Consider the following 138,337-nt stretch of genomic DNA (forward strand, 5'->3'; position numbering starts at 1 on the left):
CTGGGCTCTGGAGGTCCCCAAGCGGATGGGGAGAGGGGAAGACAACACCAAAGGGCCTTTGCTGTGGAGCTCAGGGTGGAAGGCTTGCTGAAGCTCAGGGTACTGCAGCAGTTAGGCCCTGAGGAAGTGGGGGCTCTGCTTCTGCGTCAGAGTTTCATGTATTTACTGGGGTGTTTGTTTGGGGGACAGTATTTCCCTATGTAACCCTGACTGGCCTGGAACTTAAGAGAAGCCTGCCTGCCTTCCTGCGCCTCTGCATGTACTACCAACCAGGTTGGCCTAGCTACTGGATTCTAAAGGAAGCTTCAGTTTTCCCAGCCTTGTGGCTCTATCACAGTGGTTCTCAATCTTCCTAATGTTGCAACCCTTTAATTCAGTTCCTCATGTTGTGGAACCTTAAGATTATTTTTATTGCTGCCTCATAACTAATTTTGCTACTGTTATAGATTGTAATGTAATGTTTTCCAATGGTTTTAGGCGACCCCTGTGGAAGTCATTCAGTCCCCAAAGAGGTCAAACCCACAGGTTGAGAACCGCTGCTCTAGCATGAAGATGCCTGGGGCTAGGAGACTCACATCAGTTTGCAGGAGTAGCCCAGGGCCATGTGCTAAACAGGCTTCTGCCAGTAATAGCTACAGGCAAGGGAGAGCCAGCCTGCTTGGGTGGGAGGCTGGAAACACGCACGCACGCACACACACGCACACCCATCCATCTTAATGCCTACTCTTTCTGCCTGGCATCTGCAGCCCCATTTTTCTCTAGTTTCTATGCTGTATAGACAGGCTGAAGACAAAAGCATTCTGCATTTGGATTATGGGCACCCATGGTAAATTACCCTCCGTGTTCTGTGGATTATGGGCATGTGAAATAAATTACCCTCCACGTTCTGTGGATGATGAGTGCGTGAGGTAAATTACCCTCCACGTTCTGTGGATTATGGGCACGTGAGGTAAATTACCCTCCGTGTTCTGTGGATTATGGGCATGTGAAGTAAATTACCCTCTGTGTTCTGTGGATTATGGGTGCGTGAGGTAAATTACTCTCCCTGCGTAGTTATTACTCTTTCTTATAGATTATGAATTTAGGGGCAAGGGTCAAAGGGAAGGAACATTTACTCCAAAAGTGTTTGGTTTGGTTTGTTTTTTTTTTCCAAGACAGGGTTTCTCTGTGTAGCCTTGGCTGTTCTGGAACTCGCTCTGTAGACCTGGTTGACCTCAAACTCACAGAGGTCCACTGGCCTCTGTCTCTGGAGTGTTGGGATGAAAGGCGTGTGCGGCTGCCACCACCACCAGGCAGTCTTGTTTTGTTTTGCATTTGAATGTTGGATCTTATAAGACTGGGAATTCACTAAGGCCACAGGGTATTAAAGAACCACACAGAGCAAATATACAGAACATGCCTGTCCTCTTTCGGGTCGCTGAGGAAGGAGAGAATAAAGGTACCCATACCCGCATTGGTCAAAACAAAACAAAAAACTCTGGAAGGTGTCCAGTACATCTTTTTAAGTTTTATTATTTTATGTAAATGGTGTTTTGCCTGCATGGATGTCCCTGTACCATGTGCATACCTGGTGCCCAAGGAGATCCGAGAGGGTGTTGGGTGCCCTAAAACTGGAATTCAGGTGTTGTGGGTTACTGTGGAGGTGCTGGGACCCAACCCAGGTCTTTTGGAAAAGCAGTCTGTACTGTTAGCTGCTGAGCCATCTCTCCACCCCACCCCACCCTCACCCCTATGTCGTCTTCTGTCTTCAGTTGGGTGGATATACACAAAGGCTCCCCAAGACGGTGCCTTTTTTTTTTTTTTCGAGACAGGGTTTCTCTGCAGCTTTAGAGCCTGTCCTGGAGCTAGCTCTTGTAGACCAGGCTGGTCTCGAACTCACAGAGATCCTCTTGCCTCTGCCTCCCGAGTGCTGGGATTAAAGGCGTGCGCCACCACCACTGGGCTTAGACGGTGTCTTTAACCTGTCTTTAACTGTTGAGATCGTTTGGATCCGTTTTTCTGCACATGGGCCTGGCTTAACAGAAGATTTAAAAAGTGGCCTCTAGTGGGAAAGGCTGTGTAGCTTCTTCATGAGTGACAGGGTAGACATCTCCACATTCACACTTGGGAGCCGATACTCCTGTGGGCTGAGGGCTGGATGGAAGGGTTTCGTGCTGGGTGAGGCTCTGCTACAGGTTCCTGCAGTTCCATTCCTGAGTGCGCTACAATGTCTGCCAGGTGCTGTCAATAAACCATGCGCTTTCAGAGCAACACCCAGACGCAACAGGGGCAGGGTTGGCTGTGGGAGAACCTGCTCACTTCTGTAAGGGGGGAGAGCTAAAAAGGCTCAAGAGCCAGGGCCCTGGCACCAAACTGTCCCCAGTGCTGCTTCCCCACCTCAGACACCTTTAACGTGCCCCTGGCCTTGCTATCTGTGGCAGAGTGCTACAGATGGGGCAAACTGGTTCCAAGATTCCTCCACTGTTCCCACTTGGCCTTCTCCAAGACTGGGCAAACTCAGACCCTTAGAATCTTCTTGTTTTTGGAGACAGAGTAATTCTTAGAATCTTAAACAAAAACCCACGGTTTCTTTTGTCCGGAGACCCAGCCCCAGTGTGCCCTGGGTGTTTCCCTTGCAGGAGACGGTGAGGGAATTCAGACCCACCTACATTCACAGCCTTGTCTACAGGAGCCTGAAGGAAAAACAGGGAACTGAGTTTTCCATATTGTCTGCTTCCGTTTGCGTACACACAGAAACCGGATAGTGGGTCCAGGCTTCCAAGTAGTTTGTCACCCCAAGTTTAGGCGGGGAGAGTCTCTAGTGAGATGGGGCAAAGACAGCTACTTCTGTGGGCCTGATCCTCCTTGATGATAGTTGCTCACTGCGTGTCACTGAGGTTTGGAGACTCTCAAAGGCGAGTTTCAGTCCCTATTCCCGATGTGTGATGAGACTCATCTGGACACATACATGCGGCTGTAAGGACGGGTGCTTTGTGTCCAGTCCTCTGTCAAGAGCCATTATGTCCAGTGTAAAACACTGGCTTCAGTTTTGCTGAGGAGCGAATGCCTTATGTGTGTGCAATAAATTGTCCCTGAGACACTGGCTCGGAAGGTGGGATTTGGCTCTCACACTTCAGATCCAAGCATATTTGTCTCAAAATGTCCTCCAAAGCCCCCTTTCCTGAGCTGTGACAGGGAGAAAGGAAAGCAAAACAGTCAAAGAGGAAAGGAAATCATTCATTTCATAGTCTATTTTTTGAAAAGATTTATTTATTTATTATGTATATAACATTCCTTCCCTGTATGCTTGCATGCCAGAAGAGGGCACCAGATCTCATTATAGATGGTTGTGAGCCATCATGTGGTTGCTGGGAATTGAACTCAGGACCTCTGGAAGAGCAGTCAGTGCTCTTAACCTCTGAGCGGTGGTGGCGCACGCCTTTAATTCCAGCACTCGGGAGGCAGAGGCAGGCGGATCTCTGTGAGTTCGAGGCCAGCCTGGTCTACAAGAGCTAGTTCCAGGACAGGCTCTAAAAAAGCTACAGAGAAACCCTGTCTCGGAAAAAAAAAAAAAATAGTCTATTTTTTTTATTTTTTGGTTTTTCGAGACAGGGTTTCTCTGTGGCTTTGAAGCCTATCCTGGAACTAGCTCTTGTAGATCAGGCTGGCCTCCTGGCCTCGAACTCACAGAGATCCACCTGCCTCTGCCTCCCAAGTACTGGGATTAAAGGGGTGCACCACCACCGCCCGGCTTTATTTCATAGTCTAAAGCTCTGTTATGGTGGTCTCTACGTACAGCACGAAGACAGTTGTGCTTTCTGTAAGGGTTTACTGGAAACCTACTAAGCCCCTAGTCTAATGGTGCATACAGGTAGTGGTGTTTTTTTTATTGTTTTTGGTTTTGGGTTTTTTGTTTTTTCGAGACAGGGTTTTTCTGTAGCTTTGGAGCCTGTCCTGGAACTAGCTCTTGTAGACCAGGCTGGCCTCGAACTCACAGAGATCCGCCTGCCTCTGCCTCCCGAGTGCTGGAATTAAAGGCGTGCACCACCACCGCCCTGCTATAGGTAGTGTTTATTATGTATGCAGTTGGGGTTCAATTTGCTTTATTAAGGGGGCTGTTACGCCACATTTCTCAGACAAGCAACACACCAGCTGTGCCAACCTGCAATCATCACAGCTAGGCTGCTTTATCGTTGACTTGATGCTATTTTGTCTCATAAGATGGCTGGGTGTCTTTCCAGAATGGAAAGGAAAGCTGAGAAGCTTGAGCAATGTCTATAAGGGCAAAAGGTCCAAATTTGATTTATTGATTGTCAAAACTCTGCTTAAATCAGTGGAGTTTTGGCCGGGCAGTGGTGGCACATGCCTTTAATCCCAGCACTTGGGGGAGACAGAAGAAGCAGGTGAATCTCTGAGGTCAAGGCCAGCCTGGTCTAGAGTCAATTCCAGGACAGGCTCCAAAGCTACATAGAGAAACCCTGTCTCAGAAAAAAACAAAACAGAACAAATCAATGGAGTTTCTGGTCTAGTCTGTAACAAATACAAAGACTGACAACAAAAATATCAGTCTAATCAAAATTTAAGTATTTGGTTCTTTCCCAAACCTTATCTAAATATTACACAGTAGTTAACAGAAACAGTGGTGTGACTGCCCTTCCGGGTGTTGAGTAACCACATACGAAGGTTACACTGGTGTGGTCAGACAGACTCAAAGAGAAGGGTGTTTTCCTCCTTGCCCTCTAAGATCAGCCAGATCCCAGGGGATGGTGGGGCATCTGTCAAAGTCGCTTGCTCTCTTGCAGGGAGGCCATGGAGACCCCATTCAGTGAGCTCTACAGTTCAATTCCCAGCATCCACGTGGCAGCTCACAACTGTCAGTAACTCCAGTTCCAGAGAATCAACTCCCTCACAAAGACATGTAGATTAAACACCAATGCGCATATATATAATAATAAATAATAAAAATAATAAATAATATATATATATATATATATATATATATATATATTTGGTTTTTGAGACAGGAACCTGTTCTGGAACTAGTTCTGTAGACCAGGCTGGCCTCAAACTCAGTGATCCGCCCGCCTCTGCCTCCCGAATGCTGGATTAAAGGCTTGCATCACCACTGCCTGGCTCTGCTGGAGTTTTTAAAACCACAGCCATGTGAATCAGCCTCAGCACCCCACCCCATATGTATCTCCTCTCTTGGACTGATACAGCTAGACTCCATCCCTTCTCAGTAAGCAGCAGCTAGAGTGGTCATCACCAAGAGACAGGCCATTATTACCTTTATAGTCAAGTTTTTTCTCTCCCCCTCTAGAAGCCCCCATCACAGGCTTGCCACGAGGGCTTCCTGGATGGCTTCCTGGATGACATTGTGAGACAAAATAGCCAAGGAGAGCACTGGGGTAGGTGTCTAAACCGGACCAATGGGGAAGGAGAGGACTCGGGTGTCCCGTGAAATAACTAAGCCAGAGTCACCCAACCCAAAGGCATAAAGCTGTTGCCTGGCCTCTTATTTTCTCCACAGCCTGGTCTTCTATCTCCCCTGCATGTTCAGGGTCCTGTGTCCCGAGCCACCATGATCTGCTCTCTTTATGTGTGGACTTAGGTCATGAGGCTTGTCTAGGAAGTGCCTTTAACCAAACTGTACTTCTTAGGTGAAGGCTAGGGTGGATGGGGCCAGAGGTGTGGGTTGGGGCAGAAGCTAGGCTGTTTTCAGTTGTAACAGAACTCACAACGCACGCTAGTGTGAATAGGGGTTTTATTTCCTTCTCTCTCTCACACACACACACAAACCCCAGCAGTTGACAGTCTAAGGCTTGAGGCCCCCCATCTGACAGGTGTGTGCTCATCCCAGCCTTCAGTCACAGGAGTTTCTGTATCCGCAGGTAGGAAGATGAGAGGACCTGCGAGCCGGTGTCCTCGGCTGTCCTGAGCCACAAGGTTCGCATGATCTCCCTTGCTGGAAGGAAGCTGGGAGGAGAAGCACCCCAACTGATGAACAGAGAAAGGAACAGTGGGTGTCTGGGCGCCAGCCATGGGTGCTGGAGGATGAGTCAGAAAGGCTCTGCCACAACTGGGTGGAGACAGCAGGGACGATGACGTCAGGACTGCGCATGTCCCACGTCAACAAGTGCAAATTTTTAAAGGCAGAAGTTAAAAACCTTTAGGAAAACCATCTTTGGAAAAGATGAATAAATGCCATGTAACTGCAGACTGTGATCAAATGACGTCATTAGCAAAGGAGGAAGCCTTGCAAGTGGGAAGGAGCCTCTGCAAAGCGTCTAGCCAGGACAATTGAAGACAAGGATGCCTGAACATCAGCAAGAGGGGTCAGAAGTAAAGCATCGGAGGAAGCACACAGCGACCCTCGGCCTGATGCGGAAAAGCACACAGTAAAACTCTCACAGTCGAGCTGAACTCGGCTGCCAGGTGCTAAGGAGTGGGCAGAAGGAAAAACCGCAATCGCTTTGGAAAGCAATGTGGCCCCGGCTAGCAAAACTGGAAATGTATACAAGCTACAGGCCCACATTTCTCATGTGTGCAAACACAGTCCAAGAACATTTGAAGCAGCACTGCATCTAAGGGCAAGGCCTAGAAGCCACCCAACCGTCCTGGGCAGGGCAACAGCGTGTGGCCACACCCACCAGCTCGACAGCCAGGAAGCATCTGAAGTCCAGAGGCACATCAGCAGTACTGAGCTTGAAGAGCTGAGGAATGCATTCAAATCCTAAAGAAAAATTTAACCATCTCTGGGGGGAGGGGACAGTGGGGCCACATGTGTTAGCAGGTTATTTCCCACATTACACAATAGTTCCAAGGATATATATACATTTATGCTTAAATGTCAAATGATGAAGTAATTCAATTTTTAGGAACATACGCCAAAACACTAATTGTGGAATCTTATTCCTGTGTGAAAATACAGCTGTGTATGAACTTAGAAACAATTTTCATAAATATGCAGGTGGAGAGCCCACCTGGAAGGGCCAATACAATGCAGGGGTGGCTGGAGAGCCCACTGTAAGGACCAGTATGATGTAGGAATGCATGGAGACCCCACCTGGAAGGGCCAGTACGATGCAGTGGTAGATGGAGACCCACTCGGCAGGTAAAACAGACCTACAAGATCACTTTAAGGCTGGTACCAAGTCTGAGATCCACTGCAGACCCTGTGCTGGTCCTGCCCCACAAGATTTCCTGCCAAGTATGCAGAGATCAAAGGACAACTTTGGTGTGATCTTCAGGAATGCCATGTGCCTCCTTTGGCATAGAATCCATCAGCCTTCAGTTTTGTGATGACAGGACTGTATTTGCCACACCAAGCAATTTTCTGTGGGTGTTGGGGTTCAAACTCATGCTTGCAAAACAAGTCTTTTATTGACTGAGTCATTTCCCCAATTCTGCAGTGGGCTCTTTAGTTGTGCAGGTGGCTCTAATATGCAGAGGTAAATCTTTTTGATTCTAGCGTGCCTAAGTAACTCAGGATCTCAGGGAGTGCCAGGTTAGAACCATGAACTTGGGTCAGAGTCCAGGCCTCCGATGTCCTGACATTGGAGACACACACACACACACACACCTTTTCCAGGCCCCACATGCTCGGAAGGCTGGTGGCTCCTGGAAGGCTCGTACACCTGTCAAGGAGACACACAGCTGGACACTGGCGGTTGCAGTGAGGTACCCCGGGACACCTAACCATGGCAGTTTCTGACAAGGACAGATGGCTCCCAGTAGCTCAGTAGGGACGATGCTGGGCTTCGGTCATCACCACAGTGGATCGGCAGCTTTTGCTTGCGGGGCGACAGACCAAACGTTACCTGACTGTGTGGAAAGGCGATGAGGACCAGAGCGTGATTGGAGACAACACAACTCTCCGTGGTGGGCGATTTGGACGGCCACAGGTCAGAACCTGGTGGAGAAGACTGGAGTGGGAGCTGCTAACGCCTGCTTTCCCTCAGCCCCAGCTTTGTCCTCCACAGGTAAGTGAAGGGAACACCACTGCGTCCCGTCTTCCATTCCAGGCTCACTGGCTCCTTCCACATCACCCGAGTCTCAAGATTCCTATTGCTGTCCCTCTCCACCCTCAGTGCAGCCTATAGCCTTGGGCTGAGGTCTCACCCTGCGTACATGTGCATTTTGCTTGACCTGAGTCACGTTTCCCCAACTGGGCAATGTGACAACCCCCATCCGTCCTCTCTAGGGCTGCTGCAGGCCAGAGAATGGACTGGAAAATGACCAGAAATGACAAAGCCCTTAGAACAGGCATGAGGCTGAGATTGGCTACTTTATTTAGGAAATGGTCACACCCTGGGCCTTATCGAGCTGTCCCCCAGCCTCGGCTGAGGTTTGCCTTTGTAAAAAGTTATAGGGACGCAAGAAGGCCCAGAATCCCAAAGCCTGTTTGCTACCACAGGCCTCAGAACAAACCACACCTGGGCTCCTAAGGAGCCAACCACGAATACATGGGACCTTGTGTTTCACAGTCACCACAGGGCTCGCCAGGCCCCAGGACAGACTCCCCGCTCCCAAGAGCGTGCCTTGGGATGGCACAAGACCCTCCAGCTGTAGGGATGCTGAGCCCTGAGCCCTGCCAGCTGTCTTCAGCTGGGCCAGAAGCAAAATGTATGAAAATACTTTAATTATTTCTTTGAAACAGTTAAGAAATAAGGTTGGTTGCTTGGTTGTTTTTACAATCCCAGTAGAAAAAAAGTTCATAAGAGCCCTGGCCCAAGGTCAGGCCCTTCCAGTCAGACTGGCCACTCAGTAGAAACGTTTGTTCCGTTCCTGGCGCTTCTGAAAGACTACGGCGCCCACCACAGCACAGACAATGATGCCCAGGAGGGCACACAGCAACAGCAGGAACACTCTCCACCCCGTCAGGGGACCACTTCGGAAATTTCCAGTGGGGTCGTCCACGTTGTCTGTGGGAAAACAAAGAGGGAGGTTAATGTACGACGCATGAGGGGCTGCCCCATAACTGGTCCCATGAGACTGGACTGAGGAGCTTCCAGCAGAGCAGCACAGCCTTAGGGAGCCAGCCCACCCCTCACACCTAGCAGACCATCCCGAGACCTGTGTCCTGCATTTACACTGGCAAGGGGGCAGAGTTCCGATGAGATCTACTCAGAACTGAGGTAGAGCTTGGAAGGCCACAGGACTCCCCACAAGCCATTTAGCCTTGTGGCTACCGTGGGTTCCCACGGTCTACCACTGCTCAGTCACTCCACTAAAGCACGGAGCAGAGCCAGGCATGAAGCGGAAGCTTTGGAGAAGTCATCCATTAAGTGAATGTCCCTATCTTGCTTGCCTCCTGGGTTGCCAAGCAGATGGCATTTCTGGGAGCAACAACCAGAACAGATCAAACGGGGCTCTGTGGCAGGACTGACTGAGCTCTAAAACACTAAGACCAATCAGAATTAAGATGGGCCAAGGATGGCTCCAGAGTTGAGAGTACTTATGGCGTTCTGCTCTTCCACAGGACCAGAGTTTGATTTCCAGAACCCATGCTGAGTGGGTCACAGCTGCCTGTAACTCCAGCTCCAGGGGACCTGACGCCTCCAGCCTCGCGGCACCCACACTCACATGCAGGTGCGTGAGATGTCAGACCCCAGGCCCAGTGGTTACCCTGTAATTCCTATTTTTAAAGTGAGATTCGTATCACATAAAACAGAGGGAGAGGGCCTGGGCAGAAACGAGCCTCTTTAGGTCTAATTTTCAGTAGACCCTGACTGGCAGTCTATGGCTTTTAGGGGATAGGAGAAAAGAAGCTTCTTTACCTGGAACACTCACTGTGAGGCAGAATTATGCTAACGGAGGACCCAAGGCTAGGTTTATAGACAGGCTGACCATTGTGCCTCTTTCTGGCTGAGCAAACCTAAGTGTCAGCTCCTAAGTGGCTCAGAGAAGTCACAAGGGACAAGGTATGCGAGGAGTGCTGGGCACATGGACAGCCAACTGGCCTTAGTTAACACAGGAAGAAGTGGATGCTAGGTGCTCACACGCGTGCTGACGAGGTGCTGCAGCCTCTACAGCGACACACAGCGAGTCAGCACTCAATATTTGACTCAGGACATCACAGAAGCTCCTGCCTCTAGTCACAGAGGTAAGAGCCCAGAACACAGCCACAGCAGGACAGGACAGGACCACAGAGTTCTGGAAGCCGGGAGGGCAGGGCTGTATGCGCACATACCTTTAGGGGACTTGAGGAAGCTGACCCCGGGTTCAATCTTGGTCCAGTCGATACTTTCCTCCTCAGGTGTGCGCTCTACCATGAGCTGGAACAGCTTGATGGAGATGATGTCATGGTTGTCTACAGGGCAGAGAGAGCCTACCTCAAGGTGTGGCCCACTCCCCCACCCAAAGAAAAGCTGTCTCAGCCAGAGAAGGGCCAAGTCCCCAGGGAAAGCACAATTTTCTTCCTAGGCAGGCAGCACTTCAGGGACTGAAATGACTCGAGGGGGGCTGGGGTGCAGCTCAATCCCGAGCATGTATGAAGGCCTGGGGTCACGCCCCAGCATCCTGAGCATATATGAAGGCCTGGGGTCACGCCCCAGCATCCTGAGCATGTATGAAGGCCTGGGGTCAAGCCCCAGCTTAGGGAAGTTGAGGAGAGAATGGAAAGAGAAACATGAGCTCAGATGTTCAAAGTGACCTGGGTCTAAACTTAAAGACTTAGTGTCTTCACAGAATGGAAGCAATGATGTCCATACTGAGCCATCACCAGTCAGCAATGAGAACGCCCATGGAGTGTGAGTGACAGGTACTGAGCAGAGGACATGAACTAAAAACAGAAACCAGATAAGGGCCAGCGCGATCATTCTAAGGCTGCCTGAGAAGTCCGATACTTCTAAGAATAGGAAGCAGCCAGGCAGTCCTGTCAGAGACCCACGTGCAGGCCGCAGATAAACGGGCAGTCAGCAACTCAGCCTGAGACCTGAGAAGGGCGTGGTCCAAACACTACTACGACACAAAAGATGTCCTGACTATTTCAGAGGGGAGGCTCCCAGCCAGCCAACTCCATGTGTGAACTCAGTAAATCGGTTTATCTAAAGCAAGGCTGTTTAAAGGCTGGGGTGGGGGTGACCTGGAATGCAGAGAAGGAAGAAGCTATACAAAAAGCAGCTGGCAGCCAGGTCAGGCTGGGCATAGAGCCCCCTTGAAGCCAAGGGCTGAGCCTTGAGAACCAGCTTTGGAGTCAGATGCTAGTTGCCACCTGGGTTCTGCCATTTCTTACCATCTTGAAGGACTGAGGAAATTAACATGTAAGCAAGACACTGAGGAGGTGATCAGGTCCCATGCAGAAAGGACAGGACAGCTGGAGATCGCCCTCAGCACAGGGAGAAGTAAGCCACGTCAGCAAGGAGCTAGGGGGGAGCTACCCTATCAAACGGGATGGCGGCCATTACACTTCGAGCACAGGACCAGGGACGGACTGTGGGGGGGTCTTGCATGAAAGGAGGGTACCACGTGTCAGAGATGGTGGCTGGAATGCAGCGAGGAGAGAGAAGGGGTGGGATTTGCCAAGGTGTAAGTGGTGGCATGAGATAAGGTCCAGATGACACCAGGTTATTTTTTCCCAGGCAACTAGACAGATAGGGTGCCATCAGCTGAGCAGAGACAGCCCTGTGTTCTACAGAGCTGGAGCTAGACGTCCATAACACTGATGCTCAGATCCAAAGCCTCCATCACCTAGAGATGAATGAAGTGGCCGCTGTGCTCCAGGCCTGAGCCTAGATACCAGCATTTATAACTGATGGTAAAATGAGGAAGACTTAAGGAAAGCAAAGGAAGGAAGGCGATTAATTGCTGAGGACGGATCCCCTCACACACTCACCAGATAGGTCACCAGTACCGGCAGAGGCTCCAAAGTAGTAACCAGTGGGCAGGCGCACTCCCGTAATATCGATACAATTCTTCCACTCATTCTTGTCCTCCAAGTCAGTCATCACCTGTGACAGCCGTGGGTCAAGCACACACTCAGGCTCCTGCCAGCTAGCTCCTGGAGCCTCTCTGTGGAACCAGCACAGGCCCAGCGGCCTTCCCATCATGTCTACCCACCGTGAGGCGACCCCGGGAATAGCGGACAGCCAGGAAGGTGTCATGGTCCCGGTTGCGGAAGTCAGCTGTGCAGCCTGCCAACTCAGTCCAGCGTCCATCTTTGCTATGATCGTATGACAGAGAGCCATTGTTCACCATCACAGAGATGTACGGGAACACGCGCTGGAAGCGAGACACTGATCACTCCGTGCCCAGCCGACCTGCAGGCACACAGCATCCCACCCACTCCGTGCCCAGCCGACCTGCGGGCACACAGCATCCCACCCACTCTGTGCCCAGCCGACCTGTGCGCACATAGCATCTTACCCACTCTGTGCCCAGCCGACCTGTGGGCACACAGCACCCCACCCACTCCGTGCCCAGCCGACCTGCAGGCACACAGCACCCCACCCACTCCGTGCCCAGCCGACCTGCGGGCACACAGCATCCCACCCACTCTGTGCCCAGCCGACCTGTGCGCACACAGCATCTTACCCACTCTGTGCCCAGCCGACCTGTGGGCACACAGCACCCCACCCACTCCGTGCCCCAGGCGAGCGCGTCCTACCTCAGTGGTTCCATCATTGGGATACGTGTCCAGGAAGATGGCTAACCCATGGAAGTTGTCTCTGCTCCCAAACACAGGGCCTGGAATGAGGAGATCCTTTCAGAATAGGGTCATAGTGAAGGTGCTGGGCAGCGCAAAGGCAGCGCGTGCAGAAGCGAGAGCCCAAGGCGGGTGCCTCGCCCAGGAGGGAAGGAACCTCAGCGCATGCAGAGGCGAGAGCCCAAGGCGGGTGCCTCGCCCAGGAGGGAAGGAACCTTCAGGGACAAAGTGGACAGCGAACTAAAGCTGGAGGACTGCCACGGGTTCAAGGACAGCTTTGGCTACAGAGGACCAGGTCAGCCAGGGCCCTCTGAACAACCAAAGTTGAGGCTTTAACTCTCAGGGACAGCCACCAGTGTTAAGGCAAGTGTTAGGATACCTGCTCTAAGACACACGGGTAGAGCTACAGGAAGAACCTTCTTAAGCTGCAAGCAGCAACTTTTCTGTAAGGACCCCAGAGGAGGCATTTTGTGCTTTGCTGGCTGCAGTCTTTGCAGCTTTTGTGTCTCAGAATGGGCCCCATGAGCCTGGCTCGGCAGGTGAAGGCCCTGCTGAGCAAGCTTGAGTTCCGGCCCAAGAAAAAACACAAAGGTGGAAGGACAGAACACGCCTCACAAAGCTGTCCTCTGATCTCCATAGGTGTGACATGCACACATGCACATGTGCACATACACACGCACATAGAAGTATTTTTAAAATATATGGCAGAGCGGCTAGGTGTGGTGGTGTATACCTGTAGCCCTACTTGAGAGACAGGCAGAGGAATATTTTCATGGCTAGGTGGTAGCCTGGGCTAATGAGTTTAAAAGCAGCCTGGGATACATATTGAAAGTCTCTAAAAACCTAAAAATAGTGAGTAGGCAGGATGGCCAAAAGCATGTCAGAAAGGCTAGGGTGGCCCTGCACTACAAAGACCACCTGGCCCTCCTTGAGGTCCCCGAGAGCAAGCACAGCAGCCCCCACAGAACATGCAGAGTGGCCATAGGCCAGCTACTTGCCATGCCCATCCCCACTGCCCTCGTGGGCTAGCAGCTATGCTCATGCCTACCCCACTCCTTGGGGCCCAGCAGGGTTCCCCTGAGTGTGCACCTCCCCACCTGGTACAAGGCGGTCCCGGGTGTACCACAAGGCGATGCCATCTCCATGGAGATTCTTCTTCCCTGTGCCATGGACTTTGAAGTGGACATGCATTTCCCAGTCCTTGAGGAAACATGGCTGGAAAAGGAACAGAAAGGCCCCTTAGTCACCCAGGCTTTGGAGCAAGCTCAAGTAGAACCTGACATACTTACTTCCCACCCCCACCAAAGCTAGGCATTCACTTCTTCTGGGTACAGGGATTAGACAACAGTACCTCAGTGCTACTGGGCCTGAAATGAGGCAGGGAAGCCAGTGGTACCTGTCTCAAGGCTACCTGAGGCTCAGCCCTGCCAATCGGGCCTTTAAGCACTCTCCTCAGGGTAGAACCCCACCCTCACCCATAAGTGCTGTCCTAGGACCTCTGAGGATTATCAGCCCCATTTAAGTCACAGAGCCCAGCCTTGGCAGGCAGATCTGTGAGTTTGAGGTCAGCCCAGTCTACAGAGCTAATTCCAGGACAGGTTCCAAAGCTACAGAGAGAAACCCTGTCTCAACCCCCCCCCCCAAAAAAAAACCCCAAAACAGAGACAAACTTTTTATCTGTCCATAGCTGATAAAAAAGTGGTCTTAATTCACAACCAAGTCTGATTAAAACTGGCTAGTTCTTTTTTTTTTTTTTTTTTTTTTTTTAATTTTTCGAGACAGGGTTTCTCTGTGGCTTTGGTGCCTGTCCTGGAACTAGCTCTTGTAGACCAGGCTGGTCTCGAACTCACAGAGATCTGCCTGCCTCTGCCTCCCGAGTGCTAGGATTAAAGGCGTGCGCCACCACCGCCCGGCTAAAACTGGCTAGTTCTTATATTCCCCACAGCCTCTAGGCATTTAACGTAAATTAAACCTATCCCTTCCTATAGTCCATGGCTTCTCTTCTAAAATGGTTGGACCAGCCAGACTCACATCTAAGTCTGGAAGCAAAGTTCAGTTCCTGGCTGGAAAGCTCATGCAAACCTAGCCCTGACTGAGCTAGCAGCGCTGAGGCCTGTCTGTTCAGGGAGGTACTCATGCCAACAGCAGAGGAAGCAGGCACTCCCAGGGGTAGAGGATGCCAAGTGCAGAGCCAGAGCAACCTGTATGGAGGGAAACTTCCTGGACCTTGCTCACCACAGGAGGCTCCTTGGGGAGAACTAAGTATTAGCACACTACACACAGGAGAATGAACAGTGACTAAGGACTCAGTCACAAGTCGGGGCACGGTAGCAAACATGCCTATAACCCAGCACTCAGGAAATATTCCATTTTAGGCTAGCCTGAGCTATAATGTCTGCCATGTAATAAACTGAAACAAGACACTGATCTATCAGAATGGCAGCAAACAAGAAGTTACTAACACCCAGTGCAGGTGAAGAAAGACTGACCCTTTTTTTGGTTTTTCTTCTTCCCTTCTTTCTTGGGGGGCAGGTGGTTTCAAGACAGGGTTTCCCTGTGTAACAGCCCTAGCTGTCCTGCAACTAGCTCTTGTAGACCAGGCTGGCCTTGAACTCAGAGATTCACCTGCCTCTGCCTCCCGAGTACTGGGATTAAAAGGCGTGAGCCACCACCTGGTTTTTCTTTTAATGATTTTTTTTTCTGTCCACTGTGTGTGTTCAAGAGTTTTGGATTCCCTAAAACTGGAGTTACAGACAGCTATGAGCCAATGTGGGGACTTGAACAGGGGTTCTCTAGAAGAGCAGTCAGTGCTCTTAACCGTTGAGCCATTTCTCTCTAGCGCTCCCCCACTTTTTTTTTTTTTTGTTTGTTTTTTGAGACAAGGTGTCTCTGTGTAGCCCTGGATGTCCTGGATATTGCTCTGTAGACCAGGCTGGCTTTGAACTCAGATATTCCCTGGCCTCTGAGTGCTGGGATTAAAGGTGTGCATCACTTCTCCCAACCCGCCCCCTTCTTTTTTTCATATTTTTTACTTTAGTGTATGTGTGTTTGAGACAGGGTCTTGTTCAGTATCCATTGCTGGTCTCAACCTCAAACAATCCTCCTGCCGCAGCCTCCCCAGTGTTGGGATTTCAGGCATGTGCTACCACACCACTCAATCTGATGCAGCTATTTAACATCGTCAGTCTCAGAGTACTCAGACTTGGGTACCACAGATACTGGGAGAAGAAAAATAGATGAACTGGCAGCTGGGACCCAGTGCTCGGGCGAGGAGGAGGGACCTTCAGCCTGACCCTAGGTAACTCTTATGCCAACCTGACACAAGCTAGAATGACTGGGAAGAAGAGCACAACTGAGACAATGTTCCCAGCAGACTGGCCTGTGGCAGGCTTGTGTTATTTTCTTGATGACTGATGGGGGAGAGCCCAGCTTATGGCGGATGACACCCCTGGACAGGTGGTCCTGGGTACTATAAAAAAAGGCAGCGTGAGCAAGCTGTGGATAGTAACCTGGTAAGCAGCACCCTCCATGGCCTCTATCAGATCCCGCCTGTAGGTTCCTGCCCTGGCCTCCCTCAGGGACGAATTTACAAGCTGTCTGGTGAAATAAAGCCTTTCCTCCCCAAGTAGCTTCCGATGGTGTTCATCACATCGATGGTAACCCTGACTAAGATACAACCTCCTCCACTTCTACCTCAGCCTGAGCTAAGGATGCTGTAAGCTCACCTGGTAGGCTGGCTGAAAGGAGATAGCTGCCAGACCCAGCACAAGCAATCTCTACCATTGTCACAAATCCCGTCCACGTAGGCTACAATACAACCCCAGGGCCACGAAAGCTGACAGTAGCCATGGCAACTTCCAAAAGGAACCACAAAAGGAGTGCTAAGGGGTGTGTGCACAACACGACTAGCTGTCCCCTACCAAGCCTGCCCACCTTCCCCACTTAGCTCTTTTGCCCTGAATTTATAATCTTTTGATCTTCAAGGTTGAGAAGCTGTTATCAAGTTTTTCCTCCCACTTATATTCTTGGTCAAGAATAAAAATCTCCTGTTACTGTTACTGCATAGTTCCAAAGGGAAAAAGGATCTGGGAACAGAAAACAAATGCACTTGATAGCACGGTGAGCATACTACTCTTGTGACCAGGAAAATTTCCATTCCAAACAAGAATACACTATGTCCCCACACAAAGTGGCCAATGCACAGGTTCATCAGCTTCCTATATCACAAGGACCGGGGACAGCTTGGTCCTAGAGCATGGAACCACCAAGGATCTGCATGACAGCAGCATGCATGTCCCCAGTTCTGGAGTTTCCCTGCTCTGAGCGCAGTCATGAATTCTGGAAGAGATGACACCTAGCTCTTAACGACAGAAGGACAAGGATCCCAATCCAAGGCCTGCTGAGGGAGACAGAGGCCTTGCCCAAGTTGGGACTGAAGTCTGAAAGTACACTAGAAGAGCCCACAGGGAGGGACTCAGCTCCACATCGAGCTAATTCCACTGCCCTGGAATTAGAGCAAAGTGACTCTGCCAGTCCTCAGTTTCCCTCTACAAACAACTGTGCAAATGTTCTCTTCAGCAGATATGACAGAATGTGACTGAAACCTCAGGAAGCATAGGAACTGAGACTGTGCTCCCAGCAACCATGTCCGAGGCTAAAAGAGAATTATGGGAATTTAACAGTTAAGTTCTATTCTCACACTAAAAGTTTCAGAACGTTTGGTAACACGATGGACAAACTTAACAGGTGAAGAGCTAATCAATGTACACAAGTTACTCAAATACTAAGGATGGGGCTGGGGGAGGATGTTCAGAATTGAGAGTAAGATCCCAGAGGAAAAGGCACATATAATTCAGTTTCCAAAACGAGACACAAGAGACTGGAGCAAAGCAGCAGAGATTTGTGACTGCCACAAACTTCAACAGTCCCACAGCCAAAGGAGACCAACAGTAATGAGATGGTGTCTTCTGGATAGGAATGAGCACACTTCCCAATGCAAGGGTGACTTGATGAGGGCTGTGTGTGGCCGAGTGGCGGAGTGCTTGCCTAGAATCCACCCCCAAACTATAAACTATAAACCCACACAATGGGAGTGGGTACTGGTCATTCCTAGTTTTTCTGTGATCTTTCCCTTCCATCCCAATGTGATGCCATTTGTGTTGTTTCCATTTGGTTGGTTGGTTTTGTTTTAATTTTTTTCAAGACAGGGTTTCTCTGTGTAGCGCTGGCTGTCCTGGAACTTACTCTGTAGACCAGGTTGGCCTTGAACTCCCTCCCAAGTGCTGGAATTAAAGGCGTGCACCATGACCACCAACCACTGCCCAGTCCGTTTAGTTTTTCAAAGTGTACTTCATTATTAATCACTGTATGAACATAGGTATTTGTATGCGCAAGTGAGGACACATGCCTGTGGAGGCCAGAGGCTTTAGATCACATTGGCAGTTGTGCTCTGCCCAATGTCCTTGGGAATCTAACTCAGGCCTTCTGCAAGAGCAAAGCACGCTCTTAACCACTAAGCCTAGTTTTTGATGGTTTTGAGATAACACAATGTCTCACAAAGCCCAAACTGCCCTTGAAATCTATGGTTGGTATTGAACTCCCAATCTCCCTATCTCCAACTCCAAAGTCCTATGATAGCAATGGCCAACTTCATAATGCCTTCTGCCTTGAGGTGATGCCGAGGCCTTGGGTGATCCACCACAGCCCCTCATGGGACCAACTCCACCCACTTTATCATTAAAAGAATAACATTGGTGCCATGACTCAGCCAGGCTCTCTCCATATTCCCTTCTGTCCGCAGGCAGGCCTGCTGAGGACACGTGGGGACCCTGGACTTGGACCACTTTCCAACATCCTGTGCCTGCTCCATCGCTTCAAATGTAAGGTTCCCTTCTCCAAGTCAGCTTTCGATCACATTCACCTCTGCTTGCTTCCCATAGCTAAAAAAAGTGAGTGGGCCACTTGGAATGCCCCCCCCCTTGCACTGTTCGGAATTTTTTTGCTCTTCCTGGACCACTCGAAGTGATTCTTGTGTAGTTCAATTTTTTTTTCCTTTTTGGACCTCTTGTAAGTGATCCTCGCTGTCCGAGACCCCTCTGAGCAGGCTCTAGCTCCTGGTTCCCAGGCTGATGGACAGGAAACCAGCTTGGCTCTATTAAGACCCTGAGCCAGCAAGGAGACGCCAGCCGGTGCCCGGGGTCTGCACCGTTCTCACCACTCTCACATCCTCAAAACCTGTCAGCCCAACCTGCCCCCAGGATGTCTCCTAGAGACCCTAAAACCCCAGCTTAATGCCTTACAGATTCCCATGATTGTCCGTCTTGGTTTAAAAAAAAAATGGCCTAAGTATCCTTTAGATAATAACCTAAAGTGGCCGCCTAACGGCACCTTTGACCCCACTATTCTGGGGGAGCTTTACTGCCAGTGCACAGGCAGATGGAAGGAGTGTTCTTATATCCAAGCCTTTTACTGTCTAGGTTCTAAGTCTCAGCCCTCTGTCCTAACAAGCTGTTCACCTGCTCACATGTACCTGGCTATGACATCTAAGCCAGAGGAACACTTCGCTTCCGCTCTGAACCCTGCTAACGAACCCCCATCTTTCTGACCTCAGCAGACTGCTACTTCTAATCTCTTCAGCCCCCACCACCACTACCAACTACTTACTCCATCAGCCCTTCTGGATCCTTCCTCCTCTCTGGTGCCAGGCCGCGGCAGCCAGCCATCCAGCTCTAGCACCCACTTTCACCCCTCCTCTCACACGCTCACGTGCTGCTAAGAAACCCAACCCTGACCGAGCCAGCTACAGTTTTCCCGTTGTGAGAGGTAGCAGTGTAAATGGACTGGTCAGGGTACACGTTCCTTTCTCCTTCTCAGAACTCTCCCTGCACCCACTCCTCAGGCCTGCGTACACATCTTTCTCTTTAATAAACTCTTAGAGTGGGTCTGCTCTGTGTTTTGTGATCCGTTCTCACTGGCGCCGGGTAATTTCATTACCTACAGGGGAGGGATAGTAATTTTAACATAACCAGAGGTTTAGAAAACCAGTAACGGGGCTGGAGAGATGGCTCAGTGGTTAAGAACACTGGCAGTTCTTCCAGAGGACCGGGGTTCAATTCCCAGCACCCACATGACAGCTAACAACTGTCTGTAACTCCAGTTTCTGGGGATCTGATACCTTCACACCAATCCACATAAAATAAAGTTAAATAAATTATTTTAAAAAAAAAAGAAACCAGTAACCTTTAAAGGAGCCAACACTTTGCAAAAGACAATCCACATTCAAGAAATGAAACAAAAGGTGCCCAGCAGGAGAGCCTACATTCAGCAAATGTACCAAGAAAAAGGTAAAATTAAGGCAACTGCAGACAAACAAAACAATTAAAAGCATTAATTACCAGCAGCCCTCTGACAGTGTCTTTCACTCTTGTGGAGAAGGAAAATGATCAGGATCCACATGGGAGTCAGAGACAGAACAGTGAACACAGTCAATTCAGAGACAGAACCCAACAGCAAAAGCTGACTGCTCAGGGCCGCGTGGCTCACAGCACAGGGACTGAATAAAGGCTCCTAAGGTCTCAAGCACTGCCCGGGAAGAAAGTCAAAGTATAAAAGTACACATAATCCTTAAGACTCTGCTGAAATGTGGGTGTGGCATGCCTGCATGCATGTACATGTTTATGTATGGATGTGTGTTTGGGAAGACTACTTTGGAGTGTCACAGATTAAAAGTCAGGTTTCGTGCACCTCCAGCCCTGTCTTTTATTATTATTTTGTTTTTTGGGTTTTTTTGAGACAGGGTTTCTCTGTGTAACAACCCTAGCTGTCCTGGAACTAGCTCTTGTAGATCAAGCTGGCTTTGAACGCACAGAGATTTACCTGCCTCTACCTCCCGAGTGCTGGGATTAAAGGTTTGCACCACCACCCCTGTCATTTTAAAACAGGGCGTTGATATGTAGCTCAGGAGAGCCCCAAGCTAGCAAACTTCCTGCTTCTACCTCCTAGGTGCTTAGACATTTGTACACTACCAACCAGAATAAAACAACAACAACAACAACAAAAAAAAACAAAACAAAAAAAAAAAAAAACTGAAAAACAAGAGACTGGAGAGAGGGCTAAGTGATTAAAGTGGCTGCTCTTCCAGAGGACCTGAGTTTAGTTCCCAGCACCCAGGTCAGGCTGTTCACAACTGCCTCTAATGCTAGTTCCAGGGGACCTGATTATACCTGCGGCCTTCACAGGCACCTGCACACATTTGCATGCACAGAAGCATAAACATATATAACAATAAAAACCCTGGGAAATTCAGGGTGGTGGTGGTGCATGCCTATTATCCCAGCGCTCAGGAGGCAGGCAAGTGAATCACTGTGAGTTCAAGGCCAGCCTGGTCCACAGAGCAAGTTTTAGGACAGGCTCCAAAACTACAGAGAAACCCTGTCTAGAAAAAAAAAAAAATCTGAGAAACAAGCACACACCTTCCAGACTAATAAAAGAGGGATAATAAGAAATGCTCAACTCAAGATGTCAAGACCAGAGGGAAGAAGACAGAGCAGCCAGACAGACAGCAGGAAAGCAGTATGAGAGAAGGCTAACCTAACATGTGAGTCATTTTATCGTGTGTAAATGGAAGAAATGTGAGACGAAATCCCAACCTAAGCTCTGGATGAACTCACTCATTCAAGGGTTTACTGCTGCAGTGCTGGGGTGGAACCCGGTGTGGCAGACAGCCCTTTTCTTCCCTAAACTCTTAGCAAAACTTGCTACATATGCCTTTCTTGTCTCTTGATGTAGGATGTCCTTCTGTGTGTGTGTTGCTTTTATTGGTTGATGAATAAAGCTGTATCTGCCAATGGCTTAGCAGAGTAAAGCCAGGTGGGAAATCAGAACAGAAATATGTAGAGTAGGCAGAGTCAAGAAGATGCCATGTAGTTACTGAAGGAGAAAGATGCCAGATTATTACCAGTACGTCACAGCCTCGTAGTGATCCATAGACTAATAGATGTAAGAGCTAGCTAGGAGTCGGGGGTGGTGGTAATAAACACCTTTAATCCCAGCACTCAGGAGGCACAGACAGAAGCAGATCTCTGTGAGCTCGAGACCAGCCTGGTCTACAAGAGCTAGTTCCAGGACAGCCAGGGCTGTGACCACGACACGACACGACACGAATGTGCAGGTCAGAAGACAACTCGTGGAGTCAGTTCCTCCGTCCTCCGTGGGCGCTGGGGTCTAGCCCAGGGTGTGAGGCCTGAGCAGCAGGCATGTTTATCTGTTGATTGTCGAGCCATCTCATCAGTCCTGAACTTACTGTAGCCCAGGTAAGCCTCACCCATAATAGCTAGGATTCCAAGGATATGCCACTAGGCTCAGCTTTATTTTTTTTTTTTTTCAACTGCATATGACTCTACAATATCTCAAAATAAAAATTTTGGCTGGGGGACTAGAGAGATGCCTCAGAGACTAAGAGCACTGGCTGTTCTTCCAGAGGTCCTGAGTTCAATTCTCAGCAACCACATGGTGGCTCACAACCCTCTATATAATAGGATCTGATGCCCTCTTCTGGTGTGCAGCAGGTGTACATACAGAACCTTCATATACATAAAATATAAATAAATAAAGTTAAAAAAATTATACTTATTTATTTATTACATATACAGTATTCTGCTTGCATGTATACTTGCAGGCCAGAAGAGGGCACCAGATCTCATTACAGATGGTTGTCAGCCACCATGTGGTTGCTGGGAATTGAACTCAGGACCTTTGGAAGACCAATCAGTGCTCTTAACCTCTGAGCCATCTCTCCAGTGGTTAAGAGTACTGACTGCTCTTCCAGAGGATCCAGGTTCAGTTCCCAGCACCCACATGGCAGCTCACAACTGTCTGAAGAAGATCCAGTTGCAGGGGATCTGACACCTTCACACCAATGCACATAAAAATAGTTAAATAAGCCATAAAAAAATTTTTTTTTTTTTTGGCTGGAAATGGCAACTCACACTTATAATCCTAATCCTTAAAACTCAGAGGCGGAGGGGCCGGGCGGTGGTGGCGCACGCCTTTAATCCCAGCACTCGGGAGGCAGAGGCAGGCGGATCTCTGTGAGTTCGAGACCAGCCTGGTCTACAAGAGCTAGTTCCAGGACAGGCTCCAAAAGCCACAGAGAAACCCTGTCTCGAAAAACCAAAAAAAAAAAAAAAAAAAAAAAAAAAAAAAACTCAGAGGCGGAAAGATTTAGTAAACTGACTTCAAGTTTGCTATAGATGAAGAAAACAAACAAACAAACCAAAAAAAAAAAAGAAAGAAATTAAATTAAAATCTTTTGGGTATCAAAGAACAAAATTAGAATTAATAGCTGGGTGCAGAGGTGGCACACGCCTTTAATCCCAGCACTTGGGAAGCAGAGGCAGGCGGATCTCTGTGAGTTCAAGGCCAGCCTGATCTACAGAACAAGTTTCAGGATAGACTCCAAAGCCACAAAGAAACCTTATCTTGAAAAACCGGAAAAAAAAAAAAAAAAAAAAGAAAGAAACGAAATCCTTGACCATGGCACAATTAAAACTAGATATCAATAATTTAAATTTCTTAAACTACCAAAATAGCACATATGTATTTGAAAAAAAATAATCTTCTCATGTAGAAGACGCAGCCAAGAATCTCTCTCGATTGGTTTGTTTGCTACTGTGGTGGTTTGAAGAGAAATGGCCATGGCCCGCATCGGCTCATATGTTTAAATATGAGGTCACCAAGGTAGTGGCAGTACTTAAGGGATTAAGAGGTGTGGCCTTGCTGGAGGGAGTGTGTCGATGGGGACCCAGAGGTGAACTCCCAGCTACTCCCCAACACCGCTGTCTGCCACCATGCTCTCAGCCGTGATGATAATGGACGGCACCTCTGAGACGATACGCAAGCCGCAACTAAACACTTTCTTTTGTAAGAGTTGCCTTGGCCGTGGTGTCTTGTCACAGCAATAGAACATGGATGAAGACCCTACTCCTGAAGACAACACACAAGGCCAGCCTTGGGACAAAAGAACAAGCAAAAGGGAGGGAGAAAGTCCAAGTGCAAGGTCAGTGGCAGGAGAAGGCAGAGATGGAAGTGAAGGGCCCGGTCACAGGCCCATGGGACCACAGGCCTCCCAACACCGTCACACACCCCAGATCAAAGACTGAAGATTAACACGACAGAAAGCCTCCAGGTGACTTAAAACAGGAGCCGTGTGGTTTGAAATTGACTTAGAAACTGCTTTGTAGGGCACAGTTCTCATCCCTGAGTCCCCAGAAGTCCTAATGCCTTGTTACCACAACAGAACAATGAAAGCAGAATAACCTCGCAGAAGGAAATCATTTTACAGTTCACAGCTTCTACAGCTCTGCTTGAACAAAACAGGAAGCAGATGCAATTGATCATCTCAAAAATCAGTACAGTGAGATATGCCTGTACTCCCAGCTGCTTGGAAGGCTGAGACAAGAGAATCACTTGAGACCAGAGTTCAGGCCAACCAAGGGAAAAGAAAAGAGCAAGACTCCATCTCACCAAACAAAATAATGCCGCGTTCGGTGGGTGCCCTGCTACACTACAATTTCATCTGGCCTGCTAACTAAACACTTTCTCAGAATTTGCACACATGAATTTCTATTTTTTTTTCTTCTTTCTTTTTTTTTTTTGGTTTCTCGAGACAGGGTTTCTCTGCAGCTTTTTTTTTTAGAGCCTGTCCTGGAACTAGCTCTTGTAGACCAGGCTGGCCTCGAACTCACAGAGATCCACCTGCCTCTGCCTCCCGAGTGCTGGGATTAAAGGCGTGCGCCACCACCATCCGGCGAATTTCTATTTTTTTTTTCTTTTTTCTTTTTCTAGTTTTTCGAGACAGGGTTTCTCTGCAGCTTTTTTAGAGCCTGTCCTGGAACTAGCTCTTGTAGACCAGGCTGGCCTCGAACTCACAGAGATCCGCCTACCTCTGCCTCCCGAGTGCTGGGATTAAAGGCGTGCGCCACCACCGTCCGGCGAATTTCTATTTTTTAAGAGTTGTTTTAGACTCCTGTGATGCTGAGGTAAGAGGTGGCTCAGTGCATAGAGTGCCTGCTGCAACAGCACCCAGACCTAAGTCTGGATCCCCAGCACCCATATAAAACCCAGAGGGGCATCCAGAGTTGTGGAGGCTGTAATAGGGCAGTTAGCACTCAGACCTAAGTCTAGATCCCCAGCACCCATATAAAACCCAGACAGAGGGGCATCCAGAGCTGTGGAGGCTGTAATAGGGCAGTTCTGGGGTCTTGCTGGCCAGTTAATCTGGCTGAGATGGCAAGTTCTAGGTTCAGTTAGAGACCCTGTCTCACAAAACAAGGTGGGGGCTGGAGAGATGGTTAAGAGCACTGACTGTTCTTCCAGAGGTCCTGAGTTCAATTCCCAGCAACCATATGGTGGCTCACAACCATCTATAATGAGATCTGGTGCCCTCTTCTGGCCTGCAGCATACATGCAGGGAAACTGTATACATAATTAATAAATTAAAAAACAAAAACAAAAAACAAGGTGGTAGGCAGGACTTGGTGGCACATGCCTTTAATCCCAGCACTTGGGAGGTAGAGACAGATGGATGGTTGAGTGAGTTCCAGGACGGCCAGGCTGCACAGAGCAGCCCTGCCCGGCCTAACCTGGAGGCATGCACTTACACGCCAATGCTGGGAAGGAGACAGGTGGACCCCCTAGGCTTCCTGGCCAGACAGCAAGCTGCAGCTGCTAAGAAAGAGCTGAGGGTGACCTCTGGCTGCCACATGCACACAGCTGCATCAACCCACGCCCTGATGTGCTCTGGGCATGATGGCACAGCCTGTATTCTGACCACTTGGGGAATCGAGCAGGAAGATCAGGAACTCAAGATCACCCTTGACTGCATAGCAAATTTGAGGTCAAATTTGAGCTAGATGAGACCATCTCAAAAACAAACCCTGATGTTCAGTTTGAGTTTATTTATATTTATTTGTTTGCTTGGTTTGGTCTCACACTGTAGCCCAAGCTGGTCTCAAACTCTCAGAAATGTTCTTGTCTCAGTCTCCTGATTTCTGACATTACAGACTAGTGCCATCTAAACAGTCCTGTTATAAAAACAGCACTATCTGGCATGCTGGAAACTGCATTCTTTGCAAGTCTTTCTGTAGTGCTGGGAGTTGAATCAGGGCCTAGACAGACACCTAACTGTCTCATTGTCTCTTTGTAGATATTTAACCCAAGATACTTTCTTGGGGGGAGGACTGTTTTTGTGTTTTTGAGAGAGTGTATTCCCACGTAATTGTGGCTAGACAGGAACTTCCTAAGTAGACTAGGTTGGTCTCAAACTCAGACATCCATCTGCCGGCCTCTATCTCCCAGGTGCTGGGATTAAAGGTGCAAATCACCACATCTGTCAACATTTTCTTTTGAGGGGGGGGGGGGGATTTTTGAGACATGGAGTCTCTGTGTAACAGTCCTAGCTGTCCTAGAACTCACTGTGTAGACCAGGCTGGCCTCAAACTCACAGAGATCCACCTGCCTCTGCCTACCTGGGATTAAAGGTGTGTGCCACAACCACCCAGCAACACTTTTTTTTAATCTTTGTGCATGTGAATTTTGTGCATGTGCATTTAGATGCCTAAAAATGACAGAAGAGGGTGTTGAATACCCTGGAGCTATAGATTCAGGCAGTTTTCGGCCACTCAATGTGGAAACATTATCTGGCACACAGCAGCAAATGCTCGTAACTGCTAAGCCATCGCTCTAGCCCCTCCACCCTGATCTTAAAGAAAGTCTCTCTCGGGGGCTGGAGAAATGGCTCAGTGGTTAAGAGCATTGTCTGCTCTTCCAAAGGTCCCGAGTTCAATTCCCAGCAACCACATGGTGGCTCACAACCATCTGTAATGAGGTCTGGTGCCCTTTTCTGGCCTGCAGACATACACACAGACAGAATATTGTATACATAATAAATAAATAAATAAATGTATTTTTTTAAAGTCTCTCTCTAAACCTGGAGCTCACAGATTTGATTAAACTGGCTAGCTAGCAAGTTCTAGAATCCTCTCTTCTCTGCCGCCATAGAGCTAAATTACAGCCAGCCGGGCACCAGGCTTTTGACATGATGCTAGGGACTGAACTTGGGTCCTCAGGTCTGTACTGCTAACACTACACCCACTCAGCTACCTCCCCAATCTCAGTATCAAATTTTAAAAAGAGGAAGGGGATACAGAATCTTGGACTGGCACTTTTACAATAAGCAAGCTTAAAGGCCTTAAAGCAGCCACCGCTGCCACCTTTACACAAGACTCTGATGCAAGCAGAGTGGCCTCTTCCGCCTCTCATGTCCTGAGCTCCAGACATTAGGCATTATTTACCTCTGAGCCACATGGCAGCTCAGAGGGCAGGGCGCACTCTGTCCGTGTTTGTTCATCCAGATGGATACAAGTGAAGGGGATTTAAACCAAAACTGCAGCTCTGAGAGGAAACATCAAATAGGAACTTCTGAGACTTCCAAGCAGTGTCTTTCCAGAAGTACAAATGTGCTCTAAACATTTAACACCTGTCAGCAGGGTCCAGCAGCCAAAGTCCAGGAGCTGAACAGAGAAGGCTGCAGCCAAAGCAGGCAGAGAATGCTCTTGGTCCTCTGACATCACTAAGCCACCGACTGTGCTAACCATCAGCCACTTACAAACCCAATTTAGATCATTACCTGGGATGCATCTGCTCCTTGTGAATAAACCTAATTCCTAACAATTCTATCAATATTTTCACCTTGCTTTTTACAGAACAAATTGTAATGCTATAATCGAACTCAATTCTATGAAAATCACAAGGCTACATTACCACCTAAAACAGCAGTACCAAAGCTATAAATGTATGACTAAGACTGGTGTTCAACCTACAGCACTACAAAAATCAAATAAAAAAAGAACAAAAGAGGTATTTGAAAAGCCTAAGACAGAATGATGTGATACCTGTGGTTGGGGGTGGGAGGTGGCTTTAGATGATTACTCAAGGACTTGGAGTGTGTGGCATTTGAACCCAGACTTAAGAGATGAGAAGCAACTGAGGAGCGGTCACGAATAACCAGAAGGTACTGTTCCAGACAGAGTGAACAAGCGCAAAGGTCCTGCAGGAAGAAGGCAGCCACAGACAGGCTGCAACCAACTGACAGAAGGACTGGAGTCACCAGCCACCAAGGGACAGACTGTGCGGACATAATGTAGTTTTCCATTCACGAAGCCCTCAGGCTGTGCAGAGCAGAGCCAAGCCGAATAAAGAAAGAATCCACATATGCCCCCAGCAGCAGTGTGGGGGCACAGGGCAGAAAGAGGAGGTGCTGAGGGGACAGGCAAATGGAGCGACATGAGGACAGTGTGGTCTTCCGGACTAAGTGACACAATCAGCCAGAAGGGCTAAGACAGCACAGTGACAGAGAAAAGTAGGCCCCAGGCCAATAGTGTGGGTGGAGGAAGGGTTATATCAGGCGAGGAGAGGCAGGTTTCTTTTCAAGCCATGACCTATTCCCGAATTATTCCTTCCTCCCTTTCCCAGCCTCAATGGCATCTCAGGCTCCTGACCCCAAGGCAAAGGCCACCACCAGTCCAGTGGAGATACTGACGACAAGACCCTCAACCAAGCACTGAGACCGGGAATCGGGTCTGTGAAGCATGTCAAAGGGGTTCTCCCATGTCCAACTAAAAGGCATCACGTGTATCAAATGAATTGCTGAGGGAGGGGATCAGAAAGATCAGCTGAAACACTATTTACGCCACTCACTGGCCAGTCTGCCTCCGCACAACGCAAACATACCTCGTTTGAGAATTTAATCTGACGAGGTGTGGCAAAGTCAGTACACAACACACAGCAAAACACTCAATCACGATACAGTTTCATCCTTCCCGCGATCAAGTGAGTTCAATTTAGGCTGACAACTCCTCTCACTTCTTGTTATGCGACTTTAGGAACGCTCAACTTAAAAGCTAAGAACCTTAGCTACTTGCTTCTTAAGTCATTAAAATGTGGACCTCGTTACTTACCTTGCATGGCTTCTGAAGAAATAGTGTCAGGCACTGCTTTCTGACACACGGTAACGACACAATGTGGATTCTCTCTTAGTACTTGTATGACCAGGGCAGAAACTCGGCGGGACAGAATCGGCGTGTGTATCAACTAAGCTTGGCTGCTAAAGCAGAGATTACTGGATCACTGAACGCTACGTCAAGTCTCTTGGCAAGGACTCACCTGGTGGTTCCAAATCGAGCCCTCTTTGCTGCGCTCGTCAGGGGTCAGACGCACGTACTGGCTCGTAAGCATGGTGCTGCCTTGGAAGTCCCAGAGCGGCATGGAACTGGAACCGACCCCTGCGGACAGAGACCGACATAGACAGGTGCCCAAAAGGCCACGCCAGAAATCTCCAGAGCCGCTCTGCTCAACAAATAGGGCATGCCCTCCTCCAGCCAACTCCAGGGCCGCGACCTCACCCTTCACTTATCCCTGCTGCGGGCCTCACCTTGATAGGGCTTGATGAGCGAGTGCTCCCGCTTAAGGTGTTCACTGTTGCCGTCGGTTATATCCGCAGCCACCGGCCCCAGCAACAGAAGAAAATGGAGAAGTGTAGTGGGGCCTGGGCCGGGGCCAGGAAGCCCAGGCCTCCCTGGGCACCGCTGACCCCAGCCCCAGCCCCAGCGCCAAAGCCAGGCCTCGGCCGCCATTCTCCTTTTCTCTCGGCCACTTCCGCCCTGGGACTTCCGCCTTCCGGGTGTCTTTGCTAATGGTCTCCGGCCGGAAGCCCTCCAAACTAGTATTACCGGAGAGTTAAATAGGAAAGCCTCACAGTCAGAGGCACGGCAGCCTTATTGGCTGGGCAACCTCCTATCCTAGTAGAGCGCGGTTCCATAACTTTAGGGACTCCTGGTCGCCGGTCAGCCGGCCACGACAAAGAGTTCTTCCGAGCGACAAGGGATCCAACCAATCATGGAGCAGCACGTTAGGCTTGAGGGCCAACAAGAAGCAGAGGGCTTAGTTGAGAAGGAGGAGAGCGAACGGCGTCTTCGAAGTAAAGCATGCTGGAACTTGTAGTTTTCTTGGACGCACCGAGGCTTCTCAATCCTAAACCTTTGGCCACAGATGCTGTCTTTGAAATGACCTTTCCCAGGACAGTGGAAAATGCAGCACTGGAGTGAAGTAGAAAGCCTGGAGTCCAGTCCCGGCGTCACCTTGGACGCGGTGGGTGGAGCAAACCTTTAAGCCTCCTCCAAGCTAATGTCACTCCCCTGGAGACTTAAAAAGAGCCCAGTTATTTGAGAGCCCCCACTACCTCTAATTACTCAGGCACAGTCAGATTGAAGCAGGAGCAGACCAGATCCTGGGCTGGGACCTCAGTGAATGCCAGAAGTCATCTAGCTCCAAAAAGGATCAGTTTCTGTTGCCACACAAAGTGCTTGTGAAAGATTCGGGACAGCTGGTTCTGGATAGTTGGGCAATGGTGATCCGTAGCCAAATGCAGTTCTATTTTACCTGTTAATCTATTTAATAAAAGATTCAACTGCCAATATTTTTTTTTTGTCAAGGCACTTAAATTGACATTAGAAAACCTGATTGAGGGGCTGCAGAGATGGCTCAGGGGTTAGGAGTGCTTGCTGCTGTTGGGTTCACGGGGGTCTCACAAAGATGGGGACAGACCTCAAAGTCTATTTAAGCCAAAAGCAAACTTTATTCGAGGAAAGAAATAAAAAATTTAAAAAAAAAACCTCCATGGGGCACAAAAAGCTTATCAGCTAGCTGAGACCACAGCCAGAGATGGACTTGTAAGGTTGTGGCAATGGGCTGTTTCCGAACTCCCCTTTTTAATAGCAAGAAGCAAGCATTAGGCATGAACAAAATAATTTTTACAATCTCAAGGTAAAACTCAGATACTAATTGTTTTTTTTAAACAATTTCTGTTATTCCATTAACAGGGTTTTTCAGTTAAACTAGTGTTTGTATTTAGCCAATTGTTTCTCTCTGGCACTCTCTGATGGTGTTTCCCAAAGCTCTGTGCTCCCCTGGTACTGCCAGTTTTGCTTAGCAGGGAGGGGTAAGGGATGGTGCACAACCAAACAACCAAAAAGTCAGGTACATCCTATCATTTAAAAGTTAACTCAGCTCACATCAGTTGCCGGTCACGAGTGGCAGGGCATGGGGGAGTATCTAAAAGCTGACCCTCAGTTCGCAGAGGGCCACTACAACCTTGCAGACAGAGCTATGGGTTGTGAAGCAAAGTCATCTGCTGTTAATAGTTAATCCTTAAGTTGCTGAGAAAGCTGCTGACAATCTGTTCTCATTCTCCTAGGCTTACAATTTAATATTTCTTTATTTATACATTCTTTTTCTGGAATCTACATTTTTATATTCTTATTCTTGAACTCTTCACTGCTTTTTCAGAGGACCAGAGTTCAGTTATCAGCACTCACTCTGGATATTTCTAAACCAACCATATATAACTCCATTTTCAGGGGATCCAATGCCCGCTTCTGGCCTCCATGGACACCCATACTTACATGAACACATACACACAAACACACACATGAACTGATTTTTTTAATCTTAAAAAAGAAATCCCAATTTCCACTTTTTCATGAAACATTGCAAATCTAGGCCCATATTCTCACAATAATGTTAGCAAATAGAGCTGATTTGAACTGCCCACGTACAAACACCTTTGTCTTCCAGCCTGGGCCTGACCCTGAATAATGGTCTGAATTAATGTGAATAAATTGTTTGTTATAGATACAGGCTGCCAAGTTCGTTTTTTACACTTTTAGTTTTGTTTTTTTGTTTTGCTTTGTTCTGAGACAAGGTCACTATAGTTTGCAATGGCTTGATCTTACTATGTTGAACCAAGCTAGCCTCAAACTCAGCAAATCTCTGGTCTCAGGTGCCCTGGTGCTGGGACTATAGTATCATGAGCCTGTAGCATCATGCTCAGATAGTAAGTAATATACTTTGTAGGGTGTTTGCAAATACAGCTTGTGTCTTGTGTATGCAGGGATTGGTTAGACTTCTTTCCCCCCAAACAAATTCCACAGATACTCAAACTCCTTGTGTAAAATGGTTACAGTATTTCCATATAACCTATGTACATCTTCCAATATACTTTTGTTGTTTGCTTTTTTGTTTGTTTAGTTTGTTTGTTTTTTGAGATGAGGTTTCTCTGAGTAACAGTCCTGGCTATCCTAGAACTCACTCTGTAGACCAGGCTGGCCTCGACCTCACAGGGATCCACCTGCTGCCTCCTGAGTGCTGGGATTAAAGGTGTGTTCATTGTTTTTTGTTTGGTTTTTTGGGGTATTTTTTTGGTTTGGTTTGGATTTTTATGTTGTTGTTGTTGTTGTTTTGTTTTTTGAGACAAGGTATCATTAAGTAGCCCTGGCTGGTCTGAAAATCCCCTGTGTAGAAGAGGCTGGCCTCAAGCTCATGAAGACCTACCTGTTTCTCCTTTCTGAGTACTGGAATTGAAGGCATGTGCCACTGTGCATGGCCTACAACCTTCTCTAGATTACATATAATACTTAATACAGTGTTAATTGTATGTAATAGTTGTGTTGACAGAATGATAAGAAAAGTTTGTATGTGTGCAGTAAGCAGTGTGCTGTCTAGTTTTATATCAACTTGACACAAACTGAGTCTTTTGAAAAGAGGGAACCTCAGTTGAGAAAATACCGCCATAAGATCCAGATGTAGGGCATTTTCTTAATTAGTGATTGATGTGGGAGGGCCCAGCTCATTGTGGGTAGTGCCATCTCTGGGCTGGTGGCTGTGGATTCTATCAGAAAACAAACTGAGCAAACCATGCGGAGTAAGTCAGTAAACAGCGTTCCTCCATGGCCTCTGCACCAGCTCCTGCCTCCAGGTTCCTGCCCTCTTTGAGTTCCTGTCCTGACTTCCTTCAGCAATGAACAGTGAGTGATATAGAACTGTAAGCCAAATAAACCCTTTCCTCCCCAAGCTGCTTTTGATCATGGTGTTTTATCATAGCAATAGTAACCATGACTAAGACAAAAAACAATTTCGTCTGAATATCTTCCATCTATAGTTAGTTGAACCACAGGTATCGCAGATCCTGCTGATATGGGGCTATGTTTATAAATATGTGTGTGTGCATATGCACATAGATACAGAGAAAGCAAGCATACATATACAACAAAAGCCCTCTGCTCTCAGCTTCTAATAACCCCTCTTCCAGAGACTTAACTTCACCTATGCAAACTAGGATGTGGGCATCCCACTGGGCTTTAATTGAGGGCTGAGTTTGTCAGGTACATTCACAACTGAGTCCCAAGAATTTGGGAAGAAATTAACTGGTGAAAGAATATTTGTTCTAGAACTTGAAATTGGCTCATGAAGAATGAGCATGAGTTTATCTGAGAAGTCTTTCTCAACAGAGGGAACTGGAGCTAGGGGTACAAACTTAAGAAGGAACACAAAGGTTTGAAACAGATAAGAAGTCTGTGGTATTTGGGCTTGGTAGCACATTCCTGTAATCTCAGCACTTTCAGAAGTAGAGGCAGGAGGATAAGGAATTCAGGTCATCCTCAGACATGTAAGGAGTTTGAGGCCAGCTGAGGGCTACTTGAGGCCCTGTCTCAATCAAGAAAGCAAAGATGTGTGCTGGAATCCATGGAGGAGAGATGGTGTAACAGTTCATCTTCTCTATCAGCTTGACTGAATTGAGACTCACCTTCGAGACACAACTCTGGGTATGTCTATGAAGGTATTTCCAGAACGGTGTAGCTGAGCAGGGAAGACCTACTCCGTGTGCTGAGGTCCCGGACTGAAGAAAAAGGGCAAAGCAAGCATTGCAAGCTGAACGGGTCTCCAGGCTTCAACTGCACAGCTTCCCACAACGGCCTTCCAGACCTACATCCAGGGACACCCCTGACACGTGTCTGGCCTCAGTAGCTTTCTTTAGTCTTGGTGGCAAATTCCATAACCTGCTTCTTCTCTCCTTAACTCTAAAACCAGAACTAAGTGGCCAAAGCTGCCAAGTTCTGCTGCTTTACTAGGGCTGGAACATGAACTAAAAAGAGCTTAGAGTCAGGTGTGGTGGGGCACATCTTTAATACCAGCTCCAGGAAGGTAGAGGTTGACAGATCTCTGAGTTTGGGGCCAGCCCCGTCTACAGAGCAGGTTCCGGACAGCCAAGCTTAGGCGGTGAAGGACAGACATGTTTCAGTCACATAAGCTCCCTCACAGGCTTGTTATTCTCTTGTTAGTCTAATGCTGGGCATCAAATCCAGGGCTTTGCAAATGTCTACACAAGCTCTGCATTCGTGAGCTACCTCTCTAGCTTCATAAGCACGTTAGTAGCCCAGACTGGCCATTCCTGCTGGCAATCCTACTGCCTCAGGCTCCTGAGTGCTAAGCATATAGGAATGAGCTGCTACATAAGAACTTGTCTGTTTGTTTTAGATGAGGTAACTCGTAGCTTAGCTGGCCTCAAATTAGTTATGTAACAGAGGATGACCTTGAACTCCCTGATCCTCCAGCCTCTATTGCTGGGATCACAGGTGTGCACTGCCATAGCTAGTTTTATACAGTGCTGGGGGACTGAATCTAGGGCTTCATACATGTTAGGCAAGACTTCTACCAATGAACTACATCCTCAGCCCATGTAAATGGAGACTGCCCAAACCTGATTAATCACACAGAAGCTATATTACAACATTATTTGACCAATAGCTTAGGTATATTCCTAGCTAGCTCTTACATCTTAAATTAACCTATTTCTATTAATCTATGTATCACAACAAAGTTGTGGCTTACTGGTAAGGTCCTGGCATCTTTCTCCTTTGGCAGCTACATGGCGTCTCCCTGACTCCACCTACTCGCTCCACATATCTCTTCCAGCCTGGCTATATTCTGCCCTGCCATAAGCCAAGGCAGCTTCTTTATTAACCAATGCTAATAAAACATATTTACAGCATACAAAAGGGTATCCCACATCAAGCCCATAAGTGTTATTGGAGTTTTTTATACTCTTTTATTCTTTGGGGACCCACCACCCAGCTCCTAAATAATCACATGGATGCTTGTTGCTACTTATAAATGTCTGACTTTAGCTTGGCTTATTTTTAGTCAGCTTTTCTTAAACTATCCTGGCTACCTTTTGCCTCTGGGCTTTTACCTTTCCCTATTTCTGTATATCTTTTCTTTACTTCTTACTCCATGGCTTGCTGTGTAGCTGGAGTCCTCCTCCTTCTTCTCACTCCTAGATCTCCTCTCTTCCCAGATTTCTCCTCCTTATTCTCTCTGCCTGCCAGCCCCACCTATTCTTTCTCGTACCTTACTTTTGGCTATTCTGAGCTTTATTAGATCAATCAGGTGTTTTAGACAGGCAAAGTAACACAGCTTCACAGGGTTAAACAAATGCAACACACCATTGCAATATTAAACAAATTTTCCTCAACATAAACAAATGTAATACATCTTTAACTAATAATCGGCAACACATAAGCACTGTAATGAGATCGTCTTTGTCACTGCTCCAGCCTGTGAAGCAGCCCCACCCTCACACTCTTCTAATTCCTGCCTGGGTGGCCAGAAGCAAGGCATCCAGAAAGAGGCAAAAAAAACTAGGGTTGTGCCGGGCGGTGGTGGCGCACGCCTTTAATCCCAGCACTCGGGAGGCAGAGGCAGGCGGATCTCTGTGAGTTCGAGACCAGCCTGGTCTACAAGAGCTAGTTCCAGGACAGGCTCCAAAGCCACAGAGAAACCCTGTCTCGAAAAAAAAAATAAAAACAAACAAAAAAAAACTAGGGTTGTGCTAACTGCTGTAACAAATAGAGTCTAGTGTGTACAATGGCCCCAGGTTTGTTTCTGAGGGCTCTCAGAATTATCCAAACTGTCCAGGTTGATGGATGACATGCCTCCATGCACTGATACATAGACCCTGCTTCTTCTTCTTCTTCTTCTTCTTCTTCTTCTTCTTCTTCTTCTTCTTCTTCTTCTTCTTCTTCTTCTTCTTTTCAAGACAAGGTTTCTCTGAAGCTTTGGAACTTGTCCTTGAACTCACTCTGTAGACTAGGCTGGCCTTGAACTCACAGAGACTTGCCTGTCTCTGCCTCCTGAGTGCTGGGATTAAAAGTGTGCACCGTCCCCACCCAGTTGCTTATTTCTTCTTGTGGTTCCAAGAACCTCTAGGGAAGTAGTTCTCGACCTGTGGGGTGAGACCCCTTTGGTTGTACTTCAGATATGCTGCATATTAGATATTTACATTATGATTCATAACAGTAGCAAAATTACAGTGATGAAGAAGCAATACAATAACTTCATGGTTGGGGTCCCCATAATGTGAGGAGCTGTGTTAAAGGGCTACAGCATGAGGAGGGCTGAGAACCCCACACTGGAGTCTCCTCTGTCCAGCCAGGAAAGACAGAGAGGCAGAAGAATTCCATGCACCCAGACGCTCAGGGCCCATCCAGGAGACAGTGAGACCTTAGGGCTGGAGATGGTCCAGCGGCAAGGAGTGTACACTGCTCTTGAAGATGGCCAGGGTTCAGTTCCCAGCACCCACATCAAGCAGCTCACAACTGCCCATTACTCCAGGTGCAGTGCCTCAGATACATCGAGTCTTCTCATGCACTGGAACATAATCCACATATCTACATACACACAAAAATAAAACAATGAAGTAACAATAGTGATTAATAAATAAATCTCTAAAACATATAGTTCTCACTTGTCTCAAAGAGTTGGGGTAAGGCCGATGAGAAGGCTCAGCAGGTAAGGGTACTACTTGCTACCAAGACTGACGATCTGAGTTTTATTCTCAGAACCCAATTGAAGAGACGAGAGAACCATCACCTGACAGTCATCCTCTGACTTCTATGCCACAGCATGAACATGTACCCACACATCCAATAAATAATAAATTGGTGAAATAAACTTTTTTCAAAGAATATTTTCCTTTGCACATGTTGGAAAACTAACCACTCATTTTATAGAATTTAGAAATATTGGAGACGGGGCCTTTGCACAGAAAAAACATCATAACAAGGATGGATCCATTGTGATGGGATAAGTGTCCTTTATAAGACAAGACTGGAGAGAGCATGCTTCCCTCTCTCTGCTCTCTGCCACATGTGAGCACATCAAAGAGGTGGCCACCTACAAGTCAAGGCTCACACATGTGAGCTCAGCAAAGAGGTGACTGTCTGTAATCCAGGACTCATACATGTGAGCTCAGCAAAGAGATGGCTGGCTGCAAGCCAGGACTCATCAGACCACAGACTTTTCAGTGCTTGGTCTTGACATGCCAGCCTCCAAAATAGTGAGAAAAGCAAACTTGTTCAAACCACCCAGTCTATGGTATTTTTTCTTTATAACTTAAAAAATATTTTTAGCCGGGTGGTGGTGGTGCACGCCTTAATCCCAGCACTCGGGAGGCAGAGGCAGGCAGATCTCTGTGAGTTCGAGACCAGCCTGTTCTACAAGAGCTAGCTCCAGGACAGGCTCTAAAGCTGCAGAGAAACCCTGTCTCGAAAAACCTAAAAAAATATTTTTACATGTATGCCCATATTGCCTGCACTTGTGTCTGTGTATTTCCTGCATGCCTGGTACTCTTGGAGGCCAGAAGAGGGCATCAGAGTCTCCGGAACTGGAGTCAGAGGCAGTTGTGAATTGTCACGTGGTTGCTGGGAATGGAACCCAGGTCCTCTGGAAGAGAAGTAAATTAGTGTTCTTAACCACTGAGTCACCGCTACAGCCCCATTTGTTTGTTTGTTTGTTTCAGGACAGAATTCCATTATGTAGTCCTGGCTGATCTGGAGCTATGTAACCAAGGCTGGCCTCAAGCTCACAGAGATCTGCCTACCTCTGCCTTTCAAATAATGAGATTAAAGGCATGCGCCACCACTGCCTGGCAGCATGGTATTTTTCTTATAAAGTCTGAACTAAGACAGTTCTACATCAAGGCAGGGTTTCTCCATGAGTATGGATTAATTTGCCTCTTTGGTATGGATGTATACAATTCATTCTCCTAGCCATTGGTATATGTGTGCAGACCTGATCTCTGGAGTATCTGACTACACATAGACCAAAGTATGGATGTGCCTGTCATATGTACCTACCCAAGGCACTCTGCACACACACACACACACACACACACACACACACACACACACACAGAGAGAGATAGAGATAGAGAGAGAGAGAGAGGAGAGAGAGAGAGAGAGAGAGAGAGAGAGAGAGAGAGAGACGCACGCACGCAGATTGAGGCTGGTGTAGCTAAGTCTGACCTCAAATTTACTATGTAGCTAAAGCTCCAGGTTCTGCCTCAACCTCCTAAGGGCTGGCATTATGGGCATGTGCCACCACATCCAACTTCACATGTGTATGTCTGAAGCTTTAGGTGCTCTTGTGAAAGGAAGCCTATATGTTCATGACATGCACGCCCATGTGCATGGTCACACATGTATATGTGATCATCAAACGACAGCCTAAGTATAAGGTCTCTGCATGCAAACTGCCTGGAGTAAGAGTGCTAAGCATGCAGAAGCCTGGCACATAGCAGGTCTGGAGTAAATGCATAAAGCACATGTATGGATAGCCAGGACCCAGTGCACATGTCCCCACGTCCACAGGAACCCCTGCCATACTACCTGGTACAAAAGCTCCTAGTTTATGGCCATGCACTTCTGTGAGCTGACACATAGGCTTGAAGCTGCCAGGCTGAGCCAGAACACTCCAGGCTCCTCACTCGGCACAAGGAGGCTCCTGCTGTGTGTTGGTGCTTGCATGGGGTGCAACCGAGGGTGCGTTGGCGGCATGTGTGTGTGCGTGAACGTGTGTGTATGCGAGTAGGAAGAGACGTTCGCTCTCTTAGACCTTGCTTCTTTCTGTGGTTTGGTTTCTATAGAGACACTTCCTGTGGCAAAGAAAAGAGGTAGTGAGCTGGTGTTTCAGGATGTGAAGGCCCGCAGGAGCACAGCGAGCTCTCTCCACTGCCTGCCTGCCACCCCGAGAGCTCTGATCAGTGCTTCCACAATCCTTGTGGTGGGTGGCCCCCCGTGGCGGGGACCTGTGATCAGCGGCGGTATGCCAGGGAAGCCCAAGCACTTGGGTGTCCCCAACGGGCGCATGGTGAGTGCAGGCTCTGAGCCAGAGCCACGGGGAGGGGGTGGGCACACCTAGGGTGGAGTCCAGGAGGCACACCCGGCAAGGTTGAGGAGGAGCCCAGGGGGCTGCCAGGAAGCTGTAGAAGTTGGGTGTAGATAGCTGCTGGCAATGGGACCTGGTGCTGTCACCCCAGGACCCTTCCAAAGGCCCTGCTAGGAGTCTGGTGCAACCCTAGAGATGAGCCCAGAGCACAGTGGGCACAGGCTCTGGTTCCCCACACAGGTTGGGCTCCCTGCTCCCTCAACTGCTCCTAGGATTAGCCCTGTCTGAAACTTCTTAGAAAGTGGCATGGGGACCCAGTGGCCCTGTCACTCCCTGCTCACTCTTACAACTGCTCAAGTGCCTACACCTCTGGGCCTCAGCCCCCCTCTCCTCGCCTCATGCTCTAGGTGCCCAAGCTAAGGTTAAGAGCAGCCCTTGCCAGATCACTACATCAACCTGCTCCAGAGGCATCCTGCCAGATTTTTGGGGCTGCCCAGGATGGGTCCGTAAGGATGGGACAGGATGAATAGCTCTGCTTGTTCTATTCCTAGCCTCCAGGAAGGAGGGTGTGGGGCGGAGAATAGGAAATCCTGGGCTGCGGCTATCCCCACACCCTTCCAGGTCATTAACTCCCGATGAGAGCTGTCCCACAGCTAGTTTCTGGTTCTCCTCATTCATTCAGCAAACCAGCAGACTCATCTGGCAGAGTCACTAACAACTCCAGGGACACAGAACAGTGTCCCTAATAGTCCCTGTCCAAGGCCTCAGCCTAGTACCATGGGACAAAGCCAGTGGGTTCAGAGTGACCTGGGTGGGATCCCAGTTCTAGCTCTGTTTTCCTTCCCTTTCCTACTTTGCCCTCTGTAAAATGAAACTGGAATGGATCGCAGTCCATTGCCTAAGCAGCATGATGAACCTGAGACCCTTGGAGCACTGTGAGGGCTAAGGACATGCTAGCCCCAAAGTCCCTATATTTTCAGCCCCTCTTTAAGACTCTTTCACCTCACTAAACAGATGAGCCATTCCAGTCCCCACCCCTACTTTCCAGTTCCCAAGATTTGTCTCCACCTCTTGACGGGCAGCTCCACTGCCAGCACTGAGTTATTTGGGTAGAGGGGAAAGGGGAGACCAATTCCAAAAGTTGGCCCAGCCCCAACCCTACTTCCTCTACTATCAACCTACCTTAGAAAGTCCAAGGAGAGCCTGTTTGCTAAAAATCAACCAGACTGATGCTTCTGGAATAGAATCCAGAGCTGCAGGCCAGCTGAGGGGGCTGGAGACAGACCCAGCCTCTCCCTCCTGTCTCATCCCATGGCTTCTCTATCCAAAAGTCATTCAGAGTAAACAGGGTGCCCCAAGCTCTGCCCTGGGTCCTGTCAAGCCCGCAGCTTCCCCAGGTCCTCTCAGTAACCGCCACATGTGTTTATCTCTGTCCTTTCTGGATCAGCTCTGAAATCTCTGTATGACTCTAGAGCGATCATGGTTCACAAATGTCGACTTGCTGGACAACAGGCAGTTTTACAAGGCCATACTTGGCTAGAGCAGGGACAAGAAGACAGGTATTGGTGACTACGGGGTAGATGAGAATGGAGAGGGGTCTGTGGGTAAGGTGCCCGGTTGTTACCTCACGGGGGAGGCTCAGAGGAACACAACTGATAATCCTGTTGAGTAGAAAGCTCCCTGTTTGCACATACCCCCTGAGTCCCCCAGTAGCGACTGGCTCTGGTCCCTTCCCATCCTCCAACATTTCCTGCTGAGGCAATGTCATCAGCCTTAGCCTTCTGGTATTCTGCTTGTCAAGCAGCTGAAATGAAACCTGTCACTTCAAGAGCGCTCTGAGCCCCCTCCTGAGAAATCGTCACACAGTACCAGCTGTCACTCATCTATGCACTCACTCATTCCCTCAGACGCTGCTCTGGGCTTTCCCACCCTAAGCACTTAAGACTCAAGTCAAGTCCTGGTCCCCCAAGCAGCCCACAGTTTGCCACAACGTAGTGAGGCACGAAAAGATATGAGTGGAGATTACTGGAATAAAGTTCTTGTTTGGGGAAGAGCTTAGGACAGGAATGGAGAAAGTCCAAGAGGAGCCTGGTAAGGAAAAGCATCTTCTCCATTAACTTCTAACACTGGAGAAGATGGTCCTTAAAGGATATGCAAGCTGGTCGGGGGGTGGCCCAGGGGGAAACTTGCATATTGGAAAACATACAGTTACTGTGGAGGGATACATCCCGAGGAAGTCTATGACTTTAACTTTGAGTTAGTCATAGTTCTCTTTCTGGAAACTCAGGTAGCGCTGGTCCCCTCAGCAAACACTGGCAAAGAGACCTACAAGAAACTCATGTGTCTCTATGTTCCTAGTGTCCAACTCAGGGTCAGGAATCTCAGGGGCAGAACAGGGGTATATTATAGAAGGGCCAAGACTTGGGGTCATCCCTAAGGAGCTGTCTCAAGCTGAAGGGACCAGGCACTAAGGCTGTGTAGACATCCACCAGAGCAAGCAAGATCACAGGTCAGGTGCTTGACTCTGGAAGACACCAGGGATGTGGAATCGAGTCTGGTTTGAGTAAGTTTGCATGGCAGAGAAAACCAGAGGTGTCCACCAGCCGCTTGCTCCCTCTTTAAGATCTGAATCCTTTAGGGGCCCAGTTCAAGAGGAGTCCCTGGGCCTCAGTTCCATTGGCCTTGCCCACCTGTGCCCAAGGGCTGCAAGTCCTGGTCCTCCAGTGTCCCCTGTTTATTCTGGAAGTGGCGAGGCTGGGAGCAGTGACACCTGCCTTTAGTAACAGTGCCCATATATGGAAACAGCCCAGAGTGGCATGGTGGAGTCTTCAGACAAAACGTGGCTTCTCCTATCTTCGCCGCTTTTTCCGGTGCCTTGGGTTCCTCACCTGTAAAACAGGGCCAATAGCATTCCATGCGGGGGACAGAGATGTTGAGGGTAGAGCAAGAATCTGGTTGCCTGTGGCATAGCTGGATCAGGAAGCTTGAGGTGGCTTCCTCGGTATCCTCAGGTCCCAGCTGCTCCCTTAGACCCACTTCCTAAGAACAAAGCATGACAAATTAAAGCCAGACCCGACGTGGTTGGGAGGGAGTGTCACTGGCCACCACGCCCTTCCTCATCCTTTCTTCCCCTTTTCCTTCCTCACTCAACATGGTACCTCATGCGAAGGTGAGAACTGGGGTCACTGTCGAGCCCAACTTCCCCATGCCCTGGAGGCTGAGTGAGCCATAGCTGTGGCTCTGGATCCCACTTTGCCAAAGTTGACTCTCTGACCAAGGCATGTCCTGTCCAGACTCACGGCAGCCCCCAGAGGCTGGGAATGCCGAGCCCCATGCTCCTTAGGGGAAGATGGGCTGGGGGAAAATCCGTTATTCCAGCCATGCAGACGACCGAGCAGGAGCTGGACTCCTTCCTTCTTCCTCCAAGCCCGAGATTTCGGTCCCTCTTCCACCTTTGTCCCGATTCTACTTTCAACAGCCAGAGGGGCAAGGAAGGCATGAACAAAGAACCTCAGGATGCAGCGTGGGAGGAGACACTGAACAGCTGTGCCCGAGCATGGAGAGGGCACTTGACCCAGCGACTTAGTCTTACAGGTGCTTGGGCATAGAATCAAAGAGGATGCCCGTGGATCCGGGATTTCAGATAGACCCCACAAGACCTGCCCTTGTTAGGTCACTAGGAGCTACTAGGCTGCAGGGATAAGAGCCCCAGCACAAGGAAGGAGGCGTGTAGAGGAAAGGGAAGGGTGAAGACCAGCGTTTGGGGGTAACTGATGATGGGGCAGGATCTAGGAGCGGTGCCAGGGGGCTCTAGAAGTAGGTACTCAGGCGGAGGAAACAGCAAAACAGGAAGCAGGGGTGTGGGGAAAATAGAAGTTTGATGAAGTGTGGGGTGGAGGTGAGGAGGAGGGAAATGATGTCGGAGGGGCTCATTAGTCAAGCAGGTAGGGTTTAGCTGTAACTTGGCAACAGCAACCCTACTGAGGCGGGCAAGGAATTGAGTCCAGGGTGGAACAGTGGGGAGAAAAGGGCCTGGAAAAAACCTGGGAGCTGGCCCTATTAAGGACAGGCATTTAATTAAAGATAATATAAAAATAAAACTTCTGAGAGCCAAACAAAACCCTAGTGCATCTGGCTTCAGTGCCCCTTTGGCTATGTCAAGGACTCCTGCCCAGAGAGAGCTACCTGCAAAGGACAGGCTGATCTGGGGTTGGGGGATAGCCCAAAGGCTAAGAATGCTGGAAGAGGGGAAGGCATGCACCGAGAAGGGGATGCATCCGCGAGCTAAGGGGAGGACGGCACAGCTTGAAGTTAGGAACACAGCTGCGGCTGTGGAGCAGCTGGGGGAGGAAGGCAGCAGTGGGTGCAGGCAGGTGCCGGGGAAGGAAAGAGCAGGCTGCCTGGGGACTGCAGGCCTCCTGAAGGATCTCCCACCCCCAGGAATCAGGACTTTCTCGTCCTTCGCTGAGAGATGTGAGGGCTTTGGTGGAGAGATTTGACTCTGATGATGAGGCTCATCTCAAGGATTATGAGGCAGAGTGTGGAGTGGCGGGGGTGGGTCAGAGTGTGCTGAGCTGGTGGAGGGAGTGGGTCCCACACCCAGTTCAGGCAATTGCAAACTTTCTCTCTTGCAAGGTTGCAACCCCCATGCAAGATTGTAGAATAAGGAAAAAGCAGAACTAGGATTTGAGTCTTTGTCTTGAGAGCCCAGACAGTTGTGCTCTTTGCTATCCTGTAGGGTAGCACACTCAAACACCCGGCAGCATCAGCCTGGATGCATACTGGTGAGACAGCAGTAGTTGTGAATCTGGAACATCCGCTGCACATCACGTAGTGTTTTGGGTTCCTTCTGTGTGTCTACCTTGATCAACTGAAGCAATCCTTTGGAGGCAGAGCCATTATTTGCCCAATTTCCAGAGAGGCTGAAATGATAACTGAGCCTTCTTCCCAAAGTCACACAGCACGAAGTCTGACTTCAAGCAGTCTAGGTGGTGCTTGCTTCCCGCTGCCTCCAATGTAGTACAGATGCATCAGACTGCCCCCAGAGTCCTTAGAGAGGAACGAGAATCCCCTTAGGGAACGCCACTGGCTACTCAAGGCCAGTCCAGGTTGCTACTCTGAGAAGTTACTCACGATACCATGAGCATCACTTTTATAGGGGAGATAGGAAAATGGAACCAATGGAACTAATGCAGAAAATCTTGATTTTTAAACATAGGAGACCCCTTTAAACTTAACTTTTTCCTTGGAGGCCAAATAATATACTACAGTGTCCTGCAGGTCTATCCTGACTTAAACATGACCCAGGAGTGGAGAGCAGAGAACAGAGCCCAAGGTGGCTTTCCCGGGCTTGTTTGGTGGGGATTGGGAGTGGGAAGGAGGGACATAATGGAAGTGTCTGTGACAGGACTTAATGAAAGGTACGAGGGAACGGGGGTTGGAGGTGCTAGGAGCCTAAGTGATGGAAAAAAGACAGGATACAGGTGAGCTGTTTCGGGACCTTTACAGTGGGGACAGAAAGGTGGCCACCTGAGACTGGCTGGGTTTGAATGGCTCATGGGACATCTGCAGACAGATAATCGCAGGAAACTGTGTGTGGTTGGAGCGAGATGTTGCGGGGAGACACAAAGGGCCCAGAACTAAACCAAGAACGGGGAAAGTCTGTCCTGTGTGGGTAGGAGTCCATGGGAGAGCTGGGGAGCTTTGGGAAGGTAGGAAAGACACCAAAGAAACCATTGCAAGGACTGCCAGATGTGTGTGTGTGGGGGGGGTTGATTCTCCAGTGGCAGAGCCCCCAGAGAAGTCAGAGTTAGTCGACACTGTAGGGGAGACGGAGCTGGCCCGAGGGACAGTGCTGCTCATATTGTGGCCCCTGGACCAACACCAGAATTGCCCAGAAAGCCTGTTGGGAATGAAAGTTTCAAGCCCCACCCTGGATTTACTGAACCTAAATGTCAGAGGGGGTCCTCCTGGCCACTCTCCGCTAGAGTCAAAGTCTGATGGACACTACTCTGTGCCACAAAAGTAGCATCTATGCCATGCCCAAGATATGGGGAGAGGCCCCCCCCAAGGATAAACAAATGCAGTTAGCTACAGAAACATCTCCTTCCTCAAAAACAAGACCGGCCTGGCCCTCACCATACCGTATGCTAGGCAGTGTTATAAACACAGCGTATACAGTTGGCAGTGTTATAAACACAGCGTATGCAGTTCCTGGAGGACGTCATCATTTGTAGCAACACCCCTTGTCTACAGATAGGAGCCACTAAGTGAGCTATGTGCTCAACTCATACAAACAGTACCTGGCAGAGGCGAGATTGAAATCTGCACACCTGAACCCACCTAGAAGGGCTGAGAGAGAGAAGGGAGCCAGGGGCCACTAGAGTACCCTGAGGAAGTCCCAGCACACAGTGGTTGGCACCTGATAGAAAAGGGGCCAGGAAAGCCTGAGCAAAACCCTGGGCAGTAATGACTCTCTGGAGACATTCAACCTGACTCTGTAGACAGGAAACACAATTTCCAGCTCACGGGAGCTGGGTCCTGTGTGAAATTCCTTATAGAGTCCTACTCTGATTTTCAACCTTGGGTCTCTCCTAGGTTCTGGCTGTCTCCGATGGAGGTAAGTGGCAGACTGTGTGGATGAGGGGTGACTGGGAGGGAGGGAGGGATAAGGGGGTGGAAGTGAGTGGGGAAACTCCCTGCCACTTGCTGGTCTTTCAGGTAATGTCCCTGAAGAGTAGTCCCTGCCTGCAGTGGGGATTGGGTCAAAGGCTGAGGAAGGAAAAAGACTCACCCTCCTTGTCCATCTCTCCACAGAACTGACCAGCACAGCAGGTTCCCAAGGCCAGAGTGAGGGCCGAGGCAGCTCCCTCAGCATCCACAGCCTCCCCAGTGGCCCCAGCAGCCCCTTCTCCACAGATGATCAGCCCGTGGCCAGCTGGGCCCTGTCCTTTGAGAGGCTGCTACAAGACCCACTGGGCCTGGCTTACTTCACTGTAAGCCTGGGAAAGGGGAGTAGGATGGGGGGGCAGGTGCCACTGCAGGGATGGGGGATTCTGAAGAGGGCGTAGACAGGGCTTCAAGTTGGCCAGACTGCTCGCTGCTCCTCTCCGTGGTCCCTCATCTAGCTTGTCTTTGGCACCCTTTCCCTCACACCCTGAGCTGGGAACTAACTCTTCCTTCTCCTTGTCCTCATCTCTGCTTCGCGTTTTCCTTTGGTACCCAGATCTGGCACCATCTGTCTGTCTGTCTGCTCTCTTGGCCCCGTGTCTGTGCCAGTCTTTGAACACATCCCCGATTCAGCCTGTGTCTGAAGCCTTCCTTCCTCTTCTCGTGCCAGGAGTTCCTGAAGAAGGAATTCAGCGCAGAGAACGTAACTTTCTGGAAAGCCTGCGAGCGGTTCCAACAGATCCCAGCCAGTGACACCAAGCAGGTGGAGAGAAAGATGGGACAGATGGGTGGGGACTAGGCCTGGAGCATGCCCCCTGACCTCTTCCGGTCCCTCATCCCCCAGCTATCTCAGGAGGCCCACAATATCTACCATGAGTTCCTGTCCAGCCAGGCGCTGAGCCCGGTGAACATCGACCGACAGGCCTGGCTTAGTGAGGAGGTGCTGGCCCAGCCCCGGCCGGATATGTTTCGAGCCCAGCAGCTTCAGGTGAGGGGACCAAGGGGCAAGGATAGGCTGAGAAGGGAAACCAGTGAAACGCCCAATAGGAGCAGACACAGAGGCGAAGTCCGAGCAATACTGGGGCAAAATTGATGCAGAACCAGAGCAAAATGCAGGGTCAGGGCGGGAGGAAGAGGGTGAAAGTCGTGGATGATTGAAGGATGGACGGGGCGGGGCCAAGAGGAGGGCGGGTCTCAGACTCCAGGAACTGGGGCAGGGCTTGGGCCTCCTTCCATGGGTTGGCGAGGTCAGGGACACAAGAGGTGCAAGGAGAAGCCACCCATTCAGCCCTCCACTGTCTTTTCCTGGTACCAATCGCCACCCACACCCGCTGGCCGCGCAGATCTTCAATTTGATGAAGTTCGACAGCTATGCACGCTTCGTCAAATCCCCGCTGTACCAAGAGTGCCTGCTGGCTGAGGCCGAGGGACGCCCCCTGCGGGAACCTGGCTCCTCGCGCCTCGGCAGCCCAGACACCTCGAGGAAGGTGAGTACCGGGGTGGCAGGAGGCTGCGCGGGGACCGCGGACAGTCTCAGCTGTGGATCCGCGTGCTGGGCTAGGACCCTGCTCCACACTAGAGTCTTCCCTATACCTTCAGAAGCCGAAGCTGAAGCCTGGGAAATCGCTGCCGTTGGGCGTGGAGGAGTTGGGGCAGCTGCCGCTGGCTGAGGGCTCTTGTGGCCGCCCACTCCGCAAGTCTTTTCGTAGAGGTGAGGCCGGCTCTAGGAATGGTGTGGCCAGGAAGTTTGGGTCAGTTTTGGAAACGCCCCCCTCTCCTTACTTGACCCACAGTCTGCAAGAAGGCAAAACCCAAACCCCAAAATGTAGGTTTGAGACCAACCGGTTTCTCCAGGAGGCTGCGCTTCCCTGCTGCAACCCGGAAGTTTGGGAGGGCTACCCAAGGACCCACACACTTTAAGTCTCTGCAGGCTGGAGGGCCTTAAACAAGACCCGCCAAATGAGAGGGCCTCACCAGAGGGATGGAGAGAGGAAGCAGCTCCCTTCATTTCTGACTTTCCCTTAGAGATGACAGGTGGAGCCGTGAACTCAGCAGCACTGCGTCGAGAGTCTCAGGGGTCCCTGAATTCTTCCGCCAGTCTGGACCTGGGCTTCCTTGCCTTCGTGAACAGCAAATCTGAGGTGAGTAGCATTTGGGGGAACACGGTGCCTTTCTGACTAGGGTCACTGCCAGTTCCCTTCATGGGTTCCCAGCATTCCCAGTGGATGTCTGCCCTTCTACTCCTAGCTTACTCCGCAAAACCATCACCCCACCACCCTTCTTTTCTTTCCGTGATTGATATAGCAATCGCTCTACAAATTGTGGGGTCATGTTCTCTGCTGGCAGGTGTCTGTGCATGTGTGGGTGCCTAGGTGTACCCTGCATGATGTGTGTGGTTGCTTTGTGAAGCTGTCCCTGAGTGTCCACATTTATTTTATTTTTGTTTTGAAACAGGGTTTCTTTCTTTTAAAAAAAATAGTTTATTTAATTTTATGGACATTGGTGTGAGGGTTTCAAATACCCTGAAACTGGAGTTACAGACAGTTGTGAGCTGTCATGTGGGTGCTGGGAACTGAACCCAGGCCCTCTGGAAGAGCAGTCAGTGTTTTTAATCACTGAGCCATCTCTCCAGCTCCCCAAAGCAGGGTTTCTATATATAGCCCTGGCTGCTGTGGACCTCACACTGTAGACCAGGCTGGCCTCAAAACTTAGACGTCTGCCTGCCTCTGCCTCCAAACACTAGGACAAAATGTGCCACCATGCCTAGCTGAGTGTCTACATGTTTGAGTGTGCATCCCCGTGTTTCTGGAGCAAGACACATCTGTGTTTGCCTCCAGGTGCACCCTTGCACGTGTGTAGATGTATGTGTCCCAGCTTATAGCGTCCCTGTGCACACACAGCCTGTCTGCTCTTGCCCACAACCAGAGCCACCGAAAGAGCCTTGGAAGTGGAGACGGAGAGAGTGAAAGCCGGCCAGGGAAGTACTGCTGCGTGTACCTGCCTGATGGCACCGCCTCCTTGGCCCTGGCTCGGCCAGGCCTCACCATCCGAGACATGCTGGCAGGCATCTGTGAGAAGAGAGGCCTCTCTCTACCTGACATTAAGGTCTACCTGGTGGGCAATGAGCAGGTATGAGCATGACCTGTCTCCAACTCTCACCTCTTTTCTGGTCATGAGCCAGTTCTTTTCCTAATCTTCTGGCTACCCCTAATTCTAGCTCGTTCCCTATCAGCATACCCTGCCTGCTTTATTCCCACCCCTGTGTCCACATCTCCATGGATCCTAGCGCCAACTTCTCATTCATCCTCAGATACCCGTTCATATTCCTCAAAAACCCTACTCACACACAAACCCACCCCATAGCCTTGTTCCAGCTTCACCCAGCACCCTGCTCTGATGGCTGTGGGGATGCAGAGCTGGGGAGAGGGTGCTGCTGGAACCAGGAATGCTCTCCACTCCCACACTTCATGCCTCACCCCCATAGGCCCGCCCCTAAAGTTGCCATTGGGGAACTCACCTCTGCCATCAGAAGTATTCAATGAGCCTAATCCCTGAAGTCTCCTTTAAGTGAAAATGAGCACTAAGCTAGTCTAGGAAAACTAGTTTTTAAAAAAATAATTTATTTAAATTTATTTTATGTGTGTTGGTGTGAAGGTGTCAGATCCCCTGGCAGCAGAGTTACAGACAGTTGTGAGCTGCCATGTGGGTGCTAAGGATTGAACCCAGGTCCACTGGAAAAGTAGCCAGTGCTCTTAATTGCTGAACCATCTCTCTACCCCCAGGAAAGCTCATTTTTAAACCACCCTGGAAGGGGGCCCCAGGGGAACAATGCTGCATTCCAGGGGAAGTGAGAGGAATTTATTCAGGTCCTAAGAGGCAGCCAAGGTATGTGATCAGAACTGGAAACCAGGCTGTGTCTACTAGGTCCATGCTGGAGGGAAGCCAGGCAAAAGGTGATTAGGGTGAGCCAGAGTAAGCCTTCCAGGGAAGGCAGGCATGTCTGGTCAGAAGGCTTCCTGAGAGGCAGCAGCCAGAGTCCGGGGGCAGAGCTTGTCTGGGACAATTGTACAGAGGGGGTGTTTCAGGAAGAGGGAGGCAAGGGGGTGTTTGCAGGACCTGGGTGTATGGGGGTGTGAGGGCCGCAATGGGAGACACTCTGCCCACCTTCTTAGGCCACCAGAACAGCTGCCAACAGCCCAGATGGGTTTTGGTGCCTGCTAAATATAACTTCACCACCCACATCCCACCTGTCTCTGTGTCCCTGTCTGGGAGAGTTCCCCCACCCCCGTTTTAAGCCCGCCCCCCTACAATCTTAGGCTGGTACAGACAGTAGTCTTGTCTGTGTCCCTACTGTGTGCCAGGGCTGTACCATTTCTGGTCCAGTTTGGGGGGTGCCGGGAGCTGGTGCGGGGGGGGGGGGGGCGGGGGGGGGGGGGGGCTTACCTAGGCATTAAGGAGGCAAGAGACAAGGTCTGGGTGGCTAACAACAGGTGGGTGGTGAGGAGAAATCTATCTCATGCCTGAAGGAACCAGGACCTAATCTTCATCCTTACTGAAGATGCATCCCCCACCCCAATTAATATGTAAACCCCCTACCCTTCTGTTTCCCCAAACTGGATCCTTTCCTAAGCTTCCCCTCACACTCCCAAGCATCTTCCTTCCTTCCTTTCTTCCTTCCTTCCTTCCTTCCTTCCTTTTCCTTTTTCTTTCCCTTCTTTTTCAGAGGGAGCAGGGTGTGTGTGTGTGGGGGGGGGTCTTACTGTGTAGTCTTAGCTGGCCTAGAACTTGCTACGTAACCCAGGCTGGCCTGAACTCTCCCAGTTTCTGAGTAGAATACTGGGAATAAAGGTGTGCACCATGGTGCGGCCATGCCCAGGGCATCTTCCCCCTTAGGATTCCTTGGCCTTGATCTTCCCAGGATCCAGCTCTGCTGGTCCTTAGCCCATCTGCCTCTCTAGCCTTCTGTTACCCATGGGCTGGTCCTTCTGGTCTTTAGGGTACCACAGTAGAGGCCACAGGAGGAAGTGAAGGTGATTCCCAAGTGTCCCACCCCATCCCCCCGGGTAGCCTGGGATGGAGGGAGGGGATTCTTAGACCTTGCCTGGTATCCGCAGAAGGCCCTGGTCCTGGATCAGGATTGCACGGTGCTGGCAGACCAGGAAGTGCGACTGGAAAACAGGATCACCTTCCAGTGAGTGTCCTACCCCAAAACTTGATCTGGCTTCCAGCTGCCTACTGGGCCCAAATCTCAGATCTCACCGTTGAGCTGGAAACTCTTACCCGCTAGGCTAAAGCCCCACCCCCAAACTGTTCCCCCCTCCGCATTCAGCTCTGGTCCCTCCGGGCTTGTTTTGGGAAAAGGGGTCCCCTGGGTCTCCACCACTCCGCAGCTCTAGGGTTCCATACAGGCTGGAGTTGGCTAACCTGGAGCGTGTGGTGAGGATCTCCGCTAAGCCCACCAAGCGTCTGCAGGAGGCGCTGCAGCCCATCCTGGCAAAGCACGGCCTGAGCCTGGAACAGGTGGTCCTGCATCGCGTGAGTGATGGAGCTGTAGGCGGGGCGGGGCGGGGAAGGTGGGAAGGTTTTGCGGTCTGACTCACAGGCTCCAAACCTCTTTCCGTAGCCAGGGGAGAAACAGCTGCTGGATTTGGAGAAGCTAGTGAGCTCAGTGGCTTCACAGACACTGGTTTTGGACATTCTTCCAGGTAAGTGATGTGTATACCCTGGGCCTTGGCTTCCCAGTGCGGCCAAACCCAACCGTGATGTTCTCCGTTGTAGATGGGAAGATGAGTGAAGCCAGCAGCGCATCCCCCTGCCGTAGCCAGGTAACCCGGAACCTCAGGGCCTCTTTCCCTTTCCTCTTCTCCCCTCCTGGTTGTGAACTTCACCCCTCTTTCTTGCAGGGATGCCTGCCTAGAACCCAGGACAAGGATACTCATCTCCCCCCATTGCCCTCCAGTTTGCTTGTGGAAGATGCCAGCAATTCTACTGGGAAACGGCAGACCTGCGACATTGAAGGTGCCCTGCCGGGGGTAGTGGGGGCCACGGAATCAACGGGAGGAGGGAAATGGGATCAGGGCTGAGTATCATTGAGGGTGGACTGAGCTAAGGACGGGACTAAGGGGCCATTGACGCTGGAATATACTGATGGTCTGGGGTCAGACTGGCCATCTCAGGCAGCAGAATAGGGGAAGCATTAACACAGATGTTCCAACCATATGGCCTCCTGACTCTGTGGCTGTCCCCAGGCCTGGTGGAACTGCTGAACCGGGTGCAGAGCAGTGGGGCCCATGACCAGAGGGGACTTCTTCGCAAAGAGGACCTGGTACTTCCAGAATTTCTGCAGCTTCCTTCCCAAAGGCCGGGCTCTCAGGAGGCTCCACCATAGACTGAATCAACCACCCAGCCTATGGAGGGCCTTTCAGACTCCTCTGCCACCCAGCCCTCTGACGCCTGTGTAACAGTCCAGGTTGGCTGCATGGTGCCTGGGCGGACCAAGCATGCGTGGGTCCGCTCTGCATGCCCTGTCTGCACCCTGAGTGTCCCTGGCCCTTTCTGCTATGGGCGGGCCCACAGAAGGAGCCAGGAAGGGATGGAAGGGGAACTTAGAGGAACCACGTGCCCAAACTGTGGCTACCTGTTCTCATAGGTTCACCTACCTGTGCTTTGCAGCTAGGCCATCAGAGGAGGCCAGCCCAGCCTCTTGGCATAAGCATACTGAACACGAATGGGTGACTTTGGCAGTGCCAGCCTCCTCAGCTCGTTCTAAGCTTTAGCAGGGGGCAGGAGGAGGGGCTGGCCCCTCCTTAAAGAGTTGATACAAGTAAATCCCATGTGTGCTGGTGAGCAACCCCTCCCTCCATTAACTTAGACTCTACTGTACATAGGGATTTTATGGTTGGCTTGGGGCAGCTGGGTTTGTCCTGAATGTATGATATTGTTATAATAATGATAATTATTATTATTCAGCCAAGGTGTGTTTTTTGTGTGCCACTCTGGTCTGTATGGTCCCCCATTACCCCACTGCCTCTGTCACCAAGGCCTGGAAGTTCTTGAGGACCTCAGTGTATACCTCCTGACTTTCTGTTTTCAGACTCTCTCTTCCTGAAGCATGGAATATAGAAAGGAGAGAGAGGAGGAAGGGAGAGGGAGAGAGGGAGAGGGAGAGAGAGAGAGAGAGAGAGAGAGAGAGAGAGGAGGGACCGTCCTTTACAGCTGGGCCTTGCCATCACCCAGCTGTTCTACAGTGTCTGTGGACCTGAACACATCATTTTTGTTGATATTCCCTGTTTCTATCAGGCATCCGATGTATCTCCACATACATTACTGAGGGCTCCTTAGGACGCAGCAGAAGCTTCTATGTAGGACTAGGCTAGGCCATGCATTCTTTTCCTCATCTGCTTGGCTGGGTGGTACCCCACCCCTAAGCAGCCAGGAAAGGCAGGGAGGGAAGGAGAGGGGATTGCTCAGAAAGAAAGCCTCAGCCTACAGGGAGAGAAGCCCAGCATGGTCCCACCTAGGGAGGTGAGTGGGAAGAGGAAGCAAGGTGACCGGAGTGGGTGGGGCAGAGTCCTGCACACAGGCGAGACTGCCTTGCGTGGCTCCTCCACCAGGACCTTCTGCTCTCCCTTCTCATCTGACCGGCTCCTTGTCATCCTTAAAATCTGTGGGATCGATCAACGGGGTATGCTGACCCACTCTGCCTTCCTCTGGGGGTTTCAGGTTCCTGCCACCTGGTAACCCCCTCACTTTATCTGACTCTTTAATGGACCCCCCAGGCTTCTGAGGGAGCCGATGACACAGGAACATATATATATATCCCCACATGAGCAGAGTTTTGCTCAGAGGTGGTTGAAGCTGCTCTAATAAGAATCGTAATCCCTCGTCAGGTATGGTGACACACGCCTTTAATCCCAGCACTCAGAAGGCAGAGGCAGGCAGATCTCTATGTGTTCGAGACCAACCTGGGCTACAAGAGCTAGTTTCAGGATAGGCTCCAAAACTACAGAGAAATCCTGTCTCAAAAAAAAAAAAAAAAAAAAAAAAAAAAAAAAAAAAAAACCCAAAGCAAAAAACAAAAACAAACAAAGGAACAAACAAAATCAAAAAAGAGTCATAATCCTGGAGCTGGAGAGAGGGCTCAGTGGTTCAGAGCACCGGGATTGAGTCTCAGCGCCCACATGTCAGCTCACAATTATCTGTTACTCCAGTTCCTGGGGTGCAACATCTGCTTTTGGCTTTCATGAGCACTATACACACAGTGTCCAGACAGACATGCAGGCAAAAACACCCATATGCATAAAAATAAAGATGAATAAATCTCTTCATTTTCATTCCAATTATGTTGGTTTATTTGCATTTGTACAAAGACCTTGCACACAGAGGAAACCCACATAGGAGAGGGCTCAGGTGGCAGACAACCCACCGCACACCACACATACCTGAATGACCACTCTTTGACTTTCGCAAACCAGTAAATTCTTCCTGGAAGCATGGGCTTGCTACTATGAGGTGGGCTTCTAAAACCCACAAGAATCCTGATTCACTGACCACCTTGGCGGTCTGGAATAGGCTCAGTGAAACAAAGGGACGGTGGCATTGGGGGACTGCATAGTGCTAGGGGCTGTGTGGTGAAGGAGTAGAAGCAGGGGAGACAAATCCCTTTTGCTAAAAAACAACTTTCCTGAGAGAAATGTAAACAATGTCTACCCTCCTCCTAAGGTTCCAATAAGAACCAAGAATAATTCCCCCAGTGATTGAATCAGAAGCACAGGAAGGGCTGCACCCAGCAGAAATGATGGCTTCCCCATGACTGTAGAGATGGAGCCCCGCCCCTTCTTTAAGTATCTGTAGCCTCTAGCTTCTCCCCAAAGACCCACGCCATTAGAGAAGAATGGCACGGAAGAGTGACTGAAAACTCAGGTGAGGGCCCTATGATGGCTCTGCTCCCTCCTTTTCTGAGGAAAGTAAACAGTCAATAGGTTATCTTCTCCAGCAGGCTTAGCAGAACTCCTGAAGATGATGGCTGTTAGGTTCACAGGACAGCCCTGAACAACAATCCCCATCTCTTCCCTTGTCACCCACAGAACTTCCCTCTAATTTTCTGGGACAAATGGGAAGAGGCTTTGCCATGAGCTTCAGGGAGAGAGGAGGGGACACCAACTGAGATATGGGCTGTCTCCCCAAAGCTGGTGGAACCTATAGGCCAAACTGACTTCTCCCTCAACCCTAAACATCTGCGGAGCCAACAATGATGCATGTTGCCCTGAAAGAGCTGGAGGAAAGTTCATCTCCTGCTTGGGAGAATGGAATCTCCTGAGCTCCCAGACTGGATACATTCTAACCCAGACTGGATACATTCTAACCGTTTTGTTCATCTCCTGCTAGGGAGAAAGGAATCTACTGAGCTCCCAGACTGGATACATTCTAACTGTTTTGTTCATCTCCTGCTAGAGAGAAACGAATTCGAAGCTCCCAGGCTGGATACATTCTAACCCAGACTGAATACATTCTAACCATTTTGTTCGTCTCCCACTAGAGAGAAAGGAATCTACTGAGCTTTGTCGTTTTCCTTTTCCCAACAATCTGATGGGGATAAAAGTTCAGCTTCATGGGGAAAGTAACAAGGAGCTGTAACTGGGGCTTCAATAACACTCAGGCTGCTAGATCCAGGAGCACGATCCCCGGAGGCCTGTGTGATGTAGACACCTGACAAGAGCATATTGATACTGCTGTTCAGTTCTGGAGGTGGAGCATGAGTTTCTGTTATAAGTCAGAAGTAGGGCTGGAAAGATGGTTCAGCAGTTAAGAGCCCTCACTGTGCAGTCCTGAAAATCAGAGATCAGATCTCAACACCCATGTACCAACCTGGACATCCTGCACATGCCTGTGACCCCACCTCTAATCAAGGTATAGACAGGAGGAGCACAGGGGCTTCCTGTCTTCCAGGAGAGCAGAGAAAATGTGAGGCCCAGGTTTAGAGAGAGAGAGAGACCCCACCTCAAAGGGACAGGCCAAGAGTGATAGAGGAGGACACCTGACACCCTGCTGTGGCCTCCACATGTGTGCACAGATGCACGCATACACAGAAACACGCACACAAATATTCTTTTCAATTGTTACATTTTAAATTTTTAATAGGTGCATGTGGAGGTCGAGGTCAATTTGTAAAAGTTGGTTCACTCTTTCTACCATGTGGGTCCTTTGGTTTGACCTCAGATCATTAGGCTTGGATGCAAGAGCTATCTTGGCAATCTAATAAATGAATCTTTAAAAAGTAGAACAAGCTGGGCGGTGGTGGCACACGCCTTAAATACCAGCACTTGGGATTCAGAGGCAGGCAGATCTCTGAGTTTGAGGTTAACCTGGTCTACAGAGTGAGTTCCAGGACAGCCAGGGCTATGCAGAAAAAAAAAACAAAACAAAACAAATAACACAATAACAGCAAAAGAATGAAGATTTACTGGCAAAGAGTGTATGTAACTCAGTGGTCAAGCATATGCCTAGCATTGTTGAGACCCTTCAATCTCCTGTACCAGAAATAATAAAATAAAAATAGAAGTTTATTTAACTCACAGTTTGGGAAAATGGGAAGTCTGGGCATGGTTCTGGCACCTGGCGAGGTCCTTCTTGCCAAACAGTAACATGCTAAAAGGCATTATATGGCAAGATAGCAAGCTAGCCAGAGAGATGCTTGATAAGTCACTCCCAAAGCAGTACATCAATCCACACCTTGATTAATCCGTCATAACAACAGATCCAACCACTTCTCTCCCAATGCTGCCTCTACGATGCGGTTCATACCTGGGAGGCAGGCTAAGACAAGAGAGACTGTGAGTTCGGGTGGCCTGGACTACAAATCTAGGCTATAGAGTAAGCCTCTGACTCAAAAATATAAAAGAGAGCCAGGCAGTGGTGGTGCATGCCTTTAATATCAGCACTCAAAAGGCAGAGACAGGCAGATATCTGTGATTTCAAGGCCAGCCTGGTCTATATAGTAAGTTCCAGGACAGGTTCCAAAGCTACAGAGAAACCCTGTCTCAAAAAACCAAAAAATAAAAAAAAAAATGAGACAGAGAGAGAGAGAGAGAGAGAGAGAGAGAGAGAGAGAGAGAGAGAGAGAGAGAGAGAGAAAGGAAAACAGAAAGAAGCCTGGCAGTGGTGGTGCATGCCTTTAATCCCTGAACTTGGGAGGCAGAGACAGACAGATCTCTGTGAGTTTGAGGCCGGCCTGGACTACAGAGCAAGTTCCAGGACAGCCAGGGCTACGCAGAGAAACTCTATCTCAAAAAGCAAACAACAAAACAAAAAAAAGAAAAAGAATAAAAACTTTAAAATTCACCATTCAACACTGCTTTACCGAGGACCAAATTCCCAATATAAACATTTAATAGACATATTCAAGCCATACTGTGTCTGTATACAAAACACAAACAGAGACACAGAAGTACAGAGAGGAGAGAGTTTTCTCTGAGTATAACACTGATAAAGGAGACTGAGAAATGCACCAGAGTTATGCCAGCATTAGGAATAGTGGTCAAAAAAGATTTTCAGATTAGCTTTAATTTTCTCACAAATACAATTTTAAATAATTTCATTGCTATAAAGAACTGCCATGAGTCCATCTTTATTTCTGCTGGTCAGTCATCCTTGGTAGAGTCTAATGCTTCTTTGGGACTTGAGACCATTATGACTCTTGGCCCAGCTGGATGGCTGGTATGCCCTTCTCCCATAATCCCCTCTGCTCTCTCATTGTCAAATAACCTCAATGACTTTTCTTAGGGAGAAATGAGCAAATGCCTATTCATCTCAGATAAGGTACCAAAAGCAGACCAACAAAATGATTCCACCCAAGTCTAACTTCATGACCTGTGAGTTGAATACTCTTTCTCTCAGGATCATGGGCAACTCAAGCTAAAACAGCCTTCCCACCAACAATAGGAAACATTTAATGCCCTGGTGAGAGGAGGGACCCATGTGCTAACCTGGGGAATGCCCATGGCTGCCACATTAGCTGCCTTGTGTGAGTAGCCACAGCTGTGCTAATAGCAAGACAGCCTCGGTGTGCCACACCTGGAGGACAGGGTTCTGCATAGCTGGGGTGAGCTCTCTCTTTCTCCCAGTTGCTCCACTCCTTGAATACTCTGGGACCTGGGCCTTCACCAGCCTACCCAGACCGCATCTTCAGGGAGAGAAACCCAGACCCACAGCTTCCTCTCCCACCAGCTCATTAATCCAGGGGCTATATTTCACAGCCGCTGAGCTACACTGATTCAGGGAGCTCAAGGATGTCACGAAAGACGTTGGCCTCGTCTACCCAGTATATAGTATGAAGGGAGAGAACACACACTTTAATTTTTACCAGTTTTGAATCCTGACAATGCCCTCCCTCCAGAGGACTTGAACTAAGCAAACAGACATGACTTTCTCGAGAATGCTCAGGGAACCCAAGCGTGTGCTCCAAGCCGGACAACCCCCCCCCCCCCCCCCCCCCCCCCCCCCCGCTTTCTCTCTTACTCTTCGCCATCAGCAACAGCCTCAGGGCTGGGGAAGGTATGCAGCACTCAGTGACCTTAGCTCTGGGCCTGTGTGGAGGCAGGCAGAGGCGCCCACCTGGAGCCCCTGCTGAAGATATGCAGACACAGCAGTGAACTCCGCTCCCTGGGTCAGTCACCCTTACTTCCAGGAAGGGGCACAAGGTGCACCCTGTGGGGGGCCTGGGCTAGTAGTCAGGTGACTCTGGCTTCTGAGGGTTGTAGAAGCTGGAGTCCGTTTCCACAGGGAGACAAAGGGCCTGATGAGGGGGAGCAAACACAGTTGATGCCTTCGAATCAGATGCAGCCCATAATAAGCACTCTGCCCAACTCTGGGGAAGAGGGCAGGAAGAGTTAGGAACATGAATGTTTGGGAAAGGCCCACAAAAACTGCAGGGCCTGGACAAGGGCTGCTCTGTGACCATCCTAGCGTGTTTGTCTAGGGGTCAAAGGGTGAAAGGAGGAATAACATAGAACCAGTACCCACCTCCAGGACAGCTAGAAGAATAACATAGAACCAGTACCCACCTCCAGGACAGCTAGAAGAATAACATAGAACCAGTACCCACCTCCAGGACAGCTAGGATGTTGGCTGTTAGCCCAAGTCCTCCAGCAAAGACGAGTGGGCAGGAGTAACCTCATCAGTCAGGGCTACCACACTCTCTCTATTGCTGAAGGAACTAAAACTCAATCTAAAACCTGCAGTTTGTGGAACAGAACCAGAACTGGGTAACCAGAGTCCAGGATGTGGAGCCCAGCACTTAGAATCAGAATCTGAAGTCTAAACAAAGCCTGATACTAGAGCGGAGCGATGGGAACCAGAGCCCAGGGCTGGCACTCAGGGTTCAGACTCATTAGAGTGGGGCTGAGCTCCAGGCTGAGAGCTTAGAGCCCAGGACTTAAAGTCTGTAGCTAGAACTCAAAGTTCAGGGGAAGAAGATGCCCAGGGCTGCATCAGAGAATAAACTGCTTGCAGCCTCACTCTCTAGCCTGAACCCTGTGACCAGCAATGGTCAGGGCTGGAGGCACAGGAGGAGGGACATGCAAGAGGAGGTGATTTCTGAAGAAAACAACAACCACAAAACAACAACAACATCAAAACCCAAACCAACAACCCAAAGCAGCCTCAGCTATTTTGGCTAGACTTTGGTCTTGCCGATAAATGAGTGACCAGAGCTTGGGCTCATAAGATTAATAATTACATAGAATGCTTATTCTCCAAACTGGGCTGGAGCGTCATCAGGTCAGCCTCTACCCAGGAAGAGCTTTTTCTCCATCTGGACAATGTCTCAGACCCTCCTGGTTCTAGGCTGGGGCTGGGTAAGTCAGACTGAAATCCAGGCTCTTCAAACTGGGAACAGGGCCCCATGTCTTTAATTCCAGAACTTGGGGGGCAGAGACAAGATTGGTCCATGAGTTTGAGGCCAGCCGGGTCTACTTGGTGAGTTCTAGGCCAAAGACTATGTAGTGAGACCCTGTCTCAAAAAATAAAATTAAAAATAATAAATCCAGGCTCTCCAAAGGGGGACAAAGTCAGGAGACCAGGAGAAGGACTGCTTCGTCCCTATGATATCAGCCAGCCCGCTGGTGAGGCCACAGCAACAGATAAGACAAGGATGACTTTGGGTGCGGAGTGTGCCGTCAGGACTATGTCCCCACAGTCACAGTGTCTGATGCTGGGAAGAGGGGCCACTGCTGTCTCCCTCATCCAGCACTGTGCTGACCCACAGTGAAGCTCACGAATTTATTAAATTACTAACAAGTTTCTGAAAGAAGCCGGGAGCCTTGACAACACCGATAGCAAACAGTGCCGTGGGGCCGCAGGGTCAGGCACTCTGGCCTTACTGACTCAACAGTTGTGATCCTGGCACCCTGAAGATGAGCAGAAGGACCCTAAGTTCAAGACTGGCCTGGGCCATGCAGTCAGGCCTTATCTGAAGAAAACAACAACAAAAGTGGTCTTGAATTCTGGTTTTTCTTTCTTTGATTATTTTTTCTTTTTTTAAAAAAATATTTTTATGGTTTATTTAACTTTATTTTATCTGCATTGGTGTGAAGGTGTCATATCCCCTGCAAGTGGATCTTCAGACAGTTGTGAGCTGCCATGTGGGTGCTGGGAATTGAACCTGGGTCCTCTGGAAGAACAGTCTGTGCTCTTAACCACAAAGCCATCTCTCCAGCCCCTCTTTGATTATTCTTAGGTTCTACTGAAAACGTCACTTATAGCAAACCATGAATTTAAACAAGTCGGCCAGGTGTGGTGGCACACACCCTTCATCCCAGCACTCAAGGCAAAGACAGAAGCACACGTGTCTTACATAGCAAATGGGAATTATGTAAATTCAAGGCCAGCCTGATTTACATAGCAAGTTTCAGGACAGCTGGCTTCATAGGGAAACCTTGTCTCAAAACAAAACCAAAACAACAAACAAAAAACCAAATTGATCTTAAGAACTAAGGAATCAGGGCTGGAGAGACAGCATAGCAGTTAATAGCTTAGATTGACAAGGCAGTGGTGGCGCATGCCTTTAATCCCAACACTCAGAGGTGGAGGGACGCGGATCTCTGTGAGTTCGAGGCCAGCTTGGTCTACAAGAGCTAGTTCCAGGACAGCCAGAGCTACACAGAAAAACCCTGTCTCCAAAAACAAAACAAAACAAGAAAACAAGCAAATAAAAGAGCACAGCTGTCCGGAGGAAGAAGTTTCCATTCTCAGCACCCACATGGCAGCTCACAACTGCTTGTTAACTCCAGCTCCAAGGGACTCAGCGCCCTCTTCTGGTTTCCCTGAACACTGCGGACATGTGGTGCACTGGTCCGTGCAGGCAAAAGACCCATATAAATAAATAATAATTCAATATAAAAGAACCGAGGAATCGCCTAGCGGCTTCAGCTCCCACAGCCTGCTCTACTTTGGAAGGCGTTTTCCCCCACTCAGCTGTCACGCTGCACCAGGGGAGTCGTCTTGTCGGTGCTGAAATTCAATATATGTTAGTCTCTCATGCTGACCCTGGCCGAGCTGGAGCCACGTACCCACTCAGGACAACTGACTCCTCCCTCAACCTGGCTCTCCAAGACCAGTGTGGCTCCTGGTGGCTAAATCTGGTTTGTTCTTGCGTTACATTCAGCAGAATTTGGGCCAGCTGACCAACGCGTCTCTCAAAACTCGACTCCAGTATCATCTGGGGCAGTTGCTCTTTTCTTCCTCCCCATATGGTATCCTTCTGATCTCCCTATCTGGTCTCTCTGCTCTCCTCAAGTGTGGGCCCAACTCCGTCTCTTCCTGGACACCTGTTCTCTTTGTTACGCACACTTTCTCGAGGGCACTTCCCTAGTAAGACTGACATCAGCAAGGTGGGGGAATAAAGCCCTGTTGTACTGGCCCTCTCACGCTGTGACAGGGTGCCGGTCAGTGGGCTAAACAGAAAGCAGAGGCCGGATTTTAAAGAGAATGGCGCACACACACAATTGGCACATTGCCATATCTGTCCTTGTAGCTGTCTGGCCTAGTCTTCACCATAGGCCAAACTGACAACAACCCCTCTTGCCTCAATCTTCTTTGAGACAGGTGTACAAGTGTGAACCGCAATGTCCACCAGACCACACTTTAGACTGGGTTTTCAGAAGGATCACTTGCTGGGAACCCCTTGGATGGCTCAGCAGGTCAATGCACCTGCTACTAACCTTGAGGACCCAAGTTCATTCTCCAGGATCCACACGGTAGAGAGAACAGACTCCCTCAAGCTGTCCTCCAACCTCCACACATGTGCCATGACACGCGGAAACACACACACTGAAATAAAAATGTACTAATTATCCCTGGCTGCTTTCTTTAGAGAACGGACCAGGAACAATGAGGACACGTGCAGACATCGTACCCATGAGGCCTCCACACCCTCTGCAGGAGACAACAGCGGTCTGGCCTGGGACGTAGCCACAGAGATGTCGCACAGATGGCTCCTGGGAAATTACAGACATCAGGGAGGGTGGCTGAGGAGGACAGTTGAAGGAAGAGAGGAAGGCAAGGAGATGGAGGGGAAACAAGAGTCAATGACTCCTTCGTGGTGTCTGGCTGGGATCCAGGCTCCGGGTGCTGTCTGCAAAGACTTGAACGTGAAGGAGCCTGTGTAGAGCTTGGTGTACTCGACTGGCACAGTCACGTGATCCGGTCAGAGACCCACCTGACAGTCTGTAGGCTCCTCTGGACCTCTCCCCCACAAATGGCTTACCCTCTGGGATGCTCTCCCTAACATAAGATACCACTACCCGGGGCTAACCTTAGGAAGGTCTAGGAGAGACTGTCACCAGAGCCTGAGGACACAAACAGGGTGTGAAGCACCATCTGGGGACGCACAGACCCAGCCACCAATTCGGGAGGAGGCAGACAGACTAGCGGGTGCGTGAGATAAAAAGAGGGGCCAAGAGAGGACGAAATACTTTTAACAGTGGTTGGCTATGAAATTCATGGGATTTTAAGATCGTATCTTTTAGGATGCATTTGTCAATAATTAACTGTTTATTCTAATCATCAATCCTCCCCCAGGAAGGAAGGTAGATTGATTTTATTTATTTATTTATTTATTTTTGGTTCTCGGTTTTGCTTTTTTTTTTTTTTTTTCCAAGACAGGGTCTCTCCATGTAGCCCCAGCTGCCCTGGAACTCGCTCTGTAGACCAGGCTGGCCTTGAACTCACAGAGATTCACCTGCCTCTGCCTCTGAGTGCTGGGATCAAAGGTGTGCACCACCAATGCCCAACAGTTGCTTTTTATGGTTTTTGTTGTTGTTGTTGTTTGTTTTTTGAGATTAGGTCTCACTGTAGCTCAGGCTAACCCAAAGCTTCAGCGTCCGAGTCATCTTCCTTTCTCAGGTTTCAAGCAGTCGGGGCTACAGGTGTGGGCCACTGTGCTAAGCCATTGGTGACATCCCATTCTGTCATGAACCCTGATTTACTTAGTGAGACTTTGGTGTCTCAGAATCTCTTCAGCGTGGGAGGAGGGATTTAGGAGGGGCTGGGTTCAGGCTTAGGTAGGAGTGCCCCAGTGAGTCAGATAGAGTCAAATGTGTGGCTCAGAATCTCTTACTGCTTGGGCTCAGCTACATTAGGGATGCATTTGAGCTTGTCTGGAGCAAGAATAGGTGCCTGAGCATTCCAAGAGTAGGGGCAGGCCTCGATCTGTTTGATCTTTTTGTCCCCTTCCCCCGCCCCCGACTGAATCAGACTCCAGGGAGAGTTGCTACATCCAAAGTACTCAGCTTGGGCGCTTTCCTTTATTTTGTGGCTGGGTTACTCTCTGTAGCCCTGATGTCCTGGGACCTGCTTTATAAACCAGGCTGGCCTTGAGCTCACAGAGATCCACCTGCCTCTGTGCCTTGAGTGCTGGGATTAAAGGACAAGTCCAGGACAGCCAGGACTACACAGAGAAAACTTATTTCAAAAAATCAAAACCAGGGGCTGGAGAGATGGCTCAACGGTTAAGAGCCTTGCCTGCTCTTCCAAAGGTCCCAAGTTCAATTCCCAGCAACCACATGGTGGCTCACAACCATCTGTAATGAGGTCTGGTGCCCTCTTCTGGCCTTCAGGCATACATGCAGAGAGAATATTGTATACATAATAAACAAATAAAATATTAAAAAAAAAACCAAAACCAAAATAAAAACAAAAAGGCAAGCCGGGCGGTGGTGGCACACGCCTTTAATCCCAGCACTCAGGAGGCAGAGGCAGGCGGATCTCTGTGAGTTCAAGGCCAGCCTGGTCTACAAGAGCTAGGTCCAGGACAGGCTCTAAAAAAGCTGCAGAGAAACCCTGTCTCGAAAAACCAAAAAAAAAAAAAAAAAAAAAAAAAAGGCAAACACATACACACAAAAACCACAACAAAACAAAACAAAACTGTGTTAACTTAAAGACACAAGAAAAGACTTATGGTCTGAGGTTAGATTAAAAAAGAACAAGATGTGGCCTTTTTAGACCATAATATTCTAACTTGGTTAAGAGGTAGAATTGGTTTTGTTGCCTGTGGAGTTACCTGTGGATTGGAGTCTTGTCTCTTAGTCAGGGTGACTATTGCTGTAGTCACGAAACACCATGACCACCGCACTTGGAGAGGAAAGGGTTTGTTTGGCTTACACTTCCACGCTATAGTCCATCCCTGAAGGGAGTCAGGATGGGAAGTCAAACAGGGCAGGAACCTGGAGGCAGGAGCTGATGCAGAGGCCATGGAGAGGTGCTGCTTACTGGGTGCTCACATGACTTTTCTCAGCTTGCTTTCTTATAGAACCCAGGACCGCCAACCAGAGATCTAGTGCGGTGGTTCCCAACCTGTGGGTCATGACCCTTTTGGAGTTAAAGGAACCTTTACAGGGATCTTATATCATATAGCATGCATATCAGATATTTACATTATGGCTCATAACAGTAGTAAAGTTAGTTATGAAGTAGCAAAGACATAATTTTATGGTTGGGGGTCAGCACATCGCAGCTTCAGGAAGGCTGGGAAACACTGCTCTCACGGTGCCTGTATTTGTCTAACACCTGCCGGGATGCACTGAGGGGTTACATCATCTGTGGGTGTCTCCCTGCAGTCTTTGAACACCCCTGGGGCAGTGGTGGTGCTTGTTTTTACTGACTTCTGTACCATAGCATTTATTCAGAGCTTATGAAATACTACACATTCAAGAAATGCTTGTTGGAGTTGGGCAGTGGTGGCACACACCTTTAATCCCAGCACTTGGAAGGCAGAGGCAGGTGGATTGCTGTGAGTTTGGGGCCAGCCTGGTCTATAGAGAGTATTCCAGGACAGTCAGAACCATTTCACAGCAAAACCCTGTCTCAAAAAACCAAAATCCGAGAGGGGGGAAGGAGGGGGGGAGGGGGAAGGGGAGGAGGAGGGAGAGGGGGAGGGGAGGGGAGGGGGAGGGGGAGGGAGAGGGAGAGGGAGAATTGGGACTGGAATGCGCTCCTGGGGAGGGAAAGAAAGCCACCAGCAGTTTCCATGTTACTTGCCATGCATCATGAACTTCCTGATCACAACTGTCCCTCTTCTCTTTCCCAGAGCCTCTGGGATGTATCCTGTCCTCTGTCCTCACAGGCCCAGCTTGGTTCAGCCCCATCGTCTCTCCCCTGGACCTCTCTTCAGCATCTTAGCCAGTCTCTCTGCTGCAGATGCTCTTTGATGCATCTCACACTAGCATTTTAAGGCGCAGTCTAGGCCACTGAGCGATCACATTTTGGTTTGGCCAGTGGCTCTCTCAGTCTCACACCTTGAATTCGTCATCAAGCCCTGTAGAACCTCCATGGTTCAAACATGCAGCCTCCCTGGGCTTCCCTCCTGGGGCGCCCACTCTTTTGAACCATACCCCTCAAAACACACAGAGAGCTGCACAGACATTTAGTTGTATGGCAAGGTCACCACATATTCAGGTCACAGTTTGGAGAGTCTTATCAGGTCATAAATGAAGGAAAGGGGCTGGAGCCACAGAATCACTTTCAAGTCCCTAAGAACAAGCTGCCAGAGTGCCAACAGGGTCTCTGCCCAGCATAGGGATGTGTCTGTGCCCTAGCTGGGTTGTGGTTCAGGCTAGTGTTGTGAGAGAGGGCAGCCTGACCACAGACTTACCCTGCAAAGCTGAAGATTAGCAATTAACTGGAAGGAATCTTGGGGGTAAAGTTAATTTAGGGGGGGGGAACAGACGGAGGGCAGCTAAAGTTCTAGGGACTTTGCCCTTGACCCGAGGGTATAAAGAGGAGGGTCTTGGTTCTTTTTTAGATTTCCCCAAGCAGCGGAGCAGGAGCTGAGACTTAGAACCTCAAGGTGAGAGCCCGGGGCCCCGGTCCTTAGACCAACCCATCACCCCAGCTCTGTGTTTCTCCTCCTGCTCCCTATGACACCCCAACCCTAGCCCAGCCTGCTTTGGCCCACCCCACCTACACCCGGAGCTAGATCCTGCCCTGCCATGGGACACTCTAGTCATAGTGGTACCTGCATCTGTCCTAACACCTGGCGGCCATTTCTAGTCTCTGAGAGATTACATCATCTGTAGCTGTCTCCTTGCTAGACTTTGAACATCCCGAGGGCTGTGGCTTTTTTTCAGTTACTACTGTAGCCCAGCATCTAACTCAGAATTTAGGAAATACTACACATTCAAGACATGCTTGTTGGGACATGCTTGCCTACTGAGCTGAGGCCCTAGGTTCCATTTCCAGCACTGCAAAACAAAACCGCTACAAAAACCTTGCTGGATGGCTGAATGCCCGCTCAGATCTGTGACAGCCCCTGGGTGTGCATCTCTAGGTGTGTCTAAGGATGGATAGACTTGCACACCTTCAGCTGGGTGTCATGCGAGCATGGGTACCACACACAGCAATTGTCAGCTTTGTTCTAACCTCTTGACACATAGGACTCACTGTGGGTGCCCAGCATGATGTCCTATGGGGACAGAGTGGGGGGACCGGCTGTCTCCCCACTTCCAGTCCGTGGGAGACACGTGGTGCATGGGACGGCCTTTGCTTATGTGCCCAGCCCACAAGGTAAGTACTGTTCCCATACCCTGAGTCCCGTTTCCCTCTCTGTCACCTACTTTCCTCTACCTGTCTCTCCTGGGCTCCTGGGACCTTTGGGAACTCCTAATCAGCCTCCCTACTCAGTCCTTCACAGGATTCCAGGGACATCCACCTATGCATTCTCCAGTCTAAGCCCAGTGACCCTCACAGAGCACAGTTGTCCCTATGGGGAGGTTCTGGAATGCCATGACCCACTACCTGCCAAGCTGGCCCAGGAAGAGGAGCAGAAGCCAGGTGGGCCAGGTCATGGGGGGCAGCAGGGTCATGGGTAATCACTGCCCTCACACACTGCCACTGTACTCAAGCCTGCCCCACCTCCAGAGCCCAGGCTGCCCCAGAAGTTGCGCCAGGCTGGCACAAAGATCCTCAAGGTCCCGCTGATGCTGGGCTTCCTGTACCTCTTTGTCTGCTCCCTGGACGTGCTCAGCTCCGCCTTCCAGCTAGCCGGAGGTAAGGCCCGGTGGAGGAGGGCAGGGGAGGGGTTCAGAAGGACCTGGGATGATGCTCGCTTGTGTTCTGCAGGGAAGGTGGCTGGTGATATCTTCAAGGACAACGCCATCCTGTCCAACCCAGTGGCAGGGCTGGTGGTGGGGATTCTGGTGACGGTCCTGGTGCAGAGCTCCAGCACCTCGACATCCATCATCGTCAGCATGGTCTCCTCTGGCTGTGAGTTGACACAGCATGGTCAGGGATAGGGCGCAGGGGCCTGAGATTCAGCACGAGGGCAGGAGTGTGGATAGGAGGTTGAGGAAAAGGTGGGGGGCAGGGGGCCCCAGCACCTCCTGTATTGTCCTGGAAAGCAGGCTAAGAGTTGAAGCCAGGGTGTTCCAGGGATTGTGGAGAGTGGGAAGGGAGAGCACAGCTCCTGAACCCACCTCTGTTCAGCCACATGGTCACTCAGGAAAGCTGGAGAAAACCAGTCTGTAAAAACGAGCACAAGAGGAAGAGGCAGAGGTAGAGACAGATGAATCTCTGTGAGTTCAAGGCCAGCCTGGTCTACAGAGTGAGTTCCAGGACAGCCAGGGCTAAATAGAGAAAGCCTGTCTCAGAAAAATAACTAACTAAATAATCACACACATGTGATTTATTGCAAAGAATTGACTTTTACCATTGTGTGGCTGGCTGCTCAAGTCTGACATTTACAAAGTCAGCATTTGGAAGAGCAGGCTGGGATGTGTTGACAGAAACGGATCCTGCAGGCCACAACTAAACTTTCTTCCTCCAGGAAGCTTCAGTTTTACACCTGAGGCTCTTTTATCCCATTGGATGAGCCTGCCCAGCTCATCAAAAGCAATGTCCTTTACCTGGGGCTAGGGAGTCTCAGTGGGGAAGTGTGCTTGCTTACAGGTGTGAAGGCCTGGGTTTTAATTTTCAGAGCTCACATAAGAAGCTGGGCATGGCTGCATACATACAGGTGCAGGGAGCAGGGGGCAGAACTGCTGGGGCTTCTAGCTGCCACGTAGGGCCCGGTTCAACAAGAGATGCTCTCGTGTGGTAATACAGCAGAGGGTGGGAGAGCAGGATGCCTGAGTTCTTCTGGTCTCCACCTTTGCAGACACACATTTGCCTCCCAGCCACACACACACACACACACACACACACAGAGAGAGAGAGAGAGAGAGAGAGAGAGAGAGAGAGAGAGAGAGAGAGAGAGAGAGAGAGAGAGAGAGAGAGAGAGAGAGAAATAATCTTTACTTAAAGTCAATTGAGTGCTGCAGGTTAGTCAAGTTGACACATACCAGCTACCACACTCGTGTGAGGTGCACCTGCACAAGCACACAATATGGATTGCACAAGGTGTGAGCTCTCATAATGCACTCACGTGTACATGTTCATCCTGAATAGCACCTGGGTACACCCTGTATGGTGTGTGCTCATCTGGTCACGTGTGGATATGTGCACACACATGTCAATACACAGCTCATGCACACATGGACCTGTGAGACTGTGTCTAGGAAGTCAAGAGTATACTTGGAAATGGCTGTCTGAGGCTAGCACATGAGTTGTGGGCCTGGTGGAGTTACTGCAGGGCAGAGCCTCATGGCCACAACCCAATCATTTGAGAGGTCCCTCTTCTACCAGTGTTGGAGGTGAGCTCTGCCATTCCGATCATCATGGGCTCCAACATTGGAACCTCGGTCACCAACACCATTGTGGCTCTAATGCAGGCAGGGGACAGGACTGACTTCCGGCGGTGAGCTGGGGAAGGAGGGTGGGGGCTCATGTTTGTTGGGGAGAAGGCAGAACTGGGAGCCAGGACCCAGCTTGGGCACACCTGAGTCCAGCTGTCCTGCAATGTGGTGTCCCTGCTCAGGGCTTTTGCAGGGGCCACAGTGCATGACTGCTTTAACTGGCTGTCTGTTTTGGTCCTGCTGCCGCTGGAGGCTGCCACGGGCTACCTGCACCATGTCACTGGGCTCGTGGTTGCCTCCTTCAACATCCGTGGTGGCCGAGATGCCCCTGACCTTCTCAAGGTCATCACAGAACCCTTCACAAAGCTCATTATCCAGGTGAGGGCAGGACCTGGCATGGGGTGGACAGAAGCGGGATCGTGAGTGGTCCTACCTTCAGTGTCATCTCGCTCACAGCTGGACAAGTCTGTCATCACCAGCATTGCCGTGGGGGATGAGTCCCTGAGGAATCACAGTCTCATCCGGATTTGGTGCCACCCAGACCCACCAGAGGTGAGTTCCAGAGCCAAGCCTAGGGAAGAAGATGCTCCCTTTAGACCACCTGCCTGTTGGTTCCATAGACCTTGGAAATCGTTTTTGCTTAGGGTGAGCAGATAACGTGGAATTTTCCTATGTCAGTATACCCATGGCAGACATTGGTAATCCCTCCTAACTGCACAAACTGCAGTAGGCAAATATCTGTACATCAGCATCGGCATGTAATTATCTGGTCCAAGGGTGGTGTTCGTTCTTTCGTTCTTTCTTTCTTCCTTTCTTTCTTTCTTTCTTTCTTTCTTTCTTTCTTTCTTTCTTTCTCCTTCCTTCCTTTCTTCCTTTCCCTTCCCTTCCTTCCTTCCTTCCTTCCTTTTCTTTCTTCTTTTTTTTTTTTGGGGGGGGGGGTTGTTGTTCTGTTTTGTTTTGTTGGTTTTTTTTCGAGACAGGATTTCCTGGTGTTGCCCAGCCTGGCCTCCAACTCACAGAGATCCACCTGCCTCTGCCTCCTGAGCACTGGGATTAAAGGCGTGCGCCACCACTAGCCCCACCTTGGACCAGTGGTTTTCAAAGCGCTATTGTTCCCCAGATTGACAGCATTCAGTCCTACCTGGGAACCTATTAGAAATGCAGAGCCGACACAGTGTAGAAGGAAATCCACGGCACAGTATACACACCCTTCCTAGACCTACTGAGTCAGAGAAAAATCTAGGAATGGGCCCAGTTGCTTGGTCTCCATCTTACCATCTAACTTTTTTCCATGGTCGTTTGAAAAACCGAGGATCAAACTCAACTCTCTGCTTTCACAGAGAGAGACACAGGCTCCAAGAGGCTAAGCAGCTTGCCCGGAACTACCAGGCCACAGGGACGCTGGAGGCTAGTCCCGCAGCTCTGCCGTGCTTGGGGCTGAGGTCTGAGCAATGTAGACAGGGATGGGGGAGAAGAGAGCTACGTGGATAGTGAGAATTTTGGACCCTGAATTCGGGTTGAGGAGCCAGGCAGTGGCTGTCACACTGGGCAGGTGTCACACTGGGCAGCCCCTGAGAGACACAGCAATCACACATACTGGCAGGGGACTCTTTCATCCTTTGTCCTCCTGCATTGTTTCTGCTCCTTCTACTGCCCAATGAAAAACCGCTCAGATTGGTTGGACATTCATGGATCAGCCATTATGCCTATGGTACAAGGCACAATAGCAAGGCGATTAGGGACAAAGGAGTGGGCAATTAGCATACTTTCTTACTCAGCCATAAAAGGGAAAATGCTTCATCCAAACCATAATCTTCCAAATTTGCTTCTCCTTAATTATTACGTACAAGAAATAACTCCATTTAGAAAGGCTACAGGGAAATCCAAAGCGCACAGCAGAGGCACGAGCCCATCCTCCACCTTCCCTCCTCTTGCTGGTGGATGTTCCCAGACCTCTCTGCCAGCACTGATAGAAAACACTCCATCACCTCACCCCGCGATGCTCCTTTGCATCCCACGTGGCACGCAGCACCAGCTCTGCTCTTCTAAGAGTTCAAGGCAGCTTGACAACAGAAAACCCATGTGGACAGCTTTGATGCTGGCTTTGTGACCTGCCTAACGCGTCAGCCACCTTCTCATGAGCTCTCCGGTACTCTCACGAAAGCTCTGCTGCCTCAGAAAGCACACTCTGGGCAGAGGAAGAGAAATCACATACTGATCAAAAAAAAAAAAAAAAGCCACCTAGAGATTTCCTGTCTGACGGCTGACTTGGGCAAGACTCTACCTGTGCCCTGAACTGCCTCACCTACTATGTCTGGAGCAAGACCAGCCAGGTGGACCGTTTTACAGGAATGGAAACTGAAGCTCGGTGACGGGAAGCCACTGCCGAGTTCTCTCAGCGGCAGGGCCTGCCTTCCGGGTCTTCGCGCTTCCAGCTGCTGCTTGCCAGAGCACCGGTTCAGTTCCCACACTAGCAGAAACCTCTTTCTGCAACAGCAGGTCATATTTCTTGGCTTGGAACGTAAAGCTGGATCTGAGCCCCCTGCTCTCTGCCTCCCTCTGGACCTGTGCCCTGCAGGAACAGGACTCGGCACAGCCAAATCATGCGCTCTTGGCGTGTGCTTTGGTCGAACTTCCTATTCCACCCCCACCCACCCCCTTGGCCTCAAAGTTTTTCTTTTCTTTTCTTTTCTTTTTTTTTTCAACACTCATGGCCTCCAGCCTTCATCATACTGGGGAGTGAACGTTGATCAAACCAGTCTCCAGGGGACCTAGACAGGACAGGTCAGGACCTATGCCACCCAGGACAGGACAGGACAGGACGAGAGTCTTCCTGATGTGGAAAGGGACAAACAGGTCATTTTGGAGTTTGAGACTTCTGGATGATCAGTGGCCTGGCCTTGTGCTTGAAATCCCTTTCCTGTGAGTCACATTTGTGATTGTAAACTCTCCCTGCCTGGGTTAAGTAGCCTCTTTGGAGGACAGGCCACTGGGGACCACTGTTATTACATCCCTACTCTGCAGATAGGAAACAGCCTCACTCAGAGAGAGGAACACCGGCTTCCTGGATTATTGGTTCCTATAATGGAGGAAGGCCTCCTCCATCCTGATGGGACCCTCATTCCTCATTCAGCTGCATCTCCCAGATGCTGGTCTGACGTACCTCCACCTGTTCCTATTTCTCTTTCTGCCCGTGGTGCCACCAGACCCCTTCAGGGCTGGTGGACTGGAGATGCTCTAAGAAGTTCTCCTTTCGGCCACCAGATGGTGCCACTGGCCCAGACTGCTCCCGCTTCCAGAAGAACAAAGGCCCCACAGCTACCATAGCCCAGAGGTATGCAATTGTGCAATCCCACATCCTCTGTGGTTCTCTCCTGAGAAAGGACTCTTGAAGTAGCACGGTCCTTTGTGAACTTAATCATGCCCTTCAGTTCCCAGAAGTGTCTCAATCTAGTGTGTCCCTGTAGGCTCTTAAATACCAACTCCCTCTTCCAAGATGCTTCCTACTAGCCTGTAGGGAAAAGAAAACAGCATTAGAAACTTCTTCGTTATGAAGACAGCTGATGCCCAGAGAGCTTAAGTGTACGGCTCCAAGTCACATGGTTGATAACAGCTCAGCTACAGCGTGAGCCCAGGACTATGGGACACTCATTGATTCTGTTCCCGTAAGCATTTCCACCCCACTCCCTGTCTATTCCTCCACTCCTCCTGGAGAGGATGGACAGACATCTTGGGAACATGCCCAGATCCGGGCCTCTGAGCTCTATTAACTAGGCCGGAGTTCCCACCTTTTCCTCCGCCCTGTAAGATCTCCTTAGAGGAGTTTCTCTCCCCTCAGTTCCTTCCTGGCCTGGCTTTGCAGTGACCCCTCTCTGTCACTCCCACTGTCTCCACATTTCCCTCCTGTACTTTAGGGTCCCTGGCTCCCCTTCTGGGCTCAGTTAAGGCCACACAAGTCCAGGAAGAAAAGTCAGGTTCTAGATCCCCATAGCAGGGTGGAGCACAGCTCAGCAATGGAAGCTTCTGGTTAGCATGCGTGAGGTCTGGGTTCAAGGTTCAATCTCCAGCAACAAAATTACAAATAACACTCTAGATAGCTCGGCCCTCAGCCTTGTCCTGAACCTGGCTCAGTCAACCCTAAGGTGGGACCTATGCCAAGCTCCTCATCCTCCTCTGATATGACCCACAAACCCCCTCTCTAAGAGGCCCCAGGATGCAGCTCAGAGAAAGCCAGTGAGGCACACACGCATCTCAGGAGGGCATCTGCTTCCTAGAGCTTCTGGCTGGGCACCTCCCAGAAGGTCCACCAAGTTCTTCCCCCCAAAAATGCCAGTATCCACAGGCATGTCTGCAGGAGTCACTGGTCATGGTCTAGAAGGTCAGTCACCTACCATGTGGGGTGCCCAGGAAGACAGGAAGAGAGGCAGTGCGTCCCTTATCTAGAGGCTGTGGTAGCCAGGCTCTGAGGTGAGGACTTAATGCATGTTTTCTCCTTTGGCCTTTACATTTTTATTATTCCAATTTATTTTTTCTCAAATATCTGTATTTTTATGTTCATTGGTGTTTTGCCTGTATGTATGTCTCTGTAAGGGTGTCAGCTCTTGGAGTTACAGACAGCTGTGAGCTACCTTGTGAGCACTGGGAATTGAACCCGGGTCCTCTGGAAGAACAGCCAGTGCTCTTAACCACTGAGCCATCTCTCCAGCCCCCAAGTTTTTGTTTCTTGTTGTTTTGTTTGATTCTTGAGACAAGATCTCACTGTAGTACAGGCAGGCCTTAAACTCATGGTAATCCCCCTGCCTCAACTTCCCAGGTACCCATCTGGATTTTTATTCTCTCAGATGACTTTTATCCTAGTCTCTCACCTGGAGTTCAGGCCTCCAGTCTGGATGGTGCCCCGAGGCCTAGATTTAGTGAGCTGGAAATAACACCCAAGCACCTGGCCCTGCTCAATCGAGCATGCCTCATTAACACACATCCTGATGTTAAACTAGTTGCCAGAAACTGACCCCAGAGTCACTCTCGGGGTTTTTTGTTTTGCTTGTTTGGGATGCTGCTGGTGTAGACAAGGGCTGTACCAATGGCCTGCGCCCCAACCTGACACACACTCTCTAAATGACATGATTGGGAACAAACCTAAAGATGCTAAAACATCACATTGTCAGCTCACTCCGCCCAAGCCCCACCCTTAGCTTTTCCAAGCCACGCCCACTCTGCCTTCTGCAGTGAAGCTACGGATTGACAGCCTACAGACTGAAGGGAAGCGTCCACTGGCCTGGGCACTCTGCTTCCTAGAACTTGAAAATGTGTCTCTTTAGGCCTAGTGACACAGGCTGTGAATTCGAAGTATTTGGGAGACTGAGGCAGGAGGATGGCAAGTCTAAGCTCTATCTGAACTTTGATATTTTATTTTTTTAAAAAAATCTCAAAATTTAAAAAAAAATGAAATGAGAATTTGGGATGTAGCTCAGTGGTGGGATTTTTGCCTAAATTTGTGAGGGTCTAAATTTAATCCAGAGTATTGAAAAAAAAATCTCAGAGTAGAGCTACAACATGCACAGAGATTGAAGAATTTTACCTACAACCCCAGAATTGCAGTTTCTCTGGTAGGACTTTGCGGCTGGACCACTCTGGGATGTACCCCGGGTTGGTGACAATGGCTGGAGCTGAATAGCTACTGTCTCTACACACCCACCATCTTCACATGTGGCTTGGCTCATAGTTTATGTCATCTACCTAACCTTTTGTCTCCTCTACCCAGGGACATTACCAGAAAGACCCCCTCACTTACCCACAGTAGATCCAGAAAGAAGAAATGGGAGGGGGCTAGACCCTCGGCCGTCACTCACCTTCCTTCCACTTGGATCTCCCCAAGGGCAAGGAACTGAGCCAGGGCAGAATGGAGTTCAGGCTAAGTGAGCTTTAGGGGGGTCATGGGGCAGGTACAGAGGAAGAAGGCGTTAAAGAAAGGAACAGGTAAGAACAGATGGGGATAGAAGGACTTTCAGAAAAAGGGGTATGCATGCCACTGAGAGGTGGGGGGACCAAGACAAGAAGCTGCTAATCTGGTGATACCAGGGGTCTCCAGGGCAGGGGAGTAGAATATATCCAAGGTCACATTCTGGAGTGATAAGGATTTCAATGTCATCTTCTCTCCAGAGGAGATGGGCTCAGAGCAGGCAAGCAGCATGCTCATGATCTCAGAACTAGAAACACAGCTCCCTTCCCCCCATAGCTCCCAAACCTCCCTCTTAGCTCCACCCCAGGCTGTGCTTGCCAAGATTCTCTAAGTCACCTTCCTCTGAATTTAGGCTTCCACTTCTATGTCCAGGATAGAGGCCAACATCAGCTTTGCAAATGCCACCGTGGGGAAATGTAAGTACCTGCAACATGGGAGGTGATCCACATGACAGGTGCATAGGGAGCCATCCCCTGGCTGGCTCCTGCTGGGTCCAGCCCCAGGAAAGACAGCTGACTTCTGGACTTAGGTCAGTAGCTGCTACGGAGGCCAAAGGAACTTGATGTGGGAGTCAGGCTCACAGCCCAGTGGGGTGGCAGATGTGGGAAGCGGGTGTAGCGGCGAACACTCAGCAGCCTGATGCCACCCTTTTAGGCAACCATCTCTTCGTGGACACTGGGCTGCCGGACTTGGCCGTGGGGCTCATCCTGTTGGCTGGCTCTCTGGTGGTTCTGTGCAGCTGTCTCATTCTCCTTGTCAAGATGCTCAACTCTCTGCTCAAGGGCCAAGTGGCCAACATCATCCAGAAGGTCATCAATACGGGTGAGTTGGGGGAAGGCTACAGGACGAGACGGGGCCCAGACAAGCTCTTTCAGGTGTTGTTAAATCCATGCCTCGGTTTCTCCTGTGTGACTCGAGAAGGGGTGGGACCAGAAACCTGGGCTGCTGCTAGCTGTTGTGTGCTTTAGCAGATGGGCAGGCCTAGAAGCCACTGTTTGGTTTTTCTTGTTTGAGTTTTTTAAGGCATGGTCTCATGCAGCCCATGGGGCCCTAGACCTTGCTGTGTAACCTAGACTGGTCATGGACTTCCGACCTTCTTGCTTTGACTTCTCAAGTGCTGGGATTACAGCTATGCACAGCCATGTCTAGCTAAAATCCTCTGTTTAGTTGACAAATGGACACCAAGCCCTTACTGGGTGCCACGGGATATAGGAGTGAGGCAAATAAGACAGAGCCTGATCCCAGGATCTCAGAATTGCAATTTCCTCATCAAACCGGGCAACCGGGCCGTGTTGGGCTGTGTCCCAAATGGTGACAGTGTCATAGATCTGAGCAGTTATTAGCCTATAGGCCTACCATTTCCTCATGCAACCTGGGTGGGCCCATCATTTCAGTCACCAAGCAAACCTTGTGTCCATCTGGGCCTTCCCCGGGTAGCCCCTCGCTTTATTCCCAGTAGATGAGGAAGGAAGGAATAACTTTGAAGATGGAGCAAGGAGACTGCCAAGGAGGTAGAAAAATGGCAGCACAACAGAAGGCAGGAGGAGGCTGTTCCTACAGGTGCTCAGAGGTCTCTCTGAGGAGGAGACGCTTGCGCGAGCAGAGACCTGTGTAAGAGTCAAATTCGGATGAAGTGGCCAGATGTGGCAGCACACCTGTCTTCCTAGCACTCGAAAAGTACAGGCAGAGGGATTTTGAGGCTAGTTTACGCTCTATAGAAAGACCTTGTCTAAACAAACAGGAAAAAATTTTTTTTTTCCTGAGACGAGGTTTCTTTGTGTAGTTTTGGCTGTCTTGGAACTCACTCTGTAGACCAAGCTCCCCTTGAATTTACAGAGATCCACCTGCCTCTGCTTCACAAGTACTGGGATTAAAGGTGTGTGCCACCACCACCCAGCAACTTTTGGGGGGGGTGTCTCATTATTCACTCTTAGCTAGCCTGGAATTTGATTTGTAGACCAGGCTGGCCTTGAGCTCAGAAATTCGCTTGTCTCTGCCTCCAGAGTGCTGGCTTTAAAAGCATGCACCCCCAAGCCCTTCCAAAATAAGCTTAGAGGCGGGCTGGAGAGATGGCTCCATTGGTGCTGTGCTTCTCCTACAAGCCCAAGAACAGGAGCTGGATCTCCATAACCCGCATAAAAGCCAGAGGTATTGTGCATGCCTGTACCACCAGTGCTTTGAGGCAGAGACAGGGGATCCCCATATGGCTGGCTGGTGACAGGGGACCCCCATACGGCTGGCTGGTGACAGGGGATCCCCATATGGCTGACTGGCCCAGTCAAGCCACTTGATGAGATCTAGGTTCAATGAGAGACCTTGTCTCAAAAAATAAGACACAGATAAAGACACCCCAAATTGACTTCTGGTTTCCACACACAGAGAAACAAAATAAATGTGGATAAAACCCAGATGTGATGGCTCATAACTGTAATCCCCGCACTCTGAATGCTGAGGCAGGAGGATTAATGAGAGCTTGATGATAATCTGGACTATAGAGTGAAACTTTATCTTACTGCTACTCCTTCCCCCCAAAATCCTCCATATAAAACAAGTGGTAAAGGAAGAATAGGAGTGTTGCTCAATGCTGAAGCATTTGCCCCCATATTTGAGGTTCAGGGGTCCATCCCAAACACTAATAAAAAGAGAAACCTAGGTAGATGAAGGGCATTCTGAGTGGGATGACCAGCAAGTTCAAAGCCTGGAGAGTAACAATCGTAGCAGGTTTGGGACAGAGAGGGATGGCTGGCGGCATCTTGGGGGGCAGGCTGAGGCTAGTGCTGACAGAGATACAGCCAGTTCTAAGGGACCCTAGACTCTGCTCAGAGCCTGTTTTACTGAGGGTGATGGTGCATTTGCACAATTTGGGGCAGAGGAATGACATACTCTGACTTCTGTTTTAAACTATGCTTTGGGCTTTTGAGTTATTTCACATGTCAAACATGGGGATACGGGATGAGCAAAAGTCTCAGGAGTAGGAAAAACAGGGAGGTCAGGAAGGGTTTTCTAGCAAGGTGACTCCAGGGTTGGGGGAATACAGTTGGCACTCTCTATCTGTGGGACCCTGATCTGTAGATTCATTCAGTCATGGATCAAAAACATTCCAGGAAAATAATTGCATCTGTCTTGAAGCAGAATTTTGTCATTTTTTCTTGGACAATACAATATAACAAGTATTTATGCATTTACAATGTTCTTTTTGAGACAGAATCTCACAATGCAGCCCTGGCTGGTATGGAACTCACTATGTAGAGTAGGCTACATAGAAATCCACTTCCCGGGGCTGGAGAGATGGCTCAGAGGTTAAGAGCATTGCCTGCTCTTCCAAAGGTCCTGAGTTCAATTCCCAGCAACCACATGGTGGCTCACAACCATCTGTAATGAGGTCTAGTGCCCTCTTCTGGCCTGCAGGAATACACGCAGACAGAATATTGTATGCATAATAAATAAATATTTTAAAAAAAAAAGAAATCCACTTCCCTCTGCCTTTTGAGTACTGAAATTAAAGGTGTGCATCAACAACCATTATATATATATATATAATTTATATATATTTATATATATATTATCACTATGTTGTGAGTTTGGGTGTGTGCACATGTGCACACCATAGCATATGTGAAAGTCAGATGTGGGGCTGGAGAGATGGCTCAGAGGTTAAGAGCATTGCCTGCTCTTCCAAAGGTCCTGAGTTCAATTCCCACAACCACATGGTGGCTCACAACCATCTGTAATGGGGTCTAGTGTCCTCTTCTGACCTGCAGGCATATATACAGGCAGAATATTGTATACATAATAAATAAAAAAGAATATGCTCATAATATTAAAAAAAAGTCAGATGTAAGAGTTGGTTTGCTCCTTCCACGATGTAGATCCCAAGGACTGAACTCAGGTCATGAGGCTTTAGCAGCAAAAGACTTTTTCCACTCAGCCCCTCAGCAATCACGGCCTTTACTTATATTAGGTATGATAAATCAACTAGTTGTGACTTAAAGCATGGAGCAGCACGAACACTGGCCCCAGGTGAATGCCTCACTATGTTACAGAAACATGCTTAGATGTCGGTGTCCACGGCATCCTTGGCCTACACCCCATGGATTTAAATATTAGAGTATTATGGGCAGAGAGAATAGCTAGGGCAAAGACACAAAAAAGTATAATAGCCCAAGTAAGAAAGAGTGTTAATCACAAGAGTACACTGGGCAAAAGAAGGGAGCAGGGGACCAGCTAGATTCTCAGGGGGCAACTACTACCTAAGGACCTCCTTGAAGAGCAAGGGGTGCCTGCTCTCCCAAGGCCTCTCACTGACAGGACTTACTGTGGATTTGGGTTCCTTTCAGACTTTCCCTCCCCCTTCACCTGGGTCACGGGCTACTTTGCCATGATTGTGGGTGCCAGCATGACCTTTGTTGTCCAGAGCAGTTCTGTGTTCACCTCAGCCATCACTCCACTCATCGGTGAGTTGCCCATGCCCGGCAATGGGCAGCAGTGGTGTGGATTGTGTGTGTGACTCAGGAAGAGTTAGAAACGCCACACTCTCTCCTGCCCACCAGGCCTGGGTGTGATCAGTATTGAGCGCGCCTACCCTCTCACCCTGGGCTCCAACATTGGCACTACCACAACGGCCATCCTGGCAGCGCTGGCCAGCCCCAAGGAGAAGCTATCCAGCTCCTTTCAGGTAGGTGGGGGGGAGTGGGAGTACATGGGGGAGAGTGGGGGTACGTGGGGGGGAGTGGGGGCATGTGGGGGAGAGTGGGGGCACGTGGGGGAGGGTGGGGGCACGTGGGGGTACGTGGGGGAGAGTGGTCTGTCTGTAGAGGTAGAGGGCCGTGGTGCAGGCCCAATAGAGGATGTGACGATGTATAACCAACATCAATCGCCTGATAACATGACCCGCTCCTCTCATTAGAAACCACTATGGACAAAGCCGACTTAATTCCACTCTCAAGACCTTGGTGTCCAATATGGAGCCACTGCTGTATTGTATCCTTAGACAGCAAGTCAGGGTCACAATGTGGCCATGTGATGTCAGAGAGGCCAGGCCCAATCTGGGGGAATCAAGGATGCTTTGAATTGGGGATGGTAAGCAGATGGTAAAGGGATTGGTCTAGAAGCCAAACAGCTGACAAGATGCTGACCAATTAAAAGCCCAGAATATCAAGCCAGGAACTAATCTAACGCTAAAGTCAGGTGTGGTAGTAGATGCCTATAATCTCAGCACTTGGAAGAAAAAAAATGGCAAAAAGCTCAAGGTCTGCCTGGTCTATATAGTGAGATCCTGTGTCAGACGGGCAGCCCTCTCAGCTGCTGGGATTTCATGAGAGGGCAGTCACTGGGAGACAGGGGGAGCGCTCAGCAACACAATATTTTAATAGCCAATCAGGAGATCTGGAGTCACATCCGCTCCAGAGTGCCTCCTGCTGCCCTGAGCAGCCCTGCTAGGCTCCCGTGGGAACGCATTATCACCTCTGCTCCTCTACATGCTCCTCTGCAGATCGCCCTCTGTCACTTCTTCTTCAACATCTCGGGCATCTTGCTGTGGTACCCACTGCCCTGCACACGCCTGCCCATCCGCATGGCCAAGGCGCTGGGCAAACGCACCGCCAAGTACCGCTGGTTTGCCGTCCTCTACCTCCTCGTGTGCTTCCTGCTTCTGCCCTCACTGGTGTTTGGCATCTCCATGGCAGGCTGGCAGGCTATGGTCGGTGTGGGAGCACCCTTTGGGGCCCTGCTGGCCTTTGTGGTGCTCATTAATGTCCTGCAGAACCGAAGTCCTGGGCACCTGCCCAAGTGGCTGCAGACATGGGACTTCCTGCCCCGCTGGATGCACTCCTTGCAGCCCCTGGATGGCCTGATCACACGAGTCACCTTGTGCTACGCCAGGCCTGAGCCCCGTTCACCCCAACTTCCCCCCAGAGTCTTTCTGGAGGAGCTTCCCCCTGCCACACCCTCCCCGCGCCTCGCACTGCCTGCTCACCACAATGCCACCCGTCTCTAGGATGTGGGCCCAGACCACTGCCCGGAGCAGGAAGCAGAATGTTTATGGAGCCCACAGCAGAAGGGCAGAGGGGTGTGCGTGCGCATGTGTGTAGATGCACATTGCTTGAGGTTCATGATTTTGTGCCACCCTTGAGTACCCGTCCAGATGCAGGGTCATAGTGATGTGGGCTTTTGTAATTAAGAGGCAGTGTGCACAAGTACATGTGTTAGATGGTGCGTCTGTGTGGCCGTCAGTATAGGTATAGTCCGCGTGTGAACATTGTGTGTCAACCCATGTATATGTACAGACAAGCCTACACAATAGGTGTGTGTGTGTATATACACAGGAGGCTGTATACAAGGTGCAGGCCAGCTTGCCATAAGTCTGGCTGTTTGTAGATACAAGACCCGAGCTTGCGTCCTTGTGTACACAGATGGCTATGAGTAAAGATGGCTTTGGATCGGTGATGTGGTTGTTCACTTGTGCTCAGGTGCAAGTCAGAATCACTGGCTGAATTCTCCTCCCTCTCTGCCACCTTCTCTCCTATGTCATCTTCCTCACCCTCACCAAGGGCTTCGGCACCACTGCTGTGATCCCTTTTTTGAAAACCAGAAAGGAATTAAACTTTCGTTATTTGGGACGACTTTTGCTTTGCATCTGTGAGCAAAGAGAAGATCAAGACAGAGGTCAGCAGCACCACCCCCCTTCAAATGCTCACTGGACCAACAGCCTTCAATCCTGCACACTTAGAGTCTGACTGCCCTGCCTTCCTGAGCCTCATCCGTAATTAAAGCTCCCGCAAGTCCCCCCCTACAGTCTAGAGCCTCTCCAGAGGTGAATCTGCACCTCCATTCCCTGGTATCCCTGGTCCTATAAACCCACCCACATCAATCCCACATTCATTCTCCCTAATATTAGTGCTACAGAGTGAGTGACCAGTGGAGGCTTGCTGCGGCCAGTGGAAAACGGGGCAGGATGGTAACTGTGGGCGAGAGGGGTCTGGCCCTGGTCACAGAGGGCAGAGGACAGATCCTCCCTCCGCCTATGCCTTTGAGAAATAAGCCAGGCAGCACTTAAACAGACCTGAGCTTTGCGGTCCTGACTCTTCCACGCAGCGCCCTAGAGCTGAGGCTTGCAGAGTAAGGGTCAGTGGGTGAGGGTACCACATTTCTTCCCTGTAGGCTAAGGATTTCTATTGGGGGCTTTGGGCCTCAGAAGAAAAGGAAGACTGCCGAGTCAGGCCCAACGACAATGCTCACACATGTGCCTGCAGTGGACCCACCTCAGAGGTCTCTGTGTGTGGTGGGATGCAGACGCCTGGGGACCCTAGAGCTTTTCTGAGAATAGTCAGTTATATCCTGTCACCTAGTCACCATACTTGCGCCAAGCAGGGGGCAGAAATGCAGCTAGCCCACGTATACCTGGGATTTACCTCTGCCAATTCTGCCAACTGTTGAGAAATGCTTAAAGTTCCATCTTTACTGATCATACATGGGCGTTTTAAAAACTCAGTATTCCTTACCCAATCAGCACAGTAACTACATGGCTTTTACAGCATATTAGGTATATAAGTCACCTGGAGATCACACACCAGGGGCTATAGGTAGATTCTTTGCAAACACTGTCATTTTCTGCAAGAGACTTGAGAGCATCTTAAGATTTGAGTATCCACTGGTATCCTGGAGCCAATCTCCAACATACTGAGGGTCACTTAAGCCATCCTGAAACCCCACAGACCTTGGCTGCTGGTATGTGCTGGGGAGGGGAGGTAGGTGGGAGTAACTTCGTTCATTTTTATGCCTACATATGTGCAAAATTCCATGAGAAAATGCTAAGTACCATAACATCCAGACCAAAGGCATCTACCACAAGAGGAATGCACAGGACACAGGAGGCCTGGAAACCCACCAGGATTATTTTGTTCTGTAAGGATCTCCCCATAAACTAGTTTCCTTGTTTGCATGTCCTCGCACATGCACCAAGAGGATAAACCCACAGCTCTCGGTTCAAGGTTTATTCTGGTCCCCCTATCACCACGGGTGGCCTGGCGGTTCCACTAGGAGCACTGCTCTCGCAGCCCACCAATCAGGTCGTGCACTGTCTTGTTAAGGATGCCTCCATGCACGCCTCGTCTGCCCATCAGCACCAGGAGTGCCCGCGGTGTGTGGCCCACGCAAATTGCACGCCCGTCCAGCCCCTTGGTGCGTGCATCCAGTACGCCGTCGCCCTCGGCCAGCAGGAAGTCACGGATAACGCAGCAGCGGCGGCCTGCCACGCTCAGACCCGTCTGCAGAAAGGTGTGCCGATCTGGCCCGGTGAGCACACCCACCTCCTGTGGGGAGATGGCCGCCAGCAGACCCCCGGGTCGTGATGCCCACACACAGCGATTGTCCGAGTGGCCCACGATGGCCACATCGTCGATGCGCTGGTCCCGCAGCACCGCACTGATGTAGCCCTTCCAGTCACCCATCTCTGCTCAGAGTCCGCCCCTATTCCTTGCGCTTGCGCTAGAGGGGGTGACCCGCAGCACCGAGAGCTAAGAACACCGGCTCTACTCCGTGAAGTTCGCAGGGCGGGGCTGTGATGTGGGGCAAACGTCACAGAACATCTCTTTAGGTGGAGAATGTGAGGGCGGTGGAGTTGAGGGGCAGTTCTAAAAGAAGCGTGTATGAGGAAAGGGAAGATGGGTGAGGGGCTGGAGAAGTGGCGTTAAGAGCACTTAACTGCTTTTCTGTTGACATACAAGGACCTTAACTCTGACCTTTCTGGGCAAGCTCACACAGACATAAATTAAGCTAAAAGAAAAAAAAAGGCGGGCACGGTGGTGCGCATCTTTAATCCCAGCACTTTAATCCCAGGCTGAGGCAGACGAATCTCTGTGAGTTCAAAGCCAGGGTGGTCTACAAAGCAAGTTCCAGGACGGCTAGGGCTACACAGAGAAACCCTGTCTCGAAAAAGAAAAAACAAACAGAAAAGGATTGGTGGGAGAACAGGAACTGTTTTTTTGTTTTTTGTTTTCCTGAGTGCTAGGATTAAAAGCGTGTGACACCACGGCCCAGCAGGAACTGTTTTTCACAAGAGGACCAGTGTTCAAGTCCCGAGGAAAAGCAGCTCACTGCTGCCCCCTTCTGCTCTCCTTGCGCACATGCACTCATAGCCACAGAACCACACAAACACATAACTAAAAATCTTAAAATTAGCTGATCCCAACACTCAGGAGGCAAAGGCAGGTGATTCTCTGTGAGTTCAAGGCCAGCCTGGTCTACAAAGCTAGTTGTAGGACAGTCAGGGCTACACAGAGAAACCCTGTCTCAAAAAAACACATACACACACAATCTTGAAATTATAACTTTTTAAACCATTAATATAAGTGGCTCAGAAGGTAAGGGTGCTTTGCCATGTGAGCCTACTGGCCTAAGCGTCATCCCTGGAACCCACATAAAGGCAGAAGGAGATCACAGATCCACAGAGTTGTCCTGGCTTCCACACAACACCGTGACACACTCAAACATTATACACACACAAACCACATTTTTTTTCTTAATTTTAAAAAGCCAGACATAGTAGCACACACTTAATCCCAGAACTCAGAAGGCAGAGGCAAGTGGATCTCTGTAAGTTCAAGGCTAGCCTGCTTTACATAGCAAGTCCCAGGCTACCCAAGAGCTACATAGTAAGACGCTGTACCCAAAAATGAAGGGGGTAATAGCCCCCATATAAAAGAGATGGGTGTAAGGACTAGGACTGTAGCTCAGTCAGTTGAGTGACGTGGACAGAGTGCCTGCCGATGACGCACCAAGTGTTGGGATGGACCCCCCAGCACCACGCACACCGGATGAGATGGCGCAGGCCTGCCATCTCAGCACTGGGGAGATGTGTCTCTATAAATCAACAAATAAATGACATTTTTAAGAGCAAGAAAGGTGCTAGTCTGGACAGCCAGACCTGTCCTGTAAGGGAGCCCTCTAACCACACCTAAAGAGTCACGGTGTCCCCGAAGGCTTATGGATTGCTGGCTCCCACCCTGGCTCTCGTAGCCTCAGACGGCCCTTGCCACCAGCTCGCACCACCATGCCAGGCTCAAAGTTCAAAAAAATAAAGCAAACAAACCCCCAAACACCCTTTTTTTAAAGGTAGTGCTGGAATCTAAGCCAGGACATCACCCGTGCTCAGCTACCACTACCCACATCTCCAGCCCAATCTAGAACACTCCTAACGATGCTTTTCAGCTTTGACTGTGTGTGGAATCACCTGCAGTTTTCAAACATCTCGCTATTGCCTTCTGTCTAGAGGGTCCAGTTTACTGATCTCAGGTGGGCTTGAACGCTGATTCCAGAATCTACCCCAGTTGACAGGCTGAGAACCTGTTACTGTGTAAACAGAATGGGCCACCTCCTTGTACAGGGATTGGCTCAATGAGGCCAAGAAAGCATGGTGGCCTAGACAAGAGATCTAAGATCTTGCCCGGGCGGTGAGGGAATGGATGTACCTTTTTTCTCTCTTAGCGTTTCAAGAGGGAATTCTGGGGAACATTTTCAAGCACTTTATTGAATTTCTGTGCGCATGCTACCTGGGCACTATCTCCACTGGATCCATCATGCCATAGTCATCCCTCACACTCCAGGGGCACACAAACGGGAAGGACTAACCCTGGTTCGTTAGGAAGCGGTGTGCTCCTGGATCCAAGCCAGGTAGTAGGCTACGTCCGTGTAGACTCCGGGCTTGTTGCGGTCACCACAGCCGGAGCCCCAGCTGACGACACCTCGCAGGGTGAGCCGTTGCTCTGCAGCCCCTTCTCCACATACCAGAGGACCCCCGGAGTCACCCTGGGTGGGGGACAAGCAAGCTCATCGCTCTTGTTCTGTGGTGGACAGGTAGGGTTAAAGTACCAACCAGGACCCCAGAGCTGACCTGGCAGGCGTCGGTGCCTCCCTCCAGGAAGCCAGCACAAAGCATTCCGGGCAAGATGGCGTCCCCATGCACGTCAGAGTTGGAGCAGCACTCCTGGGAGATGAAGGGTACCTGCGCCTCCTGCAGGAAGTCAGAGTATTCCTCCGCCCCTGTAAATGGGGACCATAGCTTGCTGCGTGGGCCCGACTACCAGGCAGTTCCACACCTACCCTGGCTTGGCTCCCTCACCAACAAGCCTGAGTGGTAGGGACCTGCCGGTAACAATTTCTCAGGCAAGGAAACTGAGGCCTACAGAAACGCAGGGATTAAAATGAACAGGAAGACACCCCTTACCCTCTCCCACGCAATGTCTCAGAACCTGGCTCCCAAAATAGTTGTCCCCATTGCTCCAGCATGGGGACAAAGTCCTAGTTTAAGCCTTTGTAACTTGGAGCCCAGAGAAAAGAGAAAGTTGGATTCTCTCTATAATCCTGAGCTGGGTCACTTTTTTGTCCACGTGACATCTGGGAACCTCAATGGAAAAGATGCCTTTTTAAGATTGGCCTTGGAAATGTCTGTGGGGGCATTTTCTAATTAACGATTGATGTAAGAGAGCCCAGCCCACTATGGGCAGTGACACCCCTGAAGAGGTGGGTGTGGGTTGTGTAAGAAAGGAAGTCCCAGCACTCGGGAGGCAGAGGCAGGCGGATCTCTCTGAGTTCGAGGCCAGCCTGGTCTACAAGAGCTAGTTCCAGGACAGGCTCCAAAGCTCAGAGAAATCCTGACTCAAAAAAACAAAACAAACAACAAAAACAAAGCTAAGCAAGATGCTGAGAGCAAGGCACCAAGTTTCTTCCCGCTCTCTACCTCAGTTCCTGCCTCGGTCCCCCCTCCCACTTCCATTATGGACTGCATGCAGCCTTGTAAGTAACAAAGTCTTTCCTGCCTATGCTGATTTTGGCCATGGTGTTTATCATCACAATAGAAAGCAAACTAGGACAAACCCAAAGGGATTTGGGAACCTCGACAGCGAATTCTAGATTCTGGGAAAGTCGTGCTTCAGAGACAAGGGCCCCTGCACGGTTTTTTGTTTTTGTTTTATCAAAACTGTCAGGTCAGTGAAACGAGTGCCCAGGCTCATCGGAGTCTACGAAAAGTGCGCACTCAGATAGCCAAAAATCTCCAGCCAGCTCCCAACCGCTGTGCCTACCCTCGAACTGGTGACCCCAGCCGGCCACCTCGCAGAGCACTGTCTCCGAGGGTGGGGCCGCGCCGCTGGGCAAGCACACGGGCTGGATGTAGGACGACATGATCGCGCAGCTGTTGTTTTCGGTTTCCTGCAGGCGCAGCAGAGCTACCACAAAAGGGAAGGGTTAGACGGAGACCTGGGGCCCCAACCCTCCACATTTTTTTCTCTATTCCTGCAGGGTCACCCCACCCAAGTCGTGCTGGTAGGTGATGGAGGAGAATCCCTCATGAAGGCGGTAGGAGCGCACAGCCAGCGTCTGGCACTGCTCGCAGCTCTGGTTATGGCGATCTTGACCGAGCACCACCGTCAGCTCCTCGGGCGCTGGCCTGCGGTCGGGTGGGAGACAGAGTGCTCAGGCTGGCTACAGACGTTCTGGGGGCGCTCCTGCTTTCAACCCCCCGGGGGAGCTCGAGAAGTGCGGGGTGAGGGAGAGTAGGGTGTAGGTACAGTAGAGCGGCCAAGGGGTCCCCGAGGGTGGCGCTTGCCGGTTTTGCAGACAGTGAGCCGCGGTCAGCACCCAGCAGGGGGCGATGAGGCTGCCGGCGCAGAAGCTGTCGCCCCAGTACAGCGCAGCGATGTACGGATGAGACCCAGGCAGAGCCACTAGTCCGCCCACTATGCGGCTGAGCGGGGACAGTCGCTTGAGGAACCGCTGTCCGCAGCCCATTGAGCTGATCCTGGCCAGATGATTCTGACGCTCAGGCGGGGCTGTGGAAGGAAAGATTAGCTGAGGCCAGGGACACCCACGACAGGCTGCCTGGAATAAGCAGGGCCCACATCCTCTGGGCCGGGACCCCCTCCTCTGCCTAACCATCTAGCGCGTGGGATAGAGGTGGAGCCTGGGACGTGGGCCGAGGCTTCTGCAGTGTGGAAGGCTGGGGCACCGGCAGGTCCTGACGCTCAGGGGGAACTCGAGTAGGTGCCTTGGTTGGTGTCTGGCACTGCTCCAGGTCGCAATAGTCCCAGGTCAGCCTGTCGTCCCTCCAGACGTAGCACCATGGGCGCATGTCATTATCCGGATTCCTGCAATCTCAACAAGGAACACTGTTTGAGTAAGGAGAGCCCCTGAGGGCCCTAAGGGGAAGCAAATTGACCTGCCCAGTCCCTTCCAGCGAACCGGCAGAAGGCATGGTGTCCCAGGCCCCGGCTTAGCTTTTGCTTCGCAGTCATGTTCCGGTAGGTGGCCTCCGAAGCCCACCGCTGACACGGCGCCCCCGATAAAGTGGTTCCAGCCTTGCCCCGGTAGCTGAGCCCCCTGTCCTCGTAGCAAGTCGCCTTACTATCTAGGGAGAGAGGGGACTCCCTGCAATCAGGGGATGGCTCTGTTGGTGCCCTCTGGCTCACTTTTCCATTCTCCCTTACTCACCTCCCCCAAGTCTTTTCCACATAGAGCCTCACTCACCTAAGTCGCAAAAAGGTCCAGTGTAGCCCGCAGGACAATGGCACAGCTGGTGACCCTCCACCTGGAGGCAGCTGCCCCCATTGAGGCACACATTGGTGTTGCAGGCTGGGGGAAGATGCACACTGTTCCAAACCTGGGTGTACCATGCCACCCAGCCTCCTACCCAGGGGCTCCTGACTTTCTGCCCTCTTCCCCACAGTCTCTACACACCCACTTACCCTGACTGGCCAGCGGCTTGCAGTGGGCCCCAGGACCCTTGCATTGGCACCTGGCCACACCTGTTGGCCCCGTTCTAAACCATATCTCATTTTCGTGGAAGAATTGGAGAAGCTGAGGCTCGAAGCACTTCTCTGGGGGACAAAAAGAGGACAGTGGGACCATGCAAATTTCTAGGGTTCCAGGGACCTCTCCCGGGCAGGCAGCTCCCCTTACCTCTCTGGCAATGCTTCCCAGTAAGGTGTTCTGGGCAGAGACAATGGGGGCCATTGGGGGTGTTCACACATGTCCCTCCTTTGTGGCAGGGGTTGTGTTTGCTGCAATGGTCTGAGAGACAGACACCGGAAGGAAGAACAGGGAGTCTGAGTGACACATGAAGGGATCAACCCCCAGCCTGAACTTGCTTGTCATAGGGCCATGGAACCCCAAGTTTCTGGTCCTTAAACTCATCTGTAAAATGGTGGTCTCTTTTCCCAGAATTCTCCCTCTGACCTTTGAAAGGATGCTGTAGGAGAAGGGAAGGGGTTGGAGCCAGAATCCCAAGTGTGTGGGGTCTGATGATACCTAGTAGGTGGGTGGGAATAGAGCGAAGGGCAGGAGGCAGCTTTGGGTCATGGGTTGTATGCGGTACCTTTCACCTTCTTAGGCTCCAAGCAGTATCCCCACTGCTGGTCCTGGTCAAAGTTAGGAGTGATCGCACACCTGGGGAAACAAAAGAGACTTCTCTGCTTTGCCTGAAAGCTGACTAGCACCCACCCACACCCACACCCACACACGCCCTTTTGCCCAAACACAATTCTTAGGCAGATGACAGACAGAATCCGTTTCCTCTAGACCCCTTCTCCAACCCCCATGAGAAATTTTTACCAGGACCGGCCCGGCCCGCCTTTGTGGATGCATCTATGGTGCAGACGGCGGTGGTACAGGAAGGGAAAGTGGCAAAGGTTCCCATCGACGGTGAGAACTGTGGGAATAGCACACCTCTGAGGCCTGCCCTTTGCCCAGCTGCCCACGCTCTGCCTCATGGGGCCTGGCTGGGGAGAGGAGAGTCCTCAAAAAGAGCGCTCTGCATCCAAGACTGCACCCTGCTTAGAGAGTGGTCTTCAGAGTCAGACAGGTGGGGTAGATTTCTGCCTTCAACCCTCACAAGCTCTGTGCCCTGGGGTCAAGTCTGAAACCCAAGAACTTGTCACAAAGTTGCCACTTAATAAACATTTAGGTCACTTACCGTTTTTTTTTGACTCATTAGTAAAATGGCAACAGTAACAGGGGTACTCTTCACCTAAGTGGAGTGTACTAAGAGTTAGGAACTTCTTATCATTTTGTGCTGCAGCTCGAACCCAGGGCTGTGTACATGTTGGGCAAGTGTTTTACTGGTAAGCTACAGCCCTAGGCTAAGTAAGAGCTGAGGCTTTAAAGGCCTTTTCCTGCCTTTGGGTGACCACTTTACCAGGATGGGCAACTCCTTTCTCCTTTGCAGCAACCCTGAGGGACTCACTATTACCTGTCTAGTTTTACAGACGGAGAATGCAAAGCCCAGACGGGAAATTCACAAGTGAGAAAGGGAGGGTTTGCAGGCAACTGGGGTGTTTGTGACCTTGGGCAAGTCTGAAGCCCTGATCTGGCTCCCATCACCCACGGAGAGGCTGAGCTCCATCCGTGATGACTGACATCTTCCAGCAGTGTTGTAAGGAAAAGGAGGGAATATGGGGACACTAAGGAAGACTGGTGAGTGTCCAGGTGTGATGGCACCCATAGCAAACCGCCCCACGCCACCACCACCGAGCACCTGCCAGGCTCTAAGAGGGGCATCCAGGACAGCCCAAGCCCTGCTTCTGCGCATACAGCTTGCTATGGATCTGTAGGCACTACTCAGGTCTGCAGGTCTTCTGAACAGCACTGCTCAGGATCTCTTCTCTGTGCCAGAGGCCTGAGGCTGCATAGACCACACGGGCTAAAACATACTCAACCCCGCCAGGTGTAGATTAGGAAGAGCACGTCACTTACCCACAGTGGGCTCCTCCGGGCCGTGCTTGAATTCCTTAGGTCCTTTCCATGGTGGAGCCTACAGAGGACAACAGGCAGGATCATCAGAATTTCCTTGATCCTATGCTAGGCCCCAACCTCCTCCCCAAAGTACAGGATTTCCTCACAAGACTTGACCCTCTTCCCTCTTCCCATTGTCTCCCCTACGAATGTAGCCTGTGTTGTCATATCCCCAGTGTGGGCTGCTGCCTCCTTTGTCTGGGCCTGCTATGCTGGCATGCATGCCTTCCCCCACACAAGTCTCGTAGTCACCTAACCTAGCAGATGATAGGCAGAGGCTAGAGCTGGGACAGGGACCCCCTCGGTCCAATCCTAGCATCCACAGCCCTCACCGAAAGTGTCAAATCCAGGCTCATCAGCAGGGACCCCAGGAACCACAGAGCCCTCATGTTGTCGTCGATGGTCCCACTGCCTGCCCAGGAGGGCAGATCAATAGGTCTGGGCAAAGTTCGCTGAAGCCTGAAAGGTGAAACTTGGTCGAACTCCCTCCTGGGTCTGAGGGGCACAGGCTTTACGGAAAGCCTGGCAGAACCATGACGTGGCATCCTAGCAACTGGGGAGCTGGCTGAGGAGACGGTTCCTACTGCACAATCTTACAGTCTATCAGGAACATGCTGTTTTCTTCTGCTGTATAACTGATTACCACACGTTGAGCACCCTAAAACAATGTCCCCCTAAAACCACATTCACGGCTGCACAAACCCACAGGTAAACAGTTGGTGTTCAGGGTTAGAGTTGCCCAGACTGTCAAAAAACTGAAGTTCAGGCTGAGTTCTCACTCTGAAGGGGCATCCCTTCACAAGTCCCTTCAGAGATCACCTCCATGTGGCCGCAGGACAGATGCTCCCACTTCTTTCTTGGCCGTCAACCACAGGCTACATTTCTGGTCACCTGCTTCCTTTAAAGCCAGCATCGGGACTGGAAGAATGGCTCAGCAGTTAAGGGCACTTGTTGTTCTCCCAAAGGATCCAGGTTCTAGTCCAGCACCTACAAGACAACTCAGAACTCTCTGGAACTCCAAGTCCAGGAGATCTGACTGCCTCTGCATGAATATGATATACAGGCATGCATGTAGGTAAAACATTATATAAGATAAATAATTAATTTTAAAAAATAAAAATAACAAAATAGAATCAGTATCAGAGAATGCCCCTGTGTTGCATTGCTTCACACTTTGTACATGCTTTGCCAGGAAGATTCTGGTCCTTTTTCACGGCTTATCTGAATAGGCCAGGCCATCAAGGATACTCTTACAGAGCCAGGCATGGCAGTATATGCTTTTAGTCCCAGGAAGCAGAGCCAGGTGGGTCTCGGTAAGTTTGAGGCCAGCCTGGTGTGCATAGTGAGTTCCAAGACAGTAGGGCTATGTAGACAGACCCTGTCCCAAAAGAAACACACACACACACGCACCACACACACACACACACACACACGCACACACGCACCACACACACGCACACACACACGCTATCATGATATCAACTAATAGGACTCTTTTTTTTTTGGTTTTTCGAGACGGGGTTTCTCTGCAGCTTTAGAGCCTGTCCTGGAGCTAGCTTTTGTAGACCAGGCTGGTCTCGAACTCACAGAGATCCGCCTGCCTCTGCCTCCCGAGTGCTGGGATTAAAGGCGTGTGCCACCACCACCCCGGCTAACCAATAGGACTCTTAATTACATTTGCAAATTCTTTCCTTCTAAGAAACTGTGTTTCTCAGGTTGGTCTTATATTTGTGATCCTCTTGCTACAGTCTCCCTAATACGTGCCACAATGTCCAACAACATTGGTAAAATCCTCTTATGGAAGGACTGAGGGTGTGACTCAGCAGGCAAAAGGCTATTCCTGGCACCTCAAGAAACTATTTTACAAAATAACCTCAATCATGATTTGCTTGGGAGTAGGCAGAACTACGTGGAACGGGGATCGTGGTGTTGTCTCAGCTGCAGCTCAGGGAGGGAGATGGGGACAGCACTGTGGCTTTTCTTACCCAGCATTCATTCTTCTGAATACGAGCCCTCTCCCCCCCTCCTTACTGGGCTTCCAGTCACCAGTTCTACCCTCAGTTCAAGAGCCAATCACAGCAGGGCCCCTCTAGATCACAACTCCTCTGCCTCCTGAAAAACTAAAGGCAAGTGCCACCGGACCCTGTCCCCCACTAGGGACTGGAAGTGTTGACAGGCATCTATCACTGAATGGTAACACTCTGAGGAGGAAAAGCCAAGCAAACAGGGAAGGGCAGAAAATCCTCATGGGTGATTTCATTTCATAGACAACAAAGGGAGCAGGTAGCAGGTTCCTGTCACCCCCTGCCTCCCCCGCCCGAAGCCCAGAAGAGAGGAAGGCTGTGGTCAGAGGAACTGGGCACTTTACTCAGCTCTTGGTTTCAAAAGGAACTTCTTCAGGTGACCGCCTCTAGGGACGCAATACAAGTGTTGTGCCTCTGGGGTCGTTCAGAGACACCAGTCTGACCATTAATAAATTTGAACAGGGAAGAGGCTTATATTCAGACAATGTCACCAGGTCTACACCCAACTCAGGATCCCCAATGCCGCACCTGGCCATCTCAGTCAAGGTTTTATAAAGGCAAAGAATACCAAGTTGCAATTTGTTCTGTGCAAGTAGCAGGTCCTCTAATGCAACACAAGCTTGTTCACAGAACTCTGCAGAAACAGTAGCAAAGAAAGTTAACCCTTATCACCTGTAACAGCTCTTTCTGGGATTGTCACTGTTGGCTCATAGTTCTCTTAAGCACAGAGACGCAAAACTTTGAAAGGTAAAGTTAGCCATCACAAAAGCAAGACTGAGCCACACAGTAGAAACAACCAGAGCTGGTCCTTGTTTGCCTGAGCACAGACAGACAGACCTTGGCCCCAGGACCAGACCTATTTGAACATCTCCTCCTGGGAGAGGGCCAGTTCTCAAGGGAAGAGGAACAGCTTTGCACCATAGAGAGTGTGCCTGGTTCGTTTCTTTGTTGTTTTTTTAATGTATTTATTTTTATTTCATAAGCATTGGTGTTCTGCCTGCATGTATGTCTGTATGAAGAGCCGGAGTCCCTGGAGATACAGACAGTTGTGAACTGCCATGTTGGGTGCTGGAAATTGAACCCAGATCCTTGTAACCACTGAGCCATCTCTCCAGCCCCTTTACTTTGTTCTTGAGAGAGGGACTTGCTGTGAATCCTAGGCTGCCCTGACCTTGCAACTACCTAATTGTAGAAATTACTGAAATGTACCACCACACCTAGCTAAGAGGGTTTTACTAGTAGAAGGAGAAGAAAGGGCTCCAAGGGTGTGCAGAAGTCAAAGGAGGACTGTGGTGAGCACAGGGCTCCATGTGGGAAGTAGGTATTGGATCATGAGGTCCATGTGTGTGTGGTGAAAGGTCAGAGTCCATTTCTGGGTTTGAAAACTCACCAAATCCTAGCAAACCCTGAAATCAAAAACCCACCAATTTCTGAGCTCAAAAGTTCCACCAAAGCCGGGCGGTGGTGGCGCACGCCTTTAATCCCAGCACTCGGGAGGCAGAGGCAGGCGGATCTCTGTGAGTTCGAGGCCAGCCTGGTCTACAAGAGCTAGGTCCAGGACAGGCTCTAAAAAAGCTGCAGAGAAACCCTGTCTCGAAAAACCAAAAAAAAAAAAAAAAAGTTCCACCAATCCCCTCCCTGGGTTTGCCTTGAAATCCCATCAATCCCTACACTGCAAGTCTCCACCCTGAAAAACTCTGTCCCTTAGAAACCTTATATAAGCCTGCCTCCTGCTTGGTTCCCTGCTGCTGCTCACCCAAACACCCAAGCAGAGACAATCTTCCTCCTGTGTCTCTCCTACTAATCTCTTGTTGTTCAGGGTGACCCTGTGGTGCCGTTGGCTCCTGACTGTACAGATACCTTTCTCCTCAGAGCTGTCACACCTGCACAGGGGAAACCTTTCCTTTCGGAGCTATAACACTCACACCATGGACCAGCAGTGGATGCTTCTGGGCATTTGGAGGCCTAGCATCTGTCACGGTCCACCTCCCCCACCCCCACCCCCACCAAAGGAAAGTACAAATCAAGAGGCCTAGCATGAGCTGGGCATGGTGGTTCTATAAGAGCCAAAATGACATTTTAAGTTTAAATTACTAGGCCGAGAGATCCATGAAACAAAAATGCCTCTGATCTGCAAGCCTCTTGCCCCAGGACAGAGGGTTCCTGAAATGCTGGGGGCTGTTGTTTATGGGAGATAACAGGCCACATTTTCACTCCCCTACACAAGTTGGTTTGACACATCTGCTCCAAGTGGGCTTGATCACATGTGGGCAGAACATATATAGGCAGGAAATATGAGGATGTATGCTTGTCCCTGATTGGATCTGATGGGAAATGCAATGAATTATAGCTTTTTCTTCTTAAGCCCTTGCCATACTTAATTCTGGGCCATTTCTGGGGAACTTGGGTATGGGCCTAGCCAGAGCCTGCACACCTGGCCAATATTTAATTAAAACTTATTTCAAATTTGTTTTTAGCCGGGCGGCGGTGGCGCACGCCTTTAATCCCAGCACTCGGGAGGCAGAGGCAGGCGGATCTCTGAGTTCGAGGCCAGCCTGGTCTACAAGAGCTAGTTCCAGGACAGGCTCTAGAAACTACAGGGAAACCCTGTCTCGAAAAACCAAAAAAAAAAAAAAAAAAATTTGTTTTTAAACTGTGGTAGTGGTCTCATTCTCATCCAGTGAGATTCAGACCACCCACCCAAACTCTAAAGCTGAGCCTTCACTCTGGAACATGGGGACTGAGGGCCACTTCAGGAGGCACGTGCCTTGAGATGTTTCCAGGCTCCAGGGTGGCCCTCCGTCTGCAGAGTACCAGAGTGAACTTCCATGCCGAGAAATGCAGCATCATCTATGGAGGCCCCTGGTGAGTAACAGTCTGATTCTGTTTGTGGGATCCCTATCTGGGATGTGGAGGGGGTTCGTCGGGACCCCAATATTCTCCCATCCAGAACATATTGTGAGATTTCGCCTACCTGTCTAGTTCTGGTTCCGGGTTGGAAAGTTTTGTCTGCCTGTTGCATCTCCCTGTTTTGTTGGAAAGTTTTGCCTGTGTTTTCTGGTGTGCTTGTATTTTTTTTTTTTTTTTTTTTTTTTTTTTGTTTGTTTTTTGTTTTTCGAGACAGGGTTTCTCTGTAGCTTTGGAGCCTGTCCTGGAACTAGCTCTTATAGACCAGGCTGGTCTCGAACTCACAGAGATCCGCCTGCCTCTGCCTCCCGAGTGCTGGGATTAAAGGCGTGCGCCACCACCGCCCGGCCACTTTTTGTTGCAAGTATGGAGCTAAAACAGAAACGGGTCAGATATTCGTGCTGTTTCTGTACGCCAGCCACCAGTGACCACATGGCCGCACTTATGGCCAGGGCTCAGAATTTCTATCTTTGCTCTCTGGTCACTGGATTCAAGTTGGCAGGAGTTTTGATGTCTTTCTGGTGTAGATAACATTACAAACTGTTTTATACTACTCTGTTTTACTTGAAAGCTGGCTGTAGGGTTGGTTTGTGGCTTTCCCTTCGCTAGAGCCAAGCATTTATAAAAGTTTCTTCTATATCCTGTGTCAGCCTGAGCCGTCTGATGCTGTGACAGAAAGCTAAGCCGGACAGCCAACATAAATAAATCAGGTTTATGTGAACATCTGGAGCTACAAGTTTATTTTGTTGGATATGATTTTAAAAATCTTTAAAATATGAAAAAAGTTAAGACTAGTAACACTGTGAACCGATAGATAAAAATCTACACATGGAAAATTTTAAAGGAACAATGTGGCTTGATTCCATTTGGACTGCTTTAGGCACATGGTGGCAGTCATCTTTTGCTGGGTTGGAGAAGACAGATATCATATGACTTCATTGCCATCTTAATTAAAGGTGACCACCCACATGGAGTGTGCCTACCAAGGAGACAACAACAGGTCTCCACGTTATTTTGGATTAGGGCAGATTTTAAAAATCTTTTTTAAAAAGATTTATTAATTTATTAATTTATTGATTTAAAGTGTTCTTCCTGTATGTCTGTCTGCAGGCCAGAAGAGGGCACCAGGTCTCATTACGGATGGTTGTGAGCCACCCTATGGTTGCTGGGAATTGAACTCAGGACCTCTGGAAGAGCACTGAGTGCCCTAAATTATTAAGCCATCTTTCTAGCCCCTAGGGTGAATTTTTGTATGATAATTCCTGTTCTGTCCCGAAAATAAGGTTTATGAAAGATAGGATTAAAAGGCACTGCTATTTACTATGGTGTCAAAGCTGGGCCTCCTTGCTCTCATATGCAAGAATGCACCTTCTGCTGGCAGCCGAACTTTGTAATGTAAGAATCACCCAGGTGGAAATGGTTTTAAAGACATGGAGGGGTCCTGGGGAACAGCTGAGGCTTGCAAACACGTGGTAGGACCAGAGCTCCTAAAGAGAGCCCAGCTGCAGTGGTGGGTAGACCTTTGCAGTTTTGGAAACACTAGTGCCCTGCAATAGTCACAGAAGCACCCACCATGACGAAAGGGAGCAGGCTGAGATCTAAAAGGCAGCTTATGTATATGCTGCCAAGGGTCGGGCCAAAGAGGCGATTCAAACCTCCTGAGAACACCAAAGGATTGTGAATGAGTCCCCAGAAGTTGAGCTTTGGATGGTTTGCACTGTTGGACCTTGGTTTTGCCTTATGTAGAGCTTACCCTGTTTTCTCCCTTGTGAAGTCCATTATTTTTTATATTGCAGGAACACACAGTTGAGAGATTTTAAACTTTAAGAAGAAATTTTAGAGTTTTACAGAAAATCAGAAAAACTACAATTTTTTTAAGGAATGGCTTTTAAAATATTTAAATTTATAAGGCTATTGGACATTTTAAATTTATAAAATGTTTTACATTATTGATATTTGAACTTTAAAATAAATAAAAGGCTAAAAATTAAGGCCACATCTATGAGCACCAAATACTAAACACCCAAAAATGGGGATGTTTCTGTCTTACGATGCAGCAAGACACTGACCTACGCAGTTGGAGCAGCTTCTCATCCTGAGTCTCAACCCTTTGCGGTTGAAAGACATTTTTACAGGGGTAGCCCAGGACCACTTGCATGTTGAATGTTTGCTTTGAGATCCATAACAATGGCAAAATTGCAGTTGTGAAAAAGCAATGGGAATGATTTTGTGATTGGGGGGTGGTCACCACAACATGGGGGTCACCACAAAGTAGGGGCCGTACTGAAGGGTTGAAGCACCTGGAAAGCTGAGAACCACTGGCTTAGAGAATGTCTCTCCTTACCTAAGGTCAGTTCTGCTTAAGAATTTATGTCTGGGGCTGGAGAGATGGCTCAGAGGTTAAGAGCACTGGCTGCTTTTCCAGAGGTCCTGAGTTCAATTCCCAGCAACCATATGGTGGCTCACAACCATTTGTAATTTGATCTGGTTCCCTATTCTGGCATGCAGACTGAACACTGTGTAATGATAAATAAATAATTAAAAAAAAAAGAATTTATGTCTTGCCTCTTTATCTTTGCTAACTTTGTTAAGCGTAAGCTACTTTAATAAACTGAGTCATATAAGAAACTGTTATATCTGGGCAGTGGTGGCGCACACCTTTAATCCCAGCACTCAGAAGGCAGAGGCAGGCAGATCTCTGTGAGTTCGAGGCCAGCCTGGTCTACAAGAGCTAGTTCCAGGACAGGGTCCAAAGCTACAGAGAAAGACTGTCTCGAAAAAAAAAAAAAAGAAAAGCATGTACATGTAATAGCATGTATTTTTCCATATACTTTTGACCATTTACATGTTTCTTCAGAAAACTGTTCATTAACTCACTGACTAGATGGCTTGTTCACTGGTGGGTGGTCTCTGCAGCTCTTTATGTATCTTGGATAGTAATTCTCTCTCTGATATGCAGTTGGCAACATTTGGTGACTGTCTCTTCACTCTGGGGATTGTTTCCTTTGGTATGCAGAAACTTTCTTTGCTTTCTTTTTTTTCTTGTTTTGCTTTTCAAGGTAGTGTTTCTCTGTGTAAAGCCCTGGCTGTCCTGAAACTCACTCCGTAGACCAGGCTGGCCTTGAACTCAGAGATCTGCCTGCCTCTGCCTCCCGAGTGCTGAGATTAAAGGCGTGCGCCACCACCACCCCACTTTCAGGAACCTTTTAATTTCACTTAATCTCGTTATCAGTTTTTGGTATATTTCCTGTGTTATTTGGCGTCCTTTTCAGGAAGTCCTTGCCTATGCCCATATGAGTCTAACCTATATTCTCCTTTAACAGTATCAAAGTTTTAGGTCTTCTGTTACAGCCTTTGATCCATTATGAGTTGATTCTTATCTAGTTTCTCTGGCCCTCAGTATGAAAATCTTCAGGCTGACTTTCTTCATGGTCACATGACAGCTCCCTTCTAGTTGCTTCTGAGAAATGAGGGCGGCTCCACCAAAGGGCTAAGCAGAAGCTGGATATGGGGAGCACACGGGAGGCAGAGGCAAGAGGATCAAGATCCTCTCCAGACAGCTCAGTAGGAAGGGCGCTTGCCAACCCTAACGTCCCAAGTTTGGGCTCCAGATCCCAAATGGTGGCTCTCGCAAGCTGTTCTCTGACCTCCACCATAGCAAGTGCGCACGCACACAGGAAAAAGAAAGGAAGGGAGGAGAGTGGGGGAGGGAGGGAGGAAGGACTGCCAGCAGGCTCTCTTCATGAGTCATTCCTGGGTCACATAGCACCCTGAAACCATCTCTATGAAGACTAAGGGGAATTCCCACAGCTGGGTTAGAGCAGTTATCTCGGTGCTAGATTGGAGAGCTGTGACAAACAGTAGCCACTGCAGACGGGTGGAGCGGCCTGGGTATGACGTGACAAACACAGGTCACCAACTGCTCCCCAATAGCCCTGTGCTTCCTGCTTCCTAGCCCTCCCAGGGCCCTTAACAACTCCCATTTCCAGTTGACTCTGGGAGCCCTAGAGCTTTCTAGTGAATTCTTCTTTGTTTACAGAGGCTTTTGTTTGCAGGGTGGAACTCTCTCTCTCTCTCTTTCTCTCTCTCTCTCTCTCTCTCTCTCTCTCTCTCTCTCTCTCTCTCTCTCTCTCTCTCTCTCTCTCTCTCTCTCTCTCTCTCTTCTGTTTGTGGCAGGCCTGACCAGCAGCACCAAGGTCTGTTTATTCTACTGCCTGACCATAGTCATGTGTCACATGACAGGGACACATCCCCAGAGAATTGCATTATTGGGATTGTTGGGTGACAGTATTTATGGGAATGCCGCAGACTGTCCTTTTGCAAGCTAAGATGGCCACTGAGTCACTAGCTCACAGAATCTAAAGAAGTCCCCAACTGCACTGTACATGAAGCTCATTTTCATTGTCAACTAAAACACTGTTATACAGTGCATGTTTATACCCCACCCCCAGCCTGTGTGTGTGTGTGTGTGTGTGTGTGTGTGTGTGATGTACATGTTCCTGGGTGTGGAGGCCAGAAGTTGATGTCAAGTTTTTTTTATTGTGTTTTTATTCGAGATAATATTTCTCTGTGTGATGGCCCTAGCTGTCCTGGAACTAGCTCTGTAGACCAGGCTGGCCTCTGGCCTCTGACTCACAGAGATCCTCCTGCCTCCGAGTGCTGGGATTAAAGGCGTGCGCCACTACCCAGAGATATCAAGTATCTTCCTCAATTATTCTCTTTCTTTCTTGTTGTTTATTTTTGTTGTTGTTGTTTGGTTTTGTTTGTTTGAGACAGGGGAGCTCTACATAGCCTGGGCTATCCTGAAACTCATTATATAAGCCAGGCTGGCCAGCCTCAAACTCACAGAGATCCTCCTGCCTCTGTTTTCTGAATGCCTTGATTAAAGGTGTGTACCACCACTGCCCAGCTTGCTACCTTAGCTTTTTTGTTTGTTTGTTTGTTTGTTTGTTTGTTTGAGACGGGGTTTCTCTGTGTCCTTGGCTGTCCTGGAACTCACTTTGTAGACCATGCTGGCCTCGAACTCAGAGATTCGCTTGCATCTGCCTCCCTAGTGCTGGGATTAAAGACATGCACTACCACTGCCCAGCTGCTGCCTTGTTTTTTAATGTCTATGTATGTTTACGTGCCTGTGTGAGGACGTCTGCAGAGGCCGGAAGAGGACATCAGACCCTTTGCAGTTAGAGTCACAGTTGGCTGTGAGTTGCCTGCCGTGGGAGCTGAGAACTGAACTCAGCAAGAACAGCAGGTGTTTTTAACTGAGGAAAGCTCTCTCCAGGCCTTCTGTTGTTCTCTTTCAGACACGGTCTCCTGGTGAGCCTGGGGCTCATGGATTCAGCTAGATTGGCTAGCCAGTGAGCTCCAGAGACCCTGCTCTCTCTGCCTCCTCAGTCCTGGGGTTATGGATGGGTGCTGCCACCCCTAGCTTTTTGAATAAATGCTGGAGATCTGAACGCAGGTCCTCACGCCTGAGCAATAGGCCCTTGACCAACTGAGCTGGCTCTCCAGCCCACAGCTGAACTCTCAAACTTCCCCATCTTCATTTCCACAGCTCTTTCTTTGACTTCCTGGAAACGAAAGGTGGTCCAGGTGCTGGAGCCTGTCAAGCTAGAGAGCTGTCTGTCTGTCTGTCTGTGGAGGGATGTACTTTTGTCTTTCTACCGAGGTTTGTACATATGCTTGTTAACTCGGAGATGCTGACATCCTTTTTAACATCTCAGACAGAGAACATGGTTGAGAATAAGCACAACAGATTAAAAGCAGATGTAGCAGTCTTTCTTCTGGGCCGCCAACCAGCTCCCAAATCATGACACGGTGACTTATTATTAGTTATGGACGGTCTGCGTTAGCTTAGGCTTGTTTCTTGCAGGTTCTTATAACTTAATTGAACCTGTTTCTCGTCAGCTACATTTCACCTTGGGGCTTTTTACTGTTCTTTCATTCTGTACATCCTACTCTGTGCCTAGTTGGCTGGAGGCTTCCTGACTGGCTCCCTGGTCTCATTCATTCTCCCCTCCCTTTTTATTAGCCTAGATTCCTCCTCCTACTTATTTTCTCTGCCTGCCAGCCCCGCCTCTCCCTTTACTGCCTAGCTATTGGGCATTTAGCTTTTTATTAGACCAATCAGGTGCCTTAGGCAGGTAAAGCAACACATCTTTGCCTCATTAGACAAATGCAAAATAAACAAATGTAACATATCTTTACACAGTTAAAGTAATATTCTGCAGCATAAACAATGTAACACATTTTTTACATAGTTAAAGCAATATTCCACAACAAGCAGAGAAGAAGGTTGTGGGGTATAGATCAGTGGCAGAGCACTTACCTAAAATGTTTGAGGTCCTGGGCTTTTCCCCAGAACTGCCAAACCAAAACCAAACAAAACCCCTAAAACTGGAGTCATATGTGGGATAGAGATTTTTGATAGACAGCATTTGAAACCAAGGCTTCTGAGACACCTGGGTTCAGAACCACTACCTGTTTCTTACAGGTGCTTTGAAAGGTAGATGCCTTTGTTTGTTTTATTTTTATTTTTTTGAGATAGGGTTTCCTCTGTGTAGCCCTGGCTGTCTTGGAACTTGCTTAATTGACCAGGCTGGTCTTGAACTCACAGAGATCCTCCTTCCTCTGTCTGCCAAGTGCTGGGATTAACAGCTCTTGTGGGATTTCAATCCCTTTAGTCAATGACTTTTGAGGATTATGAATCCTAGGGCGTGGTCTTGTCTGTGGACCTGACAGTTTATAATCTTAGGGAGATGGCCTCGGCCTCTCCTGCTCCCGCACTCTCTTGGGTGGTCGGTGAGGAGCAGACAATTTGCTCTTTACCCCTGGACAGAGCGACTGGACGCTGGCTGAGTGGCAGCATCCAAACCATTCAGTATTAGTGAGTGTTTACTCCTATTTTTTTTTTTTTTGAGACAGGGTTTTTTGTGTGTGTAGCTTTAAAGCCTGTCCTGGAACTCTGGAACTCTCTCTGTAGACCAAGCTGGCCTCGAACTCACAGAGAACCACCTGCCTCTGCTGCTGAGTGCCGGGATTAAAGACATACACCGCCGCCGCCCAGCCTTTTACCCCTATATTATAACTAAATAAATTCTTAAGAACCCTTAACAGACTCTTGTGGCTTTTTGTTATACACTACAACAACCTGGCAGTAGATGCCTTTTTGACTACGCCAATTTTATTTAAAACCAAAAGTCTTAATTGATGCAAGAGTTATGAAGCAAGGAAGTTTCTGAAACCAAAACAAAACAACCTCTTTATGATCCACTGTGTAAATAAGTAGCTAGAAGATAAAACAATGACCTGGGAGCAGGGTGAGAACCACAGGAGTCAGGAAGGTGCCTTAGGTCCTGTTGAGGTCAATGCCTGCCCATGCTGCTGGGTCAAGGGTCAGCCTCTCTGAACCCTGACCTTCAGTGCTCCTTAGGAAAGGGTGGACACTGCCAATAGTGGGCATATTCACTGAGATGCTGAGGTGGGAACACATGGGAGGCAGAGCCTGTCACTGTTTAACCCACTGGAGGAGCTAACAGAAAAGCTTTACCACATGGCCACACTCTCCCAGCAATTGCCACACACCTGTCCTCTGTCCCTCTGACCATTTGGTTCCCTTCCAGTGCCTGCTTTAGACAGGGCAGACAGACCAGGGCACACCCTCTCTGTGTTTTGGCTTCTGTCTTGGCAAAGCTGGGCTGCGGCTCACAGAATGGAGAAACACGTCTTATTCAGGATGTCTGATATGATACTCATGAACACACAGAGAGCCAGTTCTTTTTTAAAAATATTCTTTTTTTTCAAGAGAGGGTCTGTCTGTATAGCTTAGGTTGGCTTTGAACTTTAACCCCGCCTGCCACAGTCTTCCAAGTAGGATTATAGGCCTGTGCCCTACCTACTAACATTCCTCTTCAGTAGGGACTTGGGCATAGGTTTCAAGAAGTTATAGATCTACTTGTTCAAAGGCAGTTGGGGAATCAGAAGGTATCCACCCTACCATCCTCCACATCTTGGTAGCTGGCACCACTATTCCCCAGTCACACTGCTTGCCACAGTGAATGAAGCCTTTGCCAAAGCAGAAGCTACAGAACCCACAGCAGCTATCCTTCCTCCAAACAGCTCAACCTGATGGAGACTGTATGAGGCTACTAGTTCACCAAATATGGCTTTGGGGGACCGAGGAACTGGATTCTGGTTTTTATTTTAATGTTGACAGCCACATGTGGCTGGTGGCTACGGTACTGAGATGTGCGTTCCAGGGTTGCAGGGAGGAGTGTGTATCATCAGAAATTTCTCTCCTACCCGCCAGTTCCGGAATAACTGCCCAGAGGCTTAATATTACTTATAAATGCCTGGACAATGGTTCAGTTTACTATTAGTTAGTTCTTACATTTAAATTACCCATATTCTTTTATCTATGCTTTGCCACGTAGTTCATGGCTTGCTACCTCATTTTTTTGTTGTTGTTTCGAGACACAGTTTCTCTGTGTAACAGTCTAAGCTATCCTGGAACTAGCTCTTGCAGACCAGGCTGACTTCGAACTCACAGAGATTCACCTGCCTCTGCCTCCCAAGTGCTGGAATTAAAGGTGTGTGCCACCACCGGGCGAGTGTTACCTCCTTTTTTACATGCCTTGCTTCCTCAGCAGCTGACTGGTGTGTCTCAGACTCTGCCCCTCTTCTCCTGTATCTCTGCTTGGATTTACTGCCTGGCTCTATACTGCCTTGCCATAGACCAAAGCAGCTTTATTTATTAACTGCGAACAACACATTTTCATAGTGTACAGAAGGATCATCCCACAGCAAGTGTGTGTGGTGTGGCTACTTGTGTGCACCAATCAAGGACTGCAGACAGTGGGGGGAAAACCAGGGCCCATGTCAAATAACACATTTGTAGGCCATCTGCAGGAATTTAGAGTTTCTTTTATTTATTGCACTTTATTTCATTGAGTATTTCAGGCACCGGAAATGAAACTGGAAGCCTCATCATTCAGTGACTTCGATTTTGCAATGACATGTCATGCTTGCTGTGTTGTTTTTATTTGAACTCAGGCAATGTGGCCACATTTGGGGTGGGGACATTAGGGTAAAGATGCCAGAAGGCAAAGATGGTTGGGGGCCAGGGACACCTTAGAGGTTGTCCACCATAGCTCATCATAGAAGGTTCTGAACAAGAGAATGACAAGGACAGGTTATTTGTTTTTTTTTTTGTTTGTTTGTTTTGATTTTTTAAAAGATTTATTTATTTATTGTACACTGGTGTTTTGCCTGTATATACTCTGTGTGAGGGTATCGGATCCCCTAGAACTAGAATTACAGACAGTTGTGAGCTGCCATGTGGGTGCTGGGAATTGAACCCAGGTCCTCTGGAAGAACAGCCAATGCTCGTAAACCGCTGAGCTATCTCTCCAGCCCTTGTTTTGATTTTTTGAGACAAAGTCTTTCTACATCACCCTGGATGGCCTGAATGTCACTTTTTGCACCAGATTTGACCTGAATTTACAGAGATCTGCCTGCCTTGGCCTCCCAAGTGCTGGGAATTAAAGGTGTGGGCCACACATCTAACACAGTTGGTAGTTTTAAAAAGAAGGAACCTAGATGGGTGGTGGTAGCACACACTCGGGAGGCAGAGGCAGGTGGTTCTCTGAGCTCGAGGCCAGCCTGGACTACAGAGTGAGTTCCAGGACAGCCAGCACTACACAGAAAAACCCTGTCTTGAAAAACCAATAAAATAAAAAATAAATAAAAATAAGCAACCTGTTTGGTGTCATGGCATATACTTACAGTCCTTACTAGGGAGACTAAAGCAAGATTGCTTGAAGTCAGAGTTCAAGACCACCCTAGGTGACAAATATCAAGAGCTTGTTGGAAAAAGAAAGGTAAGAAGGGAGGGAGGGCAGAGGGAGAGGCTATACAATACATTACAAGAAAGGACCAACTTTTACTTACTCAATTAGTGCAGCTTTTTGGATAATGGCGCAATCAATAACCTTGAATGTTTATTCTTTGGCCTGAGTACAATGATTTCTGTAGTCAGATTCCAGGAAATGTGCCTCTCGCATTGTCGTGTGATTATTTCGTCCAACTTAACACAAGCTAATGAGACCTCTTCTTGGGAAGCTCAGACAGTTTCAGGATTCCCAGGGTAATGTAAGCAGAAAACAACTCCAGGAGAAGGAATGTCAGTGGAGCGACCTTCACGTTGGGCAGGGAGCTCCAGGTATGCAGTTTTCCCAAGTCCTCACTCATGCTGATGGGCTTCTAGGTGATTCATCTGCCTTTGAGTCACCTGTGATGTAATTAGCCATTGGCTCATGATGCTAGAACTGGGTAGGACCGTGTTTATGGTCTGCTGTTAGTGACCAATCTCAGATGAATAGATGTCTGTTTATATCTTCCCAGGAAAAGTCACTCAACACGTAAGGGTGGTGGCAAATTCCCCTTTTTAAAAAACATCTCTAGGGACTAGAGAGATGGCTCAGCAGTTAAGAGTATTGACTGCTCTTCCAGAAGTACCTGGGTTCAATTCCCAGCACCCACATGACAGCTCATAACTGTCTGTAACTCCAGTTCCAGGGAACCTGACACCCATGGCAAAACACCTATGCACATAATAAACAAACCAACCAACCATCTCTAAAACCTGGGAGTTGTGACTGGTATCTTCTCTTCACCTCCTGTTAATTCCAGCTCAATGATGCTCTCAAGTCACTTGTTCACATGACCTGACTGTTGCGACCCCAGGGTACCACCATTCTGCTAAAGGTTTATCCCCAAAAGCCTACTTCCTGTTTTAGCCAAATACTAGGTTGCAAACAGTTAAACCAGACTCTGGGTAATTTAAGAAGACCCGGAAGAGACTGGACAGCTTCTGTTGAATTTCCCATGCCAGGAAGAGGAGGCTTAACACCTCTGTCCTCTCTCCTGACCCTCCACCCCTGCTTTGCTCCCACAATGAATTGCAAGTTGACCTTTAGCTGTCTTGCGTTGGTTCCTTCCTTGGCTTCAAAGATCTGCTTGGAAACATGTCATGCTACCAGGGACTCAAGAGGGTAAAACGTTTTCCTTTCTCTAGTCTGTTTCAGGGCTTGCCTCTGCATCTCCTAGGACTCCTCGCAGAGGGAACCAAACCAGAGCCTGCCTTTCATGGTACCTCCACAGTGCAACCTGGAGCCCCTTAGCAAAGCAAATCTACTCTCCTACTTAAAAATCTGGCTCCATGACTCCCCAGCACCCTCAAAATGAAATGTGAGGACCTCTTTGATCCAGGCTTCATCCAAGATGCTAACCTCATTTTATGCACCTCTCAATCTCCCCAATGCCCACCCATAAACTGCACAGACGCTCTGCCCTTGGGTGCTACTTAAGTCAGCTGCCCTTCCCTCCTCTACAGATCCTTATTCATGCTGCACTTGTTTAAATGTGTTTCTTTACTTATATTAACTAGTTAATTTACTGTGAGTAGGTAGAGCACAAGCAGAGCTGATTGTCCTCTTCCACTATGTGAACCCCAGATCAAATTCAGGTCTTCATATTTAGTCAGGCTTGGCCAAAGGTGCCTTTACCAGCCAAGCCATTTCAGCAGCCACCTTTACAGATCCTTGAGAATGCATAGTCTTCTTTGGCCAGATGGTTCTTTCCATCCTCCACGCCATCAAAACTTCAAATGAGCCGGGCGGTGGTGGCGCACGCCTTTAATCCCAGCACTCGGGAGGCAGAGGCAGGCGGATCTCTGTGATTTCGAGACCAGCCTGGTCTACAAGAGCTAGTTCCAGGACAGGCTCCAAAGCTACAGAGAAACCCTGTCTCGAAAAACCAAAAAAAGAAGAAGAAGAAGAAAAAAAAAACTTCAAATGAACACATTGTCCCCCAGCCCTCGGGTCTCATCTGGACACAACAGTCTTTGGTGCCTAGTAGTCCACTAGTCAAAGCTATCGTTTGTAAGTACAAGTAACTCGTCTATGGACTTCATATATCATTGAACAAACCCCTCTTGGTAAGCCACAATACCTTCCACGACCTAGCTGACACCCTTGCTTCTTGTTTCACCTCAGACCACTGAACTCTGAAGCCACCCACATTTTCCCCCCTGGCTAAACTTACTTTATGTGCAAAGCCTCGGCTGGATCTTCTCAAATGTTACATCCTGAGATCCATTCTGGTCTCTTTAATGAACTTGGGCTTGGGCATCCTAAGCGCTCTTTACCACAAAGCTATATCCCTAGACCTTTTGTTTTCGCAGCACGCGTCATTCTAAAACCACCCATTATTGTGCTCACTTGCAGGGTTATTACCACCTTTCTTCCCGCCTAGCACGTAAGCACTTAGAGTTTAATTAATTAATTTATTTATTTTTGCTGTCACCACTATATCCGGCACCTGGCTGGGAGCCTGGGACAGTAGCAGTAGCAGTATTTTTGCAGGAATGAATGAATACGGATCAAAGACACTTAGTTGAATCCGGTTGTTCCTTAATCCCCGAGTTTGGGCAAGCCTCCGTTTCCTGCTGTGCGAAAAGGGATGGGGAGGAGGAAGTGAGATATTGAACTAAACTGCGTTGATGAGCTGCAAAAAATTCGGACTTGTTTTCCTGCAGTCTCGGCGTGCAGCCAGTCACTCAACGTCCAGCGGCTCAGCTCCCCACCTGTGTAATGGGTGTGAACGAAACCTCAACGATTTGGGATTGTAGCGCTGCCTTATAAGGCAGTAGAAGCCGAAGGCGGCCGTGAGGGTGGGAGGAGAGAAATCACAACATCCGGCTGCGGGGGCGGGTGTGGCTGGGCTGGAGGCGGGCGCCGGTGGGAAGGCAGTAGCCTCCTTCCGTCGTCTGCTCGCTGCGGGACGTGTGCCTTTCAGCAGCAGGTGACCGAAGAGACGACGGCAGGATGCACATGCTAACCCAGTTACCTGCTGGCCGGCAGGCTACACAGCGTGATCGCAACAAAACCCTAGAAATCCCATCGGCGAGCCAAAGGCACTCGGCCACGCCCTCATCCGATGACCCAATCAGATCGCACTGCTGCATGGTTGACTCTTCCTTAATCCAAACATACGCTTTGTCTCCTGGGCGTGGCCCCCCAGAGCCCACCTCCGACACCCCGGCGGAGGCTCGGCCCTAATTGGCAGCTCAGCATCCTACGAAGGCCTAGAAATTCGAACCTAGGGGCTGAGTCCCGCCCGCAGTCCAACCAGGAAGAAGCGACGCAACGGGGCCCGCCCCCTCCCCCGCGCGGAGCGAGTTCCCGGCTCCGTGGGCGGGGCAGGACGAAGAGGCTGACCAATAGCAGTCTGGCGCGGGGACCGTCCGCTCGCCTATTGACTGAGCCAAGTAAACAGAGGGCGGGGCGGGGCGGGGCGGGACGGCGCCGGTGGCCCGGGAGGGGCGCAGAGTGCGCGGCGGGCGGCGGCGGCCGGGGAGGCCGGGGAGGCCCGGGAGGCCGCGGCGCGGTCAGTCGAGCCGAGCCGAGCCGAGCCGCGCCGAGCCGATCGCCATCGGCTCCGGCTCTCGCGGGCGGTCCCGGCCGGCGGCGCGGCCTGGCGGGCCGGGCGGCGCTGCAGCCCATGGAGCTCGAGAACATCGTAGCGAACACGGTGCTACTCAAGGCCCGGGAAGGTGAGGCCAGGCAGGCGGGCGGCCAGGCCCGGGTGCGGGGATCGCGGGCGCGCGACCTCGGAGTTCCACGGGTCGCCTGGGCCCCAGCTACCCTCGTGCCCTGGAGTCTGCACCCGGACTCTTAGCGCAGATACAAGCCCTTCCGGCCTGCCCCCGGCACCTGCCCCCAGAACCAAGGGCCCAAGAGGGGCGGGGGTCGCGCCGCGGGCGTCACGGCGGGTGTGGGGGATGAAAGGAGAAAGGGAAGGAAGAGAAAAAGGTGGGACGCGAGCCCCAGGAGCGTGTATCTGAGGCCTCTTCTAGGTGAGAGGCAGGAAGGTGCCCACGTGCCCCAGGCCCAGATGCCCTGAACAGCACAAAGTTGGAAATCTGTAAAGATTGGAGAATGAATGAACCAAGCCTTTACATAGACAGCCCAACCGACATGGGGAAACTTGTGGACACGTACATTACCAGCAGAACCACCACTCACTAGGAGACTCCGGATACTATAAACGGGTGAATGGGTAACGATTTTTGCAAACAGCAAGCCAATGACCTGTTAGGGCAGACGCACAAAGAAATAAATGGGACCGAGCATACTGGGCTGTTCGTTGAAAAGCCTGGCTGGAAACCAGTCTTGTGGAATTAGTGAGTGCGCACATGGATGTGCTTCGGGGTGTCTGCTTATTGGTTTCACTCCAGATGTTAATTTACACCTGCTCTGTGAGGGCCCTAGGTGACTCAGGACCAGACATTAAACTCACTGCCATCCTACCTCAGCGACAGAATCACCAGACCCACCTGTACTGCCCCACTCTGTCCAGGGTGCTGGGGGACCAACAACGAACAAGATTCTTCTTTTTTGGAACTCCGGGAACGTGGTGGCAGCTTTCCACTTTTTGATGGGCTGCCGGCCTGAAGGGGTCATTAGCTTCACTGTTCTATATCAGGTTACAGATGGGAAACTGAGGCTCAAACCAGTGATTAAACCCAGATTACCCAGCAAGATTGTAATTGACCCAGGCTTAGGACTAAAGGTGCCCAGTAGAGTCTACAGTACCTCTGAGAAGCCCCCTGTGTGGTGCAGCACCTGATAGCCTCTGACTACCCAGGGCATGGCATGTCACACCCAGGAGGTGTTGCCTGGAAATGGGATGGTCAGACTAGGTCCCTAGTGCCCAAGGGAGGCTATCTTATCTCCAGTCCCTTATCAAGTTCAGGGGCTGGGCCTTCCTCTCGGCCTCTGGGGGCATCTGCCATTCTGTTCTGCCTCGTCATCCAGCCTGCCGTGGAGGAGGAGTAAGGAGAGCTGGGGCCAGGCCTCACTTCCTAGGGCTAGCCTCAGGCCCCTGAGGGCATTGCCTTACTGGGCCAGTGCTGTGGGTACCTTTGGGTAGTCTTTGTTGGATCTTGGGTGAATTAGGGGATAGTGTGACCATAGCAGGGACTAGTGGCTCCCCTTCGAGGACCTGTCTCGTGAACTGGCTATGCTCCCCCACCCCCACCTATACACACCTGCGTGGCCTTTGGCACGCTTCCTGTCTCTTAACACCATTGTTCCTTTTCTTTTTTTTTTAATAGAAATTTTGAGGAAAGCCTCTTTGTCGTGGAGTCTCCTACTACCCTTGAACTAACTGCTGGTGTCAGTCATTTCACAAACAGCTGACAGCTTGGGGTCAGCTTTCCAAGTGACCCTCAGCAATTGGGAAACCTGTGGTTTATGTGTACAGTTGACTCTTTTTTTGTTGATTATGTTTTTGAGATGGTCTTTCTATATAATCTTGATTTACTTGGAGCTTGCTATGTAGACCACAGGCTGGCTTCGAACTCAGTTTCACCTGCTGTCTGCCTCCCAAGTGCTAGGATCAAAGGTCAGTTGGCGTTTAATAAATGCCACTCATGTTAGAGGTGGGAAAGGAACTTGAATTTGGGATTGGGCTTGAATTTCCTCCCACTGTCACGTTAGGGCTCTGAACTCACCACTCAGAGACTCAGTTTTCTCCGGAACTTGTGTGTTATCTAGTTGGGGGGGAGATGGCCCTGGGGGTGTGCACCCTCACTTGGATTTTCTTCCTTTCCCGGGTGGCAGAGGCACACAGGAGGAGGGCAGGGTTGGGTGGAGGGGAGCCCCACAGATAGCCCCACAGTTCCAGGACAGGATATTTGCATGTGACTTGTTGCTCTTGCCTTGCTAGAGCTGGGAGGAGGGAGAGGAGGAAGTGACTTCTGGGGGAGGCAAGCAAATGGAGGGTTGGGTGAGGGACCCGGGTGGAGGGAGAGTGGGAGGAGTTCCTCTTCAGGGGAGGCCTTGCCATTGGTCTCTTACTTGCAGTGAAGCAATGGCTGTGGGGCAAATGGGGTACAGGCTGTAGCAGGGCCACCAGAGGGTTTCTCAAAGGGACACTGCAGCACTTCCTTCTTCCTCCGGGAGCCCAATCAGGGACCCAGCCCTGCTCCTTTCCCAGAAGGCAGCTTTTCCCTCTATACTGCTTACACTGGGTCAAGGGGAGACAATACTGGGGAAACTGAGGCCAGGCAAGGGAAATTCATTGCCTAAGGTTGTGGGTGAATTGGAGCTGGGTCTTGCCTCTTTCCACAGCCCTACTGAGTGCTGGACACAGTTCCCCCTCCCCCCACTCACCTTGGAGGTGACAGTTGGGTGCTGTCGGCGCTACAGTGACAGCCAACAGTATGCATTGGCATTCCTGGTCCCGGCCCTCTCCCGCCATCCTTAGTGTGTTGTCCCAAAGACGTGTGTGGCTTTCTCTCCGACGTGCTCCATTTTCCTGCAGTGTGGGTTTTTGAGACCTTGCCTATGTAGCCCTGACTGTTTTGGAACTCACTATGTACACCAGGCTGGCCTTGATCGCACAGAGATCCCCCCACCTGCGGTTCATGACCCCTCACTAGTTCAGCAGGTTGGGGTGGGAACTGCCAAAGCACACATTTACCCTACCTTTTGGGTTCTGGAGGCGTCCCAGCAGCTACAGGTAGGGGCTCACCTAGGTAGGCAGGCATCAAGTCAGGGGTAGGGGTATCCTCAGTGCTGTGTGCAGGGAGATAGTTCTGGTGCAGCCCTTGGTGTTAAGGGCCTGGGGGATTGCCCGAGCTGTCCTGGTATCAAGTATGTCCATACCACATAGATTCTCTGGCTGGCATGCCTCGGCTTCTTTGACCTCTCCACTGTGGTGCCCTTGTCTACTTTTTTGTTTGCTTGCTTTTTTCTTTCTATTCTCTTTCTATTTTCTTTCTTTCTTTCTTTTTTTCTTTCTTTCTTTTTCTGAGACATGGTTTCTGTATGTGTAACAGCTCTGGCTATCCTGGAACTCACAGAGATCCACCTTCCTCTGCCTCCTGAGTATTGGGATTAAAGGCATGCAGGTGGCCAGGCTCTTGTCTACTTTCTTAACCTGTAGAATTCCTGCTGAGTAGGGAGTGAATGAGGCAAACCTCTTGCAGAAATGTCCTTACTGCTCTTTCTGGTTCTCATCCTGGGAGCCTTTAGCATGGCTGCCCAGAAGGACCATGTGTATACTGGAACTTGTAAGGGGCAGGTAGGAGTCTGTGGTACTTCAGGACTCCAGGGAGACCCAGCTCTTGGGGTGTGCAAGAGTGTGTGGTAGCTCAGGACTCCAGTGAGACCCTGCTCCTGGTTGCTCTTGCAGGTGGTGGCGGGAATCGCAAAGGCAAAAGCAAGAAATGGCGTCAGATGCTGCAGTTCCCCCATATCAGCCAGTGTGAAGAGCTTCGGCTCAGCCTTGGTGAGGCATGGGTAAAGCCCCGGATTGCCCGAGCAGAGGGGAGGCTACCCAGCAGGATCCTTTCCAGCCAGACTTTGCCCTGGGTCACAGGAGCACCATGGGGAATGGGGTGTCCAGTGCCCGGGAAGACTGAGACTACATGATCCAGCTCAGTTTCGGTTCCTAGGTTTGAAATGGGTGGAGGGGAGAGAATCGGTTCTGACTGGTATCAGTGGAGTGGGCATGGGGAAGAGGAGAGCTGGTATGGACTGGAGGAAGGAAAGGCAGCCTTGGGCCAACAGGTTTGGAACACCAATCCTGTGCTTATGAACCTCATCCAGGCCAGACCTGAGGGCACCCATGAAAGCTAGAGAAGTCTGATCCGGTTATTTCTAGAAGGGGCACAAGGGCTCACCCCAATGCTATTTCTTGGGTGAGGATCTGAACAGTACTTGAGGTGTCCCAGGTCCCTGTTGATGGCTTGCATGTGGGTAGAATGTACCCTGCTTTGGGAAGGAGGCCCAGCTGAGAGCAGCGGAAGCCACAGCTTCCTCTCTCGCACTTTCGCCAGGCAGGCAACAGGTGTAGGCTTGGGCTGGGCTGGGCCGGAACCTCACAGACCACACCCAACCCCAGAACTGTGAACCGGGAGACCTGGGCTCTGGAGTCCAGACGACTGGCTCTGTGACAGAGTTGAATTGATCAACCTCTCTGGGTCCCATAGCCCCCAGGTTACATTGGGGTAACAGTGGTACCCACCTGAGGATTACAGTGAGGGTTCTAAAGAAGATAATGGCTACCACTCTTAGGGCTAGAAGTTACTGGATCCCAGATGTGGGGGTATATAGACCATAGTGCCCTGTGAACCAGCAGCTCCCCTCTTGGCCTGCAGAACGTGACTACCACAGCCTGTGTGAGCGGCAGCCCATTGGGCGCCTGTTATTTCGTGAGTTCTGCGCCACAAGGCCTGAGCTGACCCGCTGTATTGCCTTCCTGGATGGGGTGGTGAGTACCCCGCCGCAGGGCCCTGCCCAGCGCTGAGGGCAGGCAGAGGTCCTGGCCACACCCTTTCCCCCCACATCTGTCACTCGCTCAGCCCCAGGCTTCTTTGCCTGTCACCCTGCAGGCTGAGTATGAAGTGACCCCAGATGAGAAACGGAAGGCGTGTGGGCGGCGACTAATGCAGAATTTTCTGAGCCACACGGTGAGTGAGCCGTGATGGAGAGATGACGACAACAGGCAGAGGAGTGACCACAGCCTGGGCAGTGAGTGCCGTGGAGCTGTTCCAGGCAGCACCATGGGCATAGAGCCCAGGGGTTGGGCTGAGCTTGGGTCAGGCAGCCTGCCAGCGGCTGCCTCACTCACCCTGTCTCAAGTGGGAGGGGGCAGGAAGGGAGTTCAGCAAAAACGCAGCCAGTGCACTACCCACCCACAGCCACCCTTGGCACCCACAGACCTGGCAGTGTTGCCTTGGGCGTAGGCAGCTGTCCAGGGGAGCCTCTGCATTGACCTGTCCGTGGCCTGTCCCTAGGGTCCTGACCTCATCCCCGAAGTTCCCCGGCAGCTGGTGAGTAACTGTGCCCAGCGGCTAGAGCAGGGACCCTGCAAAGACCTCTTCCAAGAGCTGACCCGGTAAGGCTCCATCCCTACCACTCTAGAACTATGCTAAGGAAAGGGGCTTCTGTGGTCCTTGAAGTCTCTGGCAAGCTCAGCTCCTTTCCCTGTCCATGCTGTTGGAATTTAGCAGTGGCCTCCCTCTGTGTTTCAGCATGGGATGCATGTCTCCTGCTCAGTGTGGTAGTAAGAAGATTGCCCAAGGACAAGGATGATGCTTTGTGGGCTGAGCAACATACAATGGGAGGCCTGGGCCTTCAGGCTGATTTGGGTTTGTTAGGGACCAAACCCTATGGGCTGCTCCTTTCTCCACAGGCTGACCCACGAGTACCTGAGCATGGCCCCTTTTGCCGACTACCTCGACAGCATCTACTTTAACCGTTTTCTGCAGTGGAAGTGGCTGGAAAGGTGTGCTCCTTGCAGGCTGGTCTGGGGTAGGCGAGGCTGTGGGGTTTCCTTGTGGGAATCCCTGCATAAATATTTATTTCTTTTACTCTTGCCTATAGGCAGCCAGTGACCAAAAACACCTTTAGGCAGTACCGAGTTCTGGGCAAAGGTGGCTTTGGGGAGGTGAGTGGCCTCCTGGTGCATTTGCAGAGTACACTAGATGGGGTATGGTAGCCCTGGACCTTCTGCCTCCAGCGAGAGCGTGGCTGGCCCCCATTTGTTCCTGTCTACCCCGGCTACAGGTATGTGCCTGCCAGGTGCGGGCAACAGGCAAGATGTATGCATGCAAGAAACTGGAAAAGAAACGAATCAAGAAGCGGAAAGGGGAGGCCATGGCGCTCAATGAGAAGCAGATCCTGGAAAAAGTGAACAGTAGGTTTGTAGTAAGTACAAAAGGAGCTCTCTCCCTCCCCTGCTGTCTCATGTCATCTGCATTCCCCACCCACCAGGCTAAAGTCCCTCCCTGCTGCCAAAGGGACTGCCCTTCCTGCCCTGGGCAGTACCTAAGAAGGGTGGGGTAGGAGCTATTTCAGGCTCAGGAAGCCTGCTGAGCCCTAAGGAGTGGCACAGAGAAGATTGTTTGGGTGGCTGCTATTAGCACATGTGTACACACACACACACACACACACACACACACACTCATGCGCACAGACACTCACGTGCACACACCTCAGGCACCCCCCACAGCTCCTGCCTGAAGCTTTGTTTCTCCTGAGCACAGGTGAGCTTAGCCTATGCCTATGAGACCAAGGACGCACTGTGCCTAGTGCTGACATTGATGAATGGCGGCGACCTCAAGTTCCACATCTACCACATGGGCCAGGCTGGCTTTCCTGAAGCACGGGCTGTCTTCTATGCTGCCGAGATCTGCTGCGGCCTAGAGGACCTGCACCGGGAACGCATTGTGTACAGGTGGGGCTGAGCTTCTGGGACAGCCGCTCCAGGACTGGTCCCTCCTGGACAGGGGCAGCAGGTAGATGACAGTGGCAGATAAGGCTGCCTGTCAAGCCAGCCAGTGGAAGGATAGTTCTCTGGGGGTTTGTCTAGCCACAAGCCAACACTGGCTCTATGCACAAACTTACCCACATTTGGTAGATTTGAGTGCCTTCAAGCCTAGGTTTGGGGATCTAGCTAGCTGACCACTATGTGAATTCTTTTTGTCCCCCTTCTCTGTGTGACCTTGACTAGTCAGCTCCCTGCTTCCAACACAAGTTCTTTTTCTGGGAGACCGTCATTCCTGCCTTGCAGGTGGGCTCAGTAGTAGAGAGCTCTGCTTATGGATGGCGCTTTCCCCTGAGCCTCACTGCGGCCCCTGAGGGGATGGAAGAGTAGCCTCATGTGACAGAGAAGGTAGAGTTGGCCACCAAGGGAAGGGAGCTGCACCATCAAGGGTGACCAAGTCCAAGGATGAGGTCCAAGAATTCCCTCCTCCCAGATGGGTCCCCCCACTGGGTGGGAGTCCTTAGTACTTTGGATTGGAGCTGTTTCTCACTACCCTAAAAGGCTCTTAAAGTAACAGCTCTGGAGGTCCTTGCCCTGGTCCCCTGCCTTGTCTGCAGCCTGGGGAGAGCAGGGCTCTTTTTCCCTGGCAGCAAATGAGCCCTTCACCTTGCTCCATGCCCGATCCCAGCAGGCACTTGAGCCACAAGAGGCTGGCTGTGTCTGGCTTCTTGGAAAGCGGCAGTATCTGATCCTACCTGCCTTTTTTCTCCCCTTAGGGACCTAAAGCCAGAGAATATCCTGCTGGATGACCATGGTGGGTGAGAAGTGAGAAGGCCCAAGTGGGAGGGATGTGATGGGAAGGCCTGGCCTGTCAGTGGACCCACCTGCTTCAATACCCCACCCAGGCCACATCCGCATCTCTGACCTGGGACTGGCTGTGCATGTGCCCGAGGGCCAGACCATCAAAGGCCGTGTGGGCACTGTGGGCTACATGGGTAAGTCCGGTCTCCTGGGTCCCCGTGCTGTCCTAAGCCTGGCCTACCCACTGCTGTTTGGCGGTGTGTGTGTGTGTGTGTGTGTGTGTGTGTGTGTGTTCCATCTCAGAGTAGATAACCCATACAAAAACTGCTACTTGTTGTTGTTGTTATGTATTAGGAGACCAGGACTTAGCCGGTTCCCCATTGTGAACCCCTGCTAGTCATTTGCTGGGTACTTATTGAACTCCTAGGATTGGGTGGACCTGTTGGAGTGACGGTTAAGGAAGCCAAATGCATTTCCATGGCCCATGCTTGGACTAACATGCCTGTCTAAGATCTAGGCAGTGGAGCCCTCCTAGCATGTGGACTGTGGAACCCAGGGCAGTCCAGGTTTTCCAGGCTCCATCTTGAACTAATCACTCCACTTTTAGCCTCTCTTTCTTCTGCTGTAAACCTCCTCAGAGCTGCCTCCTAGAGGGCTTTGAGACTAGAGATGTGGGGAGGGGGACTCTGCAGGAGGTGCCCGGCAGGTGGAGGTACCAGCAAGTGGGTGTTTTCCTCCCCTCATGAAATCCAGAAGCTAAAGTCAGTGGCTCCATGGTCCTGATATGGCCTACATGAATCCTGAAGTTGAATTGTTTTTAGAATAATTTGAATTGATTGCCAACATTTAATAAGCCAGACAACTTCATGTTTAAGAAAAAAAAAAGTAGTGGGGGGTTTAGGGCTGGGTGTGTACAAGGTAGCTCATAAGGCTACGTGTACATGATCCTGTGTTCACCAAACTCCAGCGTTGGGATCTACACACACACACGCACACACACACACAAAAAAAAAACCCAATTTGTTCTAGAAAAAAAACAAAGCAAAGCAAAACAAACAAACCAAAAAGAAGAGTCAGACATGGGGACCTTGATGTGACACCCACCCTCTTCAGGGCCACATCAGCTCCCATTGTGAGATGTGGTTTCTTATACTGCCTGAGTCCCACCAGGCCAGTGAAATGCCTACCCAGCCAACGAGTGTTTGGACTGATCCCCTGGTTTTTGTTTCTGGGGCCTGAGGGCTGTCTGTTCCCTACTGCTTCCCGAGCCCTGACTCCTGTGCCCCTGCCCAGCTCCGGAGGTAGTGAAGAATGAGCGGTATACCTTCAGCCCTGACTGGTGGGCGCTCGGCTGCCTCCTCTATGAGATGATTGCAGGCCAGTCACCTTTCCAGCAGAGGAAGAAGAAGATCAAGCGGGAAGAAGTAGAGAGGTTGGTCAAGGAGGTGCCCGAGGAATACACAGAGCACTTTTCCCCACAGGCGCGCTCACTCTGTTCTCAGGTACTACAACAAGCTATAGGTGGGCCTGCCTGGCCTGGGCTGGAGCCGGGAGTACCTCAGCTGCTCAAAAAACCCTAACCATCCATACCCTGCTACAGCTTCTCAGCAAGGACCCTGCTGAACGCCTGGGGTGTCGTGGAGGTGGTGCCCGTGAGGTAAAGGAGCATCCTCTTTTCAAGAAACTGAATTTCAAGCGGCTGGGAGCTGGCATGCTGGAACCACCTTTTAAGCCTGATGTAAGTCCTACCCACCCTTGCTAATGGTCAGGCCAAGCCAAGATGCAGGAGGGCTTGGAGCAATGGCCAGGTCGCTTTCAGTGCAAATGTTGGAAAAACCCATCTAATGGTTGGGCTGCCCTCCAAAAAGTGTATGTATGAGCATTTGTGTATGTGTGCATGCATGTGCATGTGGGAGTTTTAGGGTTAGGATAGGATGGGGGTGGACACGGGGATGCTCCAGGAGCATTACAGCAACTCGATTCCTCTCGGGCATCTTTCTCAGGGAGTGGCACTGGTGGCCCAGCAGCTCAAGCTCACATCTTCTTAGCTAGCCAGCTACCCAATGGACAGAGAGCAACTCTGTTCAAGAACTCGAAAGGAAATTCTGAGACTGTTTGCCAAAGAACCTCACTGGATACCTGGATCACATGCCTTCTGGCCCAGTGGGAGCTTGCTTCCCCCCTAAGTCTGTGGAGACTGGGTCCTGTGATTGACAGCTTGCCAGGAGCACCTAGGAAAGCCTTCAGGCGATGGGCTCACCAGCTTGGTGGCTGTCAACCACATGTGTTTATGCATTTACAAATACCTGGATACCATATGTGTCAGACCTTGTAGATAATGAGGTCCTCAGAGCCAGGTCATCCTTACGCTCTAATGGAGAGAAACACCAAAATAAACCTGCAAACAACTGAGTGACAGAGGAAAGAGAACAGGCTAGGAAGGCAGCTCTGAGGAGGTGTAGTCACTTTAGACAGGGTGATCTCTGAGAAGCTGATGCCTAAGTAGAACCGAAGAGAGAATCATGCCAAGATTTAAGAACATGGGCAGTACAGGCAAAAGGAGCAGGCAGGCACCAAAGCCCTGAGGCAGGATCAGCCTCGGGACACAGAAGGGCAACTATGAGGCCAGTCTGGCTGGAGCAAGTATGTGTAGAGCAGGAACAATGCCATGCTCTAAGGACGGCAAGCTACCTTTGGGGGGCGTGTCTCAGCCCTAAATGAGGTGTGGGAATGGGTCATAGAGGATAGGCGTGTAAGTGGGGGGCAGGCCGGCGGTGATGGAGCCTGAGTGATGGCTCACATGGTAGACCTCACCCACACCGAGAGGATGAGCCTTGTTAGTGAGCTGGCACTTGAACCAAGCAGGTCTGACTTCATCCTGCTGCCTCAGGCTGGAGCTGCTGCACAGGCTGATTTCTGCTCTGCGCATCCTCTATTGAAGGAGTCACAGTGTGATCATCTGCACAGGCTGATTCCCGCTCTTGTGTCCTCTAATGAAGGAGTCACACTGTGGTCATCTGCTGCATAGGCTGATTCCCACTCTGTGCATCTTCTAATGAAGTAGTCACACTGTCTTTGGGTCATCTTTTGCCAGGCTGATTCCCACTCTGCGTATTCTCTAATGAGGTAGTCACACTGCCTATGGGTCAGTGGCTCAAATTTAGAAATAAAGTCAGCGTCTTGGAATTTAACACTAGAAGTAGTTTGTTTATTATATATACAGTGTTCTGTCTGCATGTTTGTCTGCACACCAGAAGAGGGCATCAGATCTCATTACAACCATGTGGTTGGTTGCTGGGAATTGAACTCAGGACCTCTAGAAGAGCAGTCAGTGCTCTTAATCTCTGAGCCATCTCTCCAACCCTGCCTTTTTGTTTTGTTGTTGTTTTTTATTAAGAAAGCAATGGCCTGCATGTGTTTGTGTAAGGGTGTGTACATGTGAATTCAGGAGTCTGTGGAGGCCCCAGGTATCCGATCCCCTTGGGAGAGCTGTGCAAGCTTTTAACTTCTGAGCCAGCACTGACAATTTTTGTCGTTGTTTGTTTTTGGTTTTGTTCTTAGGGACAAGGTTTCTTTCTGTAGCTCTGACTGACCAGGAACTTAATTTATAGACCATGAACTCAGAGATCCACCTGCCTCTGCCTCTGAGTGTTAGGATTAAAGGCGTGCTAGCATGGCCAGCTGACAATACATTTTTAACAACTCTATTAGAAGGGAGTTCACAAAGTTAACCCACATAAAGTATGCAGTTCAATTGAAAGAGTCGTGTGATTGTCAGCACAGAAGGCCAGGGTGTTTTCACCAGCTTCTTCGGAGCCCAGACAAGACCTGATGTCTGTCAGGGTTCCAAATGCTTCCCTCTTGTCCCAGGAACTCACTAGTTCTATGTGAGTAGATGGATACTCTGGGACTGGCTTCTTTTGCTAAGAATGCTTATAAGGTTCATCCATGTTGAAGTATACACCAATACTTTGTTCTTTTTCAAAGCTGAATAATATTGTATTATATGAATATAAATTTTATTCATAGTTGGCATGAGGGTATCTTTCTTCTTGGGGGCGGGGCTATCAGGAATAATGCTATATTTTGAGATGAGGTCCATTGTACTGCCTTGTGCAGTTTTGAACTCGCAGACTCAAGCATTCTCTCTACCTTAGTACATACATTGATATAAAATTACAAAGTCATACATGGTATATCTTGTAGGGAGCTTTGGACTTTCCCAGGTCAGACATACAAATATATGATGGTCATGATAAAGTGTGTATTGGTAGGTAGTTGGTAGATAGTGTATGTGTGCTGGGGAAGAAACCCAGGGCCTCACGCACTCTGAGCAAATGCTCTACACCACTGAACTACACCTCTAGCCCATGATAATTTTTTAATTGACTTCCTTTGTGGTAAGATTTTGAAAGCAGTGTAGAGATAGAAAAGAAAGTGGCCTTCGAATGTAGAGGAACTGGGAAGGTATTAGAAAAACCTCTCCAGTTCTGCACATTCTAAAGACCCTCTCTAGTCCCTACACAGGGAGCCAGTACTCCCCTTCCCACCCCAACCCTAGCCACATACCCAGGCAGTCCCATGCAAGCGGCAGCCCAGCCTAGTACCAGGACTGTGCTGAGCCTTATTAGGTCACTGCTCAGCAAAGGGTCATGACCCTAGTCGATGGGTGAAACGTGCCTCAGAGAATGTGTGGGGTGCCTTGGTACTGTCTCCAAACCAGGGAGCTGCAGGTGTCAGGGCAGATCCAGGCCAAGGGTAATTGAGATCCAGGCCTGCTGACTCCTCCCTCTGTTCACCCCCAGCCCCAGGCTATTTATTGCAAGGACGTTCTGGACATCGAACAGTTCTCTACAGTTAAAGGGGTGGATCTGGAACCCACCGACCAAGACTTCTACCAGAAGTTTGCCACGGGTAGCGTGTCCATCCCCTGGCAGAATGAGGTAGGGACTACCCTGCAAGTGGGGCAGGCTCCAGGAGAGGTATCCCTGGGGCCCCCTCTCATAGTCATCTGTTCCTGGGTAGATGGTGGAGACCGAGTGCTTCCAGGAACTCAATGTCTTTGGGCTGGATGGGTCAGTTCCCCCAGACCTGGACTGGAAGGGCCAGCCACCTGCACCCCCCAAGAAGGGATTGCTGCACAGGCTCTTCAGTCGCCAAGTAAGTCCTGCCAGTCTCTGACCTGTGCCCCCAGCCTGTTCCATAGTGGGTGGGAGGTAGAGCTGGTGCCCACCAACACTGGGAATAGGCATCCTCCAGCCCTTCCAGTGGTGCCTAAGGTGCCTCATTCCTGCCTGTCCCCCACGCCTGGCTGGTCTCATGGCCTCTTTTCTCTTCCAGAGGTGAGCAGTGTGGGCTCCTCATGGGTTGGCCTTGCTGCCCGACTGTGGGGAGCCCCAGGCAGCCCTTCCATGACAGAGGCGAGATGTAGGAGAAAGAAGTCTGGTGCCCACCTTACCCGCTCCCTCCCTGCTGCTTGCTCCCCTGTACCCTGACCCCTTCAAGCTGCTAACCTTACTTAGCATCTGTCTCCCTGTGCCTGTCTGTCCAAGGGATGGACAAAGGCCTTGCCCTTGCGGATCCTGGGAGCTTTCTAGTCTTCTGCAGTCTGTTGCTAGAAAGCTCTACCCTGATGTCACCACGTTTTGATCAAGCTGCTACTCTGAGACTGTGGGAACCCCACACCCCCTTTCTAGGCATGACGCTGGCCTTGGTCAGCCTTAATGGTGACTAATGGCACCTGCTGTGCCTCTCTCCCTTCATGTCTTCCCTGTCCCTCCAGGATTGCTGTGGGGACTGCAGCGACAGTGAGGAGGAGCTCCCCACCCGCCTCTAGCCCCCAGGCGGAGGCCCCTACCAGTGGTTGGCGGTAGCAGCTACTCTCAGTGACGTTTACAGTTTTGCACAGTGGTGTCCCCCATTGTCCACTCAAGTCGTGGTCTGGGGAACACAGCCGGAACTGTCCCCAGTGTCCTCCGTCCCTCGGCCCCTGGCCCAGCTGAGTTTGACAAGGCCTGGGGTCATCTTGGGACAAAGGTGCGTCCCTTCAGCTCTTCTCTGTGGAGCTCGGGGCTTTATGTATTTATGTATTTGTACGAATGTATATAGCTACCAGAGCGATCTTAATTCCACCCTGAGTCTGGCACCCCAGGGCATCTAGCCCTGGCTGGGAGAGCCAGGAGCTGGCAGAGGAGCCAATGCCAAACTAGGCTTCTTGGGCCCAGTCCAGATGAGCAGAGTATGGGCCAGGTCAGACCTCTGACCCCCAGCATTGCACTGGTCACCACCAACCTCCAAGTGAGCCTGTGCCTGCCTGTCATGGACTTAAACCACCACCTTCTGGTGCCCAGTGCTGTCACTTTTTCTCAGCATTTGTTAGAGCTGGAAATGGGGGCTTTGTATCCTCTAGGCCTGGGTCATGCTGTAACCACAGACTGAACTGACTGGGACCCATCAGACCATGAGATGGGTCACCTGCATACTATCCCTTATTCTGGGTCATGTCCTGAAGATACATTTTTCAGAAGTGCCCCAGCCCAGGCCATAGGAGGGGTTAGCATTACCCCTCCAACATTCCAGAATCCCTCATAAAAGTAGACATGTGCCCAGCAATAATCCACCCTTCCCTGTGTGTGCCTGCTGGGGGTAGGGGTTGAGTGTATACCAGTGTGTGAAGAGGGTTGGGTAAGGCTGTGCCTAAGCCCAGACCCTAGCCCTGGCCCGTCCCAGATTGTGATGGCCGTCCTGATGCTAGTGTTAGGACAACGTGGGACCATAAAAGGCCCTGGCTTTTGCATATTTAAAGCCAATGTAAGCTGCCACGTGTCTTTGTGTGACCAATGTGAGCTGCCACGTGTCTCTGTGCGAATACAGTCTTGAGCACAAGCCTGGCCAGCCACTCCTGCCTGTCTCTTTTTTAAAATTATTTCTGGTGTTTCAAGGATTCTTCCTGTTTCTTGGCACAGTCCAAAGGGATTGGAGGCGGACCTGGAATGGGACTAGGGGCTGCCCTTCAAAAGCCCAAGAATCTTAAGAACTTTACAAGCAATCAGACCCTGGTGTGGGAACTCAGTCTCTGGGTTTCTCTACTCCTAGGTGGAACACAGCCTTGGACACCAGCTAGGTTATATGTTTGACTGCTACAGAGATAGACATATCTGGTTGGGTTTTAGACTTTCCGAGGCCAAAGTGGCCTTGTAAACTTGAGAGGTGTAGAGAGGCAAATGGGAGGTGTTGTAAGAAACACCAGTCCTGAGTCTGTTAATCTGGCCTTCTGCTGTATGTTTTCTCCTGTGGGTGACCAAAGATGATCTGAGTTACTTGGGTGGTTTGAGTAGGAAGGATGAGGCAGGGGTAGGAGGGACCAGCCACCTGAGTTTCTGAAGTTAGTGACTACCAGGTCCTAAAGCAGTCACCTGAAGAATTAGCAAGATCCATTAGGGGAAGGGAGGAGTCTGTGCAAATTTCGGGGGAGTGGGGAGCAAGAGCTCTTTAACAACAAACTTCTCCCAGACTTTGCAAATTCCTCCCAGGGTCCTTAACTTCCCAGGATTCCATGGAGTCACCCTGCCTATGAGCTGGGCACCACATGCTGTGAACATGACAGCCATGGCTATACTTCTAGTCTGGCAACTTTTGAAGCTGACTCTGCGCGGGTACTTTCTTGTCTGAGGGTGCCAGTTTCCTTGCATATCAACTACGAGACTCTGAAACAGCTGGGGAGTCACTGGTGCTCCCTGGCTGGCCAGCCTTAAACTTTCACTTATTCTGGCTTTCCTGTGTAGTGTTAGGATTATATGTACGTGCCATCACACCAGTAGTTGCCAGCAGGTGTCTTTTCTGCATGGGCCTCCTAGCATATAGAATGTTTGCCGGTGCTTCTATCCATGCAAAGGAAATAGGGGTGTGCAGGGGTTTTGCACTGGATAGAAAGCAAGCCAGATGAAGGAAAGTATGCAAGGATGAGTGTAACACCATGAAATCTTTGGCCTGCTACTTGATCCAGGCCCTGCAACTTCCTTTGGGCTAAGAGGCATCCAGGAAAATCCTTGTCTAAGGTTAGGGTCACCTTAAATCCTTTGTAAAGCTTCCCAACAACACTGTCAAAAAGTTCCACTCCCTATATAGTCCTATGGTGAGAACTAGGGACCCAAATGAAGATCAGGTCCCTGCCAGCTCTGAGCTAACTTGGTAGGCAAGGAGACGCGGGATCGGTATGATCAGCATTGTGGCAGAGGGTTCTAGAGGGCTATGTCTTGGGGGACAACATTGAGCATGATGGGGTTGGAGGTGCTACGCTCCAGGACAAGGCCAGCTGTGCCCATCAAATGGCTGATGAACATGGGTTGGGAAAGGAGTGGCTGCAGTTGAAGCTGGTAAGAATCATCCACTTTTGGAAGCTATACTCGGATGATTCTGCTGGATGTTGGGAGGGTCCCGAAGGGTTTTGTTAAGTGCCTAACCCACCATGTAGAAGAGCACCTTACTATAACTTCGGCAAACCATTCTCTCTTATCCCCATCCACGCACGTTACATAGTGCAGGGCTTTTATCTCGTATACACAGTGCAGCCAAACACGTGGTCCAGGTAGAAGTGCTGTAGGTTGTTAAGAATATGGAAGGTAGCCACGCACGCCTTTAATCCCAGCACTCCAGGCAGGGCCAGGAGGATCTCAGTTCAAGACCAGCCTGGTATACAGACTGAGTTCCAACACAGCCATGGGTACACAAACCCTGTCTTGACAAACAAAAGCAACGGGAGGCTGCTGGGTGTAGCTCAGTGGTAGAAGTGCTTTTCTAGCATGAGTGAGAGGCCTGGGTTTGATCCCCTGAGCTGTGAGAAAAAAAAAAAAAAAACAGACAAAAGGGGCCCCTGCTAGTTGCTAACTCCTCACAGGAGGGTATGACAGCCAGAAGCAAGGCTCTCCAGCTGATTGATTGTCTTGGCATCATTGAATCTCTTAAGTCTCTGGAATCCTAGTGGCCAGATTTGAAATGTGTCCAGTGTATCTTGGAACAGAATTTTCGTTGGCATCTAACTCTTGAATAGGTGGAGGCAGTGACAACCCCCTTGAAACCTGGGGTTTCATGCTCAAAGAAAGGGGCTGGACACTTGGTGGCTATTTGAAGTGGCTCTTCTTTCCCATCCTAAGGCATGGTGGACATGAGTCCTCAACATCACTTGTGGATTTCGTGCGTTTTTTCTCACTTGTTTTTAATAGAACTACTAGGAGACACATGGAGTTCTTGGCTCACTGGGGATGGGTGGCACAGCTTACTTTGAACTGTGGGCACCATTCATACCATCTTTGGGGGGCAATGTGCTTGATGCCAACTTTCAAAACGCCTGGAACCAACTGTGACCAAAGCTAGTTTTGGGTTCACTGGTTTTATGAGCCTTTTTCTAAGGGCCAAGATTCTGACTCTCAAAGCCCTAACTGTCCCTTATTTGATGTGGTGGGAGGTACTTTTGGAAGATCACCCTTAATGCCATAGAGAAGTTGAAGTAGAAACAGAAAGGTCAGTAGTATAGCTTGGGTCAAGCTTGAGATGGAGCCTGCTCTACAAGGTATTTGTTCCCTTGCGGTGAGCACGCCTTGGAGATTCAGCACTCAGGTGGGGGTCTGCGTTGTTTCTCAGTAGGCATGTTGTAATGTGTACCTTCTTGAATAGAGTGGGTGGGGTCCTGAGTTAGGAGAAGGCCACACTGGGGTGCTGGCTTGCGCTAGCCCCTGCCCCCACTACATGCCTGGACATGTACATGTTACGCTGTGTGAGTGTCTGGGTTCGTGAACTCAGCTGCTCCGCTAAGCAATCTGCGTGTATGGCCGCTTTGTGCCACGAAGCTGCCAGTGTGTGCCCCCTTTGGGTAGCTTGTTGCCAGGCGCTGTTTAGAGTGTACTTTCTCTGTGTTAGGATGCCCTTGGTAGTGCGAGCCCGCACCCGTGTGTGCCGTGTCTGGGTGCGGCAGGTGGGCACCCCTTCCTTCTCGCAGCAGCCTCGGCGGCGTGTGGCAGGGGGTGGGGGGGGTGCCTCTGTTGGCTGCGCGCGCGCGCACGCCAGACTCAGCACGCGCCCGTGCGCGCGTCCCGCGCCTCCAGCCCAGCGCTCGGAGCGGCTTTCGCTGCCTCTGTCTGCTTCCTCGGGCTGCAGCCTGCTTCAAGCTGGGGCCTCTGTCCGCGGGGCCGCTCGCCCTGAGGCAGGAAGACGAGTTCGAGGAGGATGCCTGGGCCCGTGAGTACCGCGACGGCTGCGGGCCGGGCGGGAACCGGGCGCGGGCGGAAGATGGTCTTCGGGCTAATGACCCTCCCTGTGGGTGGCTCAGAGCCTTAACCTGGTATCTCCACCCGGACCCTGACCGGGACAGCGGGCAGCCCCTCCCCCAGCCCACACCGGAGGGAAGGAAGGAGGGGAAGGAGAGCGCCAGTGAGCGAGGGAGCCCGAGCCGGGCGCGAGCCGCCACCAGTTCGCTTGGAAACCGTTGCCACAGCAACGGGGTTGCGCTCCCCAGCAACGCGACTGCGGGGTGGCGACGCCCCCTCCCCCACTACGGCCGGGGGTGCGGGGGGGGGGGGAAGGGGGTGCACTGTGGAGAGAGCTTCGCTCCTTTGGCCGGTCTGGGTGTGCCTGAGCACGTCGAGGGTGGGGTGAGGGCGAGCGGCTCCGTGGGCACGAGCCGGCTCCCACGTGGCTGCAGTCGTCGCAATAGGACTCCCAGGGTGGCTGCAAACGTGGAGGCGGCCCAGACCCTGGGCCTGTCTCGGGAGGAGGAGGTCGGGTCTGGGGGTCTCTGCCGGGTGACTACCATTACTAATACCACCACTGGGGTAGACTCTGATTCCCTTGCCACACGACCTGGCCCCAAATTGCATTCTTCAGAGGTGATTTTTCTTACTAGGAAAAAGGAAATAGCCTAGCCAGTGTCTCCCCTCATGGCCAGGGCATGTGCCAGATCATGGGCCAGCGATGGACCTCCACTTGGTGTTCCTGGCCCCCATTCTCCAGGGAGGGTTAGAAGCAGAGCAAAGAACATTGCTGACCCGAGGAAGCTGAGTCCCAGGCCAGATGGGAGCGACCCAGCTCATTGTCTGGACCACAGTGCCCCTTTCTTGTCTGTGCACAATGCCTTGACTATGTGTAGTGGCATGGAGGCTGGCCTGCAAAGAGGCCAGTGCCACATGGAGGTGCCCTGTCCAAGGAAGCCCCCCGAATGGCTGCTGAGTCAGAGGAAATGACCTCTGGCTTCCCTCCCAACCTCCCTTCAGCAGGCGGTGTGCTGGAGACAGAAATGCACCCCCTTCCAGTAGGGCCTGACTCAGCAGATGCCAACCCTGACCACAGGCTTCAGATACAGCACCCTTGAGACCACAGCCACCCTAGGTTTCTTTTTCTATTCAGTGGAGTATCTGGTGCCCAGGACCTGGAGCATTTGAGGCCTTGGCATAAGATGCCCTTAAATGGATGCTACCTGGGAAGTCAGGCGTGAGTCTCCCAGAGGCAGGGACTTGGGGAATTAGTCACAGGTCCCTTTCATTCTTTTTTTTGCCTGCTCTGTGTGCGAGCTGAGTGCTCTACATTCATAATCTCCTAATCCTTTGAGCACTTGTGCAAGGTAAGTTTATTACCTCTGTTTGAGAGAGGAGGTCTCAGGGGGCTCAGCAGGTGCAGAGACTTGTCCAAGGTCAAACACCCAGCAGGCCTTGGAGCTGGGTCTGTCGCAGGTTCCTGCTGACACAGCCCCTGTTCCCCATGTGATCCAGGCAGGAAAGGATCCTGGAGCTTGCCAGAGGAACATTCTTAGCCTCCCTTCATGTTCTTCCAGTGAGGAAGTTCCCCATTTCAAGCCTTGGCGCACCTTTCCCGCTGAATCAGCCGGCTTCTCCCCTTCACATTCAGTAGAGGGTGTGCTATTGATAGCTGCCTTCCTCTCTCCTCCTCCATTTTCTCTCTAACTGAGCCCAAGCCTCAGTCTGACTGCCTTAACCCTCTGGGAAACCCCCAGGTCCTAGTCTCTAAGCACATAGCTCTCTGACTTTCACAGCTTGTTCTGATTATGAGAAAGTCTGGCAAATACAGGCCTCACAGTGCTGGGCCCAGTGATTAGCCAGTCCAGCTCAGAGGCTGGAAACCCAAACGCCTCCTCGGGTCACGGGAGCACTGGGAATGAGGGATGTAACCATGTTCATCAGTTCATGCCACCGTACGATATGTAGACTTCGTGTCTCTAGATCATCCAGTTTTTGAGATCAAACATAAAAGCTGGCCTTTGTGCAAATGTTAGGAACAAAATGAATATTCAAAATTGTTAGTCATTGGCCAACAAAACACATGCATGAGTTGTGTTAAAGTTGAAGGTCTTAACTCTATTTAGACTGCATGCACTCCATGGTAAAGTGGGGTGATTTCTGCCGGACCACCTCCATAATGCAGGGTGCTGGCCGTCAGTTGGCCACATGCAGGTGTGTACATTGCGCTTAAAGTGTTTTCACTTCAGTTGTACCCCGTCCCCCACCATAGGCATTATTGGACAAATCTCTAAATATTTTTTTTGATTTATTCACTTTATGTGTGAATTTTCCCTGCTTGAGATTCTGTGCACCATATGTGTGCCTGGCACCTGTGGAGGTCAGAAAAGGGTGTCGTTATCTCCTGGAACTGGGATTTGGATCATTGTGAACCACTTGTGGGTACTGGGAACTTAACCGAGGTCCTCTTGAAGAGCAAGTGCTCCTAACTGTTGAGCCATCTCTCTAGCCCCTAAGGCAGGTCTTATCATCCCTGTTCTACAGGCAAAGAAACAGGATTTGAATTCACACCTCCCTTGAGTGCTTGACTTGTTACAACAGGCTGTTCCTTAAGAGACGTGAGCATCAGCTTTCCCTATCACGTGGCTTCCTTCCTTGTAAGAACAAAGATGCAGAATAAGGGAAACAAGAAACCACAGGAACAGGGTTTTCATATGAGTATTGTTTGTTTGGTTTGATTTTGGATTTTCAAGACAGGGTTTCTCTGCTTTGGAGCCTGTCCTGGAACTCACTCTGTAGACCTGAGTGCTGGGATTAAAAGTGAGCACCACCACTGCCTAGCTGAGTATGGGCTTTTGATGTCTTGCCCCTTTCTTCCCACACTGCCCCTAGCAGGGCCAGACCTGAGAAATGAGTACATAAAGAAATCCTTGTGTCTGCAGATCCACTGGGGCTCCAGACTCTGGTGTCCTGCAGTTTCTTTGGGCCGTAGTCAGGTCACAGACCTAGGTCAAGACCCTGAAGGCCAGGGTCCCAGCCAGTACTGAGCCCTGCTGAAAGTAAGGTTATGGCCAGCTCCATGATGTTGGGAGCTGCGACAAGTTCAGCTCACTCTGGCCTCAGTGCATCCAGGGTGGTGTGAGGAGGAGGTGTAGACATGTCACCTGTGTACCCTGATGTGCCTTTCCTGCCAGGACTGGGCTGCTCAAGGATTGCTGCGATCACAGCTGTAGAAGCCAGTGGTGCCTGGAGGGTCAGGGTGGCAGCTGCTCTCCTCCACCCACCCGTCAGTGCACCACACTACACTCCGCCACTGTCTCCTGCCTGCTCGCTCCTTCCCAGGCATATGCCCAGAGTTGCACCCTGTCACTCTGAGTCCCTGTGACCCAGACTTCTCTCTACTCCCTGACTCCATATCATTTTTTTTCTTTTACTCATAGATGACTAGAGCTTTGATCTGGTTATAAGCCACTCTAAGGGCCAGGTGTACTGGTGTACACTTTTAATCCCAGTGCTTGGGAGGCAGAGGCTAAGGCAGGCAGATCTCTGTGAGTTCGAGGCCAGCCTGATCTGTATAGTGAGGTCCAGGACAGCTGGAACTAAATAGTGAAATCCTGTCTTGAAAAAGAAAAACAAAAGCCCCATGAGGGCTAAAAACTGGGCAATGGCTTCTTCTTCAGTAATATTCAGTAATATTTCCCAAGAATGAACATGTATGAATATATGCCGGCCCAGCTCCTACACCTAAAATATCAAACAGGACACCTCCAGTAACTTCAACGGGTGGCACTTAGCTTCTGTGTGCTGGTCGACTGAGCCTTCAGTAACACTCTAGAGCATTCCAAGATCGCTAGGCTTTGACCTCAGCCAGCCCAGGGCAGGGAGGAAGCCAAGAGGCCCTGGCAGGAACTCATTCTGGAGGCCAAGATCTAGGTCACAGAGTTTCTCTGGCTTCAAATCTACTAGGAAATTGTTAGAAATTTGAACTTTGAAGCCAGGTGTGGTGGCTTTTGCCTGTAATTCCAGCTTTTAGGAAGTGGAAGCAAGTGGATTGTCATGGGGTTAAGGCCAGCCTGGGCTACTTAGTGAGATAAAAGACGAGAAAATGAGAACTGGAGTCTCATCCAGGCCTACTGATTGAAGTGATGGTGGAGCTAGCTTTCTGGGTCCAGACAAGCTCCCTCTTCATGTAGTTCAGACACTGTACAAGTTTCAGAGGTACGAGTCTGAAACATTCACCCTCAGCCCAGAAGCAGACAACTCTACCCTTTGCAGAGGCTAGCTCAGTCCTTTCCATGGTGACCCAGGCAGCAGAGTGGGTAGGAAAGCCCTGGTGGGGCTTGCTTTTATCCCTTGGTGTAATCCCAGGATGGTCTAAGAAAACCCAGCAAAGCATATGCCCTGAATGCTACACAAATCAACATGGAATCCTGAGCACTGTTTAGTAATTTGCAAGAATAAAGAGAAAGAGGAAATACAGAAGATGAGTCCATCTGGAGGGCAGGGTTCCCAACGGAAGGTGGGCAAGTCGCAGGTATTTGCTGTCAATGGTGTGGAGGCAGGAAGACTTGGGTCTGAGTCTGCAGCTTCTCCCAGCTAGGGTCAAAGCATGCAGAGGCAGGAAAGACCCCTGGGACCGCGGGGTTTGAGAAGTTTGGCCTGTTCAGTAGAACATTTCAAAAGATCTGAATGACCCTCTTGGTGCCTATGTACTGAGCAGCTGTTGTGGAGTAGATAGTATACAGGAGGGAGACTTTAGGCGTGACTGGCCCTCTGTCGCCCCAGCAAGAGAGTGTGCTTAGCATTAGGTGGACAGAATGTCGTCAGAGGCTGACTCGGCGGTATGTTCTCAAGGGAGAGATTTCTCTGACCCACAGTTTGCTCACAGTGAAGTGAACGATGTTTCTTGGTCCTTACAGAATGACTTGCACCAGTGAGAGCAGCACACAGATTCGGGGTTTAGTCTTTGGAGTCTGGCCTAATGCCCAGTCTGCTGAGCTAGGTGCCCTTTGGGCATAGTTTCTGTGCTTTGATCCTTGTTGAGCCTAAAGCTGCCAGTCTCCATCGTATAGTACTTCCCTGAGCTATGCCTAACAGGTGGTCCAAGACCTATGACAGGAAGGAACAGGAAAACATATATGGCTACTAGTTAACCTAACTACCAAGTTCTCACGTGCTGAGCGCCCTCACACACTGAATTTTCATCCCCAGCTCACCACGTGGACAGTCACCAACGCAGATACAGACTGACCCTTAACACCTCCTACTAGCTGTAGGGAATGAAAGGAGTCTTAAGGGTGATAAAGGTGTCACTTCGTCCTTCAAACAGTGGCATGGCCAGAGGCAGATGAACTGCTCCTGAGTTTAGCCACTTTGTACTGTATAGTGTCGCCCGTCTCAGAAACAGCAAAAATGTCCGTGGAGAGAAGAGACAAGCTCTGATGACCTAGACAGACATTTAAAGCTTCCTTTAATTTATATACTCAGAGCCATGATGCCATGTTGTCCACGGTGGCCAGTCTTTTGGGCTCAAGCCACCTTCACAGTTGCACGCCCGTGCCGCCCCCACCTGGCTCTTGACAGATGCTTCTGATTTAGCAAGCACCATTACCTCCAACCACAGGAACAGGAACACTTTTTCTGCCCCAGGACTGTTTCTGCCCTTTTGGCCTGAAACCTCGAGCTAGTGCCTGTTCCCTCAGAACATTCCCGTTCCTGAGGGCTCGAGGAAAGAAGAACAACAGATTTAATTAACTCCCGGTGACTGGCAGCATCGTGTTTTTATCTGGGCCGCGTCACCATGGCAGCCTCATGGTGGGGTTGTCGAGGGGGCGGGCAGAGCTATTGTTCTTACCCTTGTCTGCTCTGGAACGCGGGCCCAGGAGGATAGGACTGGCATGGGCACCAAGTGACACATGGCTGAAGGCAGCCAGAGAGGCAGACAGGAGCCATCTGGGTAAGGTGGGGTGGCCAAGGCCTGGCATCCTTTCAGCCTGGGTCTTAAGATGATTGTGGGCACCAGAGCTGAGTGAGGGTTGGTGGTGTGCCAAGGGCAGGCCCTTGCTCAGAGCCCCTGGAAAACCGTCCTTCCCACAAGTTCAGGCCAGGGCTTTGGTGCTAGGCCTAGGTTCAAATTAGCACTGCCATCTGTGCAGTTAGCTGCCTCCAGTTCTCAGCTGTGAGTTAGAAATAAATCGTTATCCAAAGAATTGGGTTTTAACAATGCCCCTGGTAGAAGCATTCAAAAAGGGCCGTGGGCATGGATGGTGACCTGTCTGTCGCTTGCTGCCCTTAACTCAGCAGTCAGGGCTTCTAAATTCTCCCCGTGCAGAGATTTCCTCAGCCCCCTGCTGTGATAGGAGGTGGGTCCGAAAGACAAACCTCATCTAATTTTCCACCCCTCTCCAAAGAGGGAAAGGAATTGGTGGATGGGAGGGGGAGGGCTGGAAGTAAGAGAGGCACAGCCAAGTGGAGTTTGCGCATGAGTAGGTGGTGAGGGAAGTCAAGTTGGGGCTGGAATCCGGCTGGCGGAGGCGCCTGGAGGAAGGAAAGAGCGCCTGGCCCACGCCCAGCACACCGCGTCACGAGCAGACAAAGGCTGGGCCGGTGGCATGCAGGGGCAGGCATCCGCCAGTCTCTTACAGGCGTGGCCAATATTTGGAAGCAGTGCAGGGCAGAAGCTGGGCGCCAAGCGGGCTGCAAGTGGACCTCCAGTTGATGGACTATCCTTTTCCCCACCCAAAGTAACCGCGCCGAGACCATCCTAGTGCCCTAGTGTTCACAACCTTGGAAACCACCTCGAAGCTGGACCCTGGTGTTGCGGGCGGACTCCGCGCGCCCCCTGCTGGCCTGCTTTGGGTCGCGCCGGCACGCGGTGGCCGGGTCTTGATTCGGGGAAACCCTATCAGGGAAACCTCGAGGCGTGACGTCATCCCTCGGTGACGTCACCCAGCCCCCGGGAGTGCGGGGGTTCCCACCAAGGAGGCATCCCCGGCCTTGCGCGGGACGCGGGTGCAGTCCGGGAGTCACCCGGGATCCCGGCGAGCCTCGCTGAGCCCTGTGTCTGCCCCGCAGGTCGCTCGCGGCCCCGGGTGAAGCAGGCCCGCGCCGGTCGGCGCCATGGAAAGGAGCGGGAACCAAAGTTGCCCCCCGCCGGCATGCGCGCCCATTGAGCCCCGCCGCAGGCAGCCCCCGGCCGCAGGTCCCCAAGTGACGCTGGCGGCACCTGGGAGCGTGGCGCGGCCCCAGGGCCACGCCGAGGAGCCCAGCGTCCAGTAAAGCAGACGAGGACCTGCCGCTTGCGCCGCAGCCATGGTGATGTCCCAGGGCACCTACACGTTCCTCACGTGCTTCGCCGGCTTCTGGCTCATCTGGGGTCTCATCGTCCTGCTCTGCTGCTTCTGCAGCTTCCTGCGCCGCCGCCTCAAACGGCGCCAGGAGGAGCGACTGAGGGAGCAGAACCTGCGTGCTCTGGAGCTGGAGCCCCTCGAGCTTGAGGGCAGCCTGGCTGGAAGTCCTCCGGGCCTGGCGCCGCCGCCACCACCGCACCGCAGCCGTCTGGAGGCGCCTGTGCACGCGCACTCGCACGTGCACGTGCATCCGCTGCTGCACCACGGGCCCGCGCAGCCGCACGCGCATCCGCACCCACACCATCACGCACTGCCGCACCCACCGCCACCGCACCTCTCCGTGCCGCCTCGGCCCTGGAGCTACCCGCGCCAAGGTAAGGCTGCGTTTCCGCAGGCGAGCGCTCCCTGCCGATGCACCGGGAGAAGCGGGCTAGGGGGGTGGTGGCTGCGGGAGGCTGGGGACGGCGGCTTCATCCTCACAGCCCGCTTCCCGTCCCGCAGCGGAATCGGACATGTCTAAGCCGCCGTGCTACGAGGAGGCGGTGCTGATGGCCGAGCCGCCGCCGCCCTACAGCGAGGTGCTCACGGACACTCGCGGGCTCTACCGCAAGATCGTCACGCCCTTTCTGAGCCGCCGCGACAGCGCGGAGAAGCAGGAGCAGCCGCCTTCGAGTTACAAGCCTCTCTTCCTGGACCGGGGCTATACTTCGGCGCTGCATCTTCCCAGCGCCCCGCGGCCCGCCGCCCCCTGCCCTGCCCTCTGTCTGCAGGCTGAACGCAGCCGCCGGGTCTTCCCCAGCTGGACCGACTCAGAGCTCAGCAGCCGCGAGCCCCTGGAGCACGGAGCTTGGCGTCTGCCCGTCTCCATCCCCTTGTTCGGGAGGACTACAGCCGTATAGAGGGGCGCCCGGCGTCCCGAGCCCCACAGGCGAACTCCTAGCCTGACTGCGGGGCTTTTTAAATGCTTCCCTTGGACTGCAGGGAGGGGTGGGGGGAGGGTGGGATTTCTTACCCTGTTTGTTACATTTTGAGGATAATAAAGGTGTGTGATCTGCTTTGGTACAAGCGGAGGGGAACGCCAGCTGCTTTACACCCAAGGTGCTAGTGACCAGGCATGTTGGACCTGGTGTGTGTGGGGAGATGTATACAGAAATATGCAGGCCTTTGGGAACAGAAGGTTACTTTTCAGGGACAGGATGTTCTTTCTCCATTTAGCCTGCTTTTGATACCACAGGGTAACAGAGAGGTGCGCCCCCTGTAGCCTCGGAGGTGACAGTAGTTGGGAAGCGGGTCTTGGGTCTTGAGAGCTGGCGTCCACGCCAGATCAACCCCTGGAGGCCCAGAGCAGCAGGCCCAAAGGGATCTGGATTTCTTTATTATCAGACATGAGCACGACTCATTACATAAGTTTGTGCTTAAAAAAAAAAAAAAAAAAGAAGAAGGGGGGAGTTAATGTGAAAAAGAACCCAAGCAGAGGAAGGAATCGGAGAGGGGCCACCCAAACCCCTGGGTCCCATCTATAAGCCCTGACTTGAGTCACGCCTAGGACCTCCAGCCTGGGACCTGCCCGGCAGGAGAGGGCGGGAAGCCAAGGGGCTCCAAGTGGGCCTAATAATTCCTTTCGACCAAGCAGCGAGGGTGAAGAGAAGGGGGGGGTCCCAGGGAGCCAGAGCCCACGAGCCATTTATTGCCATGTGTTAAAATTCGTGCAAAATATCTGAAGCCCTGGATAGAGAATACAAAGTGATATTTTTCCAAGAAACATAAAACTAGGAAAAGTGATGGGGGCAACATTTTCCCACCAAAACCCCCAACCCCACCAGGTCCCACGCAGGGTGAGGCCTCCACCCTGGTCGACCGAGCAGAGACTAAGCTACAATCTGGTCTGGGCAGGAAGGGGTGGAAAATCTGTAACATCATCTCAACTACCAACGGGAGGAAAACCAGTCCACTGTACAAGTCTATCAACTTTAAAAAAAAGAGAAAAGCTGTAAAGTCAGGCCCTGTGGGTAGGGAAGCGGACAGATCCCCGGCCAGCGCCGGAGTCCAGAGTGGGTGCCAGGCGGGGCCGCTGCTAATGCAGGCGCTGCAAGCCGTCTGGCCAGAGGCTACCGCAGGTGGGCAGCCTTGGCGAAGGCAGCCAGGGAACAGTTGCCACGGCTAATCACCACCCTCGAAGCCCTCTTCCTCTTCAGGTACGGGGTCTGCATCCCAGCAAGTGATGTCGATTTCTAGGATATATTGGGAGAGAAGAGGGCTGGGTAGTGTGTCCCCACCCTCACCCCCACCCTCTAAGAGCTGTGCCAACTGTGTTTAGTGACACTGCTGGCCCTCCAACTCCATTCTGTCACCAGAATTCCACCATTCATCCAGGGAAGAACTACCTGGAGGCTTGTTGTAGAATACCGGAGGCGGAGCCTTTGCACACAGCTCTTCTGATTGAGCGAACTCTTCCTCCTGTGATTGACTGAAGTATCCTTCACTGGCCTGTTGGGTTTTAGGAAAAAAAAAAAAAAAAAAAAAAAAAGCATAGGCCACTAGGCCCCACCTGCCAGGACTACAGCTGATCTATCAGGCCTGAGTCTGTTTCCCTGGCAACCAAGGATTCCAAGAGTGGTTGCTGGGGGAACTCAGTTGACTGCCAGGGAACAAATGCAGAGATGGAAAGGGGAGTCAGAATAGAGCTGCTTCTCAGTATGGATCTACAAGCCATCAGCCCAGGCCCTCAGCCCTCACTATTGTTCCTCCCACCAGGCTCCCCGTCTCACCTGGGTCCCCTCCTTTTGAGTGGTCTCTCCATTGGTCAGAAGGTGAGGTTCTGGCTCCAGCTCCTGCTCCACCTGGTCTACCTCCTCTAGAGCTGAGGGCATATTTAGGTCCTGGGTGGCAGCCAGCGGCTCCCCTTCTACTTCCTCCTCTGGGTCACAGAACGTGGCTGGAGGTTCTGGCAGCTCATCAAAATTAAGAAGGTTGGCACAGCCTTCGCCAGCTGGTGGCAGCGGGTCCTGGGCTGCCTCATCCAGCAGAGGTACCTCTGCCAGGGACGCCTCAGCACCTGAGGGTGGTGTAGGCACCCTGGGCTCAGCCTGAGGTGCTGAGGCCTCTTCCCCATTGCCAGGCCATAGATCAATGAGGCTGGCAGTGGCAGGGGTGACATCGTTGGCAATAGTGGTGGCAGTAGTGGCAGTGGTGGTCTCAATGGTGTCAGCTGCATGGGCATCACCTACTGAGGTGACAGAGGCATCAGGCTCTGCGGGGGCAGCCAGGACAGCCTGCTCTGGGGATTCTGAGCACATCAAGTCTTCCATGGGGCTGCTTTGCACTGGAGGAGGTTCCTGTGCCCGAGGGGGCTCCTCTGTAGAGCCAGCCCAAGCCGGAGGGGTTGCTGCGGCTTCAGCCCCCTTGCTGGTCTCCTCACCATCCAGTCTCGGGGTAGACTCCCGGGCCTCTGTCACAGTACACATGAAGGACACAATGCAGTCAACCCCCCTTGGGCAAGGATAGATGCCCCGAGCCAATCTACAGTGTCCTGCCCACCTACTGAAGAGTAGGGAGTTAGGGACTTCTGATGAAGAACTACCACAGAGGCACCTTCTGGCATCCTCGGCTCTACCTCACTACCCTTTCCCCAGTTGTTTTTAAACCACTGGGGAGCCCTGCGAGGAAGGCCACATGACCACTTCAGTGATGAGCCAATGAGGTTAGGAGAAGTTAGGTCTGATAGCAACACCAGAGCTCTTCTCAGCTAAAGCCACTCCCTTAGCAGTGTAGTGCTGGTGATGAGTGGTCCATGTGTCTTTGAACTATGTTACTATGGCAACCAGAGATGGATGGAAGGATGGATACAGGTGGAACCCTTCTCTCACCTTGAGCTGGTGGGGGTGGTGGAGGTGGGGGTGGAGGCTGTGTGGATGTAACCTCATCCAGGGCCCTCTCGATCTGCTCGGTGACAGGGGTGGAGGCTGTGCTGGAATCAGATGGACTCCGGGTGGGAATGGGAGTAGGTGCCATTCTCCTGTGGCTGTCCAGGTGGCTGCCTGTGGAACAAACGCCTAGGCTAGTCAGTGAAGGTTGGGGAGCCAGGTGGAATCAGGACTAGCCACCTTGTCTTGATTATGGGTGGGGGCTGTGAGCTCCCCAGGCCCCCCAGGGGCCAGATTACTGCTCCAGACCCTGTAAACCAGGCCCCTAGGGGCCAGTGCCCGGCAGGGCCAGGGACAAGTGGCAGGTAGTACCTGCTCTGGGGATAAACACCAGCAGTCAGCAGTCAGGCTGGGGGAGAAAGGGCGAGGGGGCTGCTGGGAA

At 50.6% G+C, this 138,337-nt stretch overlaps 8 protein-coding genes across 16 annotated transcripts in view; 4 read left to right on the forward strand and 4 right to left on the reverse strand.

Annotated features, from left to right (window-relative positions):
* Positions 1-8,247: 8,247 nt before the first annotated feature.
* Positions 8,248-29,541, reverse strand: Lman2 (lectin, mannose binding 2). The gene is made up of 8 exons (XM_038333716.1): positions 29,115-29,541; positions 28,847-28,965; positions 13,723-13,840; positions 12,587-12,666; positions 12,040-12,201; positions 11,816-11,930; positions 10,172-10,291; positions 8,248-8,903 (listed from the first exon to the last, which is right to left on the reverse strand). Exons 1-8 carry the CDS (start codon positions 29,314-29,316, stop codon positions 8,743-8,745), a joined length of 1,077 nt encoding a protein of 358 aa, XP_038189644.1. The 5' UTR covers positions 29,317-29,541; the 3' UTR covers positions 8,248-8,742.
* An 8,996-nt stretch (positions 29,542-38,537) lies between these two features.
* Positions 38,538-52,380, forward strand: Rgs14 (regulator of G protein signaling 14). Of its 2 annotated transcripts, XM_038335344.1 has the most exons (15): positions 38,538-38,725; positions 45,341-45,362; positions 45,560-45,738; positions 46,083-46,175; positions 46,257-46,400; positions 46,756-46,899; positions 47,012-47,123; positions 47,438-47,553; positions 48,338-48,541; positions 50,527-50,603; positions 50,821-50,947; positions 51,036-51,117; positions 51,191-51,237; positions 51,316-51,430; positions 51,661-52,380. In XM_038335344.1, the coding sequence occupies exons 1-15, from the start codon at positions 38,681-38,683 to the stop codon at positions 51,798-51,800; spliced, it is 1,647 nt and encodes a 548-aa protein (XP_038191272.1). In that variant the 5' UTR covers positions 38,538-38,680; the 3' UTR covers positions 51,801-52,380. The 2 variants fall into 2 exon arrangements, with proteins under 2 accessions (XP_038191272.1, XP_038191273.1); XM_038335345.1 differs by lacking the exon at positions 51,191-51,237 and having other exon boundaries at positions 51,372-51,430.
* A 13,980-nt stretch (positions 52,381-66,360) lies between these two features.
* Slc34a1 (solute carrier family 34 member 1) lies at positions 66,361-80,588 on the forward strand. Its single transcript, XM_038334833.1, has 12 exons — positions 66,361-66,469; positions 66,587-66,736; positions 66,824-66,952; positions 67,025-67,168; positions 68,585-68,696; positions 68,817-69,012; positions 69,091-69,186; positions 74,946-75,009; positions 75,248-75,415; positions 78,931-79,047; positions 79,144-79,268; positions 80,085-80,588. The coding sequence occupies exons 1-12, from the start codon at positions 66,361-66,363 to the stop codon at positions 80,586-80,588; spliced, it is 1,914 nt and encodes a 637-aa protein (XP_038190761.1).
* Positions 80,589-82,569: 1,981 nt separating this feature from the next.
* On the reverse strand, positions 82,570-83,220 carry Pfn3 (profilin 3). The gene has a single exon (XM_038334780.2). The coding sequence runs from the start codon at positions 83,038-83,040 to the stop codon at positions 82,627-82,629; it is 414 nt and encodes a 137-aa protein (XP_038190708.1). The 5' UTR covers positions 83,041-83,220; the 3' UTR covers positions 82,570-82,626.
* A 234-nt stretch (positions 83,221-83,454) lies between these two features.
* Positions 83,455-90,856, reverse strand: F12 (coagulation factor XII). Of its 4 annotated transcripts, none has more exons than XM_038334776.1 (15): positions 90,706-90,856; positions 90,335-90,392; positions 89,195-89,291; positions 88,959-89,029; positions 88,544-88,654; positions 88,330-88,461; positions 88,112-88,216; positions 87,827-87,992; positions 87,521-87,732; positions 87,195-87,417; positions 86,899-87,035; positions 86,671-86,814; positions 85,482-85,630; positions 85,220-85,396; positions 83,455-83,514 (listed from the first exon to the last, which is right to left on the reverse strand). In XM_038334776.1, the coding sequence occupies exons 1-14, from the start codon at positions 90,760-90,762 to the stop codon at positions 85,229-85,231; spliced, it is 1,830 nt and encodes a 609-aa protein (XP_038190704.1). In that variant the 5' UTR covers positions 90,763-90,856; the 3' UTR covers positions 83,455-83,514; positions 85,220-85,228. The 4 variants fall into 4 exon arrangements, with proteins under 4 accessions (XP_038190704.1, XP_038190706.1, XP_038190705.1 ...); XM_038334778.1 differs by lacking the exon at positions 83,455-83,514 and adding an exon at positions 83,857-83,876; XM_038334777.2 differs by lacking the exon at positions 83,455-83,514 and adding an exon at positions 83,908-84,451.
* Positions 90,857-108,719: 17,863 nt separating this feature from the next.
* Positions 108,720-123,379, forward strand: Grk6 (G protein-coupled receptor kinase 6). 4 transcript variants are annotated; one of them, XM_038333947.1, is made up of 16 exons: positions 108,720-108,913; positions 112,561-112,656; positions 113,528-113,640; positions 113,762-113,839; positions 114,167-114,267; positions 114,565-114,657; positions 114,756-114,819; positions 114,939-115,079; positions 115,418-115,608; positions 116,415-116,452; positions 116,544-116,633; positions 117,733-117,941; positions 118,040-118,177; positions 121,245-121,382; positions 121,465-121,599; positions 121,780-123,379. In XM_038333947.1, the coding sequence occupies exons 1-16, from the start codon at positions 108,862-108,864 to the stop codon at positions 121,783-121,785; spliced, it is 1,683 nt and encodes a 560-aa protein (XP_038189875.1). In that variant the 5' UTR covers positions 108,720-108,861; the 3' UTR covers positions 121,786-123,379. The 4 variants fall into 4 exon arrangements, with proteins under 4 accessions (XP_038189875.1, XP_038189874.1, XP_038189876.1 ...); XM_038333946.1 differs by having other exon boundaries at positions 122,220-123,379; XM_038333948.1 differs by lacking the exons at positions 108,720-108,913; positions 112,561-112,656; positions 113,528-113,640 and having other exon boundaries at positions 113,767-113,900; positions 122,220-123,379.
* A 3,194-nt stretch (positions 123,380-126,573) lies between these two features.
* On the forward strand, positions 126,574-134,984 carry Prr7 (proline rich 7, synaptic). The gene is made up of 3 exons (XM_038334274.1): positions 126,574-126,672; positions 133,758-134,406; positions 134,534-134,984. The coding sequence occupies exons 2-3, from the start codon at positions 133,995-133,997 to the stop codon at positions 134,929-134,931; spliced, it is 810 nt and encodes a 269-aa protein (XP_038190202.1). The 5' UTR covers positions 126,574-126,672; positions 133,758-133,994; the 3' UTR covers positions 134,932-134,984.
* Positions 134,985-135,688: 704 nt separating this feature from the next.
* Positions 135,689-138,337, reverse strand: part of Dbn1 (drebrin 1) — a 12,996-nt gene continuing 10,347 nt past the window's right edge. For both annotated transcript variants that reach the window (XM_038333976.1, XM_038333977.1), the window contains 4 exons: positions 137,899-138,069; positions 136,801-137,480; positions 136,417-136,519; positions 135,689-136,263 (listed from right to left, as the gene is read on the reverse strand). In XM_038333976.1, coding sequence (XP_038189904.1) covers positions 136,193-136,263; positions 136,417-136,519; positions 136,801-137,480; positions 137,899-138,069 — 1,025 coding nt within the window. In that variant the 3' untranslated portion in view covers positions 135,689-136,192. The remainder of the gene's footprint in view (positions 136,264-136,416; positions 136,520-136,800; positions 137,481-137,898; positions 138,070-138,337) is intronic.

This window comes from Arvicola amphibius, chromosome 6 (assembly GCF_903992535.2).
Source record: "Arvicola amphibius chromosome 6, mArvAmp1.2, whole genome shotgun sequence".
NCBI classification, from domain to species: Eukaryota; Metazoa; Chordata; class Mammalia; order Rodentia; family Cricetidae; genus Arvicola; species Arvicola amphibius.

What these genes read in the sequence shown, in the direction of transcription:
- Lman2 (XM_038333716.1), bottom strand. Translation starts at nt 29,316, where the DNA reads ATGGCGGCCGAGGCCTGGCTTTGGCGCTGGGGCTGGGGCTGGGGTCAG. An exon ending in CGGTACTGGTGACCTATCTG is followed by an intron (nt 10,292 to 11,815) that starts GTGAGTGTGTGA and finishes TCTGCCCTGTAG; the next exon opens with ACAACCATGACATCATCTCC. An exon ending in CTTCCTCAAGTCCCCTAAAG is followed by an intron (nt 8,904 to 10,171) that starts GTATGTGCGCAT and finishes GTTTTCCCACAG; the next exon opens with ACAACGTGGACGACCCCACT.
- Rgs14 (XM_038335344.1), top strand. Translation starts at nt 38,681, where the DNA reads ATGCCAGGGAAGCCCAAGCACTTGGGTGTCCCCAACGGGCGCATG. An exon ending in TTCGAGCCCAGCAGCTTCAG is followed by an intron (nt 46,401 to 46,755) that starts GTGAGGGGACCA and finishes CTGGCCGCGCAG; the next exon opens with ATCTTCAATTTGATGAAGTT. An exon ending in CCGCAAGTCTTTTCGTAGAG is followed by an intron (nt 47,124 to 47,437) that starts GTGAGGCCGGCT and finishes ACTTTCCCTTAG; the next exon opens with AGATGACAGGTGGAGCCGTG.
- Slc34a1 (XM_038334833.1), top strand. Translation starts at nt 66,361, where the DNA reads ATGATGTCCTATGGGGACAGAGTGGGGGGACCGGCTGTCTCCCCACTT. An exon ending in CGCCTTCCAGCTAGCCGGAG is followed by an intron (nt 66,953 to 67,024) that starts GTAAGGCCCGGT and finishes TGTGTTCTGCAG; the next exon opens with GGAAGGTGGCTGGTGATATC. An exon ending in GACAGGACTGACTTCCGGCG is followed by an intron (nt 68,697 to 68,816) that starts GTGAGCTGGGGA and finishes GTCCCTGCTCAG; the next exon opens with GGCTTTTGCAGGGGCCACAG.
- Pfn3 (XM_038334780.2), bottom strand. Translation starts at nt 83,040, where the DNA reads ATGGGTGACTGGAAGGGCTACATCAGTGCGGTGCTGCGGGACCAGCGC.
- F12 (XM_038334776.1), bottom strand. Translation starts at nt 90,762, where the DNA reads ATGAGGGCTCTGTGGTTCCTGGGGTCCCTGCTGATGAGCCTGGATTTG. An exon ending in CCCGGAGGAGCCCACTGTGG is followed by an intron (nt 89,292 to 90,334) that starts GTAAGTGACGTG and finishes CTATTCCCACAG; the next exon opens with TTCTCACCGTCGATGGGAAC. An exon ending in CTGGGGTCACCAGTTCGAGG is followed by an intron (nt 85,631 to 86,670) that starts GTAGGCACAGCG and finishes CCCCATTTACAG; the next exon opens with GGGCGGAGGAATACTCTGAC.
- Grk6 (XM_038333946.1), top strand. Translation starts at nt 108,862, where the DNA reads ATGGAGCTCGAGAACATCGTAGCGAACACGGTGCTACTCAAGGCCCGG. An exon ending in CAGTGGAAGTGGCTGGAAAG is followed by an intron (nt 114,658 to 114,755) that starts GTGTGCTCCTTG and finishes TCTTGCCTATAG; the next exon opens with GCAGCCAGTGACCAAAAACA. An exon ending in ACAGGCTCTTCAGTCGCCAA is followed by an intron (nt 121,600 to 122,219) that starts GTAAGTCCTGCC and finishes CCCTGTCCCTCC; the next exon opens with AGGATTGCTGTGGGGACTGC.
- Prr7 (XM_038334274.1), top strand. Translation starts at nt 133,995, where the DNA reads ATGGTGATGTCCCAGGGCACCTACACGTTCCTCACGTGCTTCGCCGGC. An exon ending in CTGGAGCTACCCGCGCCAAG is followed by an intron (nt 134,407 to 134,533) that starts GTAAGGCTGCGT and finishes CCCGTCCCGCAG; the next exon opens with CGGAATCGGACATGTCTAAG.